Source organism: Lytechinus variegatus, chromosome 11 (assembly GCF_018143015.1).
Source record: "Lytechinus variegatus isolate NC3 chromosome 11, Lvar_3.0, whole genome shotgun sequence".
Classification (NCBI taxonomy): domain Eukaryota; kingdom Metazoa; phylum Echinodermata; class Echinoidea; order Temnopleuroida; family Toxopneustidae; genus Lytechinus; species Lytechinus variegatus.
Window position 1 is genome coordinate 15,875,768 of NC_054750.1, and position 121,896 is coordinate 15,997,663.

The following is a 121,896-nucleotide window of genomic DNA, read 5'->3' on the forward strand; positions in this document are numbered from 1 at the left end:
AATTTTGTGATTTTGTTAAGTGTAAACTTGTACGTTTAACGTATACTAGTAGAACAACCTACAATATCAATATTTTTAACGTTATTCTATTCGGTACTCACAAATTTTCTTCACAGTAAAACGCTTCTATCTCATCCTTTATATTATGCCTTTGGTTTGCAACACTTTCATGATTAAAAAAAAACGAATGGGGTAATTCGTGAACATGATTAGTATCTGCATTTAAATGGGTTTCTAACACAAATAGTTATGAAATATACATCGTAGTAAATGTGTGACTTGATTTCACTTTGCGAATTTGTACGACATATTTATTGTTGACACCATTAACACCATATGGATTGTTTTCGGCCTATTCAACTTGGAAACCACGTTCTTAACATAATGTTATCTAATATTAGTACATTCTTTGAACTGAAACGCTCTCTTTTTGTTCTGTGCGTAATAAAAAAAGTAGTTTTTGTGTTTAGTCCGAAGCTCACTGACTTGTAGCTTTACATGATTGTATACCTTTATATTTTTATCGTAAGTACAAGATTCACCTTTAAAATGTAATTTGAAGTTAGAAGCCCCCCCCCCCCCCCTTTTTTTTTCATTTTACATCCCGCATTTAAACGCACGCTGACCTTAACATGTATTTTCATTCCGAAGGAATATGTTGTTTACCTTTAATTGGTTTATATCGGAGGACACCCAGCAAAATGTACTGGTCATGCGGGTGGGTTTCGAGGAACTATATCGAAGGACACTAGCTGACTTGTCCCTTTAAATATACTTTTTAATCCCGGATTCTTCAAACCACGGTAAATCCTGCATGCCATGGTAACGAGCAATCTTGTTTTATCTCCCGTTAACTAAATAGTGAAGCCAGAGAAAGTTATATTGTCTTTACTTGTTTTTGCTATTTTTGTCATCCGGTGTTCGGGTTTCCAAACGGTGCCTGCTTTCCGGTTGAAATAGGAATACTGTACTCCGGACACACACACAAGACAAGTAAATTGAAATTGTATCGATATGAGTCGTATATATTTTTTTCAGTTATTGGTTGATTTGGAATCCGTCTCGCAGTGTGACAGAATATAGATTCCCTTTGCATTTAGATCAACAGTGGCAATGATATTAGATGCAGTGTTCTAGGATGATCACACATTCGGGTCTTAAAATACACCATGGGATTTTAATATAGCACCTACAAATAGTGTTAAAATAACATACACAATGTGGTATGTTATCACCATTGAGTGTTGAACGAACACCGTTAAAATACCCCCATGGGATTTTAATATAACACCAACAAATAGTGTTAAAATAACATTGAACCAACACCGTGAATTTAACGCTGGTGTTAAATGTTTGATGTGGGAGTCTGAAAACACTCGCGGTGTATAGCTGTAACAACATAGTTAATGCAGTGTGCATTCACCATTCCCGCCATGATCATGATTAACAAAATGCAGAATAAATTTCTGAAAGTGTATTGATTGTTTCAATCAATTCACATGAGCATATTCGATACGCTATTAGCAGCGATCTGTTACTGTTCTAAATTACATACCCATTGTTTTACTTTGGAGTGAATTCCCTCTTACCCTAATCATACCTTGACTAACTTGGCATTCAGATGTTTAAAGATACAGTTGATAATTCTAATCTACATAGATCATAAACTGTATCTGATTCAAATCTGAATGATTGGCGTGAGTGACAGTGGTATGTGTGATAGCAGTTTGTCAACTGAAGAGGCTGACCTGACCAAACAAAACTGGAAATAATGAATGAATAATTAAGTCGTATGTAATTTACGAGCAGCTTCATGAAATGACCCCGATGTAGGAAAAGTAAAAGCCTATTAGGCCTATATATATTTGGAAGGATTAGTTCTGCATGTACATGATAAATGGAGGAAATACACGATATAGAGTCATGATAGTGCAAAGACAGCAACAGTGTAAGCAGAAATGTCATAGTAAGATGCGTGTTAAAAGATAAGTTGAAACTGAAACTTGATTGTGGAATCCTGTGTGAATATTGTAATATTGTTTCAAATCTATAAATAACGAAAACCGAACTTTCACTGAATTGTTTATTATCATGATTACACTCTTCACATTATGCTGAAGAAAAAAAACTCAAACTCGTCGTGACTCACAATGATGATAATAATCATTCTACGTCGCCTGTGTCATTAATTTGTCGAAATTTCTCCTCCGACAAGATCCTGGCAAGATGCATTTTGTTTTTACACTCTTAGAAAATATTCCATTAAATACAATTTACCGGTTCAACCCGCCACATTAAACCCAGTGTCCTAGCTATATAGCTTTCTCTGTTCAATGTCAGCCTATGTCATGACAGGGAAAGAGTGTGGTGAAAATATTATTTGGAGTTTTAATACATAAGGTGTTCCACATGGAACTCATTTCGACCCATTATTGTTCTTTGAAATGTTTTAAATCCCAAAGTATTGAAATTAAAATCTTCAAGATAATATTGAACTTAAAATAAATGAATAACTATATAACAATCAGAACTGTTATTGCCCGAAATACATCCTGGTCATATCCACCTATACATGTACATCCCCGGATGATTATGTTAAACGCTATAAAACAATACAACTAACCTCATGTTATCCATCTTTCTGTGTCAGTGGCGTAACTACGGGGGCATGGGGGAACGTGCCCCCCCCCAAAAAAAAAAATGCAGAAAAAGAGGGAGAAAGAAAGAAAACATAGTGGGGATAAAGAAATTGTTGTATATTGTATTATACTATGTTATATTGTATATTACATTATATCATATTACAACTTTATGAAACATAATTTGATTAGGGCCTATGTTTAATTCCTGTTGTACTAAAACATCCCGTTTTCAAGTCAATATGCACCAAATAGGCCTATAGTTGCAGTTATTATTTTCTATGTAGTGGCATGGTATTATATGCTTCTTTTCATGATTGCCTAAAGTGATTGCCCCTTCTACTGTCTGAATATAAAACATTTCAAAGCCGTACTTACGTTCGCGTTAGTGGATAGGTGAGATATATGCTCTTCATGAATTCCTTAAAAACAATTCTTAAACTGTCCCTTTTTCTAGTCTGAATATCGAAATTTTCAGCTCGCGCTTGGCGCTTGCTTCATTTGTATAGTGAAATACTTATAGTCTTTGTCAATTCCTACGAATAGGCATTAGAATTCCCCTTTCAGGTTTTAATTTCAAACAATTTTCAGCTCGCGCTTTGCGCTCGAAATATTTGATTAGTGATATAAGTATCGTGTTCATGATTACAATGACTACAAAAAGTGTTTCATGTGTTTAAATGTAATTCTAACAAAATAAGCGAGCGCTTGGCGCTCGCATGAAATGACTATGGTGAGGTATGTATGCTCTTCATGAATTTCTTAAATTTTCCCTCTTTGGGGTCAATATATGCACACACAAAATTTAGCTCGCGCTTCGCGCTCGCATTGCCTGTTTAGTGAGACAGGTATGTATCATGATTGTAAGAATTTGCGTATAATATCTCCTCTTTAGGTCTGAATATAAAAAATGTTCAGCTCGTGCTTCGCATTAATTGATTAGTGAGATACATATCCGTTTAATGGCACAATCCTTAAAATTTCTATTTCAGGTCAGTATAGGCCTACCTGGCAAGAGTGCGCTTCGCGCGCCCACAAAGTGACTTAAAAATATTTGCTGGTGTCCCCTCCCATGCCGTGACCCACGGTACGCCACTTCTCTGTGTTATCATTAGGCCTATATAAACAAAATTCATTTCCCCTATTCGTATATTGATGCCGAATTTATTTGTGAAATTTGGCATCGAGGACACTATCAGATATTTTATAACACCCTATAATATTTAAGTATCCTTGGATACATGTAGTTTATGGAGAGAACTTATTCCATTAAATTTGATTGAACCAGGACATTTAAGTCAAGTCTACTCTATGTGAGTCAACCAGTTGCATCCACGCAGGATTTTATTCGTCGGGGAACATTTTTTTAAAGCAATTCTAAAATCGCATTCACCTATTCACCAAAAGATGGTAGTTTTAAAATTACGTTTAAAAAGGGAGAGGTTTTTCTCACAAATATGACAAAACGGGGGGTCTGTTTGGGGGTTGAGGACACGCCCCCTTCCCAAATCCATGCCCTGAATGAATTGTCATATTCTGTACTGATTCATCGTATGTATGATAATAGATAAGTTAATGTGTGTGTGTATGTGTGTGTATTTGAGTTTTGTCAGACGTGTATCAATCAGATATGATTATTTACGTCTGGGACCGACTTTAAACGTCACCATCCGAAAGACGTGACCATGACTCGAACCTCGAACCTCTGTATCAATTTGTAACTTCCCCACAGCTTGAATTACAGGCGCACGCCACAACGTCCAGTACTGACTGTTGTGTGAATAAATGCGACTGATACTCCACAGAAAACTCTTTCTTTCTGACACAAAATATGAACAAATTTTAAAAATGTACCTTGCTTTATGCTACTTATCATCTGTTAAATATAATTTTCGTTTGGTAAGTAAAAGAAGTGATTATTAATTACTTTGACCAGATAAATTTTGTAATTATAGCTTCAGTCATAATCGGGGTCGTTCCTTTTCCTTTATTTTTTTTCCAAAATATATTTGTGTCATCAAGGGGAAAGACAATAGCTGTTCCGTTTTACATAATTGCACGCACAGTACTGTGTAATATTTGTGATTTTTGTATATGCATATAGGCCTGTATATGGAGTTAGCATTTTTGCTTTATCAACTATGGAATATTTGTGTGACAAACAAACGGGGTAAAGGAACGGTTGGTGATTACTACCACTTGAATCGAAGTTGAACTGGCGCAAAAATTGCTTCCTTAACAAAAGGAGTTACCCACTTCCCCTCCCCCCTTCTCTCTCTCTTTCACCACCCCCCCCCCCCACTCTCTCTGCCTTTCCACCACAATTTTCTACTGGCATCTACAATGACCAACAAAATAATCATTTTTTTTTCGTTTTGAGGTTGCGGATAACGTTCTGGGTTCTTCACAGCAAAAACTGTGGTGTTAACCGGTGTACATAGAGGACCACACCAGTTATTTTACACCGATGTTAAATTGGTGGTGTTATTTTTACACATATAGGTGTTATTACAACACAATTTGTTGTTACATTTACACTCTTTGGTGTTATGTTTTATCTCTAGGGTGTAATTTTAACACCTCAGGGTGTGGTCCTCTATTAACACCAATTGGTGTCAGTTTTAACACCGCAGTTTTTGCAGTGTTTCATGAAAATAAAATTCACTGTCTGCGATTTTTGTTGGGATAGTAAATACTTGATCAGGTCATGGAATTGTGAATGGAAAAGATGTGTCCTCTCTGCTTTTGAATAATTTCTTCATCTATTTTTTTTTTGCAAAGCTTTACCTTTGCCTTCAATATCTTTAGTTCATCATTACACGTACATAAATTATTTTAATAGAAATCACTATAGTAGTTAGGGATGATCAACTAATTAGTAGTGAAGAAGTCATACATATATGATTTTCGTTAGCGAATCATAAATGCTGTAAGTTATACAGGTAATTACAACCACCGTTATAGACTAATATACTTCGATCATCAGAACGTTAAAAGACGACGTGCATGCAAGCAGCGCTGGCAACGTGCACACTGCATCCCTCCTCCCGCCAAGATAATCGCCCTAAATTACCAGTTTGCATATTGAATATTTTCCAATCAAGATGCCAACCAAATATAGAGCGACTATAAGATGCATTATGTATCCCCTAGGCTTATATCAATCAAATCTATTCTAAAAATAGAGTTCCTCTTCTCCCAGGCACCCGTTAGATGATGTTATTATTCATGGAATAACAGTGGTTATGGCATGGGATGATCTTTGTGTTTCAATGGGGAAATAAGCAGGAAATAATACATGTCGAGCGGGTTCGGTTTCAGTTTTTAGACTATTTTTAGGCCCAAAACGGAAACGTTCTTGGAGTTGATTATAGCTCTTTGATTATACCAACCCTGGATGTTCTACCCATTTAACATGGTTTGGCAAATTATACCAGAGAGCTTAATTCGTGGAATTATAGACACACGTACGCACATCTTCGGTCAATACTGGAAAGGAGCATAAACTGATCAACGACATCGGAAGTATAGGCCTAGTCAAGAAGAATTACCCAAGTCCATCTCTTGGCCAAATTTGCCTGTATTCTCAAGTAGGGTTTCACCTAGACCATGGTTCTATTCCGTGCTAAAAATATGAGCAGCCGAAATGTCAAGATATTGCGTACATTGAATGTTTCTTCTGCTTAGGGCCTACTGCGCTTTTCTACTATTTTTTTAATGGTGAAGGCAACGATCTTAAGTTATCCTCCACATACAGTTAAGAATGATTTGAGAAGCGAATGAACTAGTAAACTGAATATCTGCTGTTTGAGATTGTGTCACAATTGGCTATTCAAAGTTCAACTACAGTTATAGAACGGAGATTTAACCCTAAAAAGATTGGGCTATATTTCGACGCCTAAGAAGACGGGGGGGTGGACTGATTCAGCCCCCGCCCCGTCAAAGACACGATCGCGACGAAAATTGACACGCACGTTACCCATAGTATAATCTACTTAAGTGTGAGATCAAATTCTGCGAAAAGTCTCATTGCTAATTAATTATGCTGATTTATGCGTAAAATAAAAAATTGCTCTAATTAATTGATAAAGCCCCTAAAATGCTAATTTCTGGTTCACAGACACTTCATAGGAATCTGATCAAATGTACCGTGAAAAATTTCTTATTTTCTTATGTATTTTATTGTTTTATAAATTTCTTATGTATTTCCTTTTTTCACTTTTTTATTTTTTCAATCGAAACCGCCGCGTACCCGGGGGTCGCAATTTTGGTCTCAAAAGTTGCGCGAGACTTAAAAGTAAAAAGTCAGCGAACGACGCGGTCGAAAAAAATTTGCGCAGCGGATTTATCGCGAAAAATGCTGAGGGGGAGGGGGGGGGGCTGAATCAGCCGCCAGTCTTATTAGGGTTAGGGTAAAACCCGACTTTAGAATACGGGCCATTGAGTTTAAAATAAGATATTGTTGCTTATACAGAAACCCATCTTGTATGTCACGGAATTCCAAAGAATAGTGCCTCAAAAGAAGGAAAAATTAACATTATATAGATATACTTTAAATTATTTCAGTTTTTCTGATTTACTTTAAAAGAATTATCATGGACTTGGCTCACATGCTTAATCATATACTCTTTCTTTAGAATCCCTTTATTTTCTATGATTTCAAATGCATTGGATTTACTCTTGGGAAAATACAACTGGGAAAGTGTTTATTTATAAACAAATTTCTCCTAAATATGAAATTTGTCCTCGGGCGTTGTTTTTGTTTTTATTGATATATCATAAAGTCAAAGCTTGATTTGATAGGCCTACGCAAATGATCAGTTCACCTAAATTCATCTAAAGAACGTCTAGCTGCCTGTTGCATTGGCATGGTGTGAGGAAACCTTTCCACCAGAGTTAAATGCAGACACACTTCCCTGTGCTTGCGGTTTATATAATTCATATTTTCATCTCAAAACCACGCCGTTTATCAAGAGTAATCCAAGGTAATTCTTTATTTCGGTATCTCGTTATTAGTCGCACACGCCAGAGAGCTGCGGTCTCATTTCGAAAAGTTCGATCGAGAATAAAACCCCGAGATATAAATAGGTCTATATGAAAGCAAGATGATGGATATAAATATAATCATCTGTGTCATTTTCATGAGCCAACTTGACTTATTATGTTTCATATGGTTGTTAGGACGAACCCGTCCTTGGTATTCTTTATTGTCTTTTTTTTTGTTTGTTTGTTTGTTTTTGTTATGTGTATGGGGGTGGTCGATATTGTGTGGGGTGTGCGCAGGGGCGGATCCAGGATTCGTCAAGGGGGGCAAGTTTTCGGAGGAACATTTTTTTAATTCAATTGAATTGAATTTATTACCAAATATCACTGTCAGGCACAATTACAAGGAATAGTACATCACATCTGGTAATGCTAATGGAGGTTAGCCCCAAATAATGTCATTATCATAGTTTTAACAATAAATTTAACTAAATCTCAATATTGTACATCAAATTCAATACTAATTCTACTTATTACTGTTTGACAAGCAAAAAAAGGTTTCAACCACAAAGTAAGGAAATTTCGAACCCGAAAAAAATTGACAAGCAAAAAAAAAAATGTTTTCAACCACATAATTATAAAGGATATTTCTTACCCGATTTTTTTTTATGTGTGGAGGCAAGTAATATGTACTATGAGGATTGATCCCTTCGTAGCGTGAAATTTTCGTAAATGTTATGGCGCTTTAGGGGGTTTGGGGACATTGGGGACCCCCAAACAAATTCACAACAAAGGAAAAAAGAGAAAAAGAAATGAAAATGGTAAAATTTGATATAATTTTCTGACCCCCCGAATCACTTGTTCTCATATATCTGTGAGTTCGTGTGTGTGGGAGGGGGTGTAGGTCTTCCCATACCCCTCCATGAAACCCACCCCTAAATGTGATGAAGATTGATGGAGTTTATATCGGATTGCTAAACCACATTCGATTCTTATCAAGCTTATTAGGATGATGTAAAGGAGAAACTGCTCCCAATTTCTCTTCTCGTCGCATCATCTGCTTCTTGCCGCATGCCTGTTTTATCCTTAGATCTCACATCCTTCGTCATAATAGTACTATGCAAATGATTTTGTTGATTTTCGTGAGGATTCCCCTTTCTCTAGTTGCTTTGAACTTTGAATTTCTTCATCTATTTTTTTTTTGCAAAGCTTTACCTTTGCCTTCAATATCTTTAGTTCATCATTACACGTACATAAATTATTTTAATAGAAATCACTATAGTAGTTAGGGATGATCAACTAATTAGTAGTGAAGAAGTCATACATATATGATTTTCGTTAGCGAATCATAAATGCTATAAGTTATACAGGTAATTACAACCACCGTTAGACTAATATACTTCGATCATCAGAACGTTAAAAGACGACGTGCATGCAAGCAGCGCTGGCAACATGCACACTGCATCTCTCCTCCCGCCAAGATAATCGCCCTAAATTACCAGTTTGCATATTGAATATTTTCCAATCAAGATGCCAACCAAATATAGAGCGACTATAAGATGCATTATGTATCCCCTAGGCTTATATCAATCAAATCTATTCTAAAAATAGAGTTCCTCTTCTCCCAGGCACCCGTTAGATGATGTTATTATTCATGGAATAACAGTGGTTATGGCATGGGATGATCTTTGTGTTTCAATGGGGAAATAAGCAGGAAATAATACATGTCGAGCGGGTTCGGTTTCAGTTTTTAGACTATTTTTAGGCCCAAAACGGAAACGTTCTTGGAGTTGATTATAGCTCTTTGATTATACCAACCCTGGATGTTCTACCCATTTAACATGGTTTGGCAAATTATACCAGAGAGCTTAATTCGTGGAATTATAGACACACGTACGCACATCTTCGGTCAATACTGGAAAGGAGCATAAACTGATCAACGACATCGGAAGTATAGGCCTAGTCAAGAAGAATTACCCAAGTCCATCTCTTGGCCAAATTTGCCTGTATTCTCAAGTAGGGTTTCACCTAGACCATGGTTCTATTCCGTGCTAAAAATATGAGCAGCCGAAATGTCAAGATATTGCGTACATTGAATGTTTCTTCTGCTTAGGGCCTACTGCGCTTTTCTACTATTTTTTTAATGGTGAAGGCAACGATCTTAAGTTATCCTCCACATACAGTTAAGAATGATTTGAGAAGCGAATGAACTAGTAAACTGAATATCTGCTGTTTGAGATTGTGTCACAATTGGCTATTCAAAGTTCAACTACAGTTATAGAACGGAGATTTAACCCTAAAAAGATTGGGCTATTTCGACGCCTAAGAAGACGGGGGTGGACTGATTCAGCCCCCGCCCCGTCAAAGACACGATCGCGACGAAAATTGACACGCACGTTACCCATAGTATAATCTACTTAAGTGTGAGATCAAATTCTGCGAAAAGTCTCATTGCTAATTAATTATGCTGATTTATGCGTAAAATAAAAAATTGCTCTAATTAATTGATAAAGCCCCTAAAATGCTAATTTCTGGTTCACAGACACTTCATAGGAATCTGATCAAATGTACCGTGAAAAATTTCTTATTTTCTTATGTATTTTATTGTTTTATAAATTTCTTATGTATTTCCTTTTTTCACTTTTTTATTTTTTAAATCGAAACCGCCGCGTACCCGGGGTCGCAATTTTGGTCTCAAAAGTTGCGCGAGACTTAAAAGTAAAAAGTCAGCGAACGACGCGGTCGAAAAAAAATTGCGCAGCGGATTTATCGCGAAAAATGCCGAGGGGGAGGGGGGGGGGCTGAATCAGCCGCCAGTCTTATTAGGGTTAGGGTAAAACCCGACTTTAGAATACGGGCCATTGAGTTTAAAATAAGATATTGTTGCTTATACAGAAACCCATCTTGTATGTCACGGAATTCCAAAGAATTGTGCCTCAAAAGAAGGAAAAATTAACATTATATAGATATACTTTAAATTATTTCAGTTTTTCTGATTTACTTTAAAAGAATTATCATGGACTTGGCTCACATGCTTAATCATATACTCTTTCTTTAGAATCCCTTTATTTTCTATGATTTCAAATGCATTGGATTTACTCTTGGGAAAATACAACTGGGAAAGTGTTTATTTATAAACAAATTTCTCCTAAATATGAAATTTGTCCTCGGGCGTTGTTTTTGTTTTTATTGATATATCATAAAGTCAAAGCTTGATTTGATAGGCCTACGCAAATGATCAGTTCACCTAAATTCATCTAAAGAACGTCTAGCTGCCTGTTGCATTGGCATGGTGTGAGGAAACCTTTCCACCAGAGTTAAATGCAGACACACTTCCCTGTGCTTGCGGTTTATATAATTCATATTTTCATCTCAAAACCACGCCGTTTATCAAGAGTAATCCAAGGTAATTCTTTATTTCGGTATCTCGTTATTAGTCGCACACGCCAGAGAGCTGCGGTCTCATTTCGAAAAGTTCGATCGAGAATAAAACCCCGAGATATAAATAGGTCTATATGAAAGCAAGATGATGGATATAAATATAATCATCTGTGTCATTTTCATGAGCCAACTTGACTTATTATGTTTCATATGGTTGTTAGGACGAACCCGTCCTTGGTATTCTTTATTGTCTTTTTTTGTTTGTTTGTTTGTTTTTGTAATGTGTATGGGGGTGGTCGATATTGTGTGGGGTGTGCGCAGGGGCGGATCCAGGATTCGTCAAGGGGGGCAAGTTTTCGGAGGAACATTTTTTAATTCAATTGGATTGAATTTATTACCAAATATCACTGTCAGGCACAATTACAAGGAATAGTACATCACATCTGGTAATGCTAATGGAGGTTAGCCCCAAATAATGTCATTATCATAGTTTTAACAATAAATTTAACTAAATCTCAATATTGTACATCAAATTCAATACTAATTCTACTTATTACTGTTTGACAAGCAAAAAAAGGTTTCAACCACAAAGTAAGGAAATTTCGAACCCGAAAAAAATTGACAAGCAAAAAAAAAAATGTTTTCAACCACATAATTATAAAGGATATTTCTTACCCGATTTTTTTTTATGTGTGGAGGCAAGTAATATGTACTATGAGGATTGATCCCTTCGTAGCGTGAAATTTTCGTAAATGTTATGGCGCTTTAGGGGGTTTGGGGACATTGGGGACCCCCAAACAAATTCACAACAAAGGAAAAAAGAGAAAAAGAAATGAAAATGGTAAAATTTGATATAATTTTCTGACCCCCCGAATCACTTGTTCTCATATATCTGTGAGTTCGTGTGTGTGGGAGGGGGTGTAGGTCTTCCCATACCCCTCCATGAAACCCACCCCCTAAATGTGATGAAGATTGATGGAGTTTATATCGGATTGCTAAACCACATTCGATTCTTATCAAGCTTATTAGGATGATGTAAAGGAGAAACTGCTCCCAATTTCTCTTCTCGTCGCATCATCTGCTTCTTGCCGCATGCCTGTTTTATCCTTAGATCTCACATCCTTCGTCATAATAGTACTATGCAAATGATTTTGTTGATTTTCGTGAGGATTTCCCCTTCTCTAGTTGCTTTGAACTTTTGCTTCAAATTTCATCGACTTCTTTTATAAACGTGTTCCTCCTCTAAACAAAATAGATACTCCACATCTTGATATGAATGCACAAGTGAGATTTTTGGTTCAGGCAGCTAGCCTGCATTCATGCACGTTCCTTTCTCTCAGTCGAACCCTGAATTTCCTGCAAAATGCTGAATAATGATCGTAGGAAGCACTTTTCCAAAATATCAGTTTTGATTTTGATATTGAAGCATATGCTTAGCAATTTTGAAATGATCAAATTTACACGTTTTATGTTATCATTTAATGATATTCTATTCTTTCTCAAATTAAGACAATTTTGTAAAGTAATTTTTCTCCATCTTTTATTGATTGTACTTGATTGGCCATTAGGCAAGCCTATATGTCAAACATTTAACATTACCTTAATTACATACTTGATTGCTGTCCTTGATGGACTGAAGAAAAAAACACCATAATATTACTTTCATATGCCTAGGTTGTTATTAAGGAATGGCGTTAGAGAGTTACTAGTATTGTGTAAGCCTATATTGTAAGAGTGCTATGAATGACTATAGGTGTCATAACACAATTGCCCGTTTTTAAGACTGTTATGTTTGCGAATGGTCTCTATTTTCGATTGCATTGGCTCGTTAATTATGCTTCAAATTGAAAGCCAAATAAAAGCGAGTAAATACAATTGACGTAATCTGTTTAACCAAGCTCTAGCTCTAGAAAATACTATTATGCCCCCCGACTGATAAGTGGATTTTCCCAAGAATCCCCTTTTCTAAACACCTTTATAGAGATTCGTCATACGTTTTGTATGTGCCTTTTAGAACGGTGTAAAAATATAGACAGGCATGTTAAGATTGTCAAGAAAACTAGATAGGGTTTGAATTGAGAATTAGATTTGGGAGTTACTCGACGATGAAATAGTTGGCCGGTAATTGTGGAGGGCGGGTCAAGCGCACCTCACAATTTCAGTTATAAAATTGGTCTCTTAAAATAATGTTATGAATATGTATATAATTTTATGAAGGGCATTTATTCAAGACGTATGACTAGGTTGTTATAGGCATCCCTTGAAACCCATTAGATCAGAGTGATACTTAATAAACATAATTAAGATAAAAGAAAAAAAAATTGTCATCAATATTGTTATTATATTATAATTATCATTTTATTACCAAAACTTATCATTATTTGTACTATTGTCAATATCATCATCATTTTTTAACGTTGCCATCGATACTTTTGTTATTATTGTTGTTGATATTGTTGTGTTTGTTGGTCATTGTCTTACATTGCACTGGCCCCATGGAAGACCAGCAGCAATAATTATAGTTGCAGCTGAATATGGGCTACCAGCCGTAATGGTATCTTGTTTGCTGTACATTTTTATTTGTAAAATTTTATTATGTTTTTAATCTTAAGGAAATAAACAACAACAACCCATGTCATGAACATGATAAAGATGCTACAGTGAATCGTGCACAGTAAAAACGCTTTCATTTTTTGTATGGAAAGCTGTTTACTGCAATGAACCTTAACAGTAGGTGTTAAATCGATTTGTGTTTAAAATCCTAAACAACTATTTTAATGTTCATAATTGTAGACAGTGTTGTATAAAACTTTAAACAGCGTTTTTACTGCGTGTTGTATAAAAATACTTTAGGATTTCTACAATTTCATATTAACCCGTCAAGGGAGTTTCATGTAGTTTATTAGGTGGTAAGAGCAATAATCCCGAGCTATCAGATACCTTTCAAAATGTTCCTTGGTTTATGGCAGGATCAGCATATGCAAAGTATATAAGCATCAATATGAATTTAGAGTAGCTGTGTATATATATATATATTTCCTGTTTTGGCATTTGGATTCCTCGCATATACGCTGATCGTGGGCGTAGGGGGTTGTTGTATGGTCTTTATCATACGAGAAACATTGGGGAGAAATTAAGCTGTTATGTCGCTGGGGCAATTGTATTTTTTACTCTCTGCCTTAATGGTGATCATTATAACCCGTAATGATACATTCTTGATTAGAGGGTCGTTATCTGCGTGGTTATTGTCTCTGGTACACTATTAAGATGATGATGGTAAGTATAGACTTCAATCACGGACCTCCGTTTCTCAATGTTGGGCAGGTTTGGAAAATTGACAGGTCAGGGAGGGATAATGGAGAGGCGGTTATAGGACCAAAGTAACCTGGATATGGGCACTCTGATTCATTTGTAGCTCAGTCATCCGTTCAAGATACTCTTCTTCTTCCTCCTCCCATTTACCCCTTCCTCCCACCTTCCCTCATCACCGCCCCCCCCCTCGTCCTTTCTCCCGTCCTCTGCCCGTCAGCTTTTGTCTCTGCCGTATCCGTCTCCCCCTTTCTCCCACCCCCTCATAAACTCCTGCATCCTCTTCAAAATCCCCTTCCCGCTTTCTTTCCTTTTCGCATCCTCCTCTATGCTCTCTTTTTTCTGTTCTTCCCTCCCTCACCTATACATCACATCCACCTCCTGTTCTATCCTCCTCTCCTTTTTGTCAGTTTCCTTTCTCTATTTTATCACCCTGTCATTCTCTTTTCTGTCCCCATCTTTCCCCCCTCCGTTCCCACCATCACCACCATCATCATGTTCGTCATCATCACTATCACCAACAACGCTACCACCATCATCATCATCATCGTCATCGTCGTTATCATCATTATCATCATCATCATCATCATAATCATTATCGTCGTCGTCGTCGTCATCATCATCATCATCGTTGTCGTTATCATCATCATCATCGTCACTCCCCCTGATCACCATCCTCTCATATATACCCCCGTCCCCCGCTACCATTCCTCCCTCATCCTCCCTATCGTTCTCTTCTCATCCATACCCTTCTATCCTCGCTGCTGGAAATCGAACCAAAACGTCGATTGCGGTAAGAGGAATCCAGCATGCTTTTGATTGATGTTAATCAGTCACCGAGAGAGGAAAAGAGAGGAGAGATGGTTCAGAGATGAGTCGGGTGTCGAAAGGAAATAAATTCCAGCATCTCTTCCCCCTTCTTTCTCCGAATCAGAGCAAGGAGAAGATCGTATTCACGTCATCTAGGGTGAGCCGAGATAAAACAGATATACTATTTCAACACAGGCTTGCTTCTGTATTCTTGAATTCCAGCAAAGACAAAAACGAAATGCGTTCATGCTGTACACAAATAAACTGACACCGCGGTAACAGCACCGCGTAACTTTTCATATGAGATACACACTGTAAAAACGCCGGTGTTAATCTAACACACAGCCCGGTTTCTATATGAGAGAACACAAGAGGTGTTAAAACAGCACCAGTTCGGCTTTGAGATAACACGAGATAGGCGTGTGAACATCACCTGTCAGATTTAGAACAACATCAGTTTGATTCTAAGCTGGTGTTGTTTCAAAACTTCTCGGGTACTTTCTTATGAAGATACCAGGTTGGTTTCAAATTATAATCGGGATGTTTTTTCGGGGTTTTTTTTTGGGGGGGAGGGACATAAATTCATACGAGTTAAAGAAGAACTCCCCTTTAATTACTGGGGATGACTGTACACGCCATCCTCTTTATCAAATATATGTATTGAAGGATATATACCACCCCCTTCCCTTTCTGTCGAACCCATGGTTAACACCATGCTCCTTAAAATGGTACTCCAGGCTGAAAATAATATATGATTTGAACAGATAAATAAAGATCAGGCAATAACAACATCAAAATCTAACAAAGAGTATAGTTTTGACTTGTTAAAGATTTACATCATTTTGGTTAAATTAGACATACGAGACTGAGGACTGTGTCTATGAACAGAACCAATTTTTCGCGAATGCACGAATAAGGGAGAGTCCCTATTCTCAGAGTATTCCATTTTATACGCTTCAAAAAAAAGAGAGCAATTATGGAGTTAAACGATCAAGGTGTTTTATAGGCTTCAAAATCTTGCCTCGGGTATTTTCTTCCATTTTGCCCTTTTCTGTTTGGATTGACTGAAAATAACTTTTAATTGAGCATGTTCAGGAGGGAATAGTATACGTCGAACACTGCCATGATAGCCATGTGTTCTGACGTCTATATGAGATTTCATTGACAATAGCTAACTTTTAACGTTGCAATTGCTCGCCATGTCCATTGATGTCCATGGTTCTTTAGGGAAACGTGTTTTTGTTTTTATTTTTAGAGATATGTTGTCATCAATATGTTATTGCACATTGTTTGTTTGATGTCGTTTCAGAATGGGGGTTAACTTTCTTTGTTTTCCAATTTTAAAACAATATTCGATTATTTTCAGTGATTATGAAACAGGAACTTAAAAAAAACTATATCAAGTATTTTTTCTCAATTTACGGGTTGTTATTCCATTGCTCTTCGTGGGGAATGCTACAGAATATATTTAGAGGAAGTCCACCAATAGGTCATTTTTTTCCATGAAGGTAGAAAAATGGGAGAAATACATTTATGGATGGAGGTTTGAGGAAAATCCATTAAAGAATAAAATAGTTATCCGTGAATCGTTAAGTTTTTATTTTGTCACGTCACATGCGAGCAGCTGTTCCACAATATCATAATGAATGCTAGGTTTCGTGGTTCGTATTGACAGAATTAGTTTTTTCACATTTAACCGGTTTTAGAATATTTTGTCCTATAATATATTGTATGTGAGGCAAAATCGATGTCAATCTTCTGACAAAAATGTCATACAAAATGTCATACAATCATATTAGTGAAGGCCATGTCTGTTCTTCATATGAATAAGGTTTGATGAGTTTAATTGTGATTACTTCCAATGTTTTTGTTTATTGAATATGTATGATTATTGAGTATTGATCCATTAGAGAGTGCGCATTAGAAATACTTATTGTTATCATTATCATTAATATTATTATTATTGTGATTATTATTATTATTATCATTATTATTATTATTATTATTATTCGTTTACATTCCCTCTTTTCTATTTCCAGAGCATGAATCTTGCTAATTACAAAGATAAAACATAATTTCTCCCTTGTTGTCTTCTCGCGTTCCCCCTCGCCTAACTATCTCCACTTCGTTACATACTCATCTAATGTAGATGTAGACATGCTGGTTGGGCACCACCGAGTGACATAGTGCCCTAGATATCATACTGTGCGCAAATTAGTGACCCTACACGGAGCCATTATGACATGATCACAGGCATGATTCTGAATGTCTTTCTTGTAACTCTATAGATAGGGGAGGTGAAGAATCGCTAGAGATCAAAACCTCATTATACCAAGCTTTAGGATGAGGAACTGGAAGAAGCTATAGTGAATATGTTGATTCTGAAGCGGTATTTCATTATGATGGTGATGATAATGATGATGGCCATTGCGATGATGGTGAGGGTAATCCCGATGATGATGTTGTTGTTGATGGTGATGATGATGATGATAATGATAGTGATGATGATGATGATGGTGATGATGATGTTGTTGTTGATGATGATGATGATAGTGATGATGATGATGATGATAATTATGATGATGATGTTGATGATGATGATGATGATGATGTTGATGATGATGATGATGATGCTGATGATGATCTTGTTGTTCATGATGATGTTGATGATGATGATGATGTTGATGATGATGATGATGATGATGATGTTGTTGATGATGATGATGATGTTGATGATGATGATGATGATGATGTTGATGATGATGGTGATGATAGGGCTAATGCTTACTCCTGCTAAAAATTAAGATCTGTAATAATGATCAGAATATTGCATTTGGGTAAGGATCCAAGAAATGTAGACTAGTTTGGTCTTGAACCGTTACTATTCGTAATTCATGTGGCATCATGTGGATTAGATTCACCAGCATCCGTCGTAGGCCTATTCATTGAACTTCGGTATTCATAACTCACGCGTGATCGCCACTGCTTGGCTAATGCTATAACGCATGTCAACTGTTTCATAGGCAAGTCAATAATCAGATTCTCTAACAGTATTTGCTTATCAGGGTCCCTTGACACAAAACTTGGCAACCATCGGAGAAGAATATCTTTAGGATTGATCGCATTGACTACAATGTACAATCAATTGTAAAAATCAAACGAACGATCACTCGCTAACCTTTGTGTTACGGGACCCGGGTCATGATATCATGTACATGTTGCTTAGACTATAGTGGCTACATATACTATGACGACGAATGTTTTAACTGGAGTATCTGTAACGAAAATTGACCCGATGGAAGTTGTTCTACGACAGCATCTATTTCCACATTTCAATACATGTTAAATGTTTCAGTCACATTGAAGTATCCGACTACAGACCGATCAGAGCTATTACGTTATTATTATCATCAGTCGGTTTGGAGTCAGTTTCATTGATGTGACTGACGTATGAAAGGAACATTGACATACCAAAGCAGTCATGTGTTGGACTTCTATGGTATCGCATATAATGTGTAGCACCAACATACCGCGGCTCATCATGCTCGTTGTATATTCTTCACCGAAAAAAAAATCGTTAAATGAGCTATTAAAACCCTCCGGAGAACAACATTCATCACACAACACGCTGACATAATGACAACATAATAATCGCAGATAACATTATTTTTCGAGTCAAAGTAGTTTTCTGTAGAAATGTCCGTGACGGTTTCCATTCCGCTACACGTCATTCACGAAAGCTAAGAACATGCTTGTCTCAATAGAGTTTGCTGTCTGGGGTGGATGTTGAGGCTACGATTAATAGGAGTGCAGGTGTCAAAACCCCTGACTTACATCGATCCGGGTTACAGATCAAAGGAGTCTCAATCATGGGATTAGGATCCAACGGAGGGCAGATCAATAATGTCTAACTTAAGCAGGGGCCGCGGAAGCGGGGGGGGGGGGTGCATGTCATCCGTGCCTGTATTTGGGAGTCACTTCCAATTTTCGGTATGGGGGGGGGTGTAGTTGCTGACCGCCCTTCCCCTTACCCATAATAAAGTCCTTGTGAAGTTTAGAATTATAGGGTCGTCAAGTTGGTTTGAACATATTTTTTACATGTTTGACTTGCGCTCCTGAAATATAGCAAGACTTCAAATCTTAAATTTCCGTACTCAATGCGAGAAAAGTGTAGGCCCTATTGAGTGTGGTGTTTGTTGATAAAAAAACTTTGATCGACACCGACTATGATTCGACACTGTTTGTGCTGTATACATTGTGCTGTTAAAGTACTCTGTTGGTAGCTCCATGGCAATGCTTTTCTTATCAATAATGTGAATTGAATATAGTAACATCAAAACTACAGCATGAGCTGTGTAAATGAAAACTGTAACACTCAAAAGAATCGGCACTTGTTTTCCAACGATGCTGTCTTATTCAGCTTTATCTATGAATGGTGACCGTACTGTTATCAGGGAATGAATGTGTCAATGGTGTATTTGCCGCCATAATCATCCTAATAGTCCCTTCTCTGATCCTAAAACTACTTGCTTTTGTGTAAAGATCCTTAGCACAGACATTTTCCTCGTTCGACAGTAAGGCATTATCTGTTAAGGTCGTTTCTCTTCAATAATTTTAGCTGAATAGTAGACCCGATATTCTGTCGAAAGATAAATCGTCTTTGAGGCCATTAAATCGAAGAAACCATAGCATGATCACTTCAATTACATCTAAATGCTCCATTGCCATATATCTTATTTACTTGGCCAGTCAATAAGTTGATGACTTAGATTAAACTATTATGTCGCCGCGTATACACTTCAGATCAATATTGTTGTTATTGTTGATGTTGTTGTTGTTAAGTGTGTTTTGTTGTTGTTTTGTGGATTTTACAACCAACCAAACTGTATTCATGGTTGCCTCGTGTAATGGGGTGGTCCGATTAAAATGCGAGCTTTTACTTTTTAGATATTGAAGGGTCCTTTAACAATATAGTATTTACATGCAAAAGCTGTATCTGACCCAGTTCGTTGGCTTTATAACCTCATATGAACAAGCCCCTTGCTATACAGTTTAATTGTTGAAAGTAGCTGCATCAGTGTTGACCTGTTTTCAGGGCAAAATGGAAATTCAAAAACTGTCGATACATTCAGAAAAGGCCTTGGAATATGACTTAGGTGCTTATGGAACGGGAAATTAAATTTGCTTTAACATGTCAATCTCGTTTCAAGTTTTATTTCATTTTTTTGAGCAGAGTGATGTAATGTTCAACAACATTATAGGAAATATATTTTTTATGGGAACTGATTTTGACGAAATGGGATAAGATCGATGAGAGGTAAATGACAGATTCCATTATTTTTCTGCCCGAAAAGGATATAATAATAGTTTCTATGATCATTAATTTTGTAAAAATACATCATGTACGGGAACAAGAACAACGTGTGGAAATGACGTTGCTCTATTTGTCATCTAACTCTCAAGTGCAATAAAAATTATTCTTTATTTTCTGTCAGTCATAATTGATAAAAAAATTGTTTGCTTGTGAGGATATGTTTATTTCATCACTACATTACTGAAGGTGGTTGGGTTCATTTTAAACGATTTTTAGCCTTTTAAATCGTTTATATAAAAAAGTGTATTTTGAGTGTTGAAATTTCCACAACGCCACATATTTAGATTACGAATTTATTATAAAGATGAAAAAAAATTATCGCAAATTTCCCACATTAGTGTACCGTATCCTCAACTTGGCCTGCTCAAAATCTTTGGCCCATTGAGCCCCAGTGACTATCCATATCCTATAGTTTTAATGGTTATACTAAACATAAGTTGGTTCCTTTTTTATGCAACCTACCTGTTTTATACTATCATGTTATTCCATTTTGTATTTCTGTTGTATGTTATGATCTTTGTTCATCCAATCGGGTGTGAGAGGGAAGGCCTGTGGGCCATGGCCATTAAGTTGACCTATTCCCTACCCAGGCTGCAGGGTGAGAAAGTGTCTAAACAATATTTGTATTTTTGTACTATTTCTTAATCTTGCATTGTACATGCTGTCTTGTTTTTGATTAAGTGCCGAATAAGATAATAATAATAATTTCCCCTACTTTAAACAGTTCCTTCAATCCGTCAATATAACATCACTTCATTGCTTTGTGTCATGGATTTTTTTCAATTGTCCACTTCCATTTCGTGGTGATAACAACATGAATAATGTGGTACACATTGAAACAATATGATATCGATTGATGATCCATGTCGGATATAAGGATTTTTTTTAGGTGCAGTATAATACTATATGGGGTGAGGGCACTTCTAAAAATAATATAAAACCACGATCAGCCGCAATGCCCGCAATTATCTTCAAGGGACAGACACGAACCAAACTATGAAATTTATGCATGTAGAGTTTTAAGTGATAAAAAGGAGACATGGGGAAAAGAAAGGTGTTGGTTTTCACCGAGAAAAGCTAATGTCGCATTAACATTGGTCACTCCTGGGGGAAATAATGATAAATTGCACTTGTATCGCAACCAAATAATGAACTCAGTGAAAGTGACGTATGAATATGGTAAAGTGTAGTATTATGCCAGAACAGAGAATATTTCATAATGCTGTGTGAAAGGGGATTAAACAAATGCTGTTTTGAGAGCGACGTGCCAGAACGAAACATCGCTGAAGTACACAGGATTGCCAGGGTCTTCGAATTCACAAGGAAAGTGACCGAATAATGCCTTCAATAATTAGAATATCACAAATTTTCATATTTTTCATTATCTTAATCAATATCGTGTCGTTTCTTTGGTAATAGGATAATTTCGTTATTTAAGTTCTTTGTTCTGTATAATTTGTACATTTTATTTTTTCTCTCTCTCTTTATCTCATGTCTCAATTCAATGTAGTTAATATGGTTAATCAAGATTCGTATAGGTTTGCCCCCCCCCCCCCCCCTCTTCCCAGTGTTGGCACCCTTTTCTATTCGCCATTGATGATCACGGAAGTGTATACAGACTTGGCTCGAGTTGATATAATTTAGTGGTTAGGCTTAGCTACGTGTGACTAATGTCATATAAGGTAGCGGGATCACTGCTTGAATACATATTTTTACCCTGACCGATTTCAAATCCGTATTTGTGTAACCCGTGAATGCGATTCGTAAAACTATATAGTGACGGGAACGTCTTGAACATGCACATACAATAATAAAAAAAAATGAAATTCGAAGGTTTGATCGTTTCATCATAAAAGTTAAAGCTCAACATTCGGGAGATAATTTATGTATTTGCTGATAATATATAAACACAGTTTTTAATGTATAAATGAATTCAAACAAGAGTAAATATGTTAGTGGGAATGCGCCCCCAAATTACAAATATTCCTATAAACAGTTTGTATTCTTTAAAGCTTATTCACGGCGTCCAACATTCCTGATGCTGTGGATTTTTTTTTTTGCGAAGTGCCCCTAATCATCCCCGTACCCATGTTACGCCTCTATACGACACGGCTATGTGCACACGACCTTGGTTGCCATCTCTATCTCATGCAAGACACGCATCCCAATCTGAATAATAACCGCACGAAAGCGCCAAAAATATCTCGGCGAGGGAATAGTTAGGCTAAAAATAAACCTCGGAAGAATATACAAGCAGGAATAAGGCAGAGAAAAGGACGAGCATATGATATTCCAGGTCAATTGCAAATGCAGGCCTTTCCTTGTAAGAATATACACATTCTCTCTTCAGCTCCCGATCTATATTTCATACATAATTTTTGTGAAGATTGCAAGGAAACGTTTAAGACAGGGGTAGAGAGAGGAGTGAGCTAGGTTGGGAGAGGGGGGGGGGGGGGGGAGGAGCGAGCAAAGAGGCCACCATTTATGGATCGATATTCGATTTAATATCATTCTCATTTTTGTTCTCATTAACAACGATTTCCATAAATAAAGACATAAAGTAAGCCTATACGGTAAATAGCAAGTCGGGTAAAAAAATATTGCGTATAGGCCAAATAATAAAAATTACATGTATTATTGAAAATTTTGGTCTGGTCTGGCAGGAAAATGTAATGTATCGAAATACACCACAATGCATATTTGGTAAAAACTTTATGTGCTATATATGGCCCCACCCCGGTAATAAAAAAACGCAACAAACTAACAAAACAAACTGGTAGCCATTTCATCAAATCAAATTCAAATCAACCATTTAGTTGCCCCCCCCCCCCTTTCAATATACTGAACCGGAATTAATAATCATAATTATTATTGCGCTTTTCATAACCCCCCACAAAAAAAAAACACAACTAAAAAAGCTTTCTGTCTATACCTCGTATATATCTTGCTGATCATTCTATAATATCCCTAAACGCTCCAAAATGATTTCCTTGTTTCTTATACCTCCAGCTCCTTCTCATGCCTGACTGTCTTTTTATCTTTTTTCTCTCTTTCTTGCTCTCCTATATTTTACTTGTATCACATTCGTCGTGTGCAGTTTGGTTACAGGGATTGTGAATGTTTGACACCTTATTCATTTGCATTTTTTTCTTATTCTAGCTTTGTCCCAACATCTCCCCCCCCCCTCTCTCTCTCTCTGTCATTCCCCTTCCTCTTTCCCCCCTCTCTCTCTAATTCTCTATCTAGATGTCCCTTCACTTATATGATTGTCCGTTATTCTTCCTCGATTTGAAGTCCGAAGGGAAATTAAGGCTAAAGCTTTTGGGGCTTTTTGCTGGATTTTAGGACATTAATTAAACATGCCTTGGGACGGAATTACACCTTACAACTACGCGATTGGTAAAATGTTCAAAGGATTGGTGAAACCTATCTCATGCAGTGGAGACGATGCTTCTCATTCGCATACGCTTTCCCGGAAAAAAGTCTATATATTATTATGTCTAGAAAAGAATTGTTGTATTTCTATACGTTACATTTTTTTTTAAACATTAATCGATGTTCAAGGAGGCCTTTAGGAATCACTATTTAGTTTTTGTTTTCATTTTCATATATTTATATTTTTTGGACAAAGTCATTTTTGGTCAAAGTCATATCACCGTCACCCTCAGCTCTTTCAAAATATATGCCCATTCTGCTTTATAAATGTATTAATTAATTCAATTAGTATAAGTTTGGGATTGTCAATTTTTTCAAGCAATCTGCTTATGATGACAATCCTTCTCCTGCAAATTGTGAATATTATATAGTTAATCATTTTTGTCTGGAATTATCTTTTTAGTGCTCTTTATTTATAATTCATGCCAAAAATGCTAACATATTATGTTTATTATGTAATGAAAAATGTATTATACGAATGTTATGGATGCAGAAGAAAACAATAAATCTAATCAAATCAAATATTCATAAAATGCCCGACTTTAAAAATCGTTTTGGTCAGTAAAGCCATCCTTTACAGTATGAAACAGCCTTGCACGTTACGATAATTCAAATTTCTTTTAGTCTTAAGACTTGGTTGATGAGTTTTAGATAAAGATTTACTTTTATGACCCCAATCCTGTATCAACCTGTTTTTAAATGTCATTAAGAGAAAATTCCGATACTCTATTAAAATTACGTTATAGGCCTATTTGAAATGTGTACTTATTTCTCTGCACAATCACAAAATGTGGGGATTGTCACAATGAAAAATACAAGATTATTGTAATACCAAATAATAGGTCTCTAGCAACATCGCCTTCATCATAACAGCATTTTAGTACGGAAAATTATTAGTTAATCATTAAAGGACAATTCCACCCCAACAAAAACTTGATTTGAATAAAAAGAAAAAAATTCAACAAGCATAACTCTGAAAATTTCATCAAAATCGGGTGTAAAATAAGAAAGTTATGGCATTTTAAAGTTTCGCTTATTTTCAACAAAATAGTTATATGAACGAGCCAGTTACATCCAAATGAGAGAGTTGATGACATCACTCACTCACTATTTCTTTTGTATTTTATTATATGAAATATGAAATATTTTGATTTTCTCGTAATTGTCATGTAAAATGAAGTTTCATTCCTCCCTAAACACGTGGAATTCCATTATTTTAACATTTTGTGCTTCAGGCAAGGAGGTCCTAATTGTCAAATTCGTAAAAATGGAAATATTGTATAATTCAAACAATAAAAAACAAAAGAAATAGTGAGTGAGTGACATCATCGACTCTCTCATTTGGATGTAACTGGCTCGTTCATATAACTATTTTGTTGAAAATAAGCGAAACTTTGAAATGTCATAACTTTCTTATTTTACATCCGATTTTGATGAAATTTTCAGCATTGTGCTTGTCTCATTTTTCTCTATTGATTCAAATCAACATTTTTCTGAGGAGGACTTGACCTTTAATGTGAATACCATAGGACAAAGTATATATGTTCTCTTTGCCGGACACCATCATAAACTATGCCTTTATATCAATATAGGACCACATGCACTGTAAAAAATGAAGTGCTAATTCAGCACTTGCCATGCTTACAGTGCTTGTATAGTGACTGCACTATACGAGTGCTGATTTTCTAGTTTAAATTTGAACTAGAAAATCAGCACTCGTAGTGAAGTCACTATACAGCACTGTAAGTGCTAAATTGGCACTTCATTTTTTACAGTTTGTAAATGTTTTCTTATGTTTCAGACTAATCGACTGCATGCCATAATCGTCAAGACCCATATAGCTCTTTGTTAAATTTTAGACTTACACTGTAAAAAATGAAATTGCTAATTTAGCACTTACAGTGCTTGTATAGTGACTGCACTTCGAGTGCTGATTTTCTAGTTTAAATTTGAACTAGAAAAATCAGCACTGGTAGTGCAGTCACTATACAAGCACTGGAAGTGCTAAATTAGTACTTCATTTTTTCAGTGTATAGACCAAATTTATTTTCCATGTTTTCTGTGCCGAAAGTGATTATAGGAGTCATTTTGATATAGAACTTTTTCCAATTGTGCCATAAAGACGTAAACGTGCATGGTATTGGTGAAATTTCTTAAGATGATTTATAAGAGTTGTTGATTTGATGGCGACCAATATTGTTTTATTTTATTGTAACTCTTATAGATGTAATAGTGCAATAGTGCGAAAACAATGCAGCGAAAGTATAAGTACAGCTTAAAACTTTCATATCTGATATTACTAAATGCTGTCTTATAAGGTTTATACTTTCCACGTTGTCCATAAAGTACATGTAAATTTGGATCATAACTAAATATGATTTTCCAAATTCTATACCAGTGTTGCCATAGTTGCTACATGAATTGGATTTCTCCAGATCTATTTCTAAAAGATCACAACTATAAACAGCAAAAGAAAATATGTCAGTGAGATTTATCGAAATATCCTATTGGCAGATATAACTTAGCCATTTCTTTTAACTTCCTTATCATGTCTTGTTCAAGAAACTGTATGTGTGTGTCTGTGTGTGACAATGTAAGGGGTGATGGTGTGTGTGTGTGGGTGTGTGGGGTGTTTTCTGGTGTGGGTTCAGTACGAATATCCGTATATTTTGGCTGAAATAACCAGACTGAAACAGGAAAATAGAAGTGAGTGGCAGAGGCCTCGGGTAAACGCCATTGGCATTATTATTATTCCATCAATTCAGTTTAATGAAAGAAGAAAATGCGTAAGAAGGCATGCCGGTCGGCCAGCCCGCTCGACCAGCCCAGGAAAGTCACTTAAGTGACGCACTCTGTTTCCAAATTAATAGTAATTAAATTCCAGGGGAATTTATGAATTAGTTCAGCTAATTTCGCCAGGAGACAGGGGCGCTCATCATTGGACTTATTATTAGAGCCCCGCAAACGAAAATGGATGAAAGGCTAAAATCGACCTTTCATTTCCCTCTTAAAGGGAGTGTAATATCGTTCCGGCGAATTTAGAATATGAAATCTTCTATTTTTCTTCTTCTTGATAGGCCTATATATATGAGAAAGCAACGATATCAATATTAATTCGTTTCTAAAGATAATTGTTTTAATATTTTATGATTGCGTGAATTTCAAGAAAATTTGAAAAAGAAATTTGTATCAAGTGTGAATTGTGTAGTCTCATCAGCAAGAAATATTCCTAACTTTCAATCGAACTATGTGTTATTTGTTTTAATTTTTCATTGGATGTCTTAGTTTTTCAATAATTTTCTACACTGTCCTGTTGGCAGATACTTTACAAGAACCAACACCTTTGATATTTATAAAGCCAGCAGTTATTACTCGTATATATACTCTTTTCAGCTTATACTTAAATGAAAACAGAACTTGAAATAATAATCGGAATTAGGAGGTACGTGTAACGTTCACTGGATCTTGGAAAGCTTCTCTCGTAATCTTTTTTTAAGTAACACACAAAATAGTTGTGATATTATCATGGTAAATGTCAATGCATAAGCGATTGATCTTTTAATGTGGTTAACAATGACTTTTAGACTTGGCATTTGAAAATAAGAACATTCATCAAAGAGTATAGGGAAAGAAGATGTCGGGCAGATGTTATCTTGATCTTGCCCGCCCCCGTCCCACCCCATTTTCTCTTTAACGGGGCTGCCCCCTCCCACGACTGATACGGACCTTTAGCATGTTTAGATCATTAGACGGAAAATATGAGTACATTACAGAATATAGGTGGGCAGGTGTTTTTCCCCCTCGCCCCAATTTATGTCTATACTACATTTTCATAAAGTTTGTTTCCGCTTTGCCCATGGATATTCGATAGTGGAAAGTTACAGAATTTTAAGCAACCTACATGGTCAATTTCTCACCAGTTACTCTCTAAAACGCAATGATCCATTAACAAATACTGAGGATCCCATTATCAAAGATTTATGGCAGGGAGATACACGTGAAGAGTTTAGATGCAAAAGGGGTTAGATCTATTTTTTTCATCAAATTTGATTTTTTTTCAATGTATAGACTTTTAGTAGCTCTATAAGACGATACCAAAGAAAATTTGAATTTCCCATTAAAAGTGAAAAAAATGTCAAAGAAAAATCACCTTTTTTCAAAAGGGTTACATCCATTTTAGTTTGCTTGCAAAAGGTGTTAGACACATATTTTTGTGGAAAAGAATATTTGTTAAAATAATGTGGCAGGTAGATTTCTTTTATACCCAATTTTATGTTCACATAGCAGAGTATCATAAAAATTTTGTTGAATATTGCAGTATGGGAGAATAAAAAAAACGATTTTATTGGAGTGGATCTAACCCCTTTTGCAACCAAACTCTTCTGAAGAGCTCATTTGTCAAAAGGGGTTAGATCCATTTTTCATGAATTTTTATTGTTTTTTGTCCCGAAACCTATAGATTTTTTAGTCGCTCTGATTATACCAACGAAAATTAAAACGTGAATAAAAGTGGTAAAGAACAATCACTTTTTTTATTGAAAAGGGGTATGGATTCCTTTCAGTTTGCTTGCAAAAAGGGTTGGATCCACAATGATAATTTTCTGATATATATATAAGACAGGTAGATGTATTTCATACCCAATTTTATGTTCACACGATAGGGTAGTACATCATGACAATTTAGTTTCTCACAAGAATATTGCAATATGGGAGAATAAAAAACATGATTTTTATCTCAGAATGCACCAAAGTGGATCTCACCCTTTTTGCAACCAAACTCTTCACGTCTCGAGCGTAAAATACGCCCTCCAGTGTTGAAGAATAAACGCATCTTAGAGGTTGTGCATTTTGTTGATGGGAATCTTACGGAGAGCGATAGGGTGTCGAGTGTTGGCGGAGTGAGACGTGATGATTATGCGAGCAAAATTAAAATGACGATAAAGTGAAAATTTGAAAGTAGACAGCTTGCTGAAGATGGCATTCGCCGGTGGGTATGTGTGTAGGGGGAAACGAACGAGAGGGTGGGTGGGGGGGGTAGCCACATACTTAGGCCATGAAGGTATTATGGTGGTTATACTAATTTACATATTATATGTGCACCTTCGCTGTCGTTGATGTGTACAAAATCGTTATTTCTCATCATAAAACCCTAACAATTTAGTTTAACAGAGAGAACAAAAAAAAAACTCTTGCAAATCGAATTTTAGCAGGTGCAGTGGCATGCACATTCCACGTAAAAGAACCAGTACTGCCCCCCCCCCAAAAAAAAAAAAATAGATAAACGAGACATGTTCTCTTAGCGTGCATGTGAAGGTAAAGATATAATAACAAAACGAATAGAAAAATTGACACGGGGTTTCAAGGTTCTGGCAATGCTTCCAGTTATCCCAAATTTTATGATTTTATTTTATAGGTTTTTGAGGACTAATTCCAGGAATAAAATTATTTCCATCATTTTTTCCAGGATAGTTAAGGATTTCATGAATAGGCAGAAAATGGCAAACCGTCCGAGTCTCTTTTTAACGTGATTAATCATTCGTTCCTCAAGGTCGACTATAGGCATGTATTTCTTTTGAACTAGCTCGCGTCGCTCATGAGTAAATCACATTCTGGAAGATGAATTACAGTGTAAGAAAATAGATATCATTACATTAACCTTGTCTCAAAACTGTTAAGAAAACAGATCTCATACTGAAGGTCAATTAAAAGGATTTTTTATTCTCGAGTCTATAGAAATGAACAAATTGCAGAACATCTGAAAATTCCTGAAAATTTGATCTTGTATGGGAAAATGCAGTTGATATGTTGTGACAAGGATGGTTTTATAGTTTCAAATTTAGAAAAGACACAATGAAAACTGTAAAAATCTCAACCCCCCCCCCCCCCTCGCTTCCCGTTTTGCGGCAAATTTTTCGCGTAGGAAGTTGCCAGGAATTTACCTTTAGGAAAATACGGTGCAATATGTACTGCGAAAACCCCTCCACAATATTAATATACAGTCTTTCTCTTTCCAAACCTATGCACCCACACACTCACATGCATACACACCTTCACATCCTCACATTATATACATGCGCATTCAGAGGAATTGAAATGGACGAGAAATATTTCTCAAATATTGTGATATACTGTCATAAAAGAGAATTAAACCGTCTGACATTTGCTCGAGTAAATCAGTCATTTCAGCGATTTTTTCCGCTACGCAGAATGTCAACTCATAAACTCATATTCCAGAATGGCGCACTTTTTTGTGACGACAATTCATTCCCATACTCCGACATGAGAAAGTTCATATTACATCTGTACAAATTTATCGCTTGATCTGTGTAATCACAGTCGTAGGATCTTTTCTAGAAAATGTGTCACCTTGTCGCCAGTAGACTAATCAAGTATGTTCAATTAGCGCGGGAGGGGGGGGCAGCAGCTCGCACTTGGAAATTTCACGTTAAAGTGACTCGGGTGGTTGTGGAATTGCATGTATTGCATCTGAAGAAGTATAAGTGTTCCCTTTCCCCAAAAAATTACATATCACTCTCGTTGTTTTGTGACAGACGACGCGAGAGTGTAAAATTCGACTCGCGCCAAATAGTGCGCTGTATATGTGCAAGACAGTCTATTAAGCCTTCAATGAGATTACGTTTTTGTCCACAGAGATTGCCCGACATTGCAGGCAGCTGGCTGGGTGGCTTAACGTGCATATTTTCCATCGGAGCAATTTCAGCCGGAGCCAATGTCATGAAACCGCTGGCGGAAGTTGATTTTAGACATCCAATTAACCAATTCCCTTGGAAATACTGCATAAAAATAGTATTAAATGACTCGCCCTAAAACACCCTTTCCCGTCATTTGGGCTCGACATTATAGGCCATATGTTTATTTTTTTTAATCTTCGATTTATATTTGATCTTTTTAAGTAATTACTATTTTTTGCAATTCATTTCTTTGTGCAATTTACATTTGTATTTTTCACTCAACCGCTACGGTACCGATAGCATGAAGATCATACCTTTAATGTTAGGAGAATCTATTTCCGATGTCTGTTGCACTCTAGTCGCGTCACGTGATCGACCTAAGAAGATAAGCATAATCCCTGTGGGATAAGCGATGGATGAACGTATGAAACAAGATTGGGTGGAATAACATGGGTGTATGGTAGTTCTAACATGACTCAATAAGAGAAGAAAAATCAAAAGCTTTTAAGAAAATGATGGAAGACGCAGGTATTTGATTTTTTTTTTCAAGGGTTACTTTGCCGGAAACATACTGTAGATGCAAGTGATTTAAGATAAATCTTCAAGAAATGATTGTGGTGATTTTACAAAATAAATGGCCGGCAAGAAACAAATCTGAATGATTTAGAACAGCCTTAAAAATAATGATATGATTGAAAGATGGATCGTGGATTTGAATTTTAAAGAATATAATAATTTTATTTACGAAACATGTTCTTTTTGATATTCTAGAACTTTATACCTGTGAGCAAGTGGCGAACTTTATAACCAAGAGCAAATATCAAAGTATAATTATTACAAATACTTACGCATATTTTCACATTGTCTTTTCGACCTTTGGTAGTTTCCTAAATGTCAACGGTTTGAGTTTGAATGAATGATTTTGATAAGCCTCCAAGAGGTTTATGAAAAAGTAAAGTTCCAAGTGAGTAACCGTATTAAAAAGACATATCACTTGGACAATTTAATACCCCCTTATTAAGAATTTCACAATAACTTGTATCGGTTTACAACGGATGCTTCTTTGCGATATTCAAACGGCTGTTTCAAATTTGAAATCGGTTATTCTTTCAAATTACTAGTATATTGGAATGAGCCCGAAAAGCAATGAAAAAAATCCATTGAATGACTAGCTTTTGTAATCAATAAAAGGACATGCATATTTTTTTTACAATATTACAGAACATAAAAATACTAGCTTCTCATTGGAGCGTGTGACTTTATTTCTTTAATGTAAAATAAAGCATAATATATATCGGCTCATCTCATCAGTAAAACATCGGATATATATATATGTATACATTTAACATCACACTGTATAGAGTTTTCCACAGTGTGGGACTATCTTCACACTGTTGATTAGAGCATTTTATGTCACATTACAATGTAGAGGTGTCCATAGTGTGAAAAGGCCTCCACATTGTAAATTCGAGCATTATTATTAGTGCGAATCACATTTTTACATAATCCTTTTTGCAGACACAATGTGAAGGCTCACACTATATAGGTGTTCCACAGTGTGGGAATGGCTTCACATTGTTGATTTTGAGCATTTTATCAGTGTAAATCACATTCACGTAGTCATCCATGTCTACCATGTTAACACACTGACACTGTGAACACAATGCGAACATACTGTGAACACACACTATCAACACACTGTGAACACACACTGCCAACACACTGTGAACACACTGCCAACACGCTGTGAACACACTGTGAACACACTGCCAACACACTGTTAACACACACCCAACACGCTGTGAACACACTGCCAACACACTGTGAACACACTGCCAACACACTGTGAACACACACTGCCAACACACTGTGAACACACTGCCAACACACTGTGAACACACTGTGAACACACTGCCAACACATTGTTAACACACACCCAACACGCTGTGAACACACTGCCAACACACTGTGAACACACACTGCCAACACACTGTGAACACACTGCCAACTCACTGAACACACTGCCAATACACTGTGAACACACTGTGAACACACTGCCAACACACTGTTAACACACTGCCAACACACTGTAAACACACTGCCAACACGCTGTGAACACACTGTGAACACACTGCCAACACACTGTGAACACACTGCCAACACACTGTAAACACACTGCCAACACACTGTGAACACACTGTGAACACACTGCCAACACACTGTGAACACACACTGCGAACACACTGTGAACACACTGCCAACACACTGTGAACACACTGCCAACACCCTCTGAACACACTGCAAACACACTGTGAACACACTGCCAACACCCTCTGAACACACTGCAAACACACTGTGAACACACTGCAAACACACTGTGAACACACTGTGAACACACTGCCAACACCCTCTGAACACACTGCAAACACACTGTGAACACACTGCAAACACACTGCCAACACACTGTGAACACACTGCCAACACCCTCTGAACACACTGCCAACACCCTCTGAACACACTGCAAACACACTGCCAACACACTGAACACACTGCCAACACCCTCTGAACACACTGCAAACACACTATGTGACAATGTTCTTCCCAGCACCTATTATTTTTTTATGATAGACTGATAGACAGAGAAATACGTTTTGCCTTGAAAATATGTTGACAAATAATAGATATTCCATATAATAGAATATGGCATCAACAATGACTACGTTGCACTCTTAATTTTGTGTTTTGGCTACAAAATACTACGAAATACACACAAGCAAGTAACATTGCCGCTAGCACCGTATTGTATTGTATTACGTTTCAGATATGCATACATAGTGCTGTCGAAATTAATTTTCAGCCCTTTTCAGCCCTATCCTTGCAGCTGATATTGCGAAAAGAGGGCATGCAGTGGGCAATAATATTTAACCTATTTGTGTATAGTTCTATCTATGTCACGGTGGTATGTAGAATTTTTGGAATATGTGGGTGAAAATGATTTTTTTTCTAACATTTAGATCCACTTTCAAGAAGAAAGAAAAGTTATTAAATTATATCTATGATCGAAGAGAAAGTAAGATTTCAAACACTAGCGTACCTAAGGAGGGCAGACTGCCCCCCCCCCGACGAGTCACAGCCCATGCAAGGGACCTATCCCTGCCCCTGCCCCCTGAAGATAAGTTGAGGACCTTTGTTGTTGTTGTTTTTTGCTCGGCAATTTTTTTTCTGGCACGAAATGCATTATTTGTTGTTGAAGACCTTTTTCTTTGGTGGGGGTCACGTTTTTTGCGGACGATTCCACCCCTCCCCCCCCGTGGAAAATCCTAGGTACGCCACTGATTTCAAAACAATGAGAGGATGATATGGAGGAGGAATATAAATATGATTATAGTAATGATAGTAGTGAAAATGTTAGTAATAGTATTAAAAAATATTATTGTTGCGTAATGTTTTCGTTCCATTAACATTGAAATGTTTTTTCACCGAGAAAATTTTCTTCATCTTGTTCAAAACATTCAAACGACCTTGTCCCTGTATTTATTACACATGCAGCTCCTTCCTTGTTTCACGACGTTGTCACGTTGTGAAGAAATACATCCTATTTTCCGTTTGATTTGGCAGCGTGGCCTCCCACCCAACTAAATACATTTTTCATGACTTCTGGTGAGAAGTGCTGGTATATTAATGGGCAATTTATATATCCATTTCAGCGACTTATCCGGTATAGGAGCCGTGTTATTCTGTGAACGGGGATGACGGGGCTTCAGCAGATCTGAGGGACGAAATTCGAGGAAAATTACGTGATCATTTAGGTAGCAGTATCGTAATGAACAAAAAAAAAATGAGGAGGCCAATGTTTTATTATTGCGTATGGGGCAAAAATTTTGAAATCTGCTACTGCCTACACTCTAAAACAGTTTACCCAATATTGGGTAAAATGGGAACATGTATGCTTGTTCGGTAAAATGATAACAAATACTTTGTAAACTTTCATTTTGCCCAATATGGGGGAAAAATTATACAGCAGCAAACATTCTTGTTCCCTTTCTACCCAATTGTGGGTAAATTCTTACTCAATCTTTTTTAGAGTGTAGCAAAGCGACCGAGCATAAATTTTGAACCTTTTAATATAAAAGTGTAATTTTGTGACAAATTTTGACGTAATTTTCAGAAAATTAGATCATATTACACCGCTTTCCACTTCTTATTTCTTCTAATTCTCCCTTTTCTTTTCTTGGTCGTAAAGTTTGGGGAGTCCATGGCCTCAACCACCCCCCCCCCCCTCATCTGTATAGTGTATCCCAGTAATGGAGAATTTTTACATGAGCTTCATTCGCTTTAATCTGCTCAAATGGGGAAAATGTCGATGAACGACATAGCTATCAAAAGTGTATCCTACTTGACCGTAAATATCACCACCCCATTATCATTTTCCGGCAAGCTTTAAACTCCAGTAGGCCATCACGTTATGATAATGCAGACGATTATGTGCAAAGCAAAAAAATCGTTTTGGCGCGCGTAAATTTTGTCTTGGAGCAGGGTACCAAACTGTGCGTGACTTGACGTTAGTATTTAGGAAAGGTTTTGCGGCTATATTACAATACTAATGTCCCGATGGAGAAAGGGAGAGTGAAGGAAAAAGAATGTAACTAAGAGAAATTAGAAGGATGGGAGAGAGAGCAACAAAATGCTGGAGGGAAAGAAACATGAAGATATTTGTAAAATAAGAAGGGGAGAAAAAGAAGAAGAAATGAAAATGGGCGTATATATACCACTCCTAGAGAGGAATGTAAAGTGCCCATGACAGAATTATAATAGGTCCACGTCTGAACAAATTGACTTTGATTTAGTCAATTTGAAATTCTAATTTATGCTTTAGAGGGGGAAATTTTCAAAAATTTGCTGATATGTTTATGCCATCGATAGGTAATTTTGTGTGTAAACGCATACATGTACTCTATGCATGGTTTTTGTTTACATAGTAATTGCTCTTCTCTCTTTGTTAGCCTATTACGCTATATGATGGAAAACACTGCTTATTTAAAGAAAAAAATCTAAGAATTCACATCTTTCATATAGTGTTTGTCAAAGTTTGAATAAACTTTCATCAGTCTTCTTGTCCGATATTTTCATCTTTCTTCTTGATTAAATTGCACTCCCTTCTAATCGTGTTTGTATTAAATTGGTTCACAAACAGTTACTCTGTCTTCTTTGCAGATAGTGGTTTAATCATGTTAATTGTCATTTGGTCTACACTAGACTTGGTGTATAATACCCATTTGATCTGATTTTCATTTTCTCTTACAATTTCAGATTTTACTCATGGACATTTCATCTATTTAGACGAAGTGGCATTAGACCAAGTGAAAATCATACGAAATGGGTATAGCCTAACTGGAAAATAAACAATATAGTAAATGGGCTAGATGGATACTGAACCAAATGTTAGACGTACTGTGTTGTAGACGAATTAGACGATTGGGAATGAGACCAAACAGATCATAGACGAAGTGGATGTGGACCAAATGGCAATTTGCCTTTCTTTCGACATGTACGAATGAGGAACGATGTGCGAATATTGAGGGGGTTTTTCAGAAAGAGTTAGAGACTGTATGTGCCCTAAATTATCAGTCAGGCATTTATCGATCTTGAAAATCTGAGAAAACGTAAAACTTGAATCGAGAACTTGTGATGAGTGGTTGTTCAAAAGAAATTGCCTATTTTACGGTTCGTAATCTGATACGATTCATTTATGAGCGAAAAAGAGGAAAGTCGTAATGAATGCTTTTCAAAGGATGTCATTTTTGTGTTGCTATTTTTGGGCGACATGCTTAAATTAAATTTGCGGTTGGGACAATGTAGCAAAAGGATGCAAGTAACGATGTACACAAGTGCATTACTTTCCGTTCTGAGAGTACTAGTAGTCTGTTGTGTTTCAAGGAAGAATGGGTCAAAGACAGGGGCGGCGCTTTATCGGGTATACAGTAGGGGGCGTCCCACCCCTAGGAATTTTCAAGTAGAGATAAAAATGAAAAAGAAAAAGGAGAAGGAAAGTGGAAGAAAGAAGAGTATAAAATAGTACCGGGTTACGTAAGTAACGTATTCAAATGAGAATTAGAATAGATGACGTCATGATAGTGGATTGCCCCTCCCCCTTCCTCATTAAACTACCTTGGGGCTTCCTCTGACGAAATGGCGGCGACGAAGAAATATATAGGAGGACATTCTACGATTTAGGGAGATGGGATAAAGGGATGGTAAGGCATAGGGTGTCATGAAGAATGGAAAGGAGGAACTGAGTTGATACTGGAGTGATACAGAGCAATGAAGAGAAGAAGTTTAGGGGCGGATGGGTATCAAAATATTGAACAAAGATGATATTAAAGTGGATTTATGAACATGATCTAGGGTAGCTGGAATGATCGCTGATAGCAAAGAGGGAGAAAGAAGATGGCATAAAAGAGAGTGAGGTAGCGATATCGGGGAGATCCATTGGCCCGGTCCCCTGATCGTCAAGGTATGATCAAATTACGTACGCTTCGTTCGTCATTCAGAGCATACCAGTGATGTAGAGTCGGTCTCCTCGCCGCTTGGTCGGGGCACTGGCCAATGCGTGGTGAACGCCACTGTAAGCTGACTGTGAACCGTGTCCTACATAGATAATGTTATTATACCTGTGGGGAAACTGCGAGTGCCTTGTCTTTTCTCATCTTTCGAGGGAGTTGAAAGTAGCCTGGTGATAGTGCATGCTTATCATTCAAGAGCCCCCGAGACACGTTTTTGGTATTTCCATAATTTTTTATTCTCCCACCTGCGCCCCGGGCGCTCGTAATGTCACTCTAGAAATTTCGCACCATGCCTACCCTTTCTTAAGTTGAATCTACAATTTTTCGAGCACTTTAAACATCCCATTGTCTTTGCCTTAGGTTTGCCACCCTACCCCTATCTCCCCCCCCCCGCCTTCTCTCTCTCTCCCTCCCTCTCTTTCTCTTTCTCTCTCTCCGTCTCTTTCTCTCGACTCTTTTTCAAACTTCTATGTCATTCTGCTCCTTTTTTATTTCTCTCTTTGTTCTCTTGCCAGTATGACCCATATTTATCCTTCTTATATACCTCTTTCCAAATTCATCCTTCCAGGTATCTACCCCCCCCCCCACTACTTCATCTTCATCTTTCATACTCGCATGCACAATTTCGCTCTTTCGTCACTTTCTAAGGTTGGCCGCACATCCAGGCACCCATGCATTTAGTGCATCTGATCGAGTTTTGATCCATTTTTTTTTGTCTTGAGTTGCCATTATCATCTCTAAAAAATGAATTTCATATAAACTGCACTTGATTCATGAGATACCGTACTCTAGAGATTTCCTCATAATTTCAGCATGATTTCAAAATGTTAGTCACCATCCTCTTTATCTATCATACGGCTGCTATACTGGTTTGTGTTGTTTTCTTGATTTTCATGTTCGCTTTTCCATTATTCCAGCATCTACTCACACCATTCGCACAAATTACTTTATATACTTTGTATTCTTAACTATTCAATTTGATTTCTCACCCATTTTTTAGAATGTTGCAATTTTGAAATCTCCACTTTCGATATTCCGCCACCATTTCCCCGTTACCCCTTTACTCCCCCTCCCTATACACCCTCCGGTCATGATGTATATTGGTATCTAATGAGTTCAGGGGCGGATCCAGAATGTTCTGACTGATAGGGGGCATGGCGAGCTTACGGTGACGTTATTCTGAAGTAAATTTTGGGAAATATTGAGTTTTATCATCATCTTCATTTTCTCCCTCTTTTTACCCCCTACCCCTTTATTTACTTATAGGGGACGGTCATCCCCACCCCAACGTGGCGCCGTACCTGAATGAGTGTATTCAGACAAGAGGAAATACAATAGGATTTTAAGATATCAAGCTGCATTATCCTCTGACTCGTGTATATATATATATATATATATATATACTACATTATATGCATTCATTGATCTAAAGTAGATGTGGACGTATCGTGTCATCTAAACACGATTATTGTATGAATAAATTGTTACATAATGGATACAGGAGAAGGTTTTTCAACTGATCATTATGTCAGATCTAACAAATTTCCTTGATTTCGATTGGCTGATTACGCTCTGTTCGTGGGGGCCGTGGTCTAGTGGTTATCACTAGTAGTAGTAGTAGTAGTATTTATTTCCGTATTAAAAGCACAATTATATACAATAAAATATGGTGGATAGCCCACATTCAGCGTGACTGGCACAGTGACGCTGGTCTTCCGTGGGGTCCCTCGCCTTTCAATGTGAGTGACGTGGTTTCGGTTCCCAGACACAGCGTGTTTTCCTTCAGCAAGAAATTTACCCAAATTGTGCTGCACTCAACCCAGGTGAGGTAAATGGGTACCCGATAGGAAGAAATTCCTTGAATGCTTCAGCTCGTATATCGCAGCACAGCTAAAGCCGGGGTAATAATACCAGCGCTTTGCAGGCAAAAAGTGCTTTATAAATCCAGCTATTATTATTGTTTACGTGGTATCTTTCGGGAAAAAAAATCTACCTCTCTCCAGTAACAGATTTTAATCAGATAAAACATCCGACATGCCATTTCGGAGCATTTTATTATCATGTCTTATCCGATAAGATGTCAAATGTGTCTCATTGTCACTATGGTGATTATCGGATTAAACGGCTTTTCAGATAAAACATTCGACCTGTCCTTGCATGAAACGTTCCCCATGCTTATATAATTATTCTTAGTATTTTGTTAAATCATTTAAGATATCATCCATTATCAGTGTAATTTTATTTATCTTTTTATCAATATAACATTACTTTGAATCAGCCCCATCCTCATTTTCACTCACCGTCATCATAATCTTCATTAGCGTCATCAATATCTGTAAGAAAAATTCCCTTTTCTGTCAGCTAATCGTTGCTGATAGTATCCAACTCTCGACTTCAAGAATGAGATGCCCTTTTGTCAAGTACCGTTTGCCATGTTCGAGGCACACCCTTGAAGAGAATTTTTATGACAAATGATCGTTAAGAGTGTCACGGGCCATTTTGTGTAAACTTCCCGGCGCGAAACTGTCAACGCCATCTATAAATAGCTTCACACGACTGGGTGGGATTAATTTGTGCAGTCAAATCACCGCTTTGAAATTCGAGTCTATAATGTTTAGCTTTATATAAAATACGGAAAGGGGCGACCTCATATTGATACAGGTTATACCTGAGAAAAGGGGGAAAGAGTGAAAGGGGAGGAAGAAGAAATGTGTGAAAAGAGATGGTTGGGTCATGTTTCTGTACTGTATTTATATACATACCGTACGCAGGATTTTTTAAGAGGTGGGGGGGGGGGTTAAGGCTAAATGAAATGTTGACAAAAAAAGGTCTTCACCACCAATATTAGGTCAAACATCGTAAAATTTACTCTATCTTGAGAAACATAAATACTACCTGGACAAATTTGATATCAAATGAAAGAGAGTTTTAAGCTCTTTCACATGATTGAGATGCCGTTTGGATTAAATTATATTTCAGGTGGAATTTTCTTTGAAAAAAAGGTAATATTCGTGCCAAATGTATTCTCTTGTTATTATATTTTCAAACAGAGTTTCATAGAAATATATAAATGTCAAATCTATGAATTATATTACATTTTCCATCATGATTTTTCAACACTGAACAAAAAAAGTGTAACCCAATTTTTTTGTGTTAAGAAGTAACTAGCACAAAAATTAATGTGAAATGTTTTTGTCAAGTTTTTATTTTGTCTAAAATATGAAGATTTTTTTTTTTGGGGGGCTTACGCCTAAATATTTTTTAGCTCCTGATGACAAAGCAATGTGTTGAAGGGACCATGATATACTATTTTGTTTGATATCATTATAGCACAAATATTTTTATAAAATACAGTAAATTTTTATGATGTTTGGCAAGTGTCAACTTTCATTTGAATTTCCTGGGTGTATGTAAACGTATATGATATAGATTCCTTGTGATATCTTTATACTTGCAATTAATTCTCTGTCTGGAATAGGCACTGTACAAACTAATATTCATCGATTCACTTAAACTTCAGCTCCGCCCAGGCTGAACACCCTGTAATTTTGGCAATGAAAAGCATTTTTCATGATAAAACAGTTTGCAGAGGACGGACCCCTATTATTTTAGAATAAGCTCCTAAAATCTTTACTGCCATTGCTCAAAGCAAATAAGAATGTTGCAAAGTACAGTAAAAAAAAATCAAAATGAATATTCATAATAATGCTTTTGAGTGTCGACAACCCGGTATATATTTTGTTGGGTCTAAAACTACATAGGTAAAGCCAGTCTCAAAATGGAATGATTTTCCAAATTATTCTTTTGTCCTTTCAACTTCTCATTCGGTATATGGGAAGAGACAAATAGCAATGCAATTTTCTTCTAAAATAGAAACGTGCCTGTTCAATGAAGCCTAATCAGGCCTAGGTCGTGTTTTTTTTATTCTTGAGCAATTGCATTCCATGCTTTATCACGATTTCATACTTCACTGTAATGACTTCGGAGTCTGCACGAAATTTTTAACAGAGTAAAATCTCATTAGTGAACGTTATAAGACGTGATAATTAGCTTTGCAAGAAATAATCATAATTATAGATGAAAGATGTTAGCTGCAGAACTTGTACAACGCGACGTTGAGCCAAATTTCACGTGCAATATTCTATCAGTTCAGTTCGATTCAAGCATATAATCAACATAAAAATGATTTTCAATACGTACAGGAACGACAAATTTAAGGTTTTGTTTAACTTTGTGAGCAGCCGATTTAAAAAATTCTCAAACCAAGATGAAACATGTGTACAAGTGCATGTATTAAAACTAATAAACCCTGAAAACAACCATTATTGAGAATGAAAAGCTAAAACTACAAGGCAAACCCTGATTTTGTAAATGGGCGTCTTATAGACGCTTAAATAGTACACATAACTGTATGAGATGAAATTAAGATGGTGTTTCCGGTCACTTTATATTTCAATTTTCGAAGCACTAAATGATTATTTTCGAACGCATTTTTTTCTGGGCTTCATTTTTGTAACATATCACAGACACAGGTGACAAGTGTGACCTTCTAGCTCAGATTTTTTAAAAGTCAAACTAATGTTAACCAATCCCTTTAATGTAATTTCAGCTTTACGAATCGTAATTTTTCCATTAAGTTTTTTAACGTTTTTTTTTTTTTTTTTAAACTTAGCTCCAGCCTTTCAAATTTTAATTTCAGAGCCGGAGTATTCCATGCATGCAGTGTAAGCTGGAGTAAAAATCATTTTGATACCGGAGGGGAGATCTAAATGCCACTTTGTTTCCTTCCAATACGCTCTTTTTGCTCCTCCTCTTTCTTATTTCGTCTTCTGTCTCACCTCATTTTAAAATATAATTTGCTCATATCTTGAAAATCGAAAGGCCCCCTGCCCCCAAGGCGAAGCCCCACTTTAAGTCATAAATACAATAGGCCTAAAGCCTTATACTATACAAACGAATAAAAAAACACGGCTTGGCAACGTCTTCCAAGCTATTTCGAGATTTATCAAGACTCTTTGAATTACATTGTTATCTTGAAATAAAAAAAAATGCGATTAAGAGAAATAAATGTTGAGTATATTTTGTAATATTTTATGATGATCTCCAGTTGGTTGCATAATTCCCTTATTTGGGTTAAATCAAGTGCACCTAATGGTATTTTGATAGGGGAAGACTCCCTACAGATGAACCCCTTCCCTCTAATGAAAAATAATAAGATAAAATGATGAAAATAAATAAATAGATACATAAATAAATAAATAAATAAATAAAAATAAAATGAAAATATACCCTATGAATTCAATACACTTTTCTCCCAAATCCTATTTTTTTTATATTCCCCCAAATCCTCATTTATTTTATATTCCCCACAAATCCTCATTTTTTTTTACATTACCCCATTTTATAATCACTTTGAAAATCACATTCAGGGAAATGCATGGGCGGTCTCCCTTAACTCCCCCATATCGCACCACCGCTTACTGTATACAGGTGACTTTGCTGTATATTTATTTCCCAGATTAATTCGCGTCTTATGTGATTATTTTTTCGCCGCGGCATTGTGCCTTTTTTCAGAATTCCGAAACACCAAATTATATTGAGAATACCTTTCTTTCGCCTCAGACTTGGGTTACCCTACCGAGGTGATTTTCATCCAGGGAGCTGGCATGCATTCCCACTGGCTCTGGGCGATGCAAAAATGCACCAACCTCCTAATCGAATATGCGCTTTTCCAATCAAATTTTGGAATATTTTCGTGAGCACACCTTCCCCAGCTCACTCAGTAACGATGTTATGCTTGCAAGGTCGCGATGGCATCCATTTATCCGTTAGGTCATTCTATCTCGTTTTTATTCCTTGATTCATCTTTTTTTCCCCCACACCCTCGATCCATTCTTCACCTCTCTCGCACCTTTAACTATTATAACCAACCCCCGTTTTTCTCTCTCCTCTTTTTTTTAATTGCATTTTGTTTTTTTCCCCTCCCCTTTATCTCTCTCTTCCTTTCTCTCTGATGGTGGAACGCTCACATTGTCATGTACACTTTCTCGCATGCTTGTGTGACCCCATCTTCCTATTTTCCCCCCTCTCTCTTTCTTTTCCATCATTATCGATATTGATTTGAATAGATACTAAGTATTCTTGTTTCTCTAATCTGAGTGGTTTTGTTGCATGATCCGTTATTTTAATGATTTCAAAGAAAAAGTAGTTTATAAAAGGTTATACACAGCAAAAACTGTGGTGTTAACCGGTGTACATAGAGGACCACACCAGTTATTTTACACCGGTGTTATATTGGTGGTGTTAGTTTTACACCTATGGTGTTCTGTTCAATCTTTAGGGTGTAATTTTAACACCTCAGGGTGTGGTCCTCTATTAACACCAATTGGTGTCAGTTTTAACACCACAGTTTTTACATTCGCGTATTCGTATATTCGTTTATATATTCGCGTATACATGACATTGCTCTACGCGAATAGATGCTTAACACGGCTTATAGAGAAGAATGGAAAAAGAACGGTTGGTGGCTGAGAAGAGTTAGAAAATAGGATTTTTCATGCTAAGAATCATTAATGAAATAACGTTGAATGCTTTTTGTGTGTCGGGTCGTTTCTGAGAAATTCATCTCGACGTAATGAAGAGAGAGAGAGAGGGGGGGTAGTGTGTGGTGGATATCGTAGTGCGAATGAGTATGGAAGAGAATCTCTTCCCGCTGGTGATACCTGAAGCCGAAAATGCAGAACGGAAGAATAAAACATAGACAGGATAGGAGAGCCCATTAAGCTTCTCATCTATGGTATCATTGTCGGGCCTTTCTGGTCATTGACATCGGCAGAGCAGGGTGAGGTTTGGACACCAGGCGGTCGCCTTGATGGGGTCACACGGATTTAAAAGGCGCGAAACGAAGAGATGAGAAATTTGACTCTTTCTGACTTCATCATCATCGGGTGTATTCGTTGCATTAACATTGATCTGTTTCTCTCACTTTCCCTTTTTATGTTCTCTCTTTCACATACACAACCCCCTAATCACACACACACTGTCTTTCCATTTTATGTCTTACTCCAACTAAAGCATTGTGTACCACTTAGCTTTTCTGAAAATGATATATTTTCTTATGTACGCATCTCATTAATGTTTAATGGTAAAATACAGAATCACGTAAGTGAATATAGTTATATATTGTATCTATTTACGTAAATAGAGCCAGTATTCGGAGTATTAGCTTCGAAGCAGTTTTATTATCAATCTTGTATCAATCATGATAATTTAGGGGAAATTTCATGATTATGATGTAACTCAAAGATTTGTCTCAGAAGAATTCAGTATTAAAGATGTCAATCTAGAATAGATACCATGCTTTATAGCAATTTTAGCGTGATTTACAACAAGTCAAACTGCGACCTACACGGCAGTGGCTTGTCATAAAATGTGATTCTCGACGACTCCTGATTTTAAATTAAGAGCAAATCCAGAGTTGAAAAGAGACGTGTTGGATCGAAAGAGTGCGATTTTATAATTGATATGCCTTTAAAAGAAAAAGACTGCATTTCTCCAAAATGCTTAACTGTAATTTTCAAAGACCGTTTTACAATCTAAGAAAGAAGTTCTGTGTGTGTATTCCTCTCTCTAATCGTTATATGATATGTTTTCTATCTGCAAAGCAAACAAAATAAGTGAAAATTTGTGCAAAATTACACTTGAAAGGCTCTTTGCTCCCATATTATAATCCAAAAAAATGGCGCAGAATGAAAATGAATTTTGGGTCTTGCGCTTAATATTCTGATACCCAATCGGAGCTCATAAACTTTTCCCGCCGTTTGTGAATTTTTGCTTTTGTTTCTCCTTGTTTGATTTTCCCCTCCTGTTCATTCTAAGAATTGCGGTTGCACTTGAAAAGTTCTAGCATGTCTTTATTCAGCGCCATTTTTAGAAATGATATACATATATAAATGATCTTTGATCTTCCATCATAATTGTGTGCGTGGATATTCATATGGTATATATTAAGCGCATGAGAATAATCTAATGCAACATGGGATGAGTAGATTTGTCACGGATTGGTTATGCTTGCCTAGCTCCATCTCATTTCCCTTCATCTTTCTGGTGTTTCGGGGATCGCATCATCTTTTTTTGTTTGGTTCCAATTCATCAGGGATGCAGCATCATTCAAGGTCGGTCACGGTGTGTATGGAGGATATATATAGAGAGAGGGGGTGGGGCGGGATCGGGAGAAAAGGGGGTTAGAGAGATGAAAGTAGAGCTGAGATTCAATACCAATTTTTTTTCAAGATTGCATACACACTTTTATTAAAACATAATGATCGCAGCTTGACAATATTTATTTTCGCCAAAAAAGACTAAACACAAAAAAAAATAGAAATACACATCCAAGGAAAATGTAATCAAATAACAACAGACAAAGAAATCGCAGAAATAATAGCATGAATACAATTTGAAATTTGTGATGTAATTAATGCTTATTTTTGGTTCCGGATTAGGAAATTGTTTTGGAAAATATTTTTGGTGGAAATGCAGAGAAAGTGTGGGGGAGGGGCAAAGGGAAAGAGAAAGAGGGAGAAAAGGGAGAAATGCAGAGAGAGAGAGAGAGTGAGAGAGTAGAGGATGGGAGGGTTAGAAGAGGGTTATAGGGAGAGAGAGAGAGAGATAGAAAGAACGAGTAGGGAGACTGGGGGAATTAAAAGTGCAAGGAGTAATACGTTATGGCACGTGACTTGGGAGATAACGAACAAATGCAAGCTGATCACACACACATGGGATGTTTACTAGGCAAATCATCCCTTCCAAAACCACACTTTTCGGGATTTGAAATTTCAACCGCCCCCCCCCCCCTCAACATACTATACTCCACAAGAACCAACGTTTCCTTTACAGACAACATTATACCTAAGCGAATAAAGTATAATGTAAAAGGTTTTGTGTGTATTTTGGGGTGTTTATCTTGGCAAAAGAAAAATACAGTATTTGATCCCCTGGAACTAGATGTATCGATTGATAGAAATTAGCTGGAATCAATGGAACACCAAAAAAAAAGTGGTGCCTCTGTACGGAATTTATTTAGACCCCTCTTAATAAAATGTTATTAATTTTCGGTGTTTATTTCTGTATTATGATATCTCCATGACACCAAATAATAAACAGATGGATAAATCGAGAAGTATTCTTCATCTTCGAACAAATTGCATTTCCATTATTTTCTCAAAAAGCTTTTGATATTTGTTGATACTATGCAGATGATTTGGCTTTAACGTGTTTTTTTGTCTATGGTAAAGGGTCGATGCTCATACCAGTGGATCTTAGAAATAACTTCGTTTAAATTTTCACATCATTAAATAAGTTGAATATTGGCTACATTCACTGGAAACTCTACATGTCAACTGCATGCTACCTTGAATGTTATGATATATCACCCTCTCTTACTCTTTTACTCGGAAATCTCATGTCTCCCACCCTTAATCCTCATGTCAAGTTGGTAAAACCATGGCAAAACCAAATGGCGGCTCGGTTGACAACTGTGTTTTGACTTAACATGTCTCCCGCGTTAACTCGGTCGTGTGCACTTGTATTTTATGTATGAAAATACGAGGGATATTATTATTATCCCCGAAAGAGAATTATCAAACGTGCATATTATCAAGAAAACAGGGATGGTCTGACATGACTTGTGATTTGTGTGAAATAAGCACATTTACAGGAGTAATATCTTAACAAAATAAGCATAAAACAGTCTATAAAAATGTGAATGTTTGTTCACATTCGAAAATGTCACCACTGAAGTCGATATAGAAATCAGGAGAGAGAGATAGAGGGGAATTAAGGAATGTGTATCATGTGTATTGGGGGTGATTATGATTATTTTGAAAGTGACGCCATAAATCAGTACGGATTGCCATACATTCCTGCATGTTTTATGATTAAGGTTCATTCGAATCGAACCTCTTTTATTCACAGCATTTGCTTGCAGGCGTTGTGACAAGATTTAGCAACGAAAGTATAAATTCGACTTTTCTCTAAATGCAAATTATGTAGACAAACATGTAAGATTATGATTTTCTCTGATTTTTAAGATATACAATGTTTCTCGATCGAAACTGAACTTTAGATCTTAATGTTCAGTGCATTAAAATTTTGTGTATAGGCCTATATATAGCCCAAGTTCAATAAAATTAAGTCGAGAAAAGACATTATAATGTGTAGTATTGAAACCACGACCATGCGGCCTCATTCGTCCGAAAGACAGTAATACATAGGTGGTTTATACAAAATTACATAGCGATATCTGTTTTTGTTTTACTTTGCGTTTGTTTCCTCCTACTGCTAATGTAAGCATACCACATTCTGTATAAGGATACTGATACAACATACTTATGAAAACATTATCTTAATGTCTTCGTACAATTTTATTCATATGAAATTGATGAATTAATAATGAATAAGAAAACTGAACACCATGCCATCTCCAAACAAAATCTAATCCAAATATCGGCTACTTATATAATTTTGGAACCGTATGTTATGAAGCAAGCAGGCATGCGAACCTCACGTCCCAGAAAACATACACTCCGTATCATTTTCTGTTACTTAAGATACTCTTCATAACCCGAAGGCAAGTAGGTTAATTGAAATGTATTAAGCTCTCTTTCTGCCACGAATCAGTCAAGGAAAATAGAGAAAGATCTTTTCCGATGTAGAAATACATCTATATCCATTTCCAGTGGAAGCGAAATGCTGTTTACTCCAGTCTAAGTTTAACACTTTGACTGTCGTGAGGAAGGGGATGTGTATTGTGATAAACCGCTCCGAGTGTCTTGATTAATAAGAATGATTAATCAACAAACGGGTACATTTTGCAAGTATTTTTCTCTTCCTTTATACTCTTCTGCACTTTGAAGAATGATCTGTTTCTTGGCGTGGAAGGCGGAGGGGGGGGGGGGGGGGTGGTCGAGGGGTTTTGTTTCTATAGATTTTATTTCACTCTTTAATTATTTCCTCTATGAATTATCTCTTGTGTTTTTTCGTTCGTTTGTAAATCACACCCCTTTTACAAGGGATGAAATGACTCTTATTATGTTACTGTATTTTTTGCATCAGTATTCTTTATCAATATTGTAGGATTTTTTTTAAAAAAATCTAATCCACCTCCCTCTCTTTTTCCCCTCCCCTTCTTCTTACCCTTTTCCCACATGTTTTCCCCTCATCCCCGCTGTCACTCGCACCTTATCTCCTCCTTTATACGATTTTTCCTACTATCCCCCTTTCTCCCCCTAATTTTTACTTTCCCTATCCGTTTTAAGATATTTACTGTTTTGTATCATCTAATCCTGAATTGAATTGAAAAATAATTGGAATTGCATTTCAAGGTCTTTCAAATTTTCCTTAACCCCTCTCCTCCAAAACCACACATACGTTTTTACATTCACCGGATGGATTATCATTTTCTCTCAATATTCTCAAGCCAGTCGAAATAGAACGTTCCGAAATCACTTCGAGAATCCGAACCACTTCAACTTTTATTGCTAAAGACAATACCCGAAGCAAAGTGCAATAAATTAATGCCGGCTTCTAAATATTTAGACAAAACCTTCTCTCTCGCAATTCAATATGGGCCACAAATTACCCTTCAGCCTGGATCTCTTTGTAGGGGTAGAGCAGGGGCAGACAGATCATGGGGGAGGGGGGGGGGGCTTCGAATTATGTGCATGATATGTGAGATTCTTTATTCTCGCAAGAACACATGCAGTGTATCATGCTCAGGATTTCGGGTTACAGGACTATAGTAGGGGATGGGGCTAGGAGGAACTGTTGAAGTGCTCAAATTTGATAATATGAAGATATAATTTCACACTCTGGACACATCTACAGTGGGGCGTTTCATCAATATTTTCGTCCGACAAGTTGTCAGATCTGACAACTTTCCTGGATTCTGATTGGACGAGAAGCACTGTTACTATAGTAACTGTCGGATAAAACAGGACTTGTCGGATAAAACGTCCCACAGATCCTTTCATGAAACGCTCCCCAGATCGAATATTCAGAGTAATCACTATGTAAAGATAGTATTCACATAATGTATTACACACTGTGAACACAATAATGGGGAAAATTCTGTTCATTTTAACAAGGTAACCGAAATTATCCCATGAAGAGGGAGTTTGTAAATAGGTGAAATTGCTCAGAATTCACATAATTTGTATTTAAAAAATGCCTTGTTTTCAATTGCCAATTAAACCTAAAGCTATCAGCTGAAGATATGAACATACTGTTTTTTGGGGGGGTCTTCTTTTTTTTTCTAAAAATCTGCTTCTGGCCCAATTAAGTGAAAATGGTGGAACAGATATAGAATTTAGAATTTAATGATTAAGATGCATGTGCGACCTTGTTGGAAATTTTAGAACATGCATGGTTTGATGCAATGTGTTTTTCAAAAGGAATTTCGTTGGCATTAATGATCATGAATGAAGCAAATAGTGGAGTTGAGAAAAAAATGTTAATATCCCACTGTAAGTTGATGACGGTTTTACTCCAACAGAATACGGATTATTATATAGACCTAAATAATGTTTAAAAATCATAATTTTAAGCTGAACACCCGCTGAAGGCCCGGTCAGCTAAACAGCACGGAATCATACAGAGAAGCGTTGGTTATGATTAGAAATAGACCATAAAGACGTTTTTAAAGGGAGTCCTTGGTGAACATCTGGAGGGGTTATTACGTTATTTTAAGTCTCGCCCCCCCTCTCCCTATCTCCATCTTATGCAGCAATTGCCTCCATCAGGAGCAGCGTCAGGATATTTCGATTGGGGAGAGGGGGGTGGGGGAGATGACTTAACAGTGACATGTTTTTTTTCACAATCGAATAAGCGTCTGTATAGAGTTTCCAACACGATCCTTATTGATGAATATACTGAAAGAAAACTGTTCTCTTTACCTGTCTTTAAGATTTTTCTCTTCTTCTGAAAACTTCTTCTTGTCTAAGACTGTCCCCATTATACCACACTGTAAAAACTGCGGTGTTAAATCTGACACCAATTGGTGTTAATAGAGGACCACACCCTGAGGTGTTAAAATTACACCCTAGAGATTAAACATAACACCAAAGAGTGTAAATGTAACAACAAAAGGTGTTGTAATAACACCTATAGTTTTAAAACTAACACCACCAATTTAACACCGGTGTAAAATAACTGGTGTGGTCCTCTATGTACACCACAGTTTTTGTTGTGCACCAACTTCAACATTTCCCACCCCATGCAATACCCGTTACAAGATATTCCCTCAAAGTGTCCCCCAACCACCGGTTTCCAATGTCCAGTTTATCGTGTTGCATGATGTGACGATGGAGCAATGTGTCTTACCCTTGGTTTTGTGCAAGGTCTGTGTGTGTGGGGCTAGTAATTATTCGTCGAGTCTTTCCGATGTTCTCCGATCACCACCTGGGGCGTATATTATTCCAACTCGTTTATGCTAATTCGTCAGTGTTCGCTCGTCGCCTATCGGCCTCGGGCAGTTTTCGGAAGAGCCGTGGAGGAGGGCGAAGGAAGGAAAATAGGAGGCAAAAATGCTTGCGATTTGTGATGATGACAAATAATAATAACAGAAATATGCAGAAGGATTTCAGACGGATGGCTGAATTATTGTGCAGACCTGTTAATCTTCGCATTGTTGCCCGGCATTGCAACATTTGAACACCTTCAAAATATACTTTGCTTATGAAACGAAATAGATTTAATGCAATGAAAATTGATTCCCTTTCTTCTCGTAGAGCGTTGTGGCCCAGTTGATTAGTCTTCTGACTCTGAAACAGAGGGTCGTGGGTTCGAATCCCAGTCAAGGCGTAATTTCCTTCAGCAAGAAATTCATCCATATTGTGCTGCACTCAACCCAGGTGAGGTTTATGGGTACCTGGCAGGAATTTATTTCCTTGAAATGCGTGTGCGCTGTAATCTTAGTAATTACGGCTGCCAAGCTCCAGCTGGGGTAATAATATCCAAGTCCTTTTGGAAGCGCATAGAGACATTATTCATAATGTGATATGCGCTATTCAAGAACTGTATACTATAATTATTATTTGAACTAAAAAGAAAAGTTCATTATAATTTTATTGGACATCGGAAGTTTTCTTTTAAATAGACAATATTTTTCTAATGCTGTATTGCATTGATATCGTTTCATTATCAGGATTTTTTAAGAATCAAAGGAGACTGTAATTAAGGTCCTCTTTGTCAAAGTTTTCGATTAATTTTAGCCCCTCCTCCCCCCTCCCACTTTCACTTTTTTTTCAAACGGATTTTAATCGCATAAACTACGTTGCGCAATTCTCTTCCTTCTTGGGGGCTGTCTCATCAGCCGGCGAATGCTTGCGAACCTTTAGGGATTCGCCAGGGTTAATAAAAAGGTATCAAAATATTTGTAAAATAAATATAGTACATCAATTATATTGATTTTCTCCTCTATTATCATAATCCTAAGATTTTTTTGTTAAATCAAATAATATAAGGGGTATTCAATATATCTCGAGTATTTTCTTATTTACGTCATTCCATTAAATCAGTTTCTGAAAAAGTTCCTTTTTAGTCTTTCCAGTAATTGTTTTATTTTGTTATTCAATATAGCGATCAACATGATGCATGGCTTGCCTCAATGGTATAGGCCTATATATTTTCCCCAAATATTGATGTAGTTTGAAGTGTAAATGCGGTGGCTGTTTTCTCTCTTTCTAAAAATAGAATCGTCCTTCAGAGTGAGGTTACGGTGGGATCGCCTCAAGGGGTGGGGCTGGATGAATTATCATCAGGTCACGTGACATCATTCGATATCATCTCTTCCGATCGTAACCCAAAGGCTTCTTCTCCAACTCATCTTTCTGACTATTTTCTTTAGGATCACGGATGGGAGTGTTATATCTCCCTCTCTCTCTATAGTATACACCCACCCCTTCTTTTTCTATTCACGAGGGTGTCTCTGAAACAAAAAAAAAATGTAAAATGCATAATTGTAAAAAGTGTCATTTTTCATATTTCTTTTCGTCGATGGTCTGTGGTGGTGCTGTTGACGTTTTTTCATTCCCAATCCTTGTCAGACTTGTTTAAAATGTACAGTGAATTTTTTTTTCAAATAAATTTTTTTCAGAAATTATTTTTTTCAAACAGTAATGTTCAGTTTCTGTTATTTATATATTCAACGTAATGACATTGTTATTAAATTTTTGAAATATCTTTTTAAAACTCTATAAAGACATTAAAATGGCAACTTTAATTATGTAGTGAACCATGTTGTTTAAAAATCATACAAAAACAAATCGAGTGATTACTGCAATTACGGTAGAAAAAATTTCTATGAACTGATAGTGCATTCCCACTTTTGATTTTGACATTCTGGCACAGGTATTTTTTTATAGTTTTAATTCGATTTTCAGATCTATTAATTTTAATCAATCGAAAATTAAGGTGGAGGGAGGGAGAGCCAGAGAAAGAGAGAGAGGGGGTTGAATATATAGAAAACATGAAGAGACAGGAAGTGAAAGTGAGATAATAAGAGACAGGGGTGTAGAAAGAAAGAAAATGAAAAAAAGAAAGAAAGGAAGAAAAGAAACAAAGGAAGGAAGAAAGAAAAAATAGAAAGAAAGAAAGATGCTTAGAAAAATACGGCAGTATCTCATCTCGTCCTACTTTTCAATGTAAGGTGTTTTTATAATCTTATTTCTTCTTTCAAAAAGAATATCTCGAGGCATGGCAATAATCACATGCATTGAAATCAGATTCCCATTTTGTTGCTGAAATTTTACCTCCAAAGGTTCATTTTTTGGTGCTGTCCTTTCGTATAAATCAGTAAGTAAAATGTTCAGAAAGCAAGAAGCTTCCATCTCGATTGCTAATCCTAGTGAGACTGGGATTTCTGGCATTAATCGAAATTTTTATTTTTAGGCTTTGTTCCATTTGGATTAGCACCGTTTTCTCTTGTATGCAGCATGGACCTCAGGAAATAATTCCAAGTCTCCATTATTTTCTATTTTCTCATTATTTTCCAGCTTTATATTAGCTCCAGCATGCATAAAAGGGTATCTTTTTAGGGAACGCATATTTTGAGATGATATTTTTGTGGTACTGCATTTCATTGATTTAACTTTAACCAAGTGGATGTATAGCATGTATTAACTTAGATATTGGTTTCTAAAAAAGAAAGACAAAACAAGAATCATTAAAATCAATATAGCTTTTATCTTTAATTGCTTTTGTTTTACAGCTAAAGATGTCAAGTCCACCCCAGGTAAATGTGGATTTGAATAAATAGAAAGGGGAGAAAATAGCATAACGCTGCAAATTCCATCAAAATTCGATCTAAAATAAGAAAAAATATGACATTTTAAAGTTTCGCTTATTTTTCACAAAACAGTGATATGCACAATTCAGTGATATGAAAATAAGAGAGTCGATGACATCCTTCTCTCACTATATATTTTGTTTTTTATTTTTTGAATTATACAATATTTCATTTTTTACATAATTGACAATTAGGACCATCTTGACTGAACCATAATTCCACATGTTCTGGGAGGAATTAATCGTTGTCTCATTGACAATGAGGAGAAAATTAGAATAATTCATATTATAACATAAATTATAATAAAAATACAAAAGAAACCGTGAGTGGATGACGTCAACAGTCTCCTCACTTGCATACCGACCAGGATGTGCAAATTATACTGCTTTGTGAAATTAAGCAAAATTCAAAAATATCCTTACTTTCTTATTTTACATCTGATTTTCATGAAATTTTCAGTGTTATGCTTGTTAGATTTTTCTCTTTTTATTCAAATCAACTTTTTGTTTGGGTGGACTTTCCTCTAACTAGATGTTTCAATTATTTTTTTTTAATTCACCACCGGATTCATTTTTCTTTAGCTCCCGTGAGATGGAACGAAATTGTTTAATAAGTTAGAACACGGATTGCTTTTTTGCTGATTGGTGTATAGCATGTATTATGCAGTAAATGTAATATAAATTAGCCTTTAAATTGATTAAGGAAGCTGTTTGACACTAAAGTGTGTTCGAACAACTGTTTTAGAAGGGAAATTAAGAGAAAGGGGGAGGAGAAAGCTCCCGGGCCGGGGGCACACGGATTTTGAAAGGATTGGGATGTGTGGCCCAAAAGGGGTTTATTAACTATTATAGATGGCCCTCTGCTTGAGGTGCTTGAGAACCGGAAGTTAAAATGAAAGGGGGTCTTGAGACCTGACGCCTATATTAGGGTCATATAGGAACTTCGGAGAACGATATGCTTGGAAATGCGGCAAGACGTGAAATGGGGGTCTTAAGTGCCGCACATTACCGCCATTATCCGTGAGTACCCCCTCCCCCCTCCTCGGGACAGAAGGGTATATAAAAAGTGTGATTTAATTCAGAAAAAGAAATAACGTTACTTGCTACCCCCCCCCCCCCCCACTTTAGCGTCGATTCGAGCAGTAAACTGAATGTAACAGTAACAATAAAAATCATGCATGATTTTTATTGTTACTGTTACATTCAGTATTCAATTTCCATGACAGATTTTAATCACTAAATCTTCTTCTTAACAAAACATTTATACTGTTCTCATATTTTTCCACCTCTAATTACGAACCTCATTGTGACACTATATCATCTAAACCTCTCAGCTAGGCTGCAACCACAAACACTTTTCACCTTTACACATGTAAAATATCAATGCAACAATCCATATAAACAACGACAACAGATGCAGGTGAAAATGCATTGGCATTTCATCAAAAAGCATAAAATGCTATTACATCCCAGCTAATTCACAATAAAATTATGACACAATTCTGTTGCATGCCGTCGCAAAGTGGGCGAGACACAACATCGCTTATTATTTAAGTTCGATATCATAAAAAAGTCAAGAAAGAGACAGATATTCATTGTTAACATAATTTCTTCATTGGAACCAGGGATGGACTTGTCTTAAGCATGTTAAATACAATATATTGTTGCCGCGTGTGGGCGACATTTCCTTTATCGTGCGTTGAAACGAGATGGGAAGCTTGACTACATTTCCAGAATTTGCCGCAAAAAACTGAATACAGTAGCATATGACACAAATTAAAGCTTTAGTATTACTTATAGCTTCCGTTAATGAAAAAGAGCTAAAAGAGTAGTTGCACCAATCAGAATACCCTCTCATCATCGTGTATTGTTAGAAATGACGGTTTTGTATTACCCCCATCTATGATCACCCCCGTTCCTACAGAAAATAAGTTGCTTTGTCTGTGAGGTACGTAACTGAACTCGGCCTTTTTTTAAGCTGTAAAACGTAATATTTTGCAGCAGATCTAAACTTTATTATGTAAAACATTATATTGGCTGCGGGGGGGGGGGGATAAATATCGACGGACTGAAAAGTTTTTTAATCTCCTGAAGACGGACAGTCAACCTGCCCGAAACGTCGAGTAACCTTGCACTACTCAAGTCATATTCAGCTCATCTCATCTGGTTTACAGTGCTTTAGGACTTCACTCACTTTCAAGGAAAGAATACTTCTAATTTCCTCTTTTCATCCTTTCTCGTCTTTCCATCTCAATTTTCTGCCTGTATTTCCTTTTCTTCTTCATATTACACATGATTAACCTTCATTCTCCACGGATGTACACTCCACCACGCAAACCTACTAAGATCATCCAACTATTTTTAAGTCTTAAAGAGTGTTTTTTTTTCTTTTTTTTTTTTAGAGCACTCGGTACTGGAAAATCGGGTGGGGATGACGACAGCATCTAATTACTATCTATAAATTAACCCGGGAAATCAACCTAATGGCACTTTTATTTCAATACACCCGGCCCAGCAGTTGTTAGAAGCGACGTAAATTTTGTTGTTGTTGGTGTTCCGGGACTTTTCATCAAAATCGTTTTCCTTATGGTAGATTGTTAAGAATGGGAAGCATTGGCCGATAGGTCACAGGACGGTGCCACGTTGACCGCATAATAAGAAAACTTGTTTTCGTCTGCATAGAAACCTAGATCAGTGGTGGAAACCAGGAAAGCATTTCATCAACATTTTTTTTTCAACAGGTTGTCATGATCCGAGAATTTACTTTGATATTGATTGGCTGAGAAACACTGTTACTATGATGATTGTCAGGTAAAACAGGACTTGTCGGATAAAACGTCTAACAAGTCCTTTTATGAAACGCTCCTCCGATTGCGCAACTTTTTAGGACCGTGCAACGTCGCATGACTTCTCTTTTCAATAGCGCCATCTATAAGAACTTGGCTGAGGATCGTCCTTTCTTTAATTTGCAGAATGTTTACTTGGTAATTTTCATACCCGCTCCCCCCCCCACTCAGTGTAATTTAGGGTACGCCTTTTCGCGGGCTTTTTCTGCCTTGGAGACCCCCCTAAATCCGATGTACACCCCCCCCCCCATCTCAGGTGAGCTCTCATTCCAACAAAAGGTCTGTACTTTAATTACTTTTCAAAAATGAAATAATCCTGAATGAGCTTTCAAAACTTGCAGGAATTTCAGGAATTTTATCCCGGGATTCGATCAATTTTTCTATGTTATTCAAGATGTTTTATTACTCCCTTTTAAGATTTCTCAGGAGTCCAAAGAGAGAGATAAAAAACCACACACTTTAAAGAAATCTCCAGGTGAAAATACAATTACACCCCCCTTTTTTTACAACTTGCGGGCCAGACTTGTCCCACGAAAAAGTACCCGGCCTTTACCGGATATTTTGGGAACACGCATGCGGTCCTTCCGACCCTGGAGGGGGGGGGGGGCTTTCCATACTACTCTTTTGTTTAGAGAATAGACAAATAAATGAATAATATTAATGATAAATGAATAATACTAATGATAAAAAAATTCGATGGGGATCTCGATCTGTATGGATCTGCCACTGGCTGACTAATATTTTGGGGCACGTCTGTTTTTTTGTCAATTATTGCATGACAAGTTGACAACATAAAGTAGGTAGGTCTACACTTCGCCGTATTATATGTTGGTCATAATGGAGCTAAACTAATTGGGATTTATAAAACTAAATCAAAGTTGAGCTGGGCCCCTGTGACAAGGGTCAGTCTGTTGGGTGGGTTACGGCAAACAAACTTTCTTGGGCTTTCTTTGTGTGTGCATTTAACAGCAATATCCTATGTCAGGGGTTGTGGGGAAAATTTCAAGTAGATATATTCAAATAGGAAGAGACGACCGCCATCTATAATATTCAAGTAGTCAAAGATTATTTTTTTTAAAATGAAAGAAAGAAAAAGAGCACCAGCCGTCACCAGGAGAAGTAGGCCTGTATATCCTACATTATTTGATTTAGAAAAAATAGTAGGTCAACTTGCCCTAACTTGCCCGGACCCACTATGACCCCCCCCCCCATACCCTGGCACCGCCCCCTGTATGTTAAAGGTATACTCTATACTTGGTTTATTATAATTTATTTAATTTGTGCATTTCCATGCTAGACTATACTAAATGTAGTCACTACTCATTACCCCCTCATTACCTACTACACGAATGATTAAGAATGTAACTTTCGATTACGGTTAAAATACATGTAAAAAAATATTCGTGAGGCGGATTAATCCGTTTTATTACGTTTGCATTGGCAACTAGTATCGCTTGACACAATTATCGATTTTTAGAAGCCATCCAAACTCCTTTATGACGACAAAGTACGTAATCCGCAATACGGGAGGATCAATACACTGCATATCGATATAACGTTATTCCGATACAGTGTGTGGAAGCACCCTTGAACCGGATCTAGATGCATCGAGGGCAATTTATTAGCGAACTTGTCTACTGATGCTGTGAAAATAACAACCCCGTGCATGTTTCACCGGGTCTTGATCAGTTTTTCAGCAGTTTGACATGGGGAATAACCCAGCATCTAAACAAGGGGACAAACCTGAAAGTTACGGTAAGGGTATACTCGTCGTGGATGTAAAAATTTCTGTTGAAAGGATTCATTTTGTGCCATGCAATGACCAAATAAATGGCAATGGCAATGCAATGCAATCGGACCGTGTGTGACTTTGCGTGCGAAAAATTCATAGCATGTATGACTATGAATGATGTACACAATCAGTTTCACGCATGCTATGGTATTTGTAGGAAAGAGAGTGTCAGAGACAGTCGCAGAGATCATTTAGGTCTAAATCACAGCTGTCTGGCCTGTTCATTATTTTCGGCCAAATTCGCGCACTTGTGTACAAAGTGAATGGAGGTGGAAATGGGGAACCGTGCGTGTGACTGAATAAAGCGCTGCTGTATGAACTAATGAAGTGAACGGTGGTTCCCAATATTACGTTAATTAATGCCTTATTTATCTTGGTAAAGTTATAGGCCTAGGCCCGTATCATGAAGTCAGGTTTAACTTAAACTCAGGTTTAAAGTTGTGGTGGATAGCCAATTGTTACATATTCACTAACGATAGAGATATCATATTTCAGCTCATTTGGCTCGCAAAATCATTCATAATTATTAATTGCCTAGGAAGTGTGAATAGATGATTGTCTTCACCATTGATGAATCAAGAAAGAGCACAGTAAACATGAGAAACATACAACTTAATAAAAATTTTGACACTTTTGGCTTCCCATAATTTTAGCACAGAGTTAGACCACGGTCTACTAAGTTAAACCTAACTTCAGAATATGGGCCATAGATAGGGTCTAAATGTAGTGTTTGCCTTTTTTTGGCATGGCAAAACATGTCATTAGGCTAGATGAATTGTCAATTGATACATTTAGTGATTAGTGGATATTCTTGATGATAAATCATAAAGCCAAGGTGCGATCTATCAAATATCAGTCAGTAGAGCGGGGGTTTCGGATTCCGGTGACCTGATTCGATTTTCCAAATGGTGCGCTAGTGCCCTTTGGTAAGGCATTTATCCTCATTATTACCAGGTCCCTACTTGGAGAGGACCTTAAGCCGTTGGTCCCCTGGTTGCTTGCTCATGGGCATTCATGCTTTCTTAGCAGTCGGGTAAAAAACCTTGGTATAAGTAACATGAGCTGAGACTGAGAGTGAGTGACTTTTTTAAAAAGAGTGGTAAGAAAGCCAAGATCATGATCATAAATCATGAAGATTTGAAGATGAGCTTTGAGTCCGAAAGTAGTAAAGTTTGTGGGTATTAATAGATGAAGTGTGTAAAGTAAATGCCCATCTATTTTCCTTTTTTTTGTAGATTGACTTTAGCAATATTAAAAATTAGTGTGCATGAAAGGGGACCCTACATCTCTGCACACCTAGTAAAAATCTATTATATTTTTTTTTTCATTTCACAAAAACTTTCAATTGACAATGTTCCAAAAATTCTTACGAAGAAGTAGGCCTACGCTAAAATTCCTAAAAATCTCATGAAAATTTGAAACTTGTGTAGGCCTATAGTCTAGGCCTATATGATTTTCTTTAAAAAGACCTGGGCACATATCATTTTCAGACAAAAAAAAATGTTGCTCAATGTCTGCACACTCATTCAATAACCAGCAATTCAGGGATTTTGATTAGGAAGGCTTCATTTTGATGCCATCATATAAAATGCCCAAATTGCATTATTTTTTCCACCATATGGAGTCAGATTTTTTCCTCACTGTAAAAAACATGAATCCGATCCAAGATCGAGTTGTAGCCTGTAGGGCATTGTGGATATTGCAGTGCATGACACTAGCACTGGTCCGACGGCCCCAGACTGGTAAAAATTTATGTCGGACCAGTAACTTTTCAGAAATAGCCACAGGGCCCGAATTAATCCAAGGCCATCCAAGGCCATGGCATTAGATGCCCTCAGAAATGGCCTTGATGCCCTTTCAAATATTTGTAGACTTAAGGCCAAAATAACTGCCCTTTTTTGCTGTGGCCTTGGTGCCCTGCCATAATCCAGTGCATGTGCCCCATTGAAAAGTGCATTTATTATTGATGCCCTTTTTTTAGTGGCCTTGGATGTCCCATAAAGTGAAAACTGCCAGCCCTTTCCCTTAAGTGCCCTTTTAAAAAAATGGCCTTGCCCCTTTAAATTCTTAATTCGAGCCCTGTAGCCAGATTTCCTGGTCTGACATGACCAGTAAAAGTCAAACTGATACATGTATGATATTTTCTTTTGTAAATTTCGAAAATGGCTCTCTGAAAATGAAATTGAGAAACGGCTCTCATGAATTATGTTGTGTATGTATGTGTACTGTTTGTTTTTTTCTTTGAGAGGGGGGGGGGTAACAATGAGCAATAAAAGAACAGGACTTGAATTAATCAGATGCCACGAAAGGCCATGATCTCTGATGCCCTCAAAATATCCTTGATTGTGCTAAATATTTATAGACTTATTAAAGGCCCAAGTAAGTGCCCTTTTACCAGTGACCCTGCTGTAATCCAGTGTATTTGTCCCATGGAAAATAATTGATGCCTTTTTTAATGCCCTTGGATGCCCCAAAAGTGAGCACCACTTTTCCTGTACAAGTGCCCTTTGAATTCTTAATTTGATCCCTGCTTCATAAGCTGTGGTTTTTATGAAGTGGTGAAATGTTAATATTTAGATCCTGTGTATAATTAAGAACTTATAAAAGTGTTCATGTTCACTTCTGAGCAATGGCTTCTGCAAAAAGCGCTTTTATAACAAATAAATGTATATTGAGAAAAAAAACTTACCCTTTGCTTGTATCTGGAATACCAATTAGGTTGTTCTGAGTAAGTTTTGTGTTCTCAATAGTCAATACAGCTACCTGAAATGTAAAGACTAAAAGAGACACTTCTGAATTTCAAGGTCAAGTCCACCCCAGAAATGTGTTGTTTTGAATCAATAGAGAACTATCAAACAAGTACAACACTGAAAATTTCATCAAAATCAGATGTGAAATAAGGTTATGACAATTTTAAAATCTCACTTTAAAGCTACCAGGATGTGCATTTATACAATTGTTTTGTGAAATTAAGCCAAATTTTAAAATATAGATTTCTGTTTATATTTTACACCCAATTTTGATGAAATTATTAGTCTTTCGCTTGTTGGATATTTCTCTTTCATCCACCTCAACTTTAAGTTGGGGTAGGCTTGTCCTTTAAGCATGAAAATGCATACCTGCACAAATGCAATGTAGATATGTGGGTCTAACCCATCATTTTAAAGTTAAGTGTCCATTTCTAATCAAGTGCTCTTAACACTTGTGTGACACCTGAATGATCTGAATTCATGCCATTTAATATTGATAAAAATGAATGAAATATTTTAATACATGAAATATTCATGTAATGCTGTGGTTGTAGATGATTGGAAAACATGTACCACAAAAAGTGGAATTTATAGTTTTTGTCTCACCTGCATAGCAGAGTAAGACTATAGGCGCCGCTTTTCCGACATCTGCGGCGACTGCGGCGTCAACATCAAATCTTAACCTAAGGTTTAAAGTTTTTGAAATGACATCATAACTTAGAAAGTATATGGACCTAGTTCATGAAACTCGGCCATAAGGTTAATCAAGTATTACTGAACATCCTATGAGAGTTTCATGTCACATGACCAAGGTCAAAGGTCATGTAGGGTCAATGAACTTAGACCATGTTGGGGAATCAACATCAAAATCTTAACCTGAGGTTAAATTTTTTAAATGTCATCATAACTTAGAAAATATATGGACCTAGTTCATTAAACTTGGACATAAGGTTAATCAAGTATCACCAAAAATCCTGCATGAGTTTCACGTCACATGACCAAGGTCAAAGGTCATTTACTAATTTAGGGTCAATGAACTTTGGCCGATTTGGGGGTATCTGTTGAATTACAATCAAAACTTTAAAAGTTTTTGGATCTGATTCATGAAACTCAGACATAATAGTAATCAAGTATCACTGAACATCCTGTGCAAGTTTCAGGTCACCTGATCAAGGTCAAAGGTCATTTAGGGTCAATGAACTTTGGCGGAATTGGGGGTATTTGTGGAATTACCATCATAACTTTGGAAGTATGTTGGTTCATAAAACTTGGACATAAGAGTAATCAAGTATCACTGAACATCCTGTGCGCATTTTAAGTCACATGACCAAGGTCAAAGGTCAATGAACTTTGGCCATTATGGGGGTATCTGTTGAATTACCATCATAACTTTGCAAGTTTATTGATCTGACTTTTGAAACTTTGACATAAGAGTAATCAAGTATCACTAAATATCCTGTGCAAGTTTCAGGTCACATGATCAAGGTCAAAGGTCATGTGAGATCAATGAACTTTTGCCGCATTGGGGGTATTTGTTGGATTATCATCCTATCTCTGTAAGTGTATTGGTCTAATTCATAAAACGTGTAAATAAGAGTAACCAAGTATCACTGAACATCTTGTGTGAGTTATAGTAGTTTTCAAAGTCAGCACTGCTGCTATGTTGAATCGCGTGATGCAGGTGAGACGACCAGAGGCATTCCACTTGTTAAAAATATTAAGATGCTGCACCCGACATTTGAGCCTTGAGGCTTTTTAGAACTTTCATCGTACAGTCAAGTAATCTTCATATGTTTGATATAAAAAACAATGCATTTTATGATACAAGTGTACATGTACATTATGCATGTAATTTCCCTCCCTCATTTGGAAACTTACGAAGTTGATATTCTTTTTTCATACACAAGGTCTATTCATTTCTTCATGTTTAACATCACAATTTGTCATGATACAAATTACAAAATATAAAATGTGCTGGACTTGTGATGTACATCAAAATAGAAAAAGTTATTTATGTAGCCAATGCACCAGTTACTTTTGACATTATGCTGCATGCTCAACTCTGATTAAAATTTAAGTTCTTTCTCTCCCATTTGTGATGTTTCTGTTTGTTTCAAATACATGTATGTTGGATGTTCACTCCCATTTAAATGCCCTAGTATTAGTCTCTTCTTATAAACTCATAAGACGTTGTTATTTGTTTTTTGATGCTATTAATACAATTGAGCAGATTTTTTTTCAAAGATTCCATATAGAGAGCAGTATTTCTGCTGGGGCTGGAGTATTTAATAAACATGTACACTCTATGGTCATGCATCTTGTCTTGAACTACCCCATTTGTGTTGCGTTGCTGAAATCCAATGATCGTGATGGTCAAAACGTTAAAAATATTTAATGTAGCCATACTTTTTCTAAAAGGAATTTTCATGAGGATTCCAAAAATGGCAAACAAGGTACATGTAGGATAAATAACTCACTTAGAGTGAAAATGTTTGACTTTTTAGGAACCCAAATATAATTCAATTCAAATGTCCATATTTTTTTTATTTTTGCCCCTAGTTTATTTGTATTGCTCATGAAATTTCCTTTTAGATGATGTATTACTTAGAGATTTATTCATTTCATTAAGGTTATTTTGATGCAAAATTTCATTTTTTTAATAAGTTTTTACTTCAAATTTCAAACAAATCATAATTACATGTAATTGATGATTCTATGATATATATAGACATGTATTTTGTTTTACCCCTTGTGCATCTGTGAAATGGGACCAAAATCAAAGGTCTAGCCTATTGAATACCAAATAACTTACAATACCACAATCCCTTGGAGTCGCATATAATGTGTACCGCTTCCACCACCCCTCATTACCCTTGTTTTATTCTTCGTATCAAGCACAGTTTCACAATTTGACATACATATACATGTAAGCCTATTCTATCAACCCTAATAGAGTCAAATGACACCAATTTCATGACAATAGGGGATGGGTTTTTTTTAATGGAGTTGTGCAGAAATTCCTCCAAAGGTTGTAAAAAGTAAAATTGTGCCTTGGAGTAATAATTAATAGATTGAGAAGCACTACTCTCTTCTTGAATGGTGTCAAAATGCATGCTAGAAAATAAACCATGCTAGGGTATTTCCCATGGAGTACTGTACATGTATGTAGTGTACTGTATAAGTAGAAATTTTGACCTCCGGAGCCTTTCACTAGCTTCAAAGTCAATCTCACTTGAATTGCATGTTTATACGGGAGACATCATCACTTTTTTGTTTGGTCATATGATCTTGCAAATGTTAGCCTATTCCAGCGGTCATCAATGGTACACTACATGTACATGGTATGTGCAGAAGCAGTGAATTTCTCTATTTACATGTACATGTATATTTGCAATGATAAACTGTAGAATAAGAAATAATCCCAATTTCCATTTCATAAAAATGAATCTCTCTCACACTTTCACTCTTTTATATACACATGCACCTTGAGTAACATTGATATGGTAAAACTGTTGCTGTTATTTTCTTGATAAATAATCATTATACATGACACATTACATGTATGTACATGTAATACACATTTTTTCACACATCAAAGTTTCACATTTTGACACAAAAGGAAATGTACCAAAATATGTAGCTTGTCCTTGCTGTAGAACAGGAATTTAGTGTAACTAACTTCCCCCCCTTACATTACATGTAGCTTCTCTGTAATTTTATTTTCAATTCAAATATCATTTGCTCCCAGACATGATATTGGCAATCGCAAATTGTCTTCCTGTCCTCACTTTGTTCTTTAATCACTTCATACTTTATGTTTTCAAAATATTTTGATTAGTAAAAAAAAATCAAATTAGATACATATCAGTAATTTATTGAAAACCTACAAAGTTACATGATTAATCTGCCACAAGGTTTTTTTTTCTTATTGTAGAATGGTGATGCTATTGCTTTACATGTAATTTGCTTTGAATAAATTGTAATAAATTGTATCCATAAACATTCTCTCTTTTTGGCATCTTAACATGATACACATGCATGTAGGCAAGAGTATAATGTTGACAGACATAAACTACTGGATGTACATGTACTACTTATATGCGCAATATATTATCTATACATGTACTCTTTCTTTTTACAATAAAATAAAAGGTACATCCTGTTGACAGACATCATACATTTTGTAAGAATGTTGTCATAAACAAAATGAAAGAATTATTTTGCAACGATCATTGATCATCAACATAAAGATTCTTTCTCTTTTTACTTATTTTTATCTCATTTCATGCTCCTTGTATGGTGAACACAGGTGCTGCAAGAATTCCATGTAGGTTTGTCACTTGTGTGCAGAAGTGAAGTACAATATATACAGTAGAACAGTAGAATTAGCAGTATCAAATTTGTCTTCAGCTACATTCTATAGATGTGAGAACATAATTTTATTCTCTAAAATTTTAATAGCAAACTACATGTAGGGGGAATAGGAACCAGGATAAATAGAGTCAGTTGTAAAACAAAAATGTTAGGCACTTTGAGAATGTCTCCAATATAGATATGCTATAACAAGGATAAAACATAATGCAATTTCATAGATGTACTTACAAGTAGATCTTGAAAGCAATATAAAGTTAAATATTAAATTTCGTCATAATTCTCTTTGATACAAATGAAAAAAAATAATAAAACTTGATATTTCAAACTGCGTTTGGTTTTTAATAGATAAGTGGATAAAATTTCCCTTTGACTAGTATGAAACATGACAATTCAATTCTCTATCTTACAAAATAAAGACCGATATCAAATCATTTTAAAGGAGTGTCTTCTTGTCCCTAAGTATTTCAAAAAGGACGTCAAACAATGAACAGTAAGTACCTACATTATAGAGCCACAGCGTCTATGCTGCAATCAATATTTTGCATATAATGTGTCGGACCTTGTTTACATTCAACCCTGCCTGCTTCTCCATGCATTGCTGTGACATGTTCAATGTGAATACACTATGGGGCCAAAGCTCCACAAAAAAACCCCAAATGTCGTGTTCAGCAGGGCCGGTTGCGTTTGGGCACAAGCAGGTGTAGATGCAGGGTAGGACGTAGTGTAAACAGGGTCTTTGGCATGTTTCTTGTGGGTATACAGGTGACTTCACAATGATGAATATTTTCTACCTTCTCTGCTTACACATACATGCTTACACATACACTGTACATGTTCATATTATTCTATTTCTACTGTGACAAATAATCATATCAATCACTTGCCATAGTCGAAGTAATTTTCAGAGAGTATGCTGTATGATCCTGTATCTGTACAATCTTACATTCTCAAATTATTGTTAACTTTGTGAATTGTTGTAACAGGTGCTGTAGATGACCTTGTGATGTACATTAATGAGGGACTCACTTCCTATCGCAAACCCTGCAGCTTACAACACGATTTTCTCTATCAGCCTAAGATATGAAATCATTTCACTGCAGCAGGTTTCCCCTCCGCTGCTGCTTCCTTTTTTCTGCCTTACTGCAGCCTCTACATCTGTGTTTTTTTTTATTTTCAGGACACTTTTGTAACACCACTATAAGCCAATGTACATATACATTTTGTCCAAGGACATTGCATTTTTTGCTTGGTATGTGTATGTGGATGAGTATCTTGTGGATAAGCATAGATCTTGGGGCTGTGAAGACATACATGTACTGTGGAAGTGACTTTGTGATGGGTTGTAAAGGTACAATTGTGATAGAGATGTACATGTATTTTGTATATACTGTACTGTATTTTAATAATGACCAACTGTTGTAGCAGAGTATTTAGTCAGTATCATACCTGCACAAACGATTATTTGATCTTGAATATGTATTTTATAGTTGTATACCATACAATTATCATAGGCTTATGTGTTTGTTGACGGTATATCTGATCATGTCTGTTTTCTATAAAAAAAAAGAAAGCAAATTTTTGGCTGTATTAAATGGTTTGACTTTTTTTTCTGCTTTCATGATTATATGATGGTATAAGTACAATTGCTCATATTATTCAGATGTATGTGATTTTTTTTATTAGTTCATTTGTAAAATTGATCTTCTCTCGCAATATTTATCCCTACTTCATAAACACATCCTGCTCACAAAAACACCCTCCACAAGACATACATGTATTCTCTTTTATTTTAATACATATAGTACACTACACGTTTTAATACTGACAAGTAAATTGTTCATTGAGATCTTTTGACTCTTTTATATGTTCCCATCATTTACCTGTACATATGTGATTCAATTGTTCTTCTGCCCTTTATTTCCCTAATACATGTACATGTAACTCAACCCTTCATTTATAGTCTAACATCTTTAATATGGCATTACATACATGTTTTATGTATAATTATCATCAACCCTCCCAGAGTGTGGGTAGATAGCTGTCATCCACATAATTATTGCAGGCTGGCAAACGAGAGCTCGGCTTTCCCGGTATCACCTCGCTCAAGGCATCTTTAGTTTCCCATCCCACACACTCTTCATTGAAATTTAATGTACATGTTAATGGTGGATATATCCTATAGCAACCGAGTCTCTAGCAGCATACATTTATTCTGCTGTCAACAGTTGTGCAAATATGGATTACCCACACTCCCTCCCCATCCCTTTTATTGTGTACACACTTCTCGTGCTCTTTTATTAGCTTAGCAAATAAATAATATTCCAATATTTTGAAGTCAAGTTTTCTACATGTACATGTATTATATTCTGCAGCAAAAATGATTGCTAGTGCCGTGAAAAGTAAAAAAAAAAAAAAATCTTCAGGAAATGCATTGTCATGTGTGATCTTTCATTGATTTTCTTTGTCTTGTTTTGGGATTTTTTTTATATACCGTTTAAGATGAAGCAGATTCTGATATTTTTTTCTGTACATGTTTCAAGGATTATTTGATTTATAAAGACCTATTAATGTTTTGTAACAGGTTTTGGTTGTTTACCTTTGGAACTGAACATTTGGTGAAGAACTACACTGGATGTTCAAAACTGTTATATACATGTTCATGTACACAGTAATGTACACCACATAAACAAAAAAAAAAATGCAGAAAAATTGTAACTTTTATTGCAACATAATTTATTAAGAAGACAAAACCAAAAAATGACACTTAAAATTGTATAGTATGGAACTTTCACTTGAAATTAGGAAATTAATTTTCAGTGTTTGAAAAAAAGATTGAAAAAAAGATGGGTACAGAAAAATGAGCTAGTGCAAGGAAGCTAGGGAAAGCTAAATAATGTACTATATACATATTATCAACTGTAAATTATTGGTATTGTGAACCCCAAAAGGGGGAAGGAAAAATTAGAATTTATTCACTGCATGTGTGGTTTGTTTCAAACCATGCATGTCAATTTATTTGATTGCCAATCTCAGAATTGTATGTGGTAGCAGTGGATGGATTTGTGTAGAGTTTTATGTTATTTCTTCCATATGCATATCATGCACATACATGTATTATTAATTGCTTGGGGCAATAAACATGAGCTGTACAAAATGTATCATCTATTTAGTGTGTAATACAAGCTCTTTCCACTCGTGTACACATATATTCTGAACCTATTTTTTTTTTTTTTGCAGTGAGGGATTTTCTATCAGAAGCAAGAGAGAGCTTTTTACAGAAATGGGATTGCGATAAACATGTAAGTAAAAAGGAAATGAGTCGTAAGTAACGGTGTATTAACCGCACCTTTTTCTCGGCGGGATAAAAGCAAAAGTCGGGGGTGCGGTTTATACACGGTGACGGGTCTGAGCCAGCCCGCCGTAACCCCTCCCGTACATGTACGATGTCTGCCAGTTCACAACACATCGAGTGGCCGGGCGTAGCCGCCCAGGCAATGTCGTTTAGAGGGGTATGAGCCGCGGGTAATGGGAAGCGATTATTAAGATCTTAATTAAATATTGTTCATAACAAACGCACCCACCTTCATGACACTAATTTTGACTTTGTTCTCGATTCAAAGTAGTGAATTTCCCTGGCTAATTTAAAAGAGACGCCAAGCATACTCGGTAATATTTTGTCACTGCTGAGCGAGAGTGGAGTGAGCTGAGAGATTGCGTTGTAATGTGGTTATAGTGCGACTTAAGCTGGCGCTATTCAAAGTCCCATTTCACGCCAGCTTGTTTTTTTCCTTCCTGTTTGCTTTTCATAAGATACCATGTAAACCACGCACGAGAGAGAAGGCACGAAGCCGTAAAAAACAACTGGAAAAAATGTCAATTTCTTTGTTTCTTGAACCTTCCTGTAATCCCGTATCCAAAATTCATGCTAAGACATCAAATTTCTGAAAGTGATTGTGAGGGCAAGAATTGTGAATGTTTCTTCCTCCTACGCTGGAAAAGACACAGATCATAATTTGATAAGACGTACTGGCATGACTGGTACTGTATCGTAGTTTGCAATGTAATGGCAGTGCTCTGTGTGTGTGTGTGTACACTGTGAGGTGAGTGAGTGTGTAAGTTGCCAATATTGTCGGGACCGTTCTTTCTTTCTAACATTTGTAGATAAATTGATCAAGAACAGCAGATTACTGCTTACCTGTAATCTCTTTGGAGACTTTGAAATCTTAAAACTTAGATTTTGTTTCTTCATACCTCAAATATGCATGTTCATGTGAGAAGAATTTTTTTTTTTTTTTTTTTTTAGTCCAAAGTTGGGGGTGCGGTTAATACACCGTTACTTACGGTATACATTGTATGTTGCATTTGCTATAGGTAACTCCCCCCCATATGTACATGTACAAACTCTACATACTGTACTCCTCAGGATTGTTAAAAACAACATTCGGAAAGAAATTTAAAAAAAAATGCACATAGTTATGAGATCTGTGACTGGTTATTAGGCATTGTGAAATTGCATGCTATGGTGAACAACTATTTCTTAATTCTATTTTGCTTCCAAATATTCATCTGATTTTTATTCTCCTGTAATATACTTTCTGAAGAATTTTTTTCCCCGTTCTTTCAGAACACAGCTGCCCTCGATGACTTCGATAGAATACGAACCCTTGGGACCGGTTCATTCGGTCGGGTAATGTTAGTCAAGCATAGAGTTACGGCAAAATATTTGGCAATGAAAATTCTAGACAAACAGAAGGTAAGTCCCCCCTTTTTTTTCTTTTCTTTTTTATATAAAAATAAATTTGATTATCTTTGAAGCCCATTCAGATATTGATAATACTGCCCACTATGTGCATGTCGCTAATATACTCAAACAGGGACTCAGATTTAAAGCAAGCAAGAGCAATCACTCGCTACTTCTCGCCTTAATCCATTTAAGGTAGAGCAATATATCGCTTGATTTAGCCAAGCAATTGGATTTTTTGTGACATGAAATGATAAATGTAGAAAAACTAGAAATCAGGCAACATCATGCACATTTGTATTGTTTGCACGCATCGTAATTTTCGTTGAGCAGGAAAGTGAGATCAAATTGACCGAACAAATGCAATTTTAGGTTGCCCTAAATGAATCGACCCTTTTCTGAGGCTTTAAATGATCTAAAGAAAAATAGAAGTCTAAACAAATCAAAGGATTTAATCTGGTCTAAAGGAAAACAAAGTCATCAGTAAATCGACAATTAGAGCAATTCAACTACATGTAAAGCTGCATCTCATTAAAACCAAACCAAAAAGGCGAGCTTTTCATGAATCAATTTACTGACAATTGTCTTTGTCAGCTGTTTTAAGTATGTACCCAAATCATTGATTGGCTGATTTTGAGAGCAAAAATCACTGAATATTAATACATGTATGAAATGCTCTTTGGTGCGCTACGCCTCCATCATGCCGACTTGTTTGAGCAATACACCATGTTCATGAAGTGCAGTAATTACATTCATTTTGAGAGTTCCACTTGGTTTTAGATCCAAAGCAACAAGGAAATTCACGTTACACTGTACTATATAGGCTACATGTATAAATAACTTCCCCAGGTCCTTTTGACTTTTTGTATTGTGTAAAGGACATGAATAGGATTCCAAATATATTGCAAGCATTGTGAATAAGAGTATCGAGATAATCTATTGAAATGAACATCTTTTGTAGAATGTAGTACAATGGTACCTAGATATTAAAGGGATGCTCCAGGCTGAAAATTTCATCAAAATCTGATGACAAATGGTGAAGTTATGGCATTTAATGATGTGCATTATTCCAATGAAACAGTTCTAGGCATGTCTTCATGAATATGCAGTGAGCAAACTGATGATGTCATATCTCCATTTGTTCTTTTGTATTCTATTATATGAAATTAGGTTTATTCAAATTTTTTCCTTGGAGAGCCAAAAATATTGGAATAATAACTAAAGTGCATTAGATATTCATTGCTGCAACCTATTTCATTACAAGGAAGAGTAGACGTATCATTCACACATGTATGAAAAATGAAACTATTATGATTTCATGTAATAACATTAAAGAAAAAGAAAAAGTAAAGTGGGGATATGACATCATTAGACCATCTAATGAATATTCATGACAACGTGCATACATGTATAACTGTTTTTCACAATATATTACTAAACTTTAGAATTCAATAACTTTGCTATTTGTCATCAGATTTTGATGAAATTTTCTGTATTTTGCTCTGTGAATTAGATTTATTTTATATGAATATTTTTAGCCCAGAGAATCCCTTTAATCTGCAAACCCTGTTTAGATTTTGCGTTCAGCAAAATACTGAGATGAGGTTGGATGTACATGTTCATGATCAGTATCAATTATCCATATTTTGAACCCACTCTTTCATGTCTGGGCTTATGGCGCAGTCACATTTGCCCTACTGTGGCTATACGGCTAGTCGAATACAGCCATTGTAACATTTTTGTCTCACCTGCATAGCAGAGTGAGACTATAGGTGCCGCTTTTTCCGACGGCGGCGGTGTCAACATCAAATCTTATCCTAAGGTTAAGTTTTTTAAATGACATCATAACTTAGAAAGTATATGGACCTAGTTCATGAAACTTGGCCATAAGGTTAATCAAGTATTACTCAAGATCCTAGTAGAGTTTCATGTCACATGACCAAGGTCAAAGGTCATTTAGGGTCAATGAACTTAGACCATGTTGGAGGAATCAACATCAAAATCTTAACCTGAGGTTAAGTTTTTGAAGTGTCATCATAACTTAGAAATTATATGAACCTAGTTCATGAAACTTGGACATAATGTTAATCAAGTATCACTGAACATCCTGCATAAGTTTTATGTCACATGACCAAGGTCAAAGGTCATTTAGGGTCAATGAACTTTGGCCGAATTGGGGTATCTGTTGAATTCCAATCATAACTTTGAAAGTTTATGGATCTGATTCATGAAACTTGGACATACAGTAATAGTAATTTAAAATTTGACATTTGAAATTTGACACCGACATCATGTCGTTTTTTTAGTACTTAGTGAACACTTGTGTACAGTACTAATCACTGAGTAGTTACACAATTAAATCATTGATTAAGTTTGTCACTTGATATGATACACCTTTGCTATTGTCATAATGGCCAATGCCTCATTTGTACTTCATCAGAGCCGGGATGTGCCTTTGGCAGCTTTCTGGAGCTTTGCATTAATCCCCAGTACCCTATGAAACACTTTCAAAACCATCAGTTACAGCCCCATGCTAAATCAACTCATCCCATAGCAGGTCAACCACGAGTGTGTTTGGCATAGGGTTGTCAAGATGCCTGGTGAGGAAAGGGTTAATTGTTTTCTGATCTGTATTGACTCTTTTTCAAGTGGATATTCAAGAGGTATACACCTGCCCTATTGTGTGATGCAAGTAGTTATTTTTACCCTGCTGTTTTGGGCTCACTCCTAGAGCTCTGGCTGAGATGTGCTGTATGGAGGTGATATGCAAGGTGCCCCGCCAAGGAATCAATTTTTTGTTTCTCTGAACTCTCAAGGATAGAAAAAAAAAAGATTGGATAGGGATGAGGCTGATTGATTTTTTGAACATGAATTGTGCATTTGATTTGATACTAGTATATTTATTTTGCTATAGTGATGACAACATGTAATTACTTATTAAGTATACTATTAAAAAAATGTAAATCAGGCATCAAATCTTGCTAAAGTCTCAGCTTTAATGTGAAAGAATATTTTTCATTCAACTGTGTAGGCCTACATGTATAGATGTTCAGTCTCAGTAAACTCCTATTGCAAACATGGCCATACGTACATAAATTTTGAAATAATACTTTTTTTTACTGAATTTTTCAAAAGATTCACCCAAAGTATGCACTTCATGCTTCAATTTCACTTTAACAAAATGCAAAAATGCCCAAATGACAATCTTGGTCGCTTCGCTCCATCGCTTTCGATTTTTTTTTTTCAAAAAAGTTTTGTGCAGCCACTGTGCTGCATACAGCCATGATGACAACTACATGTGCAGTTGCACATGTACATATACTGAAGCAATAACGTCACAATAATGGGTTTTTGTGCAGCGTTTTTTAATTGCATGCTGAAAAAAGTATTCACAAACCCAGCTGATAGAAAATGGTCAAGTTGTGGCTGTATGAATGCCTACATGTATTTTGCCTCTTTGACAGGAAAAATATTAGCTTTTTTTCCATGCTCCATTTTCAATTTTTGGTAAAATTTTTGGGGCTCCATTTCTAACTTTTGGGGGGCCCGGCTAGTTTTTATTTCAGGGGCTCCACTTATTATGTGACCCAGGACGATTCGCCAATCATCAAATTAATTTAATGTTCAACATTAATATCTGAATTGCTTTTTAATTTTTCTTCATTATCATTAATTGTTAAATTATCTAATTTATTGTCATTTATTTTGTTTGTCTCTATCAAAATGAATAAGATGAAGTTCAAATTTGAACAGAATTTGTTCTTTGAAGAATCATTTTCCTCAATTTCAATTTCTTTTTTGATAAAAACTCACTTGAAAATTACTTCAGGAAATATTGAATGCATCGCAGCCTGACAGCTAATGTCAACATGTCAACTTATTTTACAAGCTGAGCTATGCCTACGCCAGTGCAGCACAGCTTACAGTCAATCATCACCGTAACACAGGCGGTATGAAACTACATTAGCGCCAATACGGTTCATGTACATGTATACACAGGCTCTGACTGTAAGCAAAAATCACTGCTGAAAATCCTAATTTCGGCCTTCATATTACTGGATCCGCGGCATATTTCCAGAGCACCTGTAGACTTTGTTCAGATTAAAGAACTGGGATCGCACTAAAATGAAAAAAAAAATGTGATTTTGTTCAATGTTCAGGATCTTATTTTCTTGCATATTTAGGATAGTATCTTCAAAATGCAACAAAAAAGGAAATTTTTCACTATCAAAACTATGGAGGGACCTCGTGCATTCCAGCCTGCTTGGGGCCTCTGAGCTAGCAGCGCAGTGTGGCCTAACCAATTCATAACTAGGCAATTATTTCATGGACGACTTTCGGATTTTGTGCCGCCTCCGATGGCATGATTTCGGGGCGACTTAAGGCATTTCCTGGGCGAATTCTCCGCCGCCTATGTGTATATTTTTCCCTGTCCAATTTACACTGATTTCAATGGGGTTTATTTGATTTTTATTTGGTCATACATTTACCTTGGCCCACCATGAACCAATTCTTAAAGGTCAAGTCCACCTCAGAAAAAAATTGATTTAAATCAAGAGGGAAAAATCAGACAAGCACAATGCTAAACATTTCATCAAAAATGGATATAAAATGAAAAGAGTTAAGACATTTAAAAGTAGGCCTATTTAAAAGTTTTGCTTATTTTTCACAAAATAGTTATATACATAATTTACAATGTAGTCACACATGAGAGAATTGATATGCCTCACTATTTCTTTTGTTTGTTATTGTTTAAATTATAAAATATTTCAATTTTTAAATATTCGACAATAAGACCAAATCAACTGATCCATAAATTTTTTTTTTAAATGGTAATTCCGCATGTTCAGGGAGAAATAGTGAGTGAGTAATGTCATCAGTTCCCTCATTTTCATACCGTCTGGGATGTGTATCTAACTGTGTTGTGAAATTAAGCAAAACTTAAAAATGTCATCACTTTCTTATTTTACATCCAATAATTAATGAAAATTTTCAGACTGTAGGCCTACATGATTATGCTTGTTGGATTTTTCTCTTCAAATTAACTTTTTGTTGGGGTGGACTAGACCTTTAATATCAAACTTGGTATGTGGAGGTGTTTCATCATCTTCTCCAAAAATATGGTAATGAAAATGCCTAAGTGCCCCCCCAAAATACATGTATTGTCACATTTTGGCATTACAATAGCGTTTTGCTACAATTCCTGCAAATGTATTGTAGTGTGTAAAATATTTTGAAAGAAAAATGCATTTCTAGTTGTACATGTACATGGCAATATTAATACAGACATTGTGTACATGCATCGTGCAGGGGCTGCTATCAACGTTCAGCATCTAGTGTAGATCATGTCTACTGATTGAGATACAGATTCATTCCAATAGCAACAATCTTCACCCAAAAATATCTGTGGAGTGACATTATCTGCATACTGTACTGTTCACATGAGTGTTGAAAACAGTGTATTGTTCATTATCTTTTTAACCTGACAATGATATCAGTACATTGAATAGAAGAGAACTATCCAAACAATCAATTAGGGCGACTCAATCTTAATGGAGGTGTTGGTTCTTAAAATAGCTCTTCATGATCAAGTTCTACCACAGACCGACCATCAAGCAATTTGGCATCATTCATTTGTAATAATGCCTGACATGGGAATTCTAAATTTGGATGATAATGATATTCTGCTGGTGCCCTTGTGCTGGGTTACAGTTGGACAATGCCTGCTACATGTATTTAATTCCATAGTGCAGCATATTGGGAACTAGTATCAACTCTTTTCCCCTCGCAAAATTCATTCATTTTTATTTCTGTGACGAAGTGTTAATGTCAAAAATTAGTTTGTATTGTACATTTATGACAATTTTTATCATATAGCTACATGTAACTGTGCCTTATCTTTGAGATAATAATAAATTCAAATTAATATCAAATTTTTATTGATTGTGGAGTTAAGAGATTGATTTTTAAAATAGGTTAATCATAATTTTGGTTTGAATGTGTGTAACCATGTTTATGGGGCCCTAGGCCTTGCAACACAAGACTTAATTGATTACCGGTATAACACAAATTTTCACTATTTGATATGTTCACAATATGTCAATAAATCTTATAAAGTCAGCCATACATGTACAGCAGTCACTAAAACCTGAGGTCCCCAGTTTTTTGCAATACGGGAAATGGAAAAATCACAGAATTTTATGGAAAGCTTAACATTTCATGCAAATAACCCCCAAAACAAATAATGTAAATAATTCAGTTGAGGTCAAGATAAGTCAATTTGCTGATGACTGATGGAAGCAATAACAGGCAAAGTGGGAGATGCACGTGCATTGTATCTCCTTTATGATAATAACTACATGATTTGGGTTTCAAAACTGTATTGTCATATACCAATGATTGTGAACACTTTGTTATACTTCAGTGGATGTGATGAAAAGAATGTTTAAAAAGCAAATGTAATAATCGTCAAATCACCGATGTTTATGCCGATGAATTTTGAAAAATGCCGTGATGGTTTATCTCAAATGAAACTATACTGCTTACATGTACAGGTATGTGCAGTTACAACTGAGAAAAGGTTTGTTATTTGCTAAGAGATGATTTGTAATTAAGGTCCATGGAAGATAAAGTTTTCTCTTTGTTTTTATATTTTTCTAGGTTGTAAAATTGAAGCAAGTTGAACACACGCTAAATGAGAAGAAGATTCTACAAGCCATCTCCTTTCCATTCATTGTCAGCTTATCATACCATTTCAAGGTAAAGTTTAATACCCATTATTTATTTTCAAATTTATAGCGTGTGCCTGCATGAATATACGTTTTATAGGCTCCTATACGTTTAATGGATTTAATTGTTTACTATATACCTCAATGTACCGTAGGCCTACATGATCATATTCTCAAAATTGTACATTACGGTACTCACAAAATGCAGGTATCTGCCAATTAGAATTTCATTATTATTGCAAACATGTAGGATATTGTTCAGTGAGATCCATAGTAGTTATCACTTCAATTCTAAAATAACTCTACAACTCATTGAAAATACAGTTTAAGTGACTTTTACTCATCATACAATGCTTCCGTCTAAAATTATACTCTTTGTACAAGAGTTGATACATGTACATTATAGGCATACATGTAGGCCTACAATTTATCCCAATATTTGTGATTGATGTTTGCATGTTGCAGAATTGTCGCGGGGTCCCGACATTTTTGTGGGTTGTTAAATTCGCAATCGGAAGATGTACGAAACACTTCGACAGCATTTCAAAGAAGCATAACTAGTGCAAATCATGTGCAAAACCATGCTCCTTCATGTCTCCATGCTGATGTGTCTTTTGTACATAAATATGTCCCTGTAAAAACATTGTCAGAATCTTCATCCATGGCCTCAGACATGTATTACTTTTGCTTTAATACGATAGCAGAGGTACATGTAATACGTATGGGCTATCATGCCAACCAGTGTAGATGTATATCTACATGTATCTGCCTTTGTATTGATTCATTTATCACATGCAGGTCATTAGAATTACATGCAGGGCCCTGGTTGCTATGCGCATGTGTTTACTACATAGTAGATGAACACTTGGCATTCTTCATGCACTAGGCTTCAAATTATTATTAGCAGGAAGATAGATCATGTATGTTTGAATTAGACCAAGGCTCTGTTCAGTCGATGCTGTTTTCTATCATCAAAACATGGTTTTCAAAGTTGTTTGAAGTCAAGCCATAATCGTCTGTGATACTTTTCTTTTAGGTCCCTTTAATGAATGTCTTTTAAACCCAAAAAATGAAAAGCAATTCTTCAGATCTGTAGATCATGCTATTGCTTATGTAATGGATCCATTCCAAGTTAAAACATGTGAAGCTCGACATGGTGGTGGGATCAAGAAGAGACAATGAACTGCATAGAATGCGTTAAATGTGAATACTCCACCACGACTGTGATTGGCTAATGCATAGCGCCACTTTTCCTTCAGGCCCTGGTTTGCTTTCAGATGAAAGCTTGAAGTACCACATATGCCTGGCTTGCACCGCAATAGCCATGAGCAGGCTAGCCCGGCTCTTTAGCAAAGCCAGATAGTACCATACTGATTGGCTTGCCAGCCCACTTTTGGTAAAATGTATTCTGAAACTGAAGTTGGATAAGAAAAAGTTGGATAAGGAAAAATACATTTAGCTCTACATCATCAAATTATAGAAATTTAACATTTGCCATTCTTTCAAATGGGTATAGTACCTGGAAAGGATTCCTGATGAGGGGAGCCATGCTGAAGCTGTGGTAATAGTATGCAGCATTTTATATAAAAATAGAATTATGTTGCATTGACATTATTATTACATTTAATAACTGTTGGGTTTTTAATCCTTTTCTCAGTATCCATATTGACATAGGGGCTATTCCACGGTTACTCACGTTACATTTGGAGACACCTTGTCTCATACTTGGAGTTTTAACTCCGTTATTATTGATAGGAACTAAACATCTCCTTATCACAGCAAAGTACACAGTCTGACTATCCTTTGTATAAAAACAAAACTTGGGAAATTTTATTATGCTCCTGGCAAATCTTTGGAATGTGTCGGTTACTCACGTTACATGATTTGGACATGCATAAAATGAAAAGTCGACAAAAGTGAAAAGTCTCCTCATACAAGGCTTTTATGAAAGTTGATTGTATCCATTTCAAAGAAGTATATTAGGGAGACAAACTTTGTATATAATTAAAAAAATAAAGAACACATGGTTTTCACTTGGGGTGCAGATAATATGGTTACTCACGTTACGGTTACTCACGTTACAATTTGTCCATGTATGGTTAACAACACACATGTCATTAAAAATTCAATAATGTGTGTAAACTTCATTACTAGGAACATCAAAAAGAGATTTTATACCCAAAATTGGAACAATTGGAGCTTTATTAGGGAGTAGGAGGGAAAAGTATGATTTCGCTTACTAATTATGCATAAATTAGCATAATTGCTTAATACCAATTTGCATGAAATAAATTACTGTATAGTATTGTAGATTATGTCCAAGACAACCTGCGCGCAAATTTTCGGCGTGATCGTGCGGCCAATGGCCAAGATCCCAAGGGGGGCCTGGGAGGCCCCCCCCCACCCCTCCTCCCCCGGGCCATATCAACTCCCAAAATACCCCGGCCTAGATAGGGTTACAGGTAAGGGCATTCAATGTGTTGTTCGAATACTCTTTAAAGTTTGGTTAATCGAAACCAAGTCTTACTGAAGCACTCTCGCATTGTGATACTTCTACTAATATTCAATTTTTTGTGTGATTGTATGACCATTGATATTTTGATCAACAAAGAGTCACATCAAAGAGGTGTACCCTCATTTTGCTTTTAATTAATAAAAAATAACTTCACTGCTCACCATGAGACTTAAAACTTGACATCCCACAGAAATGTTGCCTAACCGAATAATTTTTACTGGTTACTCACATTACATGATGGTTACTCACGTTACAAAGTTACTCACGTTACAGTTTTTCTTCATCATTTTTATAAAAAAATTGTACTTTTTAATAATTTTGATAGTCATCACTGTGTCAACGATTGTTTAAATGAAGAGAATTTAAAATCCCACCAATTAACTGTGACGAATTTTTCTCTCAGAAAACAAAGTCAGTTTTTTTGGTTACTCACGTTACATCACCTGAGCAGGTTGCAATATTCATTTTTAAATGAGTACTACAAATTTACTTGAAAAGCTGTTGTGTATTTTAAGTAATTTGACTCTTCTAAACTTCAGAAATATATAAAGTGGTATGTTGTTGTAATAGCAAAATGGTAATAAGGCATATTTCAGTTTTCACTATTTTTCTTGTATTTTGGTACAGAATGGAAGACACAACTTTTGACCATTTTTTTCCAAAGTATACATATGAAAATAAACTTTTTATTTCTTGTTCCTGAAACTATCATGTATGAAGGACTTAAAGTATTAAAAAATTCAAGAAAATATTGAATTTGAATTTTTAAGCTCATGTCCACCAACCTGTGGAATTGCCCATAAGCGCAGTGAGACACAAGCGCCACATTTCGATTAGTGTCAGCAGAGGCGTTGCAAACATTAAACCAGGGCTAAGATTTGAAAAATAACTTTGAAAGGGTTTGTCCCCTTTTTATGAAACTTTGCCATAGGGTTTTGTACGGTAGTTGTTTTTTTAATGAAAATGTGTGATATTTCGGTGTCAAGAATTTGACACTACAGCTGTATCGAATTGCATACTATGCAGACAAGACTTACAGGAGCATATTACATTCCACTAAAGGTGTGCGTTTGTATGAGCTCATGAAGCTATTTGACAAACATGAATCATGATTCAAAGCACAAACCTAAATAACGGTAACTGCAGAATCAGGGTTTAGTTGACCCCCTCTCCAACGTTGTTTTTCCCCCATTTCAAGCCTAGCCAGTGTGCATCATAGTTCGCAGTTTGACCCAGGAATTATAGGTCAACTTCAACGTGGGTTTAATTGTGAAAGATACACTACGTCGGTTTGCAATGCATGTGTATGGCTGTGTGTAGTGAAAGAGAAGAATACCGAGCTTTCGATTATCTTTGACTGCAACGAAGTCCTAGTTCACCGTAATTGGTGACACCGCTCGTTCAGTATCACGTTCGTACAATGATGAAAACAGTTTCGATTTCAGTCACGTAAGTGTACCAGGCCACATCATATACCAGCGTGATAGCGAGCGGGCAGTGGGCTGATGCTCTGCTGGAGAATCATGCGTAGCATCACGCCACAAAACAGTAGGGCGTCTGTGGGTGTAACATTTCAACTCTTGCGCAAAAAGCCAAAAAACACAGTTGTTTGGAAATAGAACATCAATTATCTATTAACGGATATGTAGTTTCTGAAAACAGGACACACTAAATTTAATGAAAAAGCTGGTAACAAGCAGTAATTTGCCATTTAATGTACCAGCCCTGTTGAATCAACGAAATTCAAATGTTGATGCGGCTTCATTCATTTTTGCTAAGCTTGGATGATGTCATCATGTACCAACTAGCGCTCGTTCAAGCATGATGACACCGAAGTCAAAACCCTCAAATACGAGTCACAGATTTGGGCAGTGAACGAGAAGGCTCCTCACGGATTACTTCGCGCATGCGCAGGTCTCCCAAAATTCCTTTATCTGGTACGTCCACATGGCTCGTCGTCACAGAAAATGAAAGGTCTCTAATATTGCTGGCACCGCGCAGTATGATGTGAACACAGACGTACTGTAGGCCGACACAATGACGTTATAGAATCATGATTCAAATCACTGTTACGTTTTTGCGACCATTTTCAAAAGTGATTCTGCAAAAATATCTTTTCAAATGCCCCTTTTCTGTGTTTCATGTTTGTAATTTTGTACTTTTACTTTTGGCTAAAACGTAACTATAACCAGACAGATTGATCTTTCTAATTGAGTCTGCTCATTGGGACTGTATGCTTTCGGTCTTTAAATTATGTTCTCCTTACATGTAAATTGTAAAAAAAGCTACATGTCGACTGTACATAAGCGCTATTTCAAATGCCATATTACATACAATATACTAGGACAAGGTGAATCCAATTATTGTAGGATTCACTTTAAAGACCATCGAAGATCCATATTTTATGAGCCATTTGACTCATTATGCCCTTAGAGCAATATCTTAGTAATTTGCACTTACTGTTATGGAGTGAAAGGGAGATAGAAAGTAAAGCTTTGTTTATTACCATGTAGGCACTCTTACACATTAGATCTAATTGATTTTTAATTGGGCGATATGGAATAGATTAATTGCTTCTTGTTTTCAGGCAACCTGTTCAAACAACCAATAAATTCACTCTCACTGACTGGTGGTACTACAGTGCTTACAAAGCAGGACAGTGCCAAATATATTTTTTTATCTACATACATGTGAAGATGATGTAGATGTGATATTAATGCTTGTACCTTCATGATAATGAAAAATGGGAGAAAGGTTGATACAGATGCTGAAGATACCTCCTGTAGTATGTTCTTCATTCCATACAAAAGAACACTTCTGGTAATATAAAGTAAATGAGTCCCAATATTACATGTATATCTGCACTAGTTTAGCATAGCTATATACTAATTGTCCTTTGAACTGTATATTCATTGGATATAATTTATTTCAGCCTTTACGTAGAACTAGAAGCTTTGCTGGGCCCATTGTCGATTAAAAACACTGGTAATTATAAATTGTAGGGCACAGTACTGACTGCTGTGCTACAGTGTCAGATACATCAGTAATACATCAATAAATTTTCATTGCATATTACATTTTCCATAGATTTCCAATTAATTGAATATATATTTATTTATATATACGTTTCTACTCATTTATTATTAATATTAAGCATGCATCAATCACACACATGTAAATCGAGCCTGACAATCATTTCATTAAAAAATAGCCAAAAAATAGTAAATACATGTAGTAAGGACCTCTCTCATCACTGATGTCAAAAAACGGGCTGAGAAAATGTCTCCTTGTTTCAAAAAAAAAATAGTAAGATAGCACTTAGTAAGGACCTCACTCATCTCTGCTCTAAAAAAATCCGGACAATCAATCTTTTTTTACTTGGCCCTATATGTTAAAAACCAGGGGTATGAGCATCATTTCATACTTGAATCTATGGACCCACTGGATCCAAATGTATACATGTAGAATCGTACAACAGGATCGAGCCCAGGTTAAAAGATCTCGCACTTACAAAAAAAAGTCTTTGAAAAAATTGACCATTTGCACCATCTTGTTTAGCCTACAATCTTTGCAAGTGCATAATCTGCAGCTATTTTTACACTAGCCATTACTTAGCAACGTGTCTGAAAAAGTGAGAGAGCAAACACTGTCTACCTCTCCTTTTTGTCTTCTAATGAATCATTGCTTTCTTATTAATGTGTGGTGGTAGTTTTGCATATGAAAAATCCCCACGGAATCATGGTTGATAAAAAGCAAAGCGAGAGTATACATGTAGTCATCATTTTATCTCTTTTTCTTGCATGATACGTGTATTTCAAGCCATTGATCTGTGAAAAGGACTTCAAGCCAGGGCTGAGCTTAGCCTCTTGTCGAGGCCCTGGCGGCTGCTGTCCGACCGAAGCGAGGGATTTCCTAATTCGCGAAGGCCTGGTGAGCGCAGCGAGCCAGGGCCTCTTGACATCTGAGCTGAATTATATATTCATGAGGAACGTTTTCCTAATGAATATACATGAGTCATGAACATTGGCGGCGGAAGCCAATAAATTTAGGGGGTGTCCACCTGAAATTTTGGGATGGACACATGTAAAAAATAGGACAAGCGCCCCAAAAATTTTTGACAAGCAAAAAAAAAAAAAAAAAAAAAAAAGGTCATCAACCTAAATTTTAGGGGGGGACAGCACACGTTTCAAGGGGGGGCCAGTGAATTTAGGGGGGGACGCAGGAAAAAAAAAAGACAAGCAAAAAAAAAAAAAAAAAAAGGTTATCAAAAAAAATTTAGGGGGGGACCGTCCTATTTTTTACATGTGTCCATCCTAAAATTTAGGGGGGGACACGTCCCCCCCGCTTCCGCCGCCTATGGTCATGAATATTACCAGTCACCACCGGGGTTCAGATTACTAGTACAATGTAGTAAACTACTATTCTGCAGAGGATTTATTAAATTGCGGGACACTAAAGGGGATATAACCAGCAAAATGGTACAAGTAGTGGTACTACTAGTATGAGCTGTAACAGACCCATTACGCCCGAAACTTCCAGGGAGATCGGCCTGGTCAGACTCGAGTCAAGGAAGCACCAACTGAACAACTTGACTCCGGCATTCCCTCACTGCACTGCGGATATCGATAATCGATGCAAAGTAGAATCGCATGAAAGATGGGAAAGATTACATTTTTCCCTTTTTTTTGACCTCGCTTTCCTGCTCAACAAAAATTATGATGCAAAGCCAGCTGGAGTTCGTGATTTCGCCTCTGAAAAGTTAAGCATAAACCGCACTCTCAGAACCACGTTTACGATCGACGTTTGAAAACGCTGATTCCGTCCTCAATGGAAGTATAAACATACCCTTTAAAGTCTAATAAGATGTCTAGGATTTATGCAAAGGCCTTCATATACATTTGTAAATATTGAAAACAAATGGATAGAAAGTGGGTGTGATTGTTGCTTTGAGAAAAGACAATAGGTGGTTTCAGACCGCCTCAAAGTTTGTCAGTTCTAGGTATTTGCTGATCAGAAAAATTTACCCGATCAGAAAATACCAGGTAACATTGGCAATGTGAAAGCAAATTACGAGTAAAATCCCCAAAAGGAAATACCCACTAAATAGTAGGTGCTTGGCAAAATTATGAGAACTTTCGCAGGGATTTTTCATAGGTCGCAGGTATTTTGGCAATGTGAAAGAATTTTATGGGAACTTTAGCCCAGCGTGTAGTTGGGCGCGGGCACCGTTTGTGCTGCGCAAGTGGTTTTGAATCTCGCGCCTTGCCTGCTTATCAGACCATACTGCGCGTGATTCTAACTTACGGAATTTATCCTGAAGGGTATGTTTCGGGGTGGTGTGAATGCAGGAATAATTATTGGGTATTTTTTAGCCTAAAAAAGTTCTTGTAGTTTAACGGGGATTCTTATGATCGAGGTGGATTCTTATGATCGAGGCGGTTTGAAACCACCTATTGAAAACAGAAAAAAGTGACCCAGTTATTGTTTGGGCAAGGGCTTAAAATACTTCCTTGGCTGGCCTCCTTGGCTATATTTAGAACATTGTCCTCCATTGCTGTGGAGGGAGTGCAATGAATCAGCTTGATTTGGCCATGACCTCACAATTGGTGGAGTGCACTGATGGGTGACCCCTTGCATGTCTGTAGTGTGGATAAGAGAGCTAGTCTGGTCTGAAAGCACAGACTGAAATTTGACACTTTGTTAAACAATACCATGTTGGTAAATTGCCAATTCGTCTACTGCCAACTTCTGCACTCACCATATGGTCTTTCATTTACAATGTAGTCTATTGCCATTTCGTCTAACAACCATTGGGTCTAATAACCATTTGGTCCAACTATCACTTTGTCAAATCAACATTTTGTTTATGACCATTTCGTGCCTAATTTCCATTTCAGTTTCATTTATTTTGCACAATCAAAACTTAGTCCAATTAGACCAAATGGTATATGGACTAAATGGCTATTGGACCAACAGGTTATTAGACAAAGTGGTGAGTGGACGAATTGTCAATAAGACCATGTGGAAAGTGGACGAATTGATGTTAGACCAAATGATAGTATAGACGAGTTGGCAATGGGATGAATTGGCATGTAAGTAGAAATGTGTTAAGTGTGTAAAATCCAAATTTCAGCTGTGAGCATTTCCACATATTAAAAGACTGGTAGACAACTTCAAAGCATCGCACTTAAAAATGCTATTTGTTTCACTGAATTTATAACACACAATATCTAGGCCTACCTTTAGCCTAGATGGATGCGTTATCATTCAGAAAATGCATATGTTGGCCTACATGCAATAATGGATACCCCAAAACCAACACATTGTATCTGAAACTAGATTGCTCTGGTCTTTTTGTACCCGTACAGTGTAGTTCAGTACACCTGTAGTAGTAGAGATTCCAATTCCCAATTCAATATTTTATCTGATAATGAGTATTCTTTAAGAAGCTTTGAAGAAGCATTGTTTGGGCTTTTCTCTTTTGCTCACATTGTGGTGCATTCACAGAATCGGCTTCCATGAAAGCCTACTTGTACATGTACTACTAAAAATCCTCTGCTGTGAATTTGAGAGAAACAGTTCGGCCTGCAACACTGAATTAGTCTGCTTGAGCCAACTGTACCATGCTAACGAAATGTTCACGCAAAGTGAAATGAATTTAGAATCACCCATGGATAGCTTGTGCTTGGGTGAACTGCTCGTAGTGTAAAGTAAAGCAGCCAGGCAGACGCATACCATACGAAAGAGGGTATCTCAACTGACTGGGCTGTGTGGGCTGTATAATTGCGTTTATTTCATGTGTGACCCATCAGAAGTTCGAGTCAGTGAGCTAATGAATGCCTCTTCCTTGCCTGCTAGCCGCACCATATTACCTGATGTGTAAATAATTGCCCGTTTGTCAAAGGCACTAACATTTTCAACCATGACAGGATTGGGTTCTGCCCTTCAAAAAGCCCAAAGTGTAGGAGGTTAGGTCAAATTGTCGTTCATGTTCCTTTTGATGGGTTGTTGTGAAGGGGGATGAAACGATGGTACCTGTCATTGAAGCTAATGAATCGCAAACTTGATGTTTTGTGAATTTGTAGCATGGGTTGACAACCTCTCATCGTAACATCTGTCCTACATGTAAGCATGGATACAATGCCCCCGAAACCTGTGAACATCCATGGTTTGCTTTTGGTTGTTCTTACCCTTTTCGTCCCTCATTCAACAGACCGTTAACACATTGCTACAAGAAAATAACTATAAATAACTATATTTTATGTTGATTTTGCATGTTAGTGCAATCATGCGCACTACAAGAGCAGACATTCTGTGATGTCATTAGCATTGGTTAGGAGAATAGAAAAAGATTATGCATGCCTGCTGTATGGATATGTGTTCTTGAAGATTTCCGAACCCACCTGCGTGCACGGCAAATCAATACTGACTTGCCAATCAGTATTTCCTTTGCAATATCCACTGTGTAGATAAATGAATAGGACAATTTTAGGTTGGCAGGCAAAATCATGGATGCCTTGAAAAAAAAGAGAGAAAGAGAAAATGTGATTGCTTGAAGCATTCAACAGGTCCACTCAGTATTATGTACATGATTGGAGGCAGGTGATATGCACACTTACGAATATGAAATTTGCTGTTGGGCAGCGATGCCCTGACAACATGCACAATATGTAGCAAGAAGTTTAACTACAATTAAGTTACTACTCAGAGCTGTTTTCCAATATTTTCTTTTGAATAAAGAACTTTGTGTATTAAGTGCTGGACCATACATTTTGTACAGAAGATTTTTTTTACTTTTTCTACATTGAATTGTACATATCAAGTACATTTTCCTTTATAATCGACACAGCTGTTATGCATTGTACATTTCAAGATAGTAGTTCTGCCTCCATCCACTGAAGTTGTTTGCCAACCACTTTATTTACATACTGTACTTTCAGGTTGTTAATCCATCTGTCCCATTTTTGTTCTCCCAATTACTCCAATAATTTGTCAGAGCAACTCCAAATTTGGTACATGTACATGTTTATGCATATAAATGTAGAAGTTACGACTGTCTGAATAGGTTTGAGGCTTTGACATGTTCATGTATGAGGAAAAAGCTCACAATTGTCAACATCCTTGGTTTTGTGATAACTATAGTTTTAGAACCATGTCAGTGTTCATCTTCAAACTTAGATCATGTACATACAGTACATACGATTTACTGGTTATTAAATTGTGAATTTATTTTTTAAAAAGTGATGTGTTTATGGTACAACAGTTTGTTTCCCCTCCTACTTTTATTTTGTATTGTAGAAGTTAAATGAAAAATTAAAGTAAAAGGTGATCTGTCATAAGACAGACCACCAGAATATCCTTAGTCTTCCAAACTTGCACTTGTACAGGTACATGTCGTTGGCGTTTATCCGACTGTCATATCATGGAGCTACATGTAGTAGTAGCTCCATGGTCCTAACGGTCAATTTTGGTCAAAAAATTGATTTTGAATGTTTTGCAGAAAATAAAAGTGCAAGTCCTATTCAGCTCATACAGTAACTAAATTAGTTTCTCGGCAGCAATTTATTTAAGTTTCTGAGATATCGGGATTTCCACGGCGATGCCATACAAATTGTTGATAAAATGCGCAAGTCCCATTGGAAACGTGTACTGTAGCAAAACAAACAACAGCTGCGTGCACTTAATATGCAAATGAGCAGTCAGCCAAACCGTCGTATTGGCACTGCATTGACTTTGCACGTGAAAAAGTGATATGACGTTCTTACTGACCGTGCGCATTGAAATTGCGGTCAGGGTTGTTGTGTCCCCTATGGCGTTTTTGTACAGGGGAAATCTAAACTGCTCAAACCAAAATTACAAGCATGTAGCTGTTTGGCGATATTTTCTCTCTATGATCCTTGGTTTTGTGTAAAAATAAAGATACCAATGTCAAGCAATTGTCTTGGTCTTTCCAACCACATATTTTGTAAGCCTGGGGAACTAGTGTGAAAATTATATTAAACTTTGAAGTTGATTTTCTCTGAAATGGGTTTGCACCGTTGTATATGTGATAGGACGGTTCGGATGACTGCGGACGATGTAAATTTAGCGAATTGTAGATCTTAATATAGGTGCCTGCTGGAACCATGTGTTCTGGGGGCCGTTTCATACATGTAAAGCTGTTCGTAAGTTAAGAGTGACTGGTGAACCTTTCTTACGTGCTTAACCATCGCCAATGAATATACCATTACCACAAGAAAGGATCACCAGTCGTTCTTAAAGTTGCTTGTACATGTAATTTAGGAACAACTTTATGAACACCCACCAGGAACGGCCCAGCCTATTAGATTAATTCACATAGATGTTTCTTAACATATTGATTATGATTTTTCCTTCCTAATTTCAGGATAACTCCAATCTGTATATGGTCTTGGATTTTATTCCGGGCGGTGAAATGTTCTCTCACTTACGGAGAATTGGCAGATTCAGGTAAGAGAATATGAAACAGAATAGATGCATTGAAAGGTGTGTGTGTGTTCTATGTTAATAGACAACAGCTCCTTAAGTTTATAATCCCAGGCTATCCTCAACCCCAGACTATTTTTTTTTCTTCAGAATTCAGACTTTTTTTTCTTAATTCCACACTATTGAGAACTTAAACATATAAAATCAACCTATCCTAATTAATCCAGGAATATCGCAAAGGTAAATAATATTTTTATGATTTCTGACGATAAATGTGTGATCATGCTCTGCATGGTGTGATTGAGAAGAACATGGGCTATACTCCGCACATGTTTGAACTCAATAAAACATACCCCCCAAAAAAAGCTTAAAGAGAAATGCCAGTAGTTGCAGTAAACTCTGATTTCATGAGAAAGTCTGTAAAACCAGGCTTAATTGTCAGCATATCATCGAGGATCTAGATCTGATACAGTTACATAAACTGAACTTTGTGAAATCTTGAAATCTACGCTGAAAAAATGTTCACCTGAAGATCACCAACACATATAGGCACACGTGGGACAGTGTATTATTATTGCTGGAATAAAGACCCGACGGAAGTGACCGAATCCGCACTTATTTTGCTTATTTCTCAGCAATTACACAACTCCTTCCAGAATCCTTTGGCACATTTTTTTTATTCATACAAACAGACACTTGGGTGGTCATTATATTAGATTCTGTAAAAAGTCATTTTGAGATTGTTACCAATACTGGAATTTATCTTTAACATGAACTTTTGCACCAAAGTCTTTGCATAAACGCACGTTCATGACATTCTTCCACTTGGTCTTGAATCACTGGTGCGTAGCCCACCTTTTCCTTAGCCCGAATGGTTTCAAAGTACAGCTCTTAGTACCGCACATAATGGGCCCGCTTTGAAGCAATGTTAGCCTATCATGTATGCAGAGGCTGCAGCTTTTGTCTTTGCCTTTAATACATGTTTGATGCAGTTATAAAGCGAAACATCTGATGTGAAATACCATGCACTATGGAAGCAGCCACTGCCTATATACTTGTTTTAGTTCTTGTCCTTTTATTGACTAGGATACGCAGCGAAAACCTGCCACCGGACATTCCTCAATAAAATACAAGAACTTATGCCAGACCAGGGTGCACATGAAGGCATTGGCTGCACACAGTGCATAGTCATGCACATCAGACGTATTGCTGGCGTTGTGCATATCAGCATCAGACTCGTAAAGGCAAAAACAAAACTGCAGCCTCCGACTAGATTATAATGGCTAAAGCAAGGTCATATGATACCGTATTTGCAAGATGAAATTATTTTATTGCGTAATCTGAAACCGAATTAGGCTTGGCTTAACCCCAGAAAATTGGGAGGGCTAAGGGGATGGGGGGGGGTGTAAGTACTACCTATTTGTGGGCTTTCATTATAAGGAAAATAACTAGAATCTGAAAAGCATGTTCGTGTGATCCTGTTTGAAGTTAATTTCCTTCATGTCCAATTGGAAATTATTCCTTTAAATAGTCAGGGAGATAAGCTGAATTTGCAACATGTCAGTTGTGTCTAGTGCACCAATGCCCTAGGGAGGCGAGTACGTATATCTTGCTTTTGCTTCATACATAATGCATAAGATGTTGACCACATTTGACACCTTAATTGTAGTTTCAGAAGACTAGAGTGGAATTTTTGTTAAGGGCATTTGTACTTGAAGTTGACTTGATAAGAGACTACATGGACATGTATGTCTAAATTGCATCTTCCTAATGAGTTTTCGTTATAATTGCATTATAAAACAAGCTGAATATATAAAAGGAATCTTGTCGTGATAGATTGCATGATATATTGTTAAAATGTAGTGCATATTTAATCTGTATGACAATTAAATTGTACTGATGTTTATTTCCCAGAAGAAATTCTCAAGGCAAAGGGATACATGTACATGAAAAAAAAATTGGGAAGGGGGGGTTATTGCGTTTGAGAATATGTCAAATCTAGCATTTACACAGTTGCTTTTGAGCATTTCCATTAAACACAGTCAATCTAATATACATTACAGCAAGCCCGTACTTATTGAAATAATTTTGATATGGCAAACATAATTATTCTTTGAGTATGAATATAGCCTTTTTTGTTCCTCCCTCTTTTAAGCGTTTTCATGATAGCGTTGAAATATTAAACTCATGAAAACTTTTGACTTACAGAAATTTAATCATCTCCGTATTTATTAAGTTCTTTAATTGAAAGGAATCAGAGAGAAACGGGAATAGACTTACAAGGAAGAGAAGTACATTGTATCTACTCCATTCTGCACTGCAACTCCTAGGTACACATGTAACTTAATCTCGCATCTTTGACTCTGCAGCCTCAGTGTACATGTACATGCACATGTAGACCTATAATTTCATGCAAAGGTTTTACCTGGGGGACCTTGCATTCTAGTGGGGCTTGTTTAAGGCATACTCTACATTAGTTGGGACAGTGTAATATGATTGAGTTAAAGAATTGAAATGGATAAAATAATAGATCTGAAACGAAGTCTGGGCACTACATCAAGCGTTTGGGCTTTGGAAATTATATTTGTAAAATAAAACTAAAAATACACTTCCAGTGTCTAATTTTCATATTTTCTTAAATTTACTTGTAAACACTTGAATCTACTTTGTTATGAATTCATTAGATATAAAATAAAGATTCAATTACAAGGCTTTACATTAATAATCATTGATTCAGACTTACAAAGATTATTTTTTTTGCACCTTTTCTTGTAGTTTTCAAGTTGAAATGCAAAATCCTTTTTTTACACTTCATGTATAGCACTCTTGTTTAGAGAGTAAAAGATCTTATTTTTTATTCAAAGAGAATAATTTACTTCAATAACTCCATACATCTACTTGATTTGCTAGTTCAGCCCTCTGGACTGCCATACCCGAATAGAACTCCCAAGGATTTAAAAAGCGCGAGCGCGCCCTCTCCCGTTCAGGCTTACTACCCATGATCACCGCGCAACTAGCGTCCATCTTCCTCTTTTGCTTTCGGCAAGCCACCTGTCAAGACGTGCTCAGATAAGTCTCCTAAGAGCTCAAATCTTTTTGAGCTTTGGTATATTATTTTCGCTTATCTGTGGTGCTTTCTCCCTTTTAATTTCAATCTTTCCATTTGTGTGTAAGATTGTGTTCAGAATTTACACTTGGCGTGACTTTTTAGACGTGTTTTTGGTGACACTTAAATTGTTTTCTAACGTTTGAGTTCTCGTCGCGCCGCATCGCTAGCGCGTTCGCGAGGCACCGGGCTTGGCCTGCCTACGTGGCAGCAAGCCTTCACCACCTGTCATGGTTATTGTTCTTCACGTTCAAAGCGTGGTGGCTTTTGGTGCCGTTTTTGAATTAAATTCTAGACAGCCTCTACACTTTGTTGTCGAGGGTGTTATTGTTATTTCTTTTTGCAGGTTGGGATCTTCAACTCTGTTCCTTCCTTGCTTTCTGGAATTGATTTATTAAGATTTTCGATTGATTATTGATTGATTAATTCTTCAATTCTCTTTCCTTTCTGTTCTGAATAAATTTCTTAATTGATATTTTATTCACAGGCGGATCTTAAAGCTCAATTCCTTTTTCCTTCTGTTCTGAATAAATTTCTTGATTGATATTTTATTCACAGGCGGATCTTAAAGCTCAATTCCTTTTCCTTCTGTTCTGAATAAATTTCTTGATTGATATTTTATTCACAGGCGGATCCTAAAGCTCAATTCCTTTTCCTTTCTGTTCTGAATAAAATTCTTGATTAATATTTTATTCACAGACGCTTCGGGGATTGTTTAATTCGGCTTACGCAATTATACCTGATGATTGTTTGGTTATTCAATCCCCCCTAAAAAAAAAAAAAAAAAATTTTTTTGTTCTTTACAGGTGGGGTCTCCGTCCTGTTAGAAATTTTTTTGACCTGTCCCGGAATTGTTTTCTTCGTTCAATTCCCTCTTCCCTCCTAGTCTTATATATTTTTTTATTTCGACAGGCGGGCTCTACGATTCCCTTTGAGGATTTACTGTGTCGTTCTTCCTCTTGGAATCGTTACTAGAGACGTTCCTCCTTCCTCCTGTTCTGAATTTCTTTACCTTTCCACAGGAGGTTACTTTTTTTTTTTTTTTTTCCTCTTGGAAATTATCGTAAAATTTCTCTTATCTAGGAATTATTTGTCTCTCAATCCCTTTTCTTCCTGCTCTGAAATGCTTGTTTTTGTGTTTCTTCGCAGGTGGAAACTTCTTTCTCTTCTGAACTTGCATTCATTTTTGAATTTTTGTTTCGAATTTTTCCTTCGGGCACAAAAAAAAAAGAGAATATAGTAGGGGAACCTTGTAGGAGTTCTTTTTTCAAAGTCTCCGACCTCCTTTTTATTTTCTTACAGGCAGATACCTAAACTATTCTTAGGTTCTTCTTCCTCCCTACCCCTCCCCTCTTGTTTTGTTCTGTTTGCTCAAACAAACTCCTTTTAGGAGGAGGGAAAGACCACTCCGGTCTCCACTTTTAATCTAAGCGAGATCTTTGTAAAAAAAAAAAAAAAAAAGAAAAAGAAAAATTCTTGTTTTTCCTTTTTCAGGGTAGAGAGAGGTATCTTTGAATGGGACTAACACAGCCCCAGAGGACCTGGTGCCCTCCACGGGGACCGTCCCGATTGCAAGTTACAGAAGTCGGCCGCCTCCAGGCGAGCAGGAGGGACGCCGCGGTGAGCGCCCAGCGGCGGTGAGTATGAGGGTGCGTCGATCAGCATTCCGAATTTGCGGTCGGATGCTAAGAGAAGGAAGGCCAAGACTGTGGTGCCACGGTCTCGGACAAAGGAAAAAGTGGTAGCCAAGGCTTCCAAGCCTAAACTAGGTCCTGCCGCCGCAGCACCCATAGGGCTATGCGACCCACCGGCTACCGGGTCACCAGAAGTCCGGAGGGAGAGTGCGGTTCTCTCCCCCCGGCACAGGTCAGGATCTCTGCCGTATAAGTCGTCCTCCGTTGAAAGCATCGGGAGAGATCGCCCAGCCCCTGACCGCGAGAGGCGTCACACAGACTGTAACCACAATCTGATCGTGACCACAATCTGACCCCGTCAGATTCGGGTGAAGTTTCGTTGTTGGCGGCCGCCCTGCCAGGGGCGGCAAATCGTAAGAGATCACCCGTGCCTCTTGTGCCTTCTTCTGCTCCGGCCACGCCGGCGGAGCCCGCAAAATAAGAAGAAGAAGAAGAGGTCGAAGGAGAGGTCGGCCAGCCCTGTTGCCATGGGCATTCCTCCTTCAGACCCTCTTATCGGTGGCCAGATGTTACAGTCATACATGTTATGCTGCTATATTCTGCTACCGCGAGAGGCGTCACACATCGGGCTGTGACCACAATCTGACCCCGTCAGATTCGGGTGAAGTTTCATTGTCGGCGGCCGCCCTGCCAGGGGCGGCAAATCGTAAGAAATCACCCGTGCCTCTCATGCCTTCTTCTGCCCCGGCCACGCCGGCGGAGCCCGCAGAAAGAGAAAAAGAAGAAGAGGTCGAAGGAGAGGTTGGCCAGCCCTGCTGCCATGGGCGTTCCTCCTTCAGACCCTTGTGTCGGTGGTCAGATGTTACAGCTATTCATGCTGCTACATTCTGCTACCGCGAGAGGCGTCACACATCAGACTGTGACCACAATCTGACCCCGTCAGATTCGGGTGAAGTTTCGTTGTTGACGGCCGCCCTGCCAGGGGCGGCAAATCGTAAGAAATCACCCGTGCCTCTTGTGCCTTCTTCTGCCCCGGCCACACCGGCGGAGGCCGCGAAGAAGAAGAGGTCGAAGGTGAGGTCGGCCAGCCCTGTTGCCATGGGCGTCCCTCCTTCAGACCCTTGTGTCGGTGGTCAGATGTCACAGCTATTCATGCTGCTACATTCTGCTTTCGAGTAGTGCGGGTTCACCCCACCCTCGACGTCTACTCACCCCGCTGATGCCCCTGAGCATCAAGCGAGACAAGTGGGCAATAACCACCAGACACCCGGGAAATCCTCGAGCGATTCTGTTAAATCGCCAGCCAGTGCACCGACTAACCGGGTGCCCCAAGATCGCGTGTGCTTTCCAGCATTTTCGTCGATCTCAGAGCACGTGTCCCAGCCGACACGCGGGGCCACCCCGGCGCTTACTGGACAACCTCCCGGTTCAGTCCATAGAGCGAGACTCCCTTTACGAGGACAACCCCTATCCCGCGGGCGACTTTTCAGTAAGCGCTCAGGCGCTGCTTGACAAGTATCTACCTCACATCTACCCTCCGAGCGGGGGTATTGATGAAGCAAGGGAGTCCATATTTTCTCGCCCCGCCTCTTCAGGCGCTCCGAGCTCAATCGGCCGAATTGGGGGTCTCGGAGAGTGACGGGGTCGCTCTAGACGAGGCGGCTCCTACGACGAGGAAGCCGCCAGCTCCGTGGGTGTAAACCCACCCCCGCTCTGCTGCTGCCCGGAAGCGCCAGGCTCCGGCGCCGCCGTCTCGAAATTTTCAAGCCTCTCGAGGCTAGCGAGAAGGCAGAGGCAGGGGGGGGGCGATTATTATGCAGCTACTCCCGAATTCGCCCTCTACGTCAAGCTCACATACGGCGACGACTCCTTCAGCGGTAACCCTCTCCATTCTTCCCCCTAAGCGGGCCCGTAGATTGGAGGTATGAATCTGTTACATACCGCATGCCGCACTTCTCTCGTGAGAATGTTTGGCTGCTTTGAGAGGACAACCTATCACGTCCGCGGACCGTCCGCCCAGGCGACGGGACCGTCGCTTTTCTGGCCTGAACCTCACTTTCTATTCAAAAGTAAGGGTGCCCTGTCTTACTTAGCTCCTACCCTTGCAACGCCAGAGTCAGGGCTATAGTACAGACACCCGTTCTCCAGCGATCGCCGCTGAAGAGAGGGCGACTCTGATATGAGCACCATCACCGCTCAGCGGTATGTCTCACTATCTCATAGCTCTCCGAGCTTATGAGTATGTATATCGGATCTGAATGTCACGGCGATTAAAAGTTCTCCTGTGCTTAATAATCGCTATGCCTTCACCACCCGATGCATTATGGTTATGTTAACCTATTTGTCTCGTATTCGGGCGGCTCGTACGAACCCTGCCCGAGCTGCCATCACCGGTCGTCCCCCCGGACACCGCCGGCAGCACCCGCACCGAATACGTGGAAGGAATCAGCTTTTCATATGCTAGATATCCCTCCTGTTGACATTCACAGCTGTTCCCCGAGTCTTTCCCGGTTGGGTAAACATCATCTCGGAGGAAAGTAACCGCCGTACATCTCATGAGATTGTTGGCTATGTACGTGCGTTCAAACTTGTTTAAAGCCCCAGGATTCTCTGTCGGCATTCTATGCCTACTTTCTGGGCACACCCACCGTACCGGGTCGGCGAGTTCACACCAAACTGTACACCGCCAGACCATCGGTCGAGCTCTAACTGTCTATCTTATAGACTGCCCTCTATGTGGGTCAATCTTGCGGGCGTCTCCGCCGCTCCCTCCTTGTGCGGAGTGGTCTACGGTGGATGTCTTTACCGTGCCCGTTAGTCGAATCGGCTTCTTTCTTAGAAATTTTTTCACGGCACACTCGAGTCGCCCCGCATGCTGCTTTCATCCTCCTTCCATGCAAGGCATGTGGCCAGGGTCACCGCACGACCGAGGATGATGTAACAGTGGATGGATGTATGCTTATGCCTTCCTAACCACGATCACTACGACCCGCCTTCTCTCGGGCCGACTGTGGATGAGCCTCTCCATGTAAGTGATTTACTTCACTGGAGTTCTTCTTTTAGAAATTTAGATTCTCATCCCCCGCTGCTTAGGGCGTCATTTTTGCCGCCCCCCCCGCAGCTTTTTGGAGCTCCTTATCTTACCGATATCGGACTGTTCCACGCTGCCGCAACCGGCGCCGGCGGTGCTCGCTCTTACGATCACCTGAGAAACAGGCCTTGTGACTGTTTTCATAAACAACTGGTTCTCACCGCAGACTGATGGAAATTTTGTGATTACTTCCTCAAGTCTCCTCGCTTGTTTCTTCAAGCGAGGACTTCGACACTCTTAGCCAGTTTCCGTCCCTAACTTGATAGGACAGGGCCGTTGCTACCTCATTCGATTCCGTTGGGAATGTAACGGTTGAGGTATCATATCTGGCGATGTCTGTTCGTTTAGAGCATCTCTTGATGGTCGTTTACACGTAATATCGTGACAGATTTTTTTTCGCCAGCTCCCTCTGGCGTACACTTGCTGCTGCTAGGGATTCCCCCGCCCAGCGGACAGCCATCGCAGCCTAGCCTCACGGGCTCTCTCGGCGATGGTGGCTTGAGCCAAGCCACCTCTTCCACCGCGGGCACTGCACCCTCAGATGGGTGCTTCAATCAGTATGGGAGAAAGGGGATCCTGAGTTCTCTCTCGATCACTCGGTCTAACACACTTTTGTCGTGATGTGTACCGCGCTGTATCCCTGACACGCCCGGTTGAGCTGTTTTGACCAGACTGCTCTATTCTACATAGGCAACATGTCCGCGGCATTCCTTATTAACAGGATGGCACTCAGTCGCTTTCTCGACCCTTGTCTGCCTTACGAGTGGTTTTCTTCCTAAATCCCTACTCTCCGTCGTTCCTGGTCCCCTTCGGACCGCTAGTAACTTTTTACCACAGCTCTCTATCAGAATTCTGCAGATTTCTGCCCTCACGCATTTGAGACAGATATCGAATTCTGGGCGTTTTCTCCCACGCGGAGGCTTCCCCTACAGAAATTTCCAAGCTTGCGGGAAGCGTGCGACTAGCTTGCGCAAGCTTGCGGCATGCTAGTAACTATCATGCGGTTAGCTTAATAAGCGTGTGATATGCGTGCAGAGTAATAGTTAAGCGATCTTTTAGCGAGCAGGGACTGTTCGCTAGCATGCACTCGCTTATTAAGCGAGTGCCCTGCTAGTCGCATGCTAGTTACTAGCAAGCGGCACGCTTAAATTTCGGTAGGGGTTCTGAGATATCTCGCCTTCTCAGGTTGGTCGATTGATCACTTACTGAGCCTTAAAAGCTTCAGCTTTCCGATCACGATTCTTGTTGAAATTTTCAACAAATTTCGATTCTTACGCTCTAGTCAGCAGGTGATGTTGTTCTCCTGACACTAGGCCGAGGGCCCATGATACTTAGTATTCCTGAGTATACAGGGCATTCCTCTCGAGGACATTTTTGAGGGCCGCCTTTTGGCGCTCAACTAACTCCTTCACTTCTTTCTACTTGAAGGACATTCCGTCCAGCGAGGCGAGATTTGCTGCTTCGGCGCTTAAAGCAGCTGCGGCTTTTTCCCCCTCTCCCTAAATTTCGTTGTTTTTGTTTTTTCTTTTAAATTTTCTTAGGCTTACAATTGAAAACATGCCTCCCTACGGTTTGAGTCCGTGCTGGTCTAGCAAATCAAGTAGATGTATGGAGTTATTGAAGTAAATTATGAAAATACTTACCTGATTTTCTTATTTACGAGATAACTCATACATCTACTTGATACCCTCCCACCGACCCTCCGCCTTGCGTAGCAACATGTTTCAACGTATGGGCTTGCGAAAGGTGAGGAAGATGGACGCTAGTTGCGCGGTGATCATGGGTAGTAAGCCTGAACGGGAGAGGGCGCGCTCGCGCTTTTTAAATCCTTGGGAGTTCTATTCGGGTATGGCAGTCCAGAGGGCTGAACTAGCAAATCAAGTAGATGTATGAGTTATCTCGTAAATAAGAAAATCAGGTAAGTATTTTCATAATTTATGTCATGATAGAATTTATTAACCTAGATATTTCAGATTTTTCTGAAAAGACTTGACACAATAGATTCCAATACAATGTTGCCCCTATAGTTGTAGTCTTTGGGGAGGGGCCATTTCCACTTGAAACTATAAAACTATGGAGGCAGTGTAGCTCAGTCGGTTAGAGCTCATGTTTCGGATAAGATTGTAGATCTTAACATGAGGGGTTAAAGTCCCGCTCATGCCGAAATGCGTCTAACAAAAAATCTGATGATATAGCATTGTGTGTAAGCCTGCCATTCAGTGCAGATGTGAATGCAGTTGGAAAACACTGCGTCCATCGGAAAGGACGCAAATGTTGGTCTCGTGTATACATAATGTACATGTAGGACAGTCACAACTTAAGTACGTTAAAACCATTACACTATTCGTCAAAGAGTAGGGTATTCACCCAGTGTATTGCACCTGCTGGTCAATTCAATCTTGACGTTCATATGCCATAATAATCAATATAATGATTGTGGGTATTAACGGAAAAACAAGATAAAAGGTGAAACTTTTGCTTGATCACGTCCTTAGCATTTTCAGAACCATCACCTCTGTAGAGTTGTCATCATGTACATGTACACTGTACAAAATAGAATGCAGTTGCATTCATTTGACCTTCCCCTTCGTGTTTGTGTGATACCAGATTGAGAGTTGGTGGCTGCTGGTTAATAATAATTGAGTCGATTAGATTTTTATTGGTGCATATTCGGTCCCATTGACATGTAGTTGAATTTGCTGCAACAACAAACATTAACAATAGATCACTCAAGATCAATTGTCAGATGGGTTGTGAATTTGCTGCTCTAATTTTTATCTCACCTGCATAGCAGAGTAAGAATATACTGTAGGCGCCACTTTTCCGAGGTGGCGGTGGCGTCAACATCAAATCTTAACCGAAGGTTAAATTTTGGGAATGACAGCATAACTTAGAAAGTATATGGACCTAGTTCATGAAACTTGGACATAAGGTTAATCAAGTATTACTGAACATCCTGCCTGAGTTTGAGGTCACATGACCAAGGTCAAAGGTCATTTAAGGTCAATGAACTTTGCCATGTTGGGCGTATTTGTTGAATTACCATTATAGCTTTGAAAGATAGTGGATCTGATTCATGAAACTTGGACATTAGAGTAATCAAGTATCACTGAACATCCTGTGTGAGTTTCAGGTCACATGGCCAAGGTCAAAGGTCATTTAAGGTCCATCAGCTTTGGCCATGTTGGGGGTATTTGTTGAATTATTATTATAACTCTGAAAGTGTATACATGTAGGTAATATTTCATAAAACTTGGACATAAAGAGTAATCAAGTATCACTGAACATTCTGTGCGAGTTTTAGGTTACATGAGCAAGGTCAAAGGTCAATGAACGTTGGCCACTTAGGGGGTATTTGTTGAATTACCATCATAACTTTCAAAGTTTATACATGTAGATGTATGTTCGGCTTAGGCGCACCGATAGCTCTGCTGTTGCAGAACATGCTTGGGACTCCGATCATCCACCTAACTGGGATGAGGTCAGCTGCATCGCTAATGATAAGCATTGGTATACGCGGCGCATTAAGGAAGCGATCCAGATCCGTTTGCACCCGAGCAATATCAACAGGGACAGCGGCATTGAGATCCCTGATGAATGGTTACCTACCATCCGACGGCATACTGCATCCACGGTTCACAGCGCGCGGCGCCCGCACCAGCGGGTGCCTGACACCAGCGCGGACGCTGATTGGCCGGCTGCATCGGCCAATCACAGCGCGCGGTGCACGCCCGAGCGGGCACCAAGCACCAGCGCGGACCCTGATTGGCCAGCGGCTCCGGCCAATCACAGCGCGGCTCACGCCCGAGTGGAGCCAGACAATAGCTCCCGACGCTATATAACCCGTGCGCAGCAGCGTCTTTGCTCATTGCCTGACGAAGTCTAGCAGCTTGCAGACGAAACGTCGCTTTACTACTACGTTTGCTACATCGTGAGACAACTGGTTATTTCTTCTACTCAATCCTTCACCACGATGAACCTCTTCCACATCATCATGTAGATATAGTTTATAAATTATGGATATAGGGGTAATCAAGTATCACTGACAAGTCTTGGGTCACATGATCAAAGTCAAATGTCATTTATTGTCAATGAATATGAATTGTGTTTTTTGTGAATAATTATGTTAATAGTACATGTAGTTTTCAAAGTCAGCACTGCTGCTATATTGAATCGCGTGATGCAGGTGAGACTGCCAGAGGCGCTCCACTTGTTTATCATAAATTCTACTTTTTATAGTACTTAGGATCCATGCTGTTCATTTTATTCTATCTATTCAACTCATGAAAAAACATAGTGCTATGCTTTGAAGGGGGGGGGGGTATAGATGAAAAGTCGATAAAGGGATGGTCCAGGCTGGAGATATTTCTATCTTGATAAATAGAGTAAAATTTACAGAGCAAAATGCTGAAAATTTGATCAAAATCTGATAACAAATAGTTATTTAATTTCAAAGATTTGCACTATTCCGGAGGAAGAGTTCTAGACATGTCTTTATGAATATTCATTAGGTGGGCTGATGATGTCATATCCCTCTTGTTCTTTTGTATTTTATTGTATGAAATTAGGTTTATTTAAACATTTTCTACCAATAACTAAAACAATTGGATTGACAACTAAAGTGTGTTAGTTATTTATTGCTGCAACTTATTTGATCATAATGGAGATACATCATTTACACATTTATGATTTCATGAAGGCCTACATGTAATAACTTCAGAAAAAGGAAAGTGGGGATGTGACATCATCAGCCCACCTAATGAATATTCATGATGATGTGCATATAACCATTTTCACAAAATATTTATGAACTTTAGAATTCAATATTAACCTTGTTATTTTTTTATCTGATTTTGATGAAATTTTTAGCATTTTGCGCTGTGAATTTTACTCTCCATATTTAGATAAATATTTTCAGCCTGGTACCATCCCTTTAAGGTCACATTACATGTGAGACATCATTTTAATGTACACAATGTCTTCTTGTATAGGACTCAAGTGAATACACTCTAAAGACAGTTGATTAATATCATGCAGGGTTGCTGTCAAAAACACTTTATAGAGGAATTCTGCAGTATGTCCCATAAATAACGACCCAGCCAGCATCCCGCCCAGTGCTCATTATATGCTCCAATACCTAGTACTACCGGTCGCACAGATTGCATTTTGGAGCCCATAAGGCCAGCGCTTTGCCACGATTATACAAGGAGCAGCCTCGGTGCTATCGAATTCAACCAAAAATGAGATAACGAGAGGCGTACTGTTGGTGCAGGATGCCATTTGTGATGCATGTGAGGCTGTCTCCATGCAATCAATACACAAGTGAGGTAGCATTGATGATGAATGGCTTTTTGCCTATGATGACCTTAAGGAAGTCACCAACTGTCCCTGATTATTCTTTACCTGCATTCCCACTGGTTCATCTTCTCCTGTACTATAATATAAAGGTTATTACACTGCCATCTCTCAGGTCTCCAGAGTCTGACCTGAAAAAAAAATACATTGGAAATTTTTATTTTCCTCCTCAATTTTACATGCGGTACTTATACTTTTAAAGATAAATTCCAGTTGTGGTAACGATTTCAAAATGAGTTCATACAGAATCCTCTTTCCCGACTCTGATTTGAATTTAAACTTGGTAAATATTGTAGTCCCTTATGTAGATTTTTCGTGGCAACACCAGTCTACATGTGGAACTACAATATTTACCAAGTGTAAGTTCAAATCAGAGTTGGGAAAGAGGTGAATATTCTTCATTTTTCTGATAGTTTCAACTAAATCAAAATAATTTCAAGGAATTTTGGAAAATAGATGGTCATTTCATGGATTTAAAGATGCAAAATGTGAAATTTTAGCAATTTTTTTTTTTAGCAGGAGCGCGATTTTTTGTTAACGTATTGACCCAGGCCTAGTTTTACCACAGATTAATTAGTAGCTACACAGCTATTGCATATATACGATGTTAAGAAAAATCTACAATTTATCATACATGTATTGTATTGAATTGATTTGAGCTCCTCAAGGAGAGCGATTCTGAGGAGCTCAATTGAGCTCCTCAAAAAATAAGGAGAGCGATTTAATGAGCTCCATGAAATTATAAACGTGAAGGACTGAAAGGTCATGAAGGGAGGTTTTCTTGTAATATTTGTTGTCCAAGGTTTTGTTGAGTGTAATTAGTGGAGGGGAATTGTTATCTACATTACCCAGTGTGCATTGTATTGAGAAAAAATTAGCAAAACAACAAATACAGAAATACGAAACGACACAGATTCCAAAGAATTCAACAAACGTTCCAGGAGTGTTATGATGTACAAATACATGTAAATTGCATGAATGGAATATTTAATTACATTTTGTGCAATATGTAGTCTAGTCTGCTGAAAACATTCTACACAAAGGCTGAATTCATTGATTAATTCATTTGAATTGTGGATTACCACACTGAATTCACCACAAGAATATTTAAAGAATTTTTTTTTTCTGAATGGAAAAATGAAATTTCTGAATGGTATTGAAGCAGATATTTTATTAAAGAATGATTTGTATGCATGTGGTAATCTGTAATTTTCCTGTTCGCTTGCTGTTTCGATTTTCCCCCTTTGCTCTCTTTTTTTCTATCTTTTCTTTTTTTTTCTCTCTGACTCTTCTCTCTTTGTTTTCTTTCTTTCTTTGCAGTTTGTTTTACTCTTTCTAATGAAATCTTTATCCCTCTCCCTCTCAAATCCTTCTCAGAAATCCCACCTTAACTAGATAAATTATGTATGTTGCTATTGATTATGAAATCTATCCCAAGGCAAGTAACACATTTTGGCATTGAAAAGAGACTTGAATATTAATACTTTCATTTGAAAGTTGGAAAGTTATGAGCATGCCTTAATTTCAGAGGAGTTCTAGACAAGAGGTCAACAATTTTTTTCCAAATGCATTTTTTTTTAATGTATAATTATACAAACCAGTAGATACTGAAGGAGATATGATTTTCAATAAAGATAATCTCAGTTTGAACAGATTCAGCCTTCTTTTTAATTACATTGAACGTCTACTGTAAGGCTTAAAACATGATCATTATGAGAATCATTTTCAAATTAGATTACTCTGTGTATGTTTGAAATGAAGTTGTTTCCAGTTGTATCTTCATTCTAGCAGAAAGGTACACTTTAAGTACTGCTTTTTAAGATAATAAAGAATAAAATCAACAGAATAAGTATTCCTAATTTTTCCATGATTTAACTAAACAAGAATTTGAGTCCATTTTTCTATGAAGTGCTAAGTTTCATATTCCTCATTCTGGATGAAACAAAATGATAATGTTTTATAGAATTCATAGAAATTTTGTAGTCTATACTTTATCTTTTACTCTCATTTCTTATTTCATTATTTGTGCACAGCAAGATAAAAATATAATCTGCTTTTTGTTTGCTTGTATGTTTTATGAAAATAAATCAACATAATTACATATTTACAAGAATGGAAAATGATTCGAAATATGTACATAATGTATAAGAAAAATCTGTACTTGATAAATGAGCTGGCAACTAGCACTCCATAATCCAAGTTTAATCTAGACTTATCTTAAAATGAGAAAAACATGTAGTGCATTAAAAATAAGGTATGGTTAAAATTGTAAGTACAAAGTTGGTTTTTAAAAAATGCATACCGTAAGTAACGGTGTATTAACCGCACCCGTGTATAAACCGCACCCCCAACTTTGGACTAAAAAAAAAAAAAAAAAAAAAAAAAAAAAAAAAAAATTCTTCTCATATTTACATGCTTATTTGAGGTACGAAGAAACAAAACTAAGTTTAAGATTTCAAAGTATCCAAAGAGATTACCGGTATGCGGAAATCTGCTGTTCTTGATCAATTCATCTACAAATATTAGAAAGAACAATCCCGACAATATTGGTAACTTATACACTCACCTCACAGTCACAGTGTACACACACACAGCACTGCCATTACATGTACATTGCAAACTACGATACAGTACCAGTCATGCCAGTACATTTTATCAAATCATGATCTGTGTCTTTCCCAGCGTAGGAGGAAGAAACATTCACATTTCTTGCATCAAAATCTCACAATCAATTTCAGAAATTTGATGTCTTAGCATGAATTTTGGATACGGGATTACAGGAAGGTTCAAGAAACAAAGAAATTGACATTTTTTCCAGTTGTTTTTTACGGCTTTGTGCCGTCTCTCTCGTGCGTGGCTTACATGGTATCTTATGAAAAGCAAACAGGAAGGAAAAAAAACAAGCTGGCGCGAAACGGGACTTTGAATAGCGCCAGCTTAAGTCGCACTGTAACCATATCACAACGCAATAGCTCACTCAACTCTCGCTCAGATCAGCGCAGCGGTGACAAAATATTACCGAGAATGCATGGCGTCTCTTTTAACTTAGCCAGGGAACTTCACTTCTTTGAATCGAGAATAAAGTCAAAATTAGTGTCATGAAGGTGGGTGCGTTTGTTATGGACAATATTTAATTAATCGATTCCCATTACCCGCGGCTCATACCCCTCAAAACGACATTGCCTGGGCGGCTACGCCCGGCCACTCGATGTGTTGTGAACTGGCAGACATCGTACATGTACGGGAGGGGTTACGGCGGGCTGGCTCAGACCCGTCACCGTGTATAAACCGCACCCCCGACTTTTGCTACCATCCCGCCGAGAAAAAGGTGCGGTTAATACACCGTTACTTACGGTACTTACAGTGTACATTTTAATGTACACTGTGAGTTTCTAAGATATAAATACCAAATTCAACAATCTGGCTAATAAAGAGACTCTTATATGCTGTTTTTACATTAATTAATTAATTAATTACATTTTATTAAGAGGTGGTTTTTTTCAGTGATTTTCACTATTTAATACATGTATGCCCTCAGCCCATCAGATGCTAGGATTTAAGTAAATTAAAAAAGTTGTCATTGAAATATTACTATACAGTATGTTTCATGAAATGCTCTGCTGAAATCTGATGTAGATATGAAGTGATATGCCTGAGGGTGTACACAGTACTCTAAGAGTAACCATAGAGATCCACAGTAGCATACTATTATCATTATCAGTATAAAAAGCTGTTTCTTTTTTTATCATTGACAAATGCATGCAATGTGTGTACTTCACATGTACATGTTGGGGAGGAACATGAATGCATCATAGTGTGTGTGTCATTATCAGACAGAGTTTGTCAACTTGACTACACATGCACATGTACATTAGACTCCCATTTAATTTGAAATACAAAATTTTATTCCTACATCATACCACCTATCACCATGAATAAACCGCTTTTATCCCGCCGAGGAAAAGGTGCTGTTAAATTCAGGGCTCCTAAACCTTTTTTCTACTGGTCCCCCTCTCACATCCCTGATCCAACTTGTTCATGTCGGACCAGTAGATCACCCATTTTTCAATTTTTTACTGGTCCAAACCTAAAATTTACTGGTCCCCCAAAATAAAGAAAAAAACATAAAAGAGACTTGAGTTTATTTCGCTGACTTAACTTGCTTTTATTGCCCCCACAACATAATTCATGAGAGACATTTCTCAATTTTGGAGAGCCATTTTTATAATTTATAAAAGAGAAAATATCATTTGTATCAGTTTGATATATTTTTTACTGGTCATGTCGGACCAGTAAATCTGGCTATTTCTGAAAAACTACTGGCCCAACAGCAATTTTTATGGTCTGGGACCGTCAAACCAGTGCCATTGTCGCGCCCTGGGTTAATAGACAATTACGGTAGTACATGTATGGTAATAATTTTCTTCATTATTATACCATTCTGAATCTCAAATACCAGTACTGCATGATGTTATAGTATATGAATTGAAATAAGTGTAATGGTACATGTTCAAATATGAAGTGAAAATATTTATAGTTAGGTGGACGGGGTAAAACATTCATGTGCTCATTCATGTTTAAATTTTACAAACTGTTGCTTCATTATTATTAGGCCCTATAAAATGAAGCTGGCTTGATCATAGAGCCGACTCCTTTGATCGTTATATGCAATCAATTGTACAATCAAATATACAATCAAGAGCTACATGTGCACTTTGTGTGACAGGATCCCAGCTCTTTTTATGAACATGTTTATCAATGACCCTTTTGAAACCTCAATGGGAAGATGTGTTGACTTAGCAGCAGTATAAGAACATTTCCAAGAAATCCACATTGGTGCCCTGTTTGCATGTTTACATGTACCTTCAAAGATTTGATGATCATTTACATTGTGTCTATTGAAGCTTGATACAATGGTGATGGATACACCTTTATGTAATGTATGTATGCCTATGGTGTGTCCTTAGGACTCCTAGATAAAATGTGATTACATAGTACGACATGTACTTCATTTTGTATGGACCGGTCTTATTTTATATGGACCGGTCTTTCTGCTGCCTTTCACACATTGCACACAGTAGTCTGGCTGTGAAAATCTTGAAACATATTGTTGTAGGATTCATCTGTTTACTTTGCAAGACTGCATGTACACATGTATAGTTTCTCAATTCTTTTTTTTTATTGTTTCACATTTTCAATTTAATTCATTTATTAAACATATAAAAGTATTCAAATACAATGTAATATAACATATATCAATGTATGAATGTACCAACCCATGTACAGCAAATAAATATAATTTATACATGCATGTATTAAATCAACATTAATATGGTGTGAGAAAACCAAAAAGATTAAAATCTAATACACAGGTGACCCTTTACAAGCATTAAATTTAACATCAATCATTCAATTCAATAGATAATCATTATACATTCACACAGAATCACCCACATCCATGACCCATTACACTCAAAACAAAATGAGAGAGGAGAGTATGTTTATAAGAGGGATAGTGAATCAAGGTGAATGAATAATTACCGGGTAACTACTACATGTAATTATTTGTTCCCCAGAAATATTAAGATTACTTTTCCCTTCAACTTACACACACTATATAAGCGTAAAAGAATCCAGGCATGATATATATATATCCCTCATTATTGTTTTACGTCATACATACTTGTTATAGAAAATTATTGTCAGTCATTATGGACCATTAAAAAGGGGAATAAAGCATGTACTTTATATAAATAGGGCAGCAGCTCATGTGTGACATCACAAAATTTAAACCTTCATATTCCATAACTACATGTATGTCATTCTTTTGTTAGTGTTCTAAAAATTATTCTTGAATATTATCTCTCATTTTTCAGCTGACGTTTTACAAGCATTTGAACTTTATTAGATTACATGTAAATCACACATTCACTTTTAATAGACATGTTCATTTTTATGCACTTTCTTTATATTAAAATCACTTTGATGCTACCTGCACATGAAAGTATGCCATATCTATAGTATCCTACGGTGTAACATACTCTGATGTATGCCTTAGATTTTATTTTTAATATGTAAATTTTGCCCCAGTGCATTAAAAGCTATTCTGTTCATGACAATTCTGAGAATCCAACAGTACGTGTACTACATACATGTATTGATGTACATTGTTGAGAGGCCCTATGTGTACACATCTATTCTAGATGTATTGCAGATTGCAGATTTATGTATGAGTAAGGACCGACCATGGAATGTGGGAGCATGCCATCAGAAGGAAATTTTATGATATTTTCTCAAAATGCCATGCCCCTCCACGTATTTCTCCATCATACTATCTCATTTATTAATTTACACATTTTTCTTTCTATCTATGATCATGTACATCTGTCTTCTACTTCTACTCTCAGCTTTTGTAAACACACTATGCAGACTCCCTTATAATGCTCTTACGCTTCTATACCCATTGCAGTTATGTGTACATTTTGTCCCCATCCGTCTTATCTTATCCCTTCTCTCCTCCATTCTCCCTATTCCCGCCTCCCTCACTTCCTCCTTTATTACTTTCCCTCCCTCTCTCTTTTCTCCTCTCCCTTTTCCTTTCTACTCTTCCCTTCTCTCAATCCCCTCATCCTCTTTCCTTCCTTTCTCCCCTCTCTCACAATCACATTTCTGATTTCTTCCTCCACACATTCCTAGCTATCCACCATCGTCCTATCACCTTCTTTCTACCCCCCCCCCCCCATACATTATAGTTCCCATTCCAAATCCTGTATCCCCTTCAAGTACTACCATCTCATCATCTTCCACACCCCACTTCAAATGCATTGCAGCCTACAATGTAAGCCCAGGCCTACACAAGCTCTCCCAGCGCTGACTGATATTCTAATCAGTGATCTAAAATAGACATCATTGGTTGGTACCTCAATTGAGACAACATGTCCAATTGGCTGTGACAAGGAAGGTGATAAAATACCTCGGTTCAGTCTGCTGTAAAGCGCAAGAAGGCCTTGTGTCACTTCTACTTGCAATGTATGTTTTCGTGTAATGTACACAGCGCCTTTCTGAATCTCAGCATGTTTACAATAATGCCTTTGCTCAGTCTGCTGTACATGTACAGTATAGCGTTATAAGGCTGTTAACTCGTTTTGGTTCCAAAGAGGCAGGCACACACTCGGTGCCTTATGAATTTCAGTGTATGTTTACCAAAATACCTCTGCTCAGTGTAGGGTTAGAAAGCTGACCTCATTTCAGTATTTCGTATGCTGTAAAACATTACTCATTATTCTGCTCAATATAGAAAATAAAATTGATCTCTAAGCTTTCTTGAATATCGTTTGTGACAGATCTTGGGGCAACTTTAGAAAAGATGGTCACCCAAAGCATTTGATTTCGGGGAGTTTAGGGGCAAGTTGGGCTGTCACGAAGGCAAAGTTCCCCTTTGCCCTCCTTTACACTGGCACATGTGCCTTTCTGGATTTCAGCCTTATGTAAATTGATACCACCAAGTCTACAGTATGTGATGAGGAATGGGTATTGAAGATGGACGGGATGGTTCAGTGGGATGCTATGAATGTTTTCACAAATGTTTGCTGTATCCTCTCCTTGAGCTCCCCACACCGTTGGAATGTATGTCCCCATTCTAACCTTGACAAGCTATCATCACAAGAAATATACATTGTAGAGTACAACATTGTATGATGTACATCAGCATGTACATCTTGGAAAGATAACAATATCAATAGAAGTTTGAAGCTTTGTTATGAAACTCAAAATGTTTTTCCTTGACATGTATTTATAAATTTGTTGGAGGGGAGCGAAGGGCAATATTTGTTTTAGTTTTGTACCCCCCCCCCCCCCCGAAAAAAAACACAGAAATATACTGTAGTGATCATTTGAAATACCCCTCTGTAAATCTTATTACAGAACATGCCTTTTTGATAAAAGTGTGGAACTCTTTTTTTTGACAAACCCTCTTTTTAAAAAAAATCCCTTAAAAATGTTCCTTCATGTGTTTCCTGTGTATTGATGATTAAAAAAAGGGAAATAAAGACATACTGTACATGCACTTTGATATAGTACAGTATGTAGTTTGACACATTGATAGGTTACAATTGTATTTATATGAGTTGGTACAAACAAGGTACAAACAAGATAACTCTTTGGTAACGTGTATACATGTCACTTTTTCAAAATGTGATATATGTTACTCTCATATCAGGAATAACTTTGAAGGATGTATTCCTCTTCATTGTCCTTTGTATTGGCTTGGTTCATGTCTCATCAAAGGGGTACAATGGCTGAATATGAATTTTTAAAAATAAATTTATATTCTTGGAGAACAAAATTTGAATAAACATTAGTTCATATTATAAAATACAAAATAATAAGTTAGGATATGACATCATCAGCTCCTCTTTACATATTCATAGAGGCATAATTGTTTAACCTACCAGTAGACAATGTTAATATTCCTCGTCTGAATTTGATGAAATTTGCAGCGTTTTTTTCCCCCAATGTTCCACTATCAGTTCAGTCTGGAGTAATGAATAATAATAATACGTCCATTCATATAGCGCAGTTACTATGTGCATATACTCAACTGCACTTAAATACTTGGTATCATATTATTACCCCAGATGCAGCTGAGCTGCCATATTAATGGGCACTAAAGCATTCAAGGAGTAAATCCTACCGGGTATCCATTCACCTCACTTGGGTCGAGGGCAGCACAATGTGGATTAATTTCTTGCTCGTGATGTTTTGTTAACCAAACCTAATTTTGCTGAAACTAGAAAAATCATGGTGCATTCCAAATGTGATGCCTTTTTAACCACCCTTTTCTTCCTTTCTTTGTTTCTGTCTTACCTCTCTCTCCCTACACAGTGAACCACACTCGAGATTCTATGCATCCCAGATTGTCCTTGCCTTTGAGTACCTCCACGCCTTGGACCTTATATACAGAGATTTGAAACCAGAGAACATCCTAATCCAAGAGACTGGTTACATTGCAGTGAGTGACACCATCTCTTTTTTCCTTACCCTCCTTTCCCTGTGTAATGAAGTGCAACTTGCAGGCACCAACCTCAGTTTGTCAGCATATGCTTTTAGAGGTCTGAATGAGCAGACTACTAGAATTGAATTCTGTAGCTCTGCTGAATTGAATCATAAGTTGGAACCTGTGCTAGACTCATTTCATGGCCCACTTGATGATTAAAGCACCGATTGGAGTCTTTGCCTGCAGACTAGATGGCATGAGGGAATGCCCTCAGAGCCCAAAGTTTAGCTGCATTTTTGCGAGGGGGTATGATACGGCGTCATCCAGTGACGTCAGAGGGATAGGATCTTCCTTTCTATGGTTCTCAGGCTCCGACTTACTCTTGAACAAATATGCCCTAGATATCTGTAACTAGGAGAAAGGGATCGGGAGAGTGAATGTTCCATCAAGGCAAATAAAAGAGTGGATGATAGGGAGAAAGGAATAGAGCTCGATGGGATAATATTTAACTTCAAATCAAGTCATTTAGTGAAACATCAATGAGATCAGGGGGTTATTTCACAAAACAGTAGCATTATACCCAAAATTGACAAATCAAAATGGCGTTCCCCCAATTTTTTTTTTAACCTAAACTCTAGTTGAAATATCCTGCTGCTAATTGATTTGTAAGTTTTGAAAATTCACAGATATCTTCAGAATGTTTGAATTTGAATGATTTTTTTTTTAATGACACTCTGTGCATATGTACTGTGTCGAAAGGTGCTGTGTCTTGTAAAGTATAGATGCAGGTAGTTTTATTCAAAAGAGAAACAAAAATATATAGAATATCGTGAATTGCCACTGAATGCATTGATCTATTAAAACTTAAAGGCAGAATTTATTTGATTTAGTCAAGTCTTTATTTCAGCCTATCATTATCCTCTTGCCAAAACAGTGATACAAAGTTTAATAACTCGAAATAGCACCGGTATGAAAAACATTCAAGATATAAATTCACACCAAATATTCTTTAACGGCATTGATGACATGGCAAGGTTCACAAATAATGACCTGCAAACCCTATTCATTCTGACCAGTCAGTGAGATACCTGAACAGTATTGATCCTTTAGCATGACTTTGTGCACAACTAATGATTTATTCTTAGGTGCTAAATCACATTCTTAATCATTTTTATTCCTATTGCCTAAAATTGAAATATGACTTCTGTATATTGAATTTTGTGTTTACAAGCATCCAAATGCAAATTTTATTTTTAAATTCAAAGTTTTTTTACAGTTAATATAGAAAGATTTACTCAAAGAATGAAAATATTAAAATCTGGGATGTCTCATATAGCACAGGAACGTGTCACCAGCCATGCGTAAAATCATTGCTCACCAACAGCACGTCCCCTGTATTGCAGAGAGTTAGCCCATATTCTGAAACTCTTTTATCTTTCTTCAGGTCACAGATTTTGGTTTTGCCAAGAGAGTGAAGGGTAGGACATGGACCCTCTGTGGTACGCCGGAATACCTAGCTCCAGAGATCATCCTCAGCAAGGTAAGCACATTTTATAATCAAGAGATTATCCCCCCTCCCCCAAGAGGTGTGGTGTGCTATTACAGTTTATTGTTACATTATGATGTGATTGGTTTTAAATGTTTAAAGTGGGTTTTGACAGATGACAGTACCTTGGAAACATTTGTACAGCACATTTCCTAGCTTTTTCGCATGATATGTATTTCCACAAACGAACATATTGTGGGTTATACTTATTTGGATTGTACTAGAATTCATCTTGTAATCATTACCACAACTGGAATCTTTTATGTTTATTCTTGCAGGGTTACAACAAGGCAGTAGATTGGTGGGCGTTGGGTGTTCTCATCTATGAAATGGCTGCAGGGTATCCACCATTCTTTGCTGATCAACCCATCCAGATCTATGAGAAAATTGTCTCAGGAAAGGTAGCGTGTTCAACATTCATTGTTTTGTGTGTCAAGATGGAAATTTGAAAGATCATCAATTACAGGAATGTCAAGAATAACTTAAGAATATTTTTGCTGAAAGTCTTGGTAATCAAAAAACATGAAAATGTACAAACCCTGTGATATACATCAAATTTCTTCAAATCTTGCTTATTAAAGGTGATGTGGCTCAGTGGATAAGTCTCTGGACTTTGAACCACAAGGTCTGAGGTTCAAACCCACCTCAATTCTCATATCCTTTGGCAAGTTTATTTGCCACTCTCAACTAAGGTGTAGTATATGAGAACCCAGTAGGAAGGGATTGCTTAAATGGGAAGTGTCTGATCAGGGTACCCCTGCTGAAGTCAGGGTAGTATGCTGCTCTTAGAAACATTGTATTTTGTGCTATGTAATTTTTGCGTAATGCTTTCATTATTTTTACTATCATTATTGATATTATAAATTCTCATCTGTCCATCCAGGTTCGCTTCCCCTCTCACTTTAGTTCGGACCTCAAGGACATCCTCCGCAGCTTGCTACAAGTAGACTTGACAAAGCGCTTTGGAAACCTCAAGGCCGGTGTAGCTGACATTAAGACTCATAAGTGGTTTCAAGCAACGGACTGGATTACCATCTACCAACAAAGGGTATATTTCAATAATTCTTTTCAAATGATCTCATCTTTCCAATTTCATGTTGATAGTATACTCATTAGTTGAAAGATTAAAGACCATTTTTTTTAGCCTTTATCACATTAAATCGTCATAGAGAATTCTCTGTGACTGTGTGACATGATTCTATGATGTATATAACTTGGCACTCTCCCAACTTTATTTTATGTTACAAGGAGCTTTTTAAGGAACTAATAGAAATGTTGCACACAATTATATATTTATATGACATGCTTATCATCACATAATAACAGAACAAGCTGCTGATATTTAACCAGCATGTCTTATTCCCTCTGTTCAGGTGGAGGCACCATTCATCCCACGGATCAAAGGACCTGGAGATGCCTCACAATTTGACGAATACGAGGAAGAAACACTCAAGATCTCACTCACGGAGAAGTGCGTCAAGGAGTTTGCCGACTTCTGAGCCACCCCCTCCTCTCCACGTTGTTGCCTCCGGGCGCGAGTCTCCTTTGTTCCTCAACCATCATAAAGAGGGAGAAAACGACCCTGTTCCATCGTTCTGATAAACTCTTCTTTTTTGTTTTTCTCTGTGATTTTATTATAGTATGTACAAAAACAAGAAAGATACGTAAGATGATGGAGAAGAATAGACACGACGATTGCCATGTACAGAAATTGTTACTCTATATAAGAGATTTAAAATGCAGAAGATGAATTTTAATAGATTTAAAAGTATGAAGATATGAATTTTTGTGAAATAGCTTTGTTAAGAAACCATTCTACCTGCCGTTATTTTATGTGTGTGCCAAAGGGTGCGTACGGATGGAGAGGAAGGATCTAGTTTGATAGACACACATGAAATACTGGGCATGATGACTTGCAGACGTTTCAAAGACAATCTCAGCGTACCTTGAAAGCAACTCTACACACCTCATGATGCGCGAGGTACATTAAGGCGTATATCTGAATATATATATTTTCTCATATTCAAGGTAGTTGATTGTCCGCGGGCAAACCTGGCACGCCTCTCCTTGTCCCAAGCACAAATTGAACTCATAGGTGTTCTCAATGTATTTACCATCTTTTATTCAGTATACTTTCCTCTCCCCACCCCCTTCCCTTTCACCTCATCTTCACGAAGGCTATCGTAGCATTACAGAGTAAACAGCCATTGTGTATTTCTTTCAAACCATATCACAGTGCTACATTTTTTTCAAGTCATTTCAAGTCAAAGACTTCATCTCATCAAGCCTACCACGAAATCAATCCTCACAAACAAAGTCTGGAGTTTGATTATATAGCGATAAAAGCAACTTAAAGAAAGAATGCCCCCTTGATAAACCAATTGTACCATGGATTGCCACAGGCATACTTCAGTTTAGGTTTGCTGATTTGGTACTCACCTGTAACTTACCTTAAAGGGGAAAGTATAAGCGTAAACCCAATTTAGTATGTTATTTGGAGATTTAGATGCTTTGGTGGGATTTTTTTTTAATTTGTCATTTCTGTAATAGTGAAGACCTATTGAGAGAATGAAGATGTCTTGTTTAGCTCTATTCAAGTCTTGCCCTTTTTCTATCCCTTAAGTCATATATATATATATATACATGGATGCAATAACAAGCTGTATTTCTGAGGTTGGGCACCTCACTCCATGGAACTTGCAATATAATGGGAATATGTGTGCAATCACGGGAGTGTTTCATGAAGCAGGTTGTCGGTGATTTCCTCTGACAGTTGTCATAGGCTACTGAATTCCCTTGCATGTGATTGGCGAAGGGCAAATTTGTGAGTGAAACATCACTGGCAAGATGCTTTGTGAAATGCTCTCCAGGGTCCTCTAGCGCATTCTTCATGGTAGTCTTGTATGATTCATCTTTGTAATCGATCACACATCACTGCAGTTGATTGTAAACCTCAGTACTATGAGTATCCAGGAAGTTTTGTTTTAGGGGGCCCAACCTGATCTTTTTCACACTGTCTATGAGTAAGTCTACGCAATGAGAGTTCCATGGTTGTGGATGCCTAGCCTCCGTGCACAGAAATTCATTCAAAATGAAGATGTATCCACATAATATATGATTCTAGATCCCCCCCCAAAAAAATATATATATATAGATATATGATAGTTTCAAGAGCCCCTTTTTTGCAAAGATGTACACCCCATCTTCTGTCATTTAATGTGTGCTCTGTACTTAACCTCATTTTTCCAAACTTCAGATGGACACGATCCCAGCTGAATAAGTAAATAATAAAGTTAGAAGCATTGGCAAGCCCAAGTTATATCATCCATAGTACACTAACCACTGGTCATGTGGACCCTGTTTTACTAAGAGTTGCAATTGATCCGATCCATCTCAACAATGGAAAGCCATTGATGTCAAAACTCTTCATCTGGGAGGCCTATGAACACTGATTGGCAATTGTGCATACAAGCATTTGTCATATTACAGAACTTAATATGCATTCCCGATTATAGTGTTGCTTGCTTTCCATAGTTAAGACTAATGGGGTTGATTGCAAGAGTCTGTAAGCTGGTCCATTTAGGGCTATTTCATCATGTTCATTATTCATACCCACCATGTGGGAATCAAGACAAAACATGATTTGTTTTCTCTTTTGTCCTCACTAGCTGTACGTGGGGCCTACCTTGGACTTGCTGAAATATTCATTGCGCATATGGGCAGTTCCATAAAATATTTATGTTTAACTCTTTTATTTGTGAATTTCCTGAAATATGATACACACAAGGTACCATGGCTTCAGCAGTTCATGAAATGAAGAAAATACCAGTCAGACTCACAAAAATGTTGATAACTTTATATGATGATTGTATGATTTATGTCGTCGGCTAGCTTGAAGTTAGCAGCAACAAGAGCTACAGATTGACATGCTGCATCACAGAGCTCACATCTCCTTTTTCCTGTTGTGCAGACAAGCCAGAATCTGATGATTAACAAATTTGTAAAGCGCTTAGAGTATAGACATCATGCTGACGTATTCAGCGCTATATAAAGACAAGATATTATTATTATTCATGTAAGTACATTCTGTATATCAGTAAAATAGAGAAACCTCAACAATGAGCTTGAAAAACTAAAAAACATCAATTATAAGGTTGTTCTTTAGAGGAATTTATTTTGAATGAGCTTGAACTTAATTAATTAGGTAACTAAAAATATATCAATTATGAGGTGGTTGGTATCGATGGTTATAAATGTTCACTGGTGAGAACTGTTGGACAGAAGGATATTTCATTCTCTGTACATTTTTTTTATGAGATACATTTCTGTACTATATCCTCTACTGTTTTTTTATATTAATTCTGCCTGGTTGGTGTCATAATCTCTTTTTCCTCTTCTGGCACATAATTTTGAATAAATTACTACCCCACTTTGAGCTCTCAATATCAAGAAAGGAATTTTGGTTTATGAAATGCTGGTCAGTATTTACCGACTCTGATGACGGGATGGTTTCAAATTCTGAGTCACTGTTATTATGCAATACATGCATTGTTCTTATCTTCTCTTTTTATGATTGTTCTTAAAGTCATGTGACTTGACTATTTAAAAAAAATTAATTGTTCATGTGTTTCTCATTAATACGACAAAAAAGGAGGTATGTTATCTTTAGCAACCCTCATTTTTATGATAAAGTTTATTGGGAGCTTTTATCCATTCTATTAACCTACATGCAGTTGTATAGACTGGACTAAATTATTGGAATAATGATGTTAGGAGATTAGGAACGGTCATAAGCTTTTAATGAAATCTTTAAAGCAAATCCTGTTGTACCATGGGCATGGTTTGTGAAAGATTTTTTTTAATGGATTCCAACCAGTCATAACTGAGATTCACCTCACTTATCTTCATTATTGAATTAGACCAATCTCAAAGTTCAATTTACTTCAATTTAGTGCAGTTCAATTGATGTCAGGGAAGTAACTTTTGAAATACAAATCATATAAACTGAAGTCCATATCAAAAAGTCCATTTGTTTAGTGGTCTGGCAAGGCCAACTGTGAGTCTATGAAAACAGGGTCTTTGGAGACTAACAGCCGAATGAAAAATTAGGTTTCTAACGCTCACCAAGTAGCTATCGAAGGATTGCAGGAAATGGGGAACCAAATTTATTTTTATAATGTTCAAGTACAAAGAAGTCATTCATTTATGTCTAAACCGGTGTGCTAGCTGACACAATGTAGATTCAGAAAATCTCTCAACTTCTTTCTTCTTCCTTGCTCCACTATGATAACAAAAAATGTTATTTTTAATTGTCAGTAAGTTGTTGTCTTTGTAAGCTGTCTTGTGATTCATGTGCAGTGTGTATGAAACCAAATCTTCCACTTGAAAAGAAAGAAAAAAAATTATATTTGACATTGCTAGCCAGAGGTGTTAATGAGAGAGATAGAATACCACATTAGTTTGAAATATACCTACAAATCTATTTCTAGAATTTTTTTGATCAGTATAATATCAAATCAATATAGCTGTTGACTGTTGCATTTCTTTTTGAGTTTTATAAACAGGTTCGTTGACATGAGGTCCATTAGTGAGGGAAAGATCCTTTTGAAATGTTATACAAGAAAAATGGTGGCTTACCCTTTGATTTTCAGTGATTTTAGCAGGCAGTTGAAAGAAATTTTGAAACACTCGCTGTATTATATCTTAATCTGTTCATAGTTTGTCAGTTGATGCCAGGGTATAGAAGCCTGTTTCTGTCTGTAAGAGATCAACCCTAAATTATGCACACAATTCTGATAATAGGCGATACACAATTTTACCAAGTAAAGTCAGTAGATTTCAGAAAAATTATTATTTTGATGAAGAGGCATTACTCCTAAACATTTGATAAATAGAATAATGATAATGATGATAAAAGTACTGATAGTAGTAATGAATAATAAGAATGAATAAGATTGCTATTGTCTAATAGTAATATATGATTTGCAAAGAATTAGTTTAAAGAATGATCTGTGAGAAAATCCTCACAAGTGCTTGGTATTGACTTCTTAAGATCTTCTAAAGCATTAAGTGCATTCACAAAATAAAGGTTTACATAGTTAATTATTTATGTAAGGGTAAATTTCCTCTACTCTGAACTGTAAGTTGGGCAGTTACATGCAGTTCTAGAGCCTTCTAAGACCTGTATCCCAAAGCCTAGTGAATATTTGTAGGGCTCATTCTTATGGCTGATGGCATTGATTATTATGTGTATCAATTGCACAAATCAGTCCCTAAGCTTTATGTAATGTGGCCCTGTAGCTATGGCAAAGGATCCGTCTCCTGTTTTGGGTCATTTTTTTTTCATCAGTCGATGCTCCATGCTAAGATTGAAATTCAGGTACAGTATTAATGCAGCGCACCTTCACTCGTTGAAAGTCCTATTTGTAACACGAAAACCCTCCCTGGTCCTTGTTCATTCTTATTACCCTCCCATCATATAGCATCCATTATAATGGAAAACCATTCCTGGACCCTGATACACAAATCTTAGTGATTGATCATAATGCTTTGTACAATCGATTGCGCATACTGGTAATTCAATGCAATTGATTGTATTCAGCCCTATAATCATTCACCCAGCTTTGTGTGAGTGGGTTCGGGTCATCTTTGCGATTACATTGTGATTATCTTGCTGGCAAGACGCAAATTTGCACTTGTATTCCAAATCACCATCACTATCTTCCATTACTTGCTAGGATTGTAAGAAAAATATTTTATGCTAGATAATTTGTTCCTGGTGGTATGTGTAATATTTCTAGTGGTAAGAGTGAAAAGACAAATGGGGGGGGGGGCTTACCCATCACCTAGAAATTAAAATTGCATCAAATTGATATTTTATTTCAAAGTCAGGTGGCACTCAAGTCATCTCTTATGAATATATTTTGAGTTATGTGAACAAGGGTACGTGACACTGGCCCTTTTTTTTCTCCTTCCTAGTCCTCCATTTCACACACACACACACTGTTGATATACATCATACTATGTATGACTGGACATTGCTGCTGATAAGTTTTCGCTATTAGAATATGATGCCAGCAAAATACACATGCGTACAGCTACCATCGCACTTCAAAGCTGTCTGTATGTGTATCTTTGTGCACCAACCTAAAAAAAAAAGAAGTGTGCCGCTATACATGCACAGGGCAGTAGGAACAGACCCTGTGGGTTGTATTCATAAGAGAATTTACTTCAGTGTTTTGTCACGTGGTGCTTATCTGTGAAAGGCTATGTGTATTGATACTAGAGAGTAGTATACATGTGCTGTTCCCACTGTACAGCATTCTGTTCTTTGTCTTTATAGAGTTATTTCATTATCATACATTGTCCATTGTAAATGGTATTTTGTTGGGAAGTTGATCATGCCCTAATTCTGCACAACGTGTACAGTTAGGCATTCTTGCTGCTTATGATGTTGCTTGGTGGCTGAACTAGGGCTATGCACCACTTATATATTGTTAATGCTGTGCAGTGGGGACGTTCCTTAAATCTTTACTATGGGCCTATGATACGTCATAGCTTTTTTAAAAATCCATATATCAGCTGTAGAAATGTTCAAAGTAGACAACTTTAGCGAAATAATGCATTTATATCAATATTGGTTTTTTGTATAGCTCAAAGAAATGTAGATATTTCAATTTGACTTTGTATTCTCAGTATTTTGTTTCAATTGGAAGATGAAATAGTAGAAGTGACCATACTTTTGTGTGCTTGTTCAGTTGGAAAGGTCACATTTTGTTGACGCACATATGTATTGTACAAGTCAAAATAAAGTATTGTCACTGAGAATATAAGTACCGCAAAGGTTTTTAATCAACACTGTATATTTCTAGCAAAACACTTTGTTGCACTATAGCTTCAATCATCATTGTAAAGTGTTAATATCTTTAAAAAAAATATTTGATGTTTATTATTATTTGTTTTTCCTTCTTGTATTACCGAGGCAGTGACATATATGTAAGGTAACAGGGATAAAGTGCAGGTTCTCATGGTAAAACCTTTTTAAAAAGATAATTATTTAGAATTGATGAGTTAAAATCAGAATTATTTGTGATGTTCATGAAACTGTACATTTGGTGTTCACTAGATTATGTCAAAAGTGTTTGTATTATTGCAAATCAGCATGTGGTTTGTAGGTACTTGTTCTACCTTGCCAACAACATGAATGGTTATAATTTATATTAAGGTCTTTGTTCCACTGTTGGCATGTAGCTCTGGAGATTTTTAAAAATGAAAAGGGGCATATTTCTCTGCCTGTGGGTCCATCATGGACACAAAAATATATCAAATAAAAGTCAATCTGACTTGAAATATTGAAAGGACTTTTGTTTTCATTTGTGTGGAAAGTGAATGTATGATTGAGGAGGAAGATGATGCTTCTGATTGTGAAAATGAAGATGATGATGAGCAATTTTGATTGATGATGGTGAAGATGACCCAAGTACTATTTTGGAGCTGTGGACTTGTATCAAACCATTAATATCTAATATTTTTTTTCTCTTCCTATTTCATAACTTATATGCTGATCTCCAAATTAATGTAGCACAAGTGCAGACATAGAAACAATTCCTACATATACATGCTGCACCTATTGTTGCTTCATGCTGCTGTCAAATTTGATGATCGAAAAGTGTTCTTTAAAATCCTCAAATTGGCAAAAGTCAACCAAATTTGACAAATTGCTTTGGCCGAACAATATTTCAACCATTTCACATCAGTGCCATCTATGGTTGTCCACATTTCCATGAATAAACTGCAGCTGTGATATATGAATTCCTGCCAAATAACAGGTCCATGTTTGTCAACAGCTGTGCTAAAGATACGAGTATTAGATTTTTGCCCCGGGACGCACAGCATATTTAAGAACACGGTAAATGTATTGAAAACGCCTGTCAAATGACAATAGCTGGGAAGTCTTTGTTGGAAATGAGTGAACTGGAACAGCAGTTTCGTCCTTAAAGGAGAATGAAATCTTTGGAACAAGTAGGCTTGTGTCAAAACAGAAAAATTGAAGAAACAGATCATTGAAAGTTTGAGAAAACTCGGACAAATAATGAGAAAGTTATGAGCATTAGAATATTGCGAACACTAATGCTATGGAGATCCTCTCATTGGCAATGCGACAAATATGTGTGATGTCACTTGTGAACAACTCTCCTCATTACTTGAGTATGTATTTTCACTTAAACTCTGTGCCTCTTTTATTACATCTATCGGTAGATCATGTGTAGGGGAAGGCGGGGTAAGTTGAGCATAGGGGCAAGTTGAGCCACCAGCCCCAGGCCAATAATGAATGAGTCAGACATTGTGGTGGTGTCATGTATTGATGACCCATAGCATAACCCCTAACCCCACCACATTGTTTTCAACTTTGAAACAATAAGTAGTTTTTTAGAGGGAAAAATATGAATTTC

General features: G+C 37.2%; 1 protein-coding gene across 1 annotated transcript; it reads left to right on the forward strand.

Moving 5' to 3' along the window:
* Positions 1-57,884: 57,884 nt before the first annotated feature.
* On the forward strand, positions 57,885-119,253 carry LOC121423713 (cAMP-dependent protein kinase catalytic subunit alpha-like). Its single transcript, XM_041619145.1, has 10 exons — positions 57,885-58,128; positions 68,527-68,588; positions 69,914-70,042; positions 76,691-76,789; positions 88,659-88,741; positions 110,787-110,913; positions 112,343-112,438; positions 112,723-112,845; positions 113,328-113,492; positions 113,818-119,253. Exons 1-10 carry the CDS (start codon positions 58,080-58,082, stop codon positions 113,941-113,943), a joined length of 1,059 nt encoding a protein of 352 aa, XP_041475079.1. The 5' UTR covers positions 57,885-58,079; the 3' UTR covers positions 113,944-119,253.
* Positions 119,254-121,896: the final 2,643 nt, after the last annotated feature.

Bases quoted from the DNA above. Each gene is read 5' to 3' on its own strand.
- LOC121423713 (XM_041619145.1), top strand. From the start codon at position 58,080: ATGGGGAATAACCCAGCATCTAAACAAGGGGACAAACCTGAAAGTTAC. The intron at 58,129-68,526 runs GTAAGGGTATAC...TTTTTTTTGCAG, and splicing joins GGACAAACCTGAAAGTTACG to TGAGGGATTTTCTATCAGAA. The intron at 76,790-88,658 runs GTAAAGTTTAAT...TCCTAATTTCAG, and splicing joins GCTTATCATACCATTTCAAG to GATAACTCCAATCTGTATAT.